Source organism: Tachyglossus aculeatus, chromosome 3 (genome assembly GCF_015852505.1).
Source record: "Tachyglossus aculeatus isolate mTacAcu1 chromosome 3, mTacAcu1.pri, whole genome shotgun sequence".
NCBI classification, from domain to species: Eukaryota; Metazoa; Chordata; class Mammalia; order Monotremata; family Tachyglossidae; genus Tachyglossus; species Tachyglossus aculeatus.
This window is the reverse complement of record NC_052068.1, coordinates 47,583-191,761: the sequence shown is the minus strand read 5'-3', so window position 1 is coordinate 191,761 and position 144,179 is coordinate 47,583. Positions and strand designations below refer to the sequence as shown.

General features: G+C 48.1%; 1 protein-coding gene and 1 non-coding gene across 2 annotated transcripts; one reads left to right on the top strand and one right to left on the bottom strand.

Moving 5' to 3' along the window:
• The first annotated feature begins 34,977 nt into the window (after positions 1-34,977).
• CHST15 (carbohydrate sulfotransferase 15) lies at positions 34,978-121,253 on the top strand. Its single transcript, XM_038743828.1, has 8 exons — positions 34,978-35,023; positions 89,722-90,772; positions 93,178-93,517; positions 99,809-99,955; positions 104,895-105,051; positions 113,233-113,389; positions 117,958-118,105; positions 120,842-121,253. The coding sequence occupies exons 2-8, from the start codon at positions 90,230-90,232 to the stop codon at positions 121,033-121,035; spliced, it is 1,686 nt and encodes a 561-aa protein (XP_038599756.1). The 5' UTR covers positions 34,978-35,023; positions 89,722-90,229; the 3' UTR covers positions 121,036-121,253.
• Positions 106,794-106,921, bottom strand: LOC119925931. Its single transcript, XR_005449858.1, has one exon. It is a non-coding gene; the product is annotated as a U6atac minor spliceosomal RNA (small nuclear RNA).
• Positions 121,254-144,179: the final 22,926 nt, after the last annotated feature.

Here is a 144,179-nt window from a genome sequence, read left to right as displayed (position 1 = left end):
GAGTTGTCTACACGCGCTGCCTAGAATTCCTCAACGACAACTCTCTCCTCGACCCCCTCCAGTCTGGCTTCCGTCCCCTTCATTCCACGGAAACTGCCCTCTCAAAAGTCACCAATGACCTCCTGCTTGCCAAATCCAACGGCTCATATTCTGTCCTAATCCTCCTCGACCTCTCAGCTGCCTTTGACACTGTGGACCACCCCCTTCTCCTCAACACGCTATCTGACCTTGGCTTCACAGACTCCGTCCTCTCCTGGTTCTCCTCTTATCTCTCCGGTCGTTCTTTCTCAGTCTCTTTTGCAGGCTCCTCCTCCCCCTCCCATCCCCTTACTGTGGGGGTTCCCCAAGGTTCAGTGCTTGGTCCCCTTCTGTTCTCAATCTACACTCACTCCCTTGGTGACCTCATTCGCTCCCACGGCTTCAACTATCATCTCTACGCTGATGACACCCAGATCTCCATCTCTGCCCCTGCTCTCTCCCCCTCCCTCCAGGCTCGCATCTCCTCCTGCCTTCAGGACATCTCCATCTGGATGTCTGCCCACCACCTAAAGCTCAACATGTCGAAGACTGAGCTCCTTGTCTTCCCTCCCAAACCTTGTCCTCTCCCTGACTTTCCCATCTCTGTTGATGGCACTACCATCCTTCCCGTCTCACAAGCCCGCAACCTTGGTGTCATCCTCGACTCCGCTCTCTCATTCACCCCTCACATCCAAGCCGTCACCAAAACCTGCCGGTCTCAGCTCCGCAACATTGCCAAGATCCGCCCTTTCCTCTCCATCCAAACTGCTACCCTGCTCATTCAAGCTCTCATCCTATCCCGTCTGGACTACTGCACCAGCCTTCTCTCTGATCTCCCATCCTCGTGTCTCTCTCCACTTCAATCCATACTTCATGCTGCTGCCCGGATTATCTTTGTCCAGAAACGCTCTGGGCATATTACTCCCCTCCTCAAAAATCTCCAGTGGCTACCAATCAATCTGTGCATCAGGCAGAAACTCCTCCCCCTGGGCTTCCAGGCTGTCCATCACCTCGCCCCCTCCTACCTCACCTCCCTTCTCTCCTTCTACTGCCCAGCCCGCAACCTCCGCTCCTCCACCGCTAATCTCCTCACTGTACCTCCTTCTCACCTGTCCCGCCGTCGACCCCCGGCCCACGTCATCCCCCGGGCCTGGAATGCCCTCCCTCTGCCCCTCCGCCAAGCTAGCTCTCTTCCTCCCTTCAAGGCCCTGCTGAGAGCTCACCTCCTCCAGGAGGCCTTCCCAGACTGAGCCCCTTCCCTCCTCTCCCCCTCGTCCCCCTCTCCATCCCCCCATCTTACCTCCTTCCCTTCCCCACAGCACCTGTATATATGTATATATGGTTGTACATATTTATTCTCTATTTATTTATTTATTTATTTGTTTATTTTACTTGTACATTTCTATCCTATTTATTTTATTTTGTTGGTATGTTTGGTTCTGTTCTCTGTCTCCCCCTTTTAGACTGTGAGCCCACTGTTGGGTAGGGACTGTCTCTATGTGTTGCCAATTTGTACTTCCCAAGCACTTAGTACAGTGCTCTGCACATAGTAAGCGCTCAATAAATACGATTGATTGATTGATTGATTGATTGACTGATTGATGTCACTACCCTCCTCGAAAAACCCAGTGGTTGCCTATCAACTTTCGAATCAAGTAAAAACTCCTCACTCTCGGCTTCAAAGCTCTCCATCCTCTTGCCCCCTCCTACCTCACCTCCCTTCTCTCCTTCTCCAGCCCAGCCTGCACCCTCCGCTCCTCTGCCGCTAACCTCCTCTATGGGCCGCGTTCTCACCTGTCCTACCATCATCCACTGACCCACGTCCTCCCTCTGGCCTGGAATGCCCTCCCTTCACACATCCACCAAACTAGCACTCTTCCTCCCTTCAAAGCCCTACTGAGAGCTCACCTTCTCAGGAAGGCCTTCCCAGACTGAGCCCCCACCTTTTCTTCTCCTCCTCCTCCTCCCCTCCCCATCACCCCCGTCCCTCTGCCATACCCCCTTCCCTTCCCCACAGCACTTGTGTATATTTGTACATATTTATTATTCTATTTATTTTATTAATGATGTGTACATAGCTATAATTCTATTTATTCTGATGGTATTGTCACCTTTCTACTTGTTTTTGTTTTGTTGTCAGTCTCAGCCCAGAGAAGTGAAGTGACTTGCCCAAGGTCACACAACAGACAAGTGGAAGAGCCAGGATTAGAATTCACGTTCTTTGACTCCCAGTCCTATGCTCTCTCCACTAGGCCATGCTTCTTCCTGTGAGAGAGGAAAGACCACTACATGCACATGAGAAGCAGCGTGGTTTAGTGGAAAGAACCCGGGCTTGGGAGTCAGAGGTCGTGGGTCCTAATCCTGACTCCGCCACTTGTCTGCTATGTGACCTTGGGCAAGTTACTTTACTTCTTTTGGCCTCAGTTCCCTCATCTGTAAAATGGGGATTAAGACTGTGAGCTCCATGTGGGACAACCTGATGACCTTGTATCTACCTCAGCGCTTAGAACAGTGCTTGATCTGGGAAAATCCTGAGCAATGGAAACATTGTATTGGATGTCCTGCTGAAACCTCCATGAGACGCTGCATTCATTCATTCAATTACATTTATTTTTTGAGTGCTTACTGTCTGCAAAGCACCGTACTCAGCACTTGGGAGAGTACAGTGTAACATCAGACACATTCCCTGCCCACAAAGAGCTCACAGTTGCATGGTATGCTGAGAAGCAGCATGGTGTAAGGGATGGAGTATGGGCCTGGGAATCAGAAGGATCTGCTTTCTAATCCTGGCTCCACCACCACTGCTGTTTGACCTTGGGCAAGTGACTTCACTACTCTGGGCCTCAGTTACCTCATCCGTAAAATGCAGATTGACACTGTGAGTCCCACGTGGAACAGGGACATATTTTGTTTTGTTGTCTGTCTCCTCCTTCTAGACTGTGAACCCGTTGTTGGGTAGGGACCGTCTCTATATGTTACCAACTTGTACTTCCCAAGTGCTTAGAACAGTGCTCTGCACACAGTAAGCGCTCAATAAATATGACTGACTGAATGAATGAATGAACCCAATTTGCTTGTATCCACCCCAGCATTTAGTACAGTGCCTAGCCAGTAGTAAGTGCTTAATAAATACCACAATTATTATTATTGTTATTAACATGCCGAAATTGAAGTCCTCATCTTTCCTCCCACCGTCGCTGGCCTTCTCACTCTTTCTCCTGCCTGGAATTCCTTCCCTCTTCACATCTGGCAGACAGACCCTTGCAGAGCAGAACATTGAAATAAGCACTTGGGAAAGTACTGTAGAGTTGGTCAGCACAATTATCTGTCCACAAAGAGTTTGCAGTCTGCAGGGGGAGACAGACATGAAATTGACTTTCACTTCTGCCTCCCCTGCTAGATTTCAAGTTCCCTGAGGGAAAGGAATTCTACTAAATCTACTAATTCTATTGTATTGTATTCCCGTAAGTGTTTAGTACAGTCCTCTGCACACAGTAGGTGATGAATAAATGCTACTGATGATGATGGATTATGATGACCACAATGAGGATTGTTTGGAATTCATTCCCCCCTCCCCAGACTCCTCCCCGCTACCCCAGAGCAAAAGAAGGCATTTTGAAGAGTACAAAATGCTTTATTTTGGGAAGAGCAGTGTAGCCTAGTGTGGCCTAGTGGAAAGAGCATGGGCCTTGGAGTCAGAGGACCTGGGTTCCAATCCTGGGTCTGCCATTTACCTGCTTTGTGACCTTGGGCAAGACACTTAACTTCTCTATCCCTCAGTTCCTTCATCTGCTAATTGGGGATTCAATCCCTATTCTCCCTCCTACTTAGACTGTGACCCCAATGTGGGACCTGATGATTTCGTATCTGTCCCAGTGTTTAGAACAGTCCTTGGCACATAGGAGGCGCTTAGCAAATACCACACTTATTATTAGTAGTAGTAATAGTACAAACTCTCTGGTTTTTCAGATGAGTTTCAGGGTAGAATTGGGTCTTTATGAGAAGCAGCGTGACTTAGTGGATAGAGCACAGGCCTGGGTGTCAGAAGGACTTGGGTTCAGTGGAAAGAGCCCGGGCTTTGGAGTCAGAGTTCATGGGTTCGAATCCCAACTCCACCACATGACTGCTGTGTGACCTTGGGCAAGTCACTTAACTTCTCTGAGCCTCAGTTACCTCATCTGTAAAATGGGGATTAGGATTGTGAGCCCCACGTGGGGCAACTTGATCACCTTGTATCCCCCCCAGCGCTTAGAACAGTGCTCTGCACATAGTAAGCACTTAAATGCCATTATTATTATTATTATTATTATTATTAATCCTGGCTCTGCCACAAGTCTGCCATGTGACCTTGGGCAAGTCACTTAACTTCTCTGGGCCTCAGTTACCTAATCTGTAAAATGGGGATTAAGACTGTGAGGCCCTTGTGGGACAAGGGCTGTGTCTAACCTGCTCAACTAGTATCTACCTCAGTGCCTAGAACAGAGTTTGGCACATAGTAAGCACTTAACAAGTATTATCATTATTATGTAATTCATTTCTGGAGGTGGCTTCATACTGTACTTCATTTATTTCTCTAGACAATCAATTCAGGGGCTCTGGGGCTTGGCCCCATCCAAGGGAGAAGCTGCTCTGATTCCTGAAATCCAAAGACACACCCACTGCCCAGATTTCTTGGGATGCCTGGCAGGGGCTGCTTCTGGGCTTTTTATGTTACAGAATGAAGCCACATCAGTAGGCGATGCATATTTTTAGAACCAGAAGGCTGCTCTTAAATTATGATATGAGTAAATAAAGACCAGCTGCAAAGATAATTTTGACTTTTTAAATTTTTGACCAGCAAGAATGGATGTCTGCCTACTCTTGTCTAAACTATTTTAATCTGATGATTTACTTTCACACAGAATGTGTTTCCATTTGAACAACACTCACTTAATTTTTAGTTAATGATGTCTGATGAGACTATTTTAGCATGAAATGTAGTGAATTAGTTAAAATATGATTCATACTGTCATAGTCAAGTATAAAACATTGAATTGCCTTTTCTTTCATTTGTGAATTCTATAAGACAATAGGAAAATAATTTGCAGTTGAAAGAACTCAAAAGAATCAAACAGGAACACACTTTCCTCGGTCTCTCAATGCCTCCCCACTGTTTAAAACACTCAGTTTCCTTGCCCCCTTCTACCTTGACTTGCTGCCCTTCTACTAAAACCCAGCCTGCACACTGTGCTCCTCTAATTCTGTAACTGAGAAGCAGCATGGTGTAGTGGATAGAGCATGGGATTGGAAGTCAGAAGGTCATGGGTTCTAAACCCAGCTCTACCACTTGTCTGCTGCGTGACCTTGGGTAAGTCACTTCACTTCTCTGAGACTCAGTTACCTCATCTGTAAAATGGGGATTAAGACTGTGAGCCTCACGTGACCAACTTCACTACCTTGTGTCTACCCCAGTGCTTAGAACAATGCTTAGCATATAGTAAGCACTTAACAAATGCCATTATTATTGGTATTATTAATAATAATAATCCATTCAATTGTATTTATTGAGCACTTACTGTGTGCAGAGCACTGTACTATGTGCTTGGGAGAGTACAATAAACAATAACAATAAACAGACATATTTCCTGCCCACAGCAAGCTTACAGGTCTAGAGGGGGGAGACAGACATTAATATAAATAAATAAATTAGAGATATATACATAAGTGCTATGAGGCTGGGGGGGGAGGTGAGTAAAGGGAGTGAGTCAGGGCAATGCAGAGGGAGTGGGAGAAGAGGAAAGGAGGGCTTAGACAGGGAAGGCCTCTTGGAGGAGTTGTGCCTTCAATAAGGCTTTGAAGGCGGAAGAGTCATTGTCTGTCAGATATACCTCTGTCCTGGCATTCCAGGACAGAGGTAGGATGTGGACGAGAGATCAGCAGCGAAATAGAGGAGATTGAGGTTCAGTGTGAAGGTTAGCATTAAAGGAGCAAAGTGTGTGGCCTGGGTAGGGGAGTAGTGAGGTGAGGTAGGAGGGGGCAAGGTGATTGAGTGCTTTAAAGCCAACGGTGAGGAGTTTTTGTTTGATGAGGAGATGAATGGGAAACCACTGGAGGTTCTTGAGGAGTGGGGAAATATGGACTGAACAATTTAGTATCAAAATGATCTGGGCAGCAGAGTGAAGTACAGACTGGATAGATGAAGCTGGAAGGCCAGGACGGAGCCTGATACAGTAATCTAGGTGAGAAAGGATGAGTGCTTGGATCAGCATGGTAGCAGGTTAGATGGAGAGGAAATGGCGGATTTTAGCAAAGATGTGAAGGTGGAACCAACAGAATTTGGTGATGGATTGAATGTGTGGGTTGAATGAGAGAGAGGAGTCAAGGATAATGCCAAGTTTACAGGCTTGTGAGACAGGAGCGATGGTGGTGACATCTAAAGTGATAAGAAAGTTATGGGAAGGACAGGGTTTGGGTGGAAAGATAAGATGTTCCATTTTAGACATATTAAGTTTGAGGTGATGGGAGGACATTCAAGTAGAGATGTCTTGAAGGCAGGAGGAAATGTGAGACTGCAGAGAGGAGGAGATATCAGGGCTGGAAATGTAAATTTGGATATCATCTGCATAGAGGTGGCCGTTAAAATATCAAGCTGCTTACTGTACCTCGATCTCATCTATCTCACTGCCAAACTCTTGCCCACAGCCTGCCTCTGGCCTGCCTCTGGCCTGGAAATTCCTTTGCCGTGGCCCGGCCACATCTCCCTAGCACTGCCATTGATCTTGTTCCCCTAGTATGGCCAGTGATCAAGTGTTCATGGCACAGCCAGTTGTCAGATCCCCCCAGCTGGGCCAGTGGTCACCCCTGGCCTTGGTCTGACCACCCCCTGGATAAAAGTGCAGGCCTCCTAGCTCTGACCACTGCCCTTTTCCGAGCAGCTGCGGTGGTGATGTGGGTGGTGGCTGTGGGCCACCCTTGCAGAGGTGCTGGGGCAGAGGCCCTGGTCAGTTTTGTTTGCTTCCAAGCCCCACACTGTGCCCCTCATTCTCTCATGCAGAGCACTGGAGTGCTCGGAAAGTACAATACAGTTCTAAACACTTGGAAAGTACAATACTGCAATAAAAAGAGACCAATCCCTGCCCAGAATGGGTTTACAGTCTAGAATGGGGGAGATAAGCATCAAAACAAGTAAGCAGGCATCAATATAAAAAAATAGAATTATAGATATGTACATATATACATAAGTGCTTTAGGGTGGAGGAAAAGAGCAAAAGGAGTGAGTTGAGGTGACATGGAAGGGAGGAGGAGGCGAGGAAAAGGGGACTTAGTCTGGGAAGGCCTCTTGGAGGAGGTGAGCCTTCAGTAGGACTTTGAAGGGGGGAAGAGTGATTCTTGTGGATTTGAGGAGGGAGGGCATTCCAGGACAGAGGTAGGACGTGGGCCAGAGGTCAGCAGTGGGACAGATGAGATGGAGGCCCATTGAGAAGGATGTGGGCCAGAGGTAGGCAGCAAGACAGTTGAGACTGAGGCACAGTGAGAAGGTTAGCACCAGAGTAGAGGAGTGTGTGGGCTGGGCTGTGGAGAAGGAGAGAAGGGAGGTGAGGGAGGAGGGGGCGAGGGGATGGACAGCCTTGAAGCCGAAAGTGAGGAGTTTTTGCTTGATTTGAAGGTTGATAGGCAACCATTGGAGATTTTTGAGGAGTCGGGGTGACATGCCCAGAACATTTCTGTAGAAAGATAATCTGGGCAGCAGAGTGAAGTATGGACTGAAGTGGGGAGAGACAGGAGTCTGGGAGGTCAGAAAGGAGGCTGATGCAGTAATCCAATTAATAATAATAATAATAATAATAATAATAATAATGTTGGTATTTGTTAAGCGCTTACTATGTGCAAAGCACTGTTCTAAGCGCTGCGGTAGATACAAAGTAATCAGGTTGTCCCACGTGGGGCTCACAGTCTTCATCCCCATTTTCCAGATGAGGGAACTGAGGCCCAGAGAAGTGAAGTGACTTGCCCAAAGTCACACAGCTGACAAGTGGCGGAGCCAGAATTTGAACCCATGACCTCTGACTCCCAAGCCCGGGCTCTTTCCACTGAGCCACGCTGCTTTGTGCCAGGCACTGTCCTAAGCACTGGGGTGAATACAGGCTGATTGGGTTGGACACAGTCCCTGTCCCATGTGGGGCTCCAAGTCTCAATCCCCATTTTATAGAAGAGGGAACTGAGGCCTAGAAAAGTGAAGTGACTTTCCCAAGGTCCCACAGAAGACAAGTGGGGGAGTCAGGATTAGAACCCGTGACCTTCTGAATCCCAGGTCCATGCTTTAGCCACTACGCCACACTACATAGTAAGTACATAGTAAGCACTTAACAAATACCATTTTTTAAAAAAGGAGCAACAAATATATTCATATTTTTAATGTTATTTTCTAAGTGCTTATTATTAACCAGATATTGAACTAAGCGCTCAGGTAGATACAAGCTAGTCAAGTTGGACACAGTCCCTGTCCCACATGGGGCTCCCTTTCTTAATCCCCATTTTGCAGATGAGATAACTGAGTCCCAGAGAAGTCAAGTGATTAGGATAGGATGAGTCACTGTACTAATACTACTACTACTACTAATAATAATGGTATTTGGTAAATGCTTACTGTGTGCCAAGCACTGTTCTAAGCACTGGGGTAGATACAAGGTCATCACGTTGTCCCATATGGGTCTCACAGTCTTAATCCCCATTTTAAAAATGAGGTAACTTTGGCAAAGAGAAGTTAAGTGACTTGCCCAAAGTCACAAAGCTGAGAAGTGGTGGAGCTGGGATTAGAACCCTTGACCTCTGACTCCCAAGCCCAGGCTCTTTCCACTAAGCCATGCTGCTTCTCAGTTGTACCCTTGTACGATTGTACTCTTCCAATACTCTCCTGGATGTGATTTGAGGTTGTGGCCTGGGGAGTCTTTTTTTTTTTATAGTATTTGTTAAGCGCTTACTATATGCCAGGCACTGTTCTAATTGCTGGGTTCCTTTGTCTAGTTGAACTGGCCAGTTCACTGGTCTGAAGACCAGGGGCTGGATGTGCTCTTGACTCTGTCTGGATCATTTGGGAATCAACTCCCAGCAATGGGAGGATGTTTCAATGCCACTTTTGTTCCCCAGCGACTCCTTTGTGAGTGCAATGTCGCCTGTGGCTGACCAGCTAATGCTCAATAAACCAGGACCGGGATCCTTCCCATCTCCAACTCTTCTAGGCCAGTTCAATGGAGGGGGAGGGATCAACAAGTGTAAAATATAGAATCCCCCAAATCACCACTAAAGTCAGTGACTTTGGCATCATGCGAGGGCCAATTTAGAAACACTAGAAAGTAGGTCTCTAGTACCATTTCCCAGTTAACCTGATCTAGCAGGCACTGAGTGGAAATGTGGGCAGAGATGTGGGCAGAGATAGCTGGAGAGATTTGCTACAAGCACAAGCTTTTCCTGTTCATTTTTGTGAGGGAATTTTTTTATAGTCTTTGTTAAGTGCTTACTTTGTGCTAGACCCTTACTAAGCTCTGGGGTAGAGACAAGCTAATCAGGTTGCACATAACCTATGTTCCATTTTTTTTTTAATAAAAGCATTTATTAAGCGCTTACTATGTGCAAAGCAGAAAGGACACAATGCAAACCCATTTATCTTGGCAGGTTACAGACTCTCCATTTGGGTCTCACAGTCTTGATTCCTATTTAAAGATGAGGTAACTGAGGTACAAAGAAGTGAAGTGACTTGCCCAGGGTCACACAGCTGACAAGTGGAGAAGTCAGGATTAGAACCCAGGTCCTTCTGATTCCCAGGACCATGCACTATCCACTCAACCATGCTGCCTCCTTGAAATTGAAAACTGTTCATTGAAATTCAATGAACTCTTGTAATTGGGCAAAAACAATGAACTAAACTAAAAGTCATTCCTGTTTTTTTCTTAATTCTGGTTCTTTCTGTTTTTTTCCTCCTTTCCCTTCCATATTCCAGTGTTTGTCCCTTCCCCCCATCTTCGCTCCTTTTCACATTCCCTCCTTCTGTTTTCCTCCTTTCAGGTTTGTTCCTCTTAAAAGTAAGGCTATTCTTGCTCCCACCTCCCCCCATCTATCACCCTGCTTCTCTCTCCCCTCCCTTCTACTCGCCTCCACTCCCTGCTCCCTTGCTTCTCTCTCTCTCTTTCTCTCTTTCCCTTCCCCTTTCTTCCTCCCCTCCCTCTTTCTCTCTTTCTCTCTCCCTCTCTCCTCCTCTGTCCCTCTATGTCCCTCTCTCCTTTCCTCTCTTCCTCTATCTTCCCCTCTCTCCCTTCCTCCCCGCTACTTTTCTCTTTCTATGTCTCTCATAAGCTCCTCAAAGTGCACCCTCATCTGGATATTATGTTCTTCAATCCCCTCGTGAAGCCCTGGAATCCACTTCCTAATAGGTAAATCCCAAAACCTGTTCTCAGCTATTCTCTCAGCTGTATCTGACCCCGGGACATCCTGTATTTTTGTTGCAGGGACCAGCTCTGGGCCATTTCTATTCCAACTCTTGGACCTTTCTTGTCCTTTCCTTTGTGGTTCCTTGACTCGTTGCTCTAGGGGCATTTCTCAGGTTTAGGCCTGGGGACTTAACTCCTCTCAATTAATCAGTCAGTCAATGGTATTTGTTGAGCGCTCACTGCATAGAGTATTATACTAAGCACATGGGAGATTAAGATGCAGTAGAGTTGGTAGGCTATATCGGGGGCACCAGACTTAAATCGCTGGCACTCACTCACACTAGAGTCCACTGGTTCTCTTGGCTTCAACTGCCTCCCCACTGAGATGAGTTCCCCTCCTTGTCTACCACTGTGTCCTCTCCTCTGCACTCTAATCCAGGAGCAAGTTCGGGGGCTGGGGGGCATGCATCTTGAGAAGCAGCGTGGCCTTGCGGATAGATCCCAGGCCCAGGAGTCAGAAGAACCTGGATTCTAATCCTAACTCCACCACTTGTCTGCTGTGTGACCTTGGGCAAGCCACTTCACTTCTCTGTGCCTCAGTTACCTCATCTGTAAAATGGGGATTAAGACTGTGAGCCCCTCGTGGGACAACCTGATTACCTTGTATCTATCCCAGCACTTCAAACGGTGCTTGGCACATAGTAAGTGTTTAACAAATACCATTATTATTATTATTATTATATTGAGGGCAGGCACACTGCAGGTGGTCAGTGGAGGCAGCTCTGGGGAGGAACCCCCTCCATCCGTGGGAAGGATGGAGACGGGACTCCAGCCAAATTTCTCCGGAAAGGACACAATGCAAACCCATTTATCTTGGCAGGTTACAGACTCTGGCTGCAAACTGCCACGGTCACAGAGGTCTCCTTTCAGGGCCCAGCATGCCAGTGTGAGGCATTCTAAGTGTGGCCTTGTGGGTGAGTGTGGCTGGGTGTAACTGTGAAAGCGACTATCTACATGATTGTGGGCAATTGTGCAAGGGACTGTCAGTGTGATAATAATAATAATAATGATGGCATTTATTAACTACTTACTAGGTGCAAAGCACTGTTCTAAGTGCTGGGGAGGTTACAAGGTGATCAGGTTGTCCATGAGGGGCTCACAGTCTTAATCCCCATTTTACAGATGAGGTAAATGAGGCACAGAGAAGTTAAGTGACATGCCCAAAGTCACACAGCTGACAATTGGTGGAGCCGAGATTTGAACCAATGACCTCTGATTCCAAAGCCCGTGCTCTTTCCACTGAGCCATGCTGAGGGTGCAAAGAAGTCTCAGAGTGAGCGTGGGTAAGAGTGTAAGGCATTCTCTGCATGAGTGCACAGGGGATTTTCAGCATGAGTGTGCAAGGGACTGTCCACAAGCCCCCTGGTCCAGTCTCTGGCTGGCCAGAGGGAAGAGGGCCATGTACAACCCTAGCCTGCTTCCTCTGTGTGTTTCATCCCACCCCCTGCCCAGGGCTTCTGAGACTCCAGGGGCTCCCTGGACTCCCGGGGCTCAGGACAGCATTCCCATTCTCCTCATTTCCCTCTATTATGCCAAGCCCATTTCTGCTGGATGTGAGGACAGGGCAGAAGCAGTGATGGGATTGGTGCTGGTGAGTCAGAGTCATCGGCTCATGTTGGGGCTCTTCAGGGACCAGGGGAGGTGGGCAGGGAGGATGCGTTAGACACTGGGGCTGCGGGCAGCGAAAGCAGGCTCCAGGCAGTGCATCCCAGTCAGATTCATTCATTCATTCAATCATATTTATTGAGCACCTACGGTGTGCAGAGCACTGTACTAAGCGTTTGGGAGAGTACAATATAACAGTAAGCATACACAGTCCCTGCCCACAATGAGCTTACAGTCTATAGGGGTAGATGGTCCCAGGCAGGGGAGCTAGGGGACCTGGCTAACTCTAATGCCCCTAATCCACTGCCCACAAAATACCTTCAAAATCCACTTGATTCTCACTTGCTTCTTCCTTCCATGTTTGCTGACAAAATAATAGATGCTTGAAGCGTCCAAACCAGCTCTGGGGTAGCTTTGTGACTGGCAGCCTCCTGGAGGAGTTTAGAGGAGACTGACCAAATGAGAAAGTCTTCTCTTCAGAGAGCACTACGTATTTTAGAATGTGACACGGGGAGAGTTGTCCCCAGGACCACAGGAAAATCAGTGTGATGCTCCCCCTTCAAGATGTCGGCTGGGGCAAATTGAAAGTCTTCAGGTGGAAGGAGTCACATATTGGTCGCTGCCCCGATACTTTTCAATCAATCAGTCGTTTGGTATTTATTCAGCATCTAGTGAGTACTGAGCATGGTACTGAGTGCTGGAGGAGTACAACAGAAGCAAGGCAGCTTTTTCGGTGCCCTCACGGCAATGGGGAAGACAGACCAAGACTAATTGCAGGATGAAGGCTGGAGCAGGTAGCAGTCGGGGAGAGTTCTCTGAATGCATCATTCAACAGGCCAGTGACCAGACAGGCCGGTGTCAGTCAGTCAGTCAATCAGTCAGTCAACCTTGAGTGTGCAGAGCACTGTACTAAGCGTTTGGGAGAGTACAATACAACAATAATCAGACACATTCTCTGCCCACACTGAGCTTACACTCCCCCCCAACACTGGGGCCCTAAGCCCTGGGGGATAACAAGGCAACTCGTGCAGGAAACACCTGATCTGAGGCCCCTTGGATCACCTGCCCATTGGGGAAACAACAACTTATTTTTGAAACAACGATTGTTTTCAGTCTATTTCCTTCCACTCTGGGTGCCTGATATTGTCAAGAGCCAGCCTAATTCACTAAGACCAGCTGAGCAGGGCCTGCTCATGCCCATCATGGCCCTGAGACCCTGGCCCGACACTCTTCTTGTCCCTTCCCCTATCCTGACCTCTACTTATCCCCTTCCCCTTCCCTCGCCCCTCTCCTCCACCCACCTACCCACCCCTACATCTCACCCCTGACCTCCACCCCTCCTCTTCCCTACCCCCATCCCTTGCCCCCTCCCCAATTTACAGACGAGGAAACTGAGTGGGCCCAGAGTGGTTAGGTGACTTGCCCAAGGTCCCTCAGCAGGACTGGTGGCACAGTTGGGACTGGACCCTGAGTCTCCTGACTCTCAAATGAGAGGGTTTTGGGGCTATCCCCACACTCTATCTGTCCTCACATTCCGCCTGGTAATAATAATAATAATGATGGCATTTGCTAAGTGCTTACTATGTGCAAAGCACGGTTCTAAGCACTGGGGAGGTTACAAGATGATCAGGTTGTCCCGGGGGGGCTCACAGTTTTAATCCCCATTTTACAAATGAGGCAACTGAGGCACAGAGAAGTGAAGTGACTTGCCCAAAGTCACACAGCTGACAGTTGGCAGAGCCATGATTTGAACCCATAACCTCTGACTCCAAAGCCCGGACTCTTTCCACTGAGCCACACTGCTTCTCTACACATGGATGGTATCACCCCATCTTTCAGTGTGTGCACCAACACATCCAGCCCTGCCCTGTTGGGGGGCGGGGCTGGGATAAAATGTGCTTCTGTTCTCCTTTGGGCCCCTGGGCTGAGATCCCACTGACTGTGCCAAGGAGAGCCCTCAGGAGCAATTCCTCTCTCCCAGTAGTGGTATGTACTGAGCACCTCCTGGATGCCCCTGAGCTGAGCTCAGAGGAGAAAATGATAACATTAGTACACCTAGTCCCTGCCCTCAAGGATCTCATATATACAGGTGCCGTGGGGAGGGGAAGGAGGTAGGGTGGGGGGGATGGGGAGGGTACTTCTAAGCACTTGGTACAGTTCCCCAAGCAGAGTAAGTGCTCCATAAATGTCATCGGTTACAGCGTGGCATGGTGGAAAGAGCCCGGGCTTTGGAGTCAGAGGTCATGGGTTCAGATCCCGGCTCTGCCAATTGTCAGCTGTGTGAATTTGGGCGGGTTGCTTCACTTTTCTGGGCTTCAGTTGCCTCCTCTGTAAAATGGGGATGAAGACTGTGAGCCCCCCGTGGGACAACCGGATCACCTTGTAAACTCCCCAGCACTTGGACAGTGCTTTGCACATAGTAAGCACTTTATAAATGCTATCATTATTATTATTCTCTGTGCCTCAGTTAGCTCTTCTGTAAAATGGAGATGAAGACTGTGAGCCCCACCCCAGGAAACAACCGGATCACCTTGTAACCTCCCCAATGCTTTGAACAGTGCTTTGCGCATAGTAAGTGCTTAATAAATGCTATCATTATTATTATTCTCTGTGCTTCAGCTCCTCTGTAAAATGAGGATGAAGACTGTGAGCCCCCGCGGGGAACAACCAGATCACCTTGTAACCTCCCCAGCACTTAGAGCAGTGCTTTGCACATAGTAAGCACTTAATAAATGCTATCATTATTATTATTCTCTGTGCCTCAGTTAGCTCCTCTGTAAAATGGGGATGAAGACTGTGAGCCCCTCCGGGGAACAATTGGATCACCTTGTAACCTCCCCAGCGCTTTGAACAGTGCTTTGCACATAGTAAGCACTTAATAAATGCTATCATTATTATTATTCTCTGTGCTTCAGCTCCTCTGTAAAATGGGGATGAAGACTGTGAGCCCCCCGTAGGACAACCTGATCACCTTGTAACTTCCCCAGTGCTTAGAACAGTGCTTTGCACATATTAAGCACTTAATAAATGCTATCATTATTCTCTGTGCCTCAGTTAGCTCCTCTGTAAAATGGAGATGAAGACTGTAAGCCCCCGCGGGGAACAACCGGATCATCTTGTAACCTCCCCAGCGCTTAGAACAGTGCTTTGCACATACTAAGCACTTAATAAATGCTATCAATATTATTATTATCTCACAGTCTGCCGATAACATCCCCTCCCCAGCATGGGTGTCCTTTTGGGGCTACAGCCTCTTCTCCCGATCACGCTTGTCTGAATTAGAAGTTAAGCACAAGCGGTAAACTCTACTGGCTCTGTCAGTTGGGGTGGACCCCTGCAGGTTTCTTCAGTGAGCTCTGTCAGTTGTCCCTGTCCTCAGGTTCTGTACACAAGCACCATCTTTTTTTTAAAAAAATATGGTTTTTGTTAAGCCCTCAATATATGCCAGACATTGTTCTAAGTGTGGTTCTAAGCCATGGGTCCCACCCACAGGTCCTGCCCTCGAGTCTGTCTATGTGTTCTGTCCACTGGTTCTGTCTGCAGGTTTCATCCGTAGTCTCCATCCACAGGTTCTGTCCACAGGCTCCATGTATAGGCTCCATGTATAGGCTCCATCCTTGGATCTCCCCCCCCCCCCACCCCCCGGTTTTACTCTTGAGTCTGTCTGTGGGTTCTGTCCATCGGTTCTGTCTGCAGGTTTCATCTGTGAGCTTTGTCCATGACTCTATCTGAGTTTCCTCAGGTTCCATCCCCACCCTCCGGGTAAGGGCTCCATGTGTTCCATGGGGCACTCTCTCCCCTATGGAAGAGCTCCCGGGCCTCTCTGAGGGCCAGGGGAAGGAGTCCTGGGGAGCAATGGGTTGTCCCCACCTGCAGCCCAGCAATGGGGCTCCTGGACCTTAGGCAAGGATAGTAACCAGGGAGCTGAGTGTTAGTGGAATCTCAACCCAGGGTGAAAGGCTACCCCGTCCCCATCATGGGGTAGTTTGTCCGCGACATCCTCCTTCTCTCCAGGAGGCTTGCCAAGGAATTCATGATGCTCCTTAAGGATTTCAAAAACTTGGTGGACTGCCAACTGCAGGCTAAGTGACAGGTGAGAATCGTGGAGTTTCACCCCGGAAATTTGAAAAATAAGGTTTGAGTCTGAGAAAGAGATGCCTGGAATATTCATATCCCGAGTTTTGACTGTGGTAAATGGGAAGTGCCCCTGTGTCACCGTTGTATTCACTGCTCTGTTCCCTGGTTCTCTCTGGCCAGTCTTCAGAGCCCAGGAGAAGTGACAGTTCAGGTTAGCTCCTGAAGTTCCAAGGTTTACAGAAAGCTGTGCACTCCAGTGGCTCTGGACAGCATTTCTATAAGAGAAGATTCTCTGGGCACCTCCCATGCTGGCTGAGCCCTGAGCCTAGAGAGAAATACACTAGAGTCCAGAAATATCATCTCTCCTCACCTCAGCTCCCAACTTTCAAAGAACAAACTCCTTGTGAGCAGGGAATTTGTCACATCCATCCCACATGATTAGCACAAGGCTCATTGGATGCTATTATCACCATATCCAAAGTACCAAATTCTGGTTTAGCAGTAGCAGTAGAGAAGCAGCGTGGCTCAGTGAAATAGAGCCTGGGCTTTGGAGTCAGAGGTCATGGGTTCAAATCCTGGCTCTGCCAATTGTCAGCTGTGTGACTTTGGGCAAGTCACTTAACTTCTCTGTGTCTCAGTTCCCTCATCTATAAAATGGGAATGAAGACTGTGAGCCCTCCGTGGGACAACCTGATCACCTTGTAACCTTCCCAGAGCTTAGAACAGTGCTTTGCATATAGTAAGTGCTTAATAAATGCCATTATTATTATTATTATTACTAACTAAAGTAGTGATGGATTGTATTGGGTACCCTCTGAGTGTAATACACCCTACTAGGAGCTTAAGAAAATACAATGGAAGCATGAGACATATCTCCTGCCCTCAAGGAGCTTCCACTCTAATGGTGGGGAGTGAGTAGAGTTCCATTCCGTCTGCTCCCCACCCTCCCCATCCAGGCAGAAAGTCCCAGCTTGGGTCCTGGGCTGTGTAAGCACTAAATAAATATGAATGAATGAATGAATGAATGAATGAATGAATGAATGAATGAATGAGTGAATGAGGAAAGGATGGTCTATTTGTCTCTGGTTGCACCTCAATTTGTCCCCACTTGGACCGTCATGCTCTCCATCCCCTCGCCCCCTCCTACCTCACCTCCCTTCTCTCCTTCTCCAGCCCACCCTGCACCCTCCGCTCCTCTGCCACTAATCTCCTCACTGTACCTCGTTATCACCTGTCCCGCCATCGACCCCCGGCCCACGTCATCCCCCGGGCCTGGAATGCCCTCCCTCTGCCCATCCGCCAAGCTAGCTCTCTTCCTCCCTTCAAGGCCCTACTGAGAGCTCAACTCCTCCAGGAAGCCTTCCCAGACTGAGCACTTTCCTTCCTCTTCCCCTTGTCCCCCTCTCCATCCCCTGCATCTTACCTCCTTCCCTTCCCCACAGCACCTGTATATATGTATATATGTTTGTACATATTTATTACTCTATTTATTTATTTTACTTGTACATATCTATTCTATTTATTTTATTTTGTTAGTATGTTTGGTTTTGTTCTCTGTCTCCCCCTTTTAAACTGTGAGCCCACTGTTGGGTAGGGACTGTCTCTATATGTTGCCAACTTGTACTTCCCAAGCGCTTAGTACAGTGCTCTGCACACAGTAAGTGCTCAATAAATACGATTGAATGAATGAATGTAGTGGATAGAGCTTGTGCCTGGGAGTCAGAAGGTCATGGGTTCTAATCCAGGCTCTGCCACTTTGCTGTGTGGCCTTGGGCAAGGCACTTTGATTATCTGTGCCTTAGTTCCCTCTTCTGTAAAATGGGGATTGAGACTGTGAGCCCCACGTGGGTCAGGGACTGTGTCCAACCCAATTTGCATGAATCCATCCTGGCACAAGACAAGTGCTAAACAAATATTATTATTATTATTATTATTATATGTTCAACTTCTTGCTCTCTGATGGCTCCTGCCTCTTGCCTCCTGCAGTCATCGCCTCATCTCCCTCCTAGCATTCCTCTCCAAACTCCTTAAACAGGTTGTCTACACCCACTGCCTCCAATTCTCTTCTTGACTCCCTCCAATCTGGCTTCTGACCCCTTCACTCCACAGAAACTGCCCTCTCAAAAGTCACCAATTTTCTCCTTCTTGCCAAATAAAACCACCTCTACTCCATCCTAATCCTCCTCGACCACTCAGCAGCTTTCGACACTGTCGACCACCCCCATCTCCTGGAAACATTATCCAACCTCAACCTCACTGACCCTGTCCTCTCCTGATTTTCCTCCCATCTCTCTGGCCGCCCATTCTCAGTCTTTCACGAGCTCCTCCTCTGCCTTCTGTCCCCTAAATGTGGGGTTCCCTCAAGTTTCAGCTCCCTATTTATTCTTCATCTAAACCCATTCCCTTGGGGAGTTTATCCACTCCCATCTCTCTGCACGGGACCCCAAAACCTAGTGTGGTGGACACTCAGGCTTGTCTCACTCAGCAGGTTGGAGAGAAGAGACTGGAGAGAGAAGAGACTGTGAAGGAGGAGGAGGAAACCCACTACTTTTTAAAAAAATTGTATTTGTTAAGCACTTACTACATGCCACGTACTGTTCTAAGCACTGGGATAGATACAAACTAATCAGGTTGCACACAGTCTTCAATTCCATTACTGATGAGGGAACTGAGGCTCAGGGATGTGAAGTGACTTGCCCAGGGTCATAGACCAGACAAGTGGTGGAGCTGGGATTAGAACCCAGGTTCTTCTGACTTCCAGGAGAAAGCAGCTGAGAAATTGAGAGGACTAGGATGTGGTAGAGGCCAGAACCTCTGGCAGCCTGTAGAAGGGTGCCCAGCATATGGACCAGGAACCCCTGGGCATTGAAGGAATCCAGAAGCTCAGATTCTAATTGGGTTGGGCAGGTCCCAGCAAGTGGAGGCGGAGAGGAGGAGGGAGAGCCTAAGCTGGTAAGATCTTTCCAGGGACTACCTAAAGCCCACCCTAGGTGGGGAGGCAGAACAAGTCTTTCCTTCTCCTTAGTCCCAAAATGGAGCCTGGATTAGTGTTGGAGACCTGGGATGCCACTCCTAAATTGGGGAGCTTGCCATCATTGGGCTTCTGCACCCTTGGTTGACTGGGATTTCCAGGGAGAGGATAGGGAAAAGCCACAGGAAGGCTGGGGGCATAGAACCACATTCCTTCCACTTGTAAGGAAGCCAAGTTCCTCTTCAAAACAAAGACAAATCAAGCAATCAATAGCATTTTCTGAGCACTTACTAGGTACAGAACATTGGATTAAGTGGTGGGAGAAAAAAGCACCTAGTACAGGATGCCACACCAAAAGGACACTCAGTCAATGTGCTGAACCAAGAGGACACAGAGTAAGTATCTTTAGCTATCTGTCCTACTTTTTTTAAATTATGTGTTAAGTGCTTACTATGTGTTAAGCACTGTTTCAAGTACTGGGGTAGGTACAAGTTTATCAGACTGGATAGAGTCCCTGTTCCTCATGGGGCTCACAGTCTAGATAGAAGAGAAAACAGGAATTGAAACCCTATTTTGCAATTGGCAAAGGCACCACTGACAGTGAGGTTCCCCTATAGAGAATGAATAGTTAACTACCAAAGCAGAAGTCAGGTAACAGTGTAGCATGGAAATCGTGAGGGGCTAGGAGTCATGGGAAACCCGCAGGGCCCGCAGGGACTGGAAGTGCTGTGGTCAAATGCACCAGAACTGAGAGGCTCAGGGCCCCTGAAACAATAGCTACTGCTCAAACAAGGTGGGGAAGTTCCAGAAACTGGCTCTCTGTCAACTGACTGAAGCACCAGGAAATGTGCCAATGTGCAGGAAATATCATGTTCTTCGAAAGGTCACGTGCACTCCTGGGCAGGTCGGGGGCAGGGGGCTTGTGTTCTCAGAAATGCCTCTGTTCAAGAACAAGGAGCCAGGCCAAGGTGCTTTTTGTGGCCAGTTTTCCTCAGTTTCCCTGTCCCTCAGCTGGATCCGGGAAAGGGCTGGGGCATCTGGGGAAAAGAGGATCCCTGTCCTGGAGACTTCTGGAGGACTTGGGGAAGATGTGACATCTTCACATGCTTCACTTGCTTTTCTCTTTCCCTGCATCTCCTTCACCCAACCCCTGTGAATCGCCCATACCCTTGCATTTTGGCAGTGACCCTCTTACCTCTCCAGTCATTCATTCTCAATCTCTTTTGCAGGCTCCTCCTCCCCCTCCCACCCTCTTACTGTGGGGGTTCCCCAAGGTTCAGTGCTTGGTCCCCTTCTGTTCTCGATCTACATGCACTCCCTTGGTGACCTCATTTGCTCCCACGGCTTCAACTATCATCTCTACGCTGATGACACCCAGATCTACATCTCTGCCCCTGCTCTCTCCCCCTCTCTCCAGGCTCGCATCTCCTCCTGCCTTCAGGACATCTCCATCTGGATGTCTGCCCGCCACCTAAAGCTCAACATGTCGAAGACTGAATTCCTTGTCTTCCCTCCCAAACCTGGCCCTCTCCCTGACTTTCCCATCTCTGTTGACGGCACTACCATCCTTCCCGTCTCACAAGCCCGCAACCTTGGTGTCATCCTCGACTCCACTCTCTTGTTCACCCCTCACATCCAAGCCGTCACCAAAACCTGCCGGTCTCAGCTCCGCAACATTGCCAAGATCCGCCCTTTCCTCTCCATCCATACCGCTACCCTGCTCATTCAAGCTCTCATCCTATCCTGTCTGGACTACTGCATTAGCCTTCTCTCTGATCTCCCATCCTCGTGTCTCTCTCCACTTCAATCCATACTTCATGCTGCTGCCCAGATTATCTTTGTCCAGAAACGCTCTGGGCATATTACTCCCCTCCTCAAAAATCTCCAGTGGCTACCAATCAATCTGCGCATCAGGCAGAAACTCCTCACCCTGGGCTTCAAGGCTCTCCATCCCCTCGCCCGCTCCTACCTCACCTCCCTTCTCTCCTTCTCCAGCCCAGCCCGCACACTCCGCTCCTCTGCCGCTAATCTCCTCACCGTACCTCGTTCTCGCCTGTCCCGCCATCGACCCCCAGCCCACGTCATCCCCCAGGCCTGGAATGCCCTCCCTCTGCCCATCCGCCAAGCTAGCTCTCTTCCTCCCTTCAAGGCCCTACTGAGAGCTCACCTCCTCCAGGAGGCCTTCCCAGACTGAGCCCCTTCTTTCCTCTCCCCCTCGTCCCCCTCTCCATTCCCCACATCTTACCTCCTTCCCTTTCCCACAGCACCTGTATATATGTACATATGTTTGTACATATTTATTACTCTATTTATTTATTTATTTATTTTATTTGTACATATCTATTCTATTTATTTTATTTTGTTAGTATGTTTGGTTTTGTTCTCTGTCTCCCCCTTTTAGACTGTGAGCCCACTGTTGGGTAGGGACTGTCTCTATATGTTGCCAATTTGTACTTCCCAAGCGCTTAGTACAGTGCTCTGCACATAGTAAGCGCTCAATAAATATGATTGATGATGATGATGATGATGATGACTCACTCAGCAGCCCTAGGCCATGGGATCGGGGCAGCAGGAGGGCAGGAAGCAAGGTCAGCCATTCTTCTTCTTTTATATGGGCCCCTCCAGAGGTCTAACTGAAGAAAGGGGGCTTCTGGGGGTGCCCGGTACCTTATTTCTGGCTGGTGCCCCGAAGGGCCTGGGCTTTTACCTTTTTTCAGTACATGGTGCTTTCCATCCCACTTCCTCACGTGCTTGGAGGGCAGCTCGTATTTTGAAGTGCAGGAAGCAATGAGTACAGTCATTTCTCAAAGACAGTGTAATGTTCAGCATGTGGGCTGCATGGCTGAGGCTAGAAGGCCCAGGGAGGGGCAGATATCAGAGCATGGGCTGGACAGGCTGTATTTTGGAAATATTTTTCATTCAATCAATGGTATCTATTCTTACCTTATGCAGAGCATTGTACTAAGTGATTTGTACTTCCCAAGAGCTTAGTACAGTGCTCTGCACACAGTATGAGCTCAATAAATACGATTGAATGAATGAATGAATGAAGTGCTTGGTAGAGTACATTACAACAACTGACATATTCCTTGCCCTCAATGAGCTCAAGTCTAGAAGTGGAGACAGACATTAAAATAAGTGCTGTGGAGCCGAGAATGGGGTGAATAAAGGGTACAAATTCATTCATTCACTCAATAGTATGTATTGAGTATCTACCGTTTGCGGAGCATTGTTCTAACTGCTTGGGAAAGTACAATATAACAATAAGCAGACACTTCCCTGCCCACAACAGAGTTTAAAGTCTAGAGCAAATCCGAGTGCAAGCACAACACCAAAGGGAAAGGGAGTAGGGGGAAATGAGGTTATTCATTCATTCAACTGTATTTGCTGAGCACTTACTGTGTGCAGAGCACTGTACTAAGCCCTTGGAAAGAACAATTTGGCAATGAATAGAGACAATCCCTACCCAACAATGGGTTCACAGTCTAGAAGGGGGAAGACAGACAACAAAACAAAATAAGTAGACAGGTATCAATATCAATAGCATCAATATAAATAGAATTATACATATATACACATTATTAATGAAATAAATAGAATAATAAATATGCACATATATACACAAGTGCTGTGGGGCGGGGAGGGGGTAGATCAGAGGGAGGGAGTCGGGGAGAAGGCTTGGGAGGAGCAGAGGAAAAGGGGGGCTCAGTCTGGGAAGACCTCCTGGAGGTGGTGAGCTTTCAGGAGGGCTTTGAAGGGGGGAAGTTTGCTAGTTTGGTGGATGTGAGGAGGGAGGGTGTTCCAGGTCAGAGGTATGACATGGGCCAAGGGTCGACGGCAGGACAGGTGAGAACAAGGCCCAGTGAGGAGGTTAGCAGCAGAGGAGCGTAGTGTGCAGGCTGGGATGGAGAAGGAGGGAAGGGAGGTGAGGTGGCAGGGGGCAAGGTAGGTGGACAGCTTTGAAGCCAATAGTGAGGAGTTTTTGCTTAATATAAAGGTTGATAGGCAACGACTGAAGATTTTTGAGAAGGGGGGTGACAGGCCCAGGGCGTTTCTGTAGAAAGAAAATCTGGGCAGCAGAGTGAAGTATAGACCAAATTGGGGAGAGACAGGAGGTTGGGAGATCAGAAAGGATTCTGATGCAGTAATTCAGTCGGGGTATGATGAGTGATTGTACCAACAAGGTAGCGTTTTGGACGGAGAGGAAAGGGTGGATCTTGACGGTGTTATGAAGGTAAGACTGGCAGGTTTTGGTGATGGATTGGATATATGGGGTGAATGAGAGGGCAGAGTCAAGGATGACACCAAGGTTACGGGCTTGTGAGATGGGAAGAACAGTAATGCCATCCACAGTGATGGGAAAGTCAGGTAGGGGACAGGGTTCGGGAGGAGGGAAGATAAGGAGCTCAGTCTTTGACATGTTAAGTTTTAGGTGGTGGGCAGGCAGCCAGGTGGAGATGTCCTGAAGGCAGGAGGAGACGCGTGCCTGGAGGGAGGGAGAGAGAACAGGGGAGGAGATGTAGATTTGGGTATCATCTACGTAGAGATGATAGTTGAAGCCGTGGGAACGAATGAATTCACCAAGGGAGTAAGTATAGATGGAGAACAGAGGGGGACCAAGAACTGACCCTTGAGGAACCCCTACAATTAGAGGATGGGAGGGGGAGGAGAAGCCCACGAAGGAGAATGATAATGAATGGCCAGAGAGAGAAGAGGAGAACCAGGAGAGGATGGAGTCCACGAAGCCAAGGTTGTATAACGTGTTAAGGAGAAGGGGATGATCAACAGTGTCAAAGGCAGCTGAGAGAACGAGGAGGATTAGGATAGAGTAGGAGCCATTGGATTAGGCAAGAAGGAGGTTATTGGTGACCTTTAAGAGGGCAGTTTCGGTGGAGTGGAGGGGACGGAAGCCAGATTGGAGGGGGTACAGGAGAGAGTTGGAGGAGAGGAATTTGAGTCACTGAGTGTAGATGACTCACTCTAGGAGTTTGGAAAGGAAGGGAAGGAGGGAGATGGGCTGATAACTAGAGGGGGCAGTGGGGTCAAGGGAGGGTTTTTTAGGATGGGGGAGTTGTGGGCATGTTTGAAGGCAGAGGGGAAGAAGCCAATGGAGAGTGAGCAGTTGAACAGTGCCCAGAGCTTAGAGCAAGTGCCCAGAGCTTAGAACAGTGACCAGCGCTTAGAACAGTGTTTTGCACATAGTAAGTGCTTAATAAATGCCATCAGTATTATTATTATTGAAGATGGAAGTTAAGGAGGGGAGGAGGGAAGGGGTGAGAGTTTTTATAAAGTGAGAGGGAATGGGGTCAGGAGTACAAGTGGAGGGGGCAGCACTTGAGATAAGGGAGGAGAGATCTGCTGAAGATACTGCTGGGAAGGATGGGAAAGTAGAGGAGGGGGTTGAGAGGGGGAGGGGGGATTGGGAAGGGGTCGGGGTGTCATTCAACTGTATTTACTGAGCACTTACTGTATGCAGAGCACTGTTCTAAGCCCTTGGAAAGTACAATTTGGCAACGAATAGAGACAATCCCTACCCAACAATGGGTTCACAGTCTAGAAGGGGAAAGGCAGACAACAAAACAAAATAAGTAGACAGGCATCAATAGCATCAATATAAATGGAATTATACATATATACACATTATTAATAAAATAAATAGAATAATAAATATGTACATATATACACAAGTGCTGTGGGGTGGGAAGGGGGTAGAGCAGAGGGAGGGAGTCGGGGAGATGGCTGGGGAGGAGCAGAGGAAAAGGGGGGCTCAGTCTGGGAAGGCCTCCTGGAGGTGGTGAGCTTTCAGGAAGGCTTTGAAGGGGGGACGTATGCTAGATTGGTCGATGTGAGGAGGGAGGGTGTTTCAGGCCAGAGGTATGACATGGGCCAAGGGTCAATGGCAGGACAGGTGAGAACAAGGCCCAGTGAGGAGGTTAGCAGCAGAGGAGCATAGTGACACCCAGATCTACATCTCTGCCCCTGCTCTCTCCCCCTCCCTCCAGGCTCGCATCTCCTCCTGCCTTCAGGACATCTCCATCTGGATGTCCGCCCGCCACCTAAAGCTCAACATGTTGAAGACTGAGCTCCTTGTCTTCCCTCCCAAACCTTGTCCTCTCCCTGACTTTCCCATCACCGTTGACAGCACTACCATCCTTCCCGTCTCACAAGCCCGCAACCTCGGTATCATCCTCGACTCTGCTCTCTCATTCACCCCTCACATCCAAGCCGTCACCAAAACCTGCCGGTCTCAGCTCCGCAACATTGCCAAGATCCGCCCTTTCCTCTCCATCCAAACTGCTACCCTGCTCATTCAAGCTCTCATCCTATCCCGTCTGGACTACTGCACCAGCCTTCTCTCTGATCTCCCATCCTCGTGTCTCTCTCCACTTCAATCCATACTTCATGCTGCTGCCCAGATTATCTTTGTCCAGAAACGCTCTGGGCATATCACTCCCCTCCTCAAAAATCTCCAGTGGCTACCAATCAATCTGCGCATCAGGCAGAAACTCCTCACCCTGGGCTTCAAGGCTCTCCATCCCCTCGCCCCCTCCTACCTCACCTCCCTTCTCTCCGTCTACTGCCCAGCCCGCAACCTCCGCTCCTCCACCGCTAATCTCCTCACTGTACCTCGTTCTCGCCTGTCCCGCCATCGACCCCCGGCCCACGTCATCCCCCGGGCCTGGAATGCCCTCCCTCTGCCCCTCCACCAAGCTAGCTCTCTTCCTCCCTTCAAGGCCCTGCTGAGAGCTCACCTCCTCCAGGAGGCCTTCCCAGACTGAGCCCCTTCCTTCCTCTGCCCCTCGTCCCCCTCTCCATCCCCCCATCTTACCTCCTTCCCTTCCCCACAGCACCTGTATATATGTATATATGGTTGTACATATTTATTACTCTATTTATTTATTTATTTATTTATTTTACTTGTACATTTCTATCCTATTTATTTTATTTTGTTGGTGTGTTTGGTTCTGTTCTCTGTCTCCCCCTTTTAGACTGTGAGCCCACTGTTGGGTAGGGACTGTCTCTATGTGTTGCCAATTTGTACTTCCCAAGCACTTAGTACAGTGCTCTGCACATAGTAAGCGCTCAATAAATACCATTGATTGATTGATTGATTGATTTGGGGAGCTCCCTGTTGGAGGAGATGGGATTCAATCAGTGGTATTTACTGGAGAAGCGGTGTGGCTTAGTGGAAAGTTAGTGGTTTAGTGGCTTGGGAGTCAGAGGTCGTGGGTTCTAATTCTGGCTCCGCCACTTGTCAGCTGTGTGACTTTGGGCAAGTCACTTACCTTCTCTGTGCCTGTTACCTCATCTGTAAAATGGGGATTAAGATCATGAGCCCCATTGCCTTGTATCTACCCCAGCACTTAGAACAGTGCTTCGAAGCACTTAAGAAATAGCAACATTATCAAACATTATTATTTAATATTTAATGTTAATATTAAATTATTATCATTATTAAATAATAATAATGATGGCATTTAGTGCTTACTATGTGCAAAGCACTGTTCTAAGCATAACACTATTATTATTATTATTGGGTGCTTACATGTGCAGAGCACTGTACTAAGTGCTTGGGATTGTACAACACAACAGAGTTGATAGACACACTCCCTGCCCACAAACACTGGACCAGTGACTGTTGGAAGAGTGTTTTTAGTCAGACAAATCTCTGTCCTGGCCTGCATCTCGGGTCTTTCTAGTGGTGCAGAGAACAGCTCTTTGTTGTTTTTTCCCTTGTTGCTTCTGTTCTTTATTTTGTTTTTGATTTCCTGCTTTTGTGAAATACAGGAAATGACTCCCTTGATCCTTACAAAGGCACTCCATGTAGCCCACTCGAGGGCAGCTTACAGAATGGCGAGGCCCCAGAGATGTCAGTATCCTTGCCTCTTCCCAGTGCTCAGCACAGTGCCTGGCACTCAGGACCACTTGTCCAACATCAGAGACAATCTTTATCGGTTGCTTGGAGAGCCAGGAAAGGATGCCACCACAGGCAACTGAAATCTGCTTTTCAATCAATCAATCGTATTTATTGAGCGCTTACCATGTGCAGAGCACTGTACTAAGCGCTTGGGAAGTACAAATTGGCAACATATAGAGACAGTCCCTACCCAACAGTGGGCTCACAGTCTAAAAGGGGGAGACAGAGAACAAAACCAAACATACTAACAAAATAAAATAAATAGAATAGATATGTACAAGTAAAATAAATAGAGTAATAAATATGTACAAACATATATACAATATATATTGTATATATTTTCATTTTCTGGGTAGGATTTTGCAGGACTGTGTTTTCATGAATCTGTCTGATGCCTTGAAGACCACTACATCAGTTTATCTGCCAGTCTTTCTGAAAAAATAATTGGTTTCCATGTTATATAAATCTTTAAATTATATATTATAAATTACATATTTATTAATATTCATATCTGTCTCCCCCTCTTGACTGTAAGCTCATTTTGAGCTGGGAACATGTCTGCTAACTCTATTTTATTGTATCCTTTCAAATGCTTAGTAATAATAGTAATAATAATATTTGTGCCATTTGGGAAGTGCTTACAATGTGCCAGGCTGTGTAGCAACCGTTAGGGAAGAAGGTGAGGTAACTGAGGCACAGAGAAGTGAAGTGACTACCCCAAGTTGATGCAGCAGAAGAATGGCAGGGCTGGGATTAGAACACAGGTCCTTCTGACTCCCAGGACTGTATTCTATCCAGTAGACCATGTTGCTTCTCTAACTTTAACTCTAGCTTCTTTAATTCCTCTGAATACAGTATCAAATGGTGGAACACAATTGAGAGCAACAATCAAATATCAAACCAACCTCCCCTGAAAATATGAATTTAATTCATTTGTATACTGGCTGGTAGCAAGCAGGATGCAGCACTACTAAGACCAAAAGAATTCAGTTCCTCCAAATTTGAAATAAACAGTTCTTCCGACACTGAATTCTATTCTAGACTGTGCCCTCCACAACAGTAAGTTTAGCACTGAACCACTACAGACTATGGATGATTAATTCAACATTTCAAAGCCTTTAGTTCTAGCTCTTCATCTAGTAGCTTCACTGCTTCTATGTATTCAGCCTCATCAAAGAAAATAATTAAAAATACTTTCTCAATACTCTAGTTTATTCAACAGCATCAGTATTTTTTTTAAATGATGTTTGTTAAATGTTACGTGCCAGGCACTGAACTAAGCACTGGAGTAGATACAAGCTAACCAGTTTGGACACAGTCCCTTTCCCATATGGGGATTGCAGTCTTAATCCCCATTTTCTTGGTGAAGTAACTGAGGCCCAGAGAAGTTTAGTGACTTGCCCAAGGTCACACAGTAGATGAGTGGTAGAGCCAGGGTTAGAACACTGGCCTTTCTGACTCCTGGGTTCTAATCCGTGTTCTGTACCGGGCCTACTAGCACCATGCACATTTAGCATCATGGCCCGCTGAGGCCAAAGAAGCCCAAGAATCTGCTCCTCCTCCCAATGCCATTTGGGAGTCCTGACTGTCCAAGGGCTTGGAGCAGACCAAGCTGCTTTACCTAAAAACTGGTCCTTTACTTGAAGCTTCAGGAGCTCTTATTGTTTTTTAATCACTGTCCTTGTTTTATTATATGTTATAAGATGCAGCATGGCTCAGTGGAAAGAGCTTTGGCTTTTTACCTTTGGCTTTGGTGTCAGAGGTCATGGGTTCAAATCCCGGCTCCGCCAAATGTCAGCTGTGTGACTTTCAGCAAGTCACTTAACTGCTCTGCGCCTCAGTTACCTCATCTGTAAAATGGCGATTAAGACTGTGAGCCCCCATGGGACAATCTGATCACCTTGTAACCTGCCCAGTGCTTAGAACAGTGCTTTGCACATAGTAAGCACTTAACAAACACCATCATTATTATTATTATGCAGCATGACTTAGTGGACAGAACACGGGCCTGGGTGTCAGAAGGCCCTAGGTTCTAAACCTGGCTCTGCCACATGTCTGCTGTGTGATCTTGGGCAAGTCACTTCGCTTCTCTGGGCCTCAGTTAGACTGTGAGCCCCATGTGGGACAGGGACTGTGTCCAACTCGATTTGCTTGTGTCCACCTCACAGTTTAATACAGTGTCTGGCACAAAGTAAGTGCTTAACAAATACCACCATTATTATTCTGAGCATGGGGAAAAAATACACATCTGAGAATTAGATATGCTTCCTGGCCTCCAGGGTTTCACAGTCTAAGAATAAGATTTGGATGGGTTTGGGGAAGAACCAAAAAGGAAGAGGAAATAATATAAATACAAAAACAACCTAGACAACCCAGTCAGACTCCCACAATTCTTTTGAGTGGGTGGAGGCCTCAGGGCGCTGCCACCCAGGTCAAAAAGAGTCCAGTCCCAACTATAGCTTCCCATCCTGGCCTGGCACGGAGAGGACACGTCAGGAGTGGAGGCTTGGGGAGGCGTGGTTGGAAAGGCCCAGGGAGGCATCATGGCCTAGTGGGTAGAGCACGGGCCTGGTAATCAGAAGTACCTGGATTCATTCATTCATTCAGTTGCATTTACTCAGTGCTTACTGTGTGCACAGCACTGTACTAAGCACTAGGGAGAGTACAGCAGACACATCCCCTGCCCACAATGAACTCACAGTCTAGAGGGGGAGACAGACATTAATGTATATAAATAAATAAATAAATTATAGCTATATACATATGTGCTGGGGAGTTGGGAGGGAGAATGAAAAAAGGGAGCAAATCAGGATAACACAGAAGGGAGTGGAAGAAGAGTAGATGAGGGCTTTGTCAGGTAGGGCTTTGTGGGGGAGATGTAGCTTTAATAAGGTTCAATTAGTACCTGGGTTCCCCCCCTAGACTGTGAGCCCGTTGTTGGGTAGGGACCGTCTCTATATGTTGCCAACTTGTACTTCCCAAGCGCTTAGTACAGTGCTCTGCAAACAGTAAGCGCTCAATAAATACGACTGAATGAATGAATAATCCCAGCTCTGCCATTTGTCTGCTGTGTGATGTTGGGCAAGTCTTTTCACTTCTCTGTGCCTCAGATACCCCATCTGTAAAATGGGGACTGTGAGTCCCATGTAGATCAGGGACTGTTTCCAACCTGATTAGCTTGTTTCTACCCCAGCGCTTAGAACAGTGCTTGACACATAGTAAGCACTTAACAAATACCATTATCATCATCATCGAAGGGGCCAGCTGGGCATCTGTGGGGAATGTTCTGTTTACGCAGTATTGCCCTGCTATCATGATCCAAGCACTTATTCTATCCCTCCTCATTGACCTCCCTGACTTCTGTCTCTCCCCGCTTTAATCCATACTTCACTCTGCTGCCCAGATCCTTTTCCTAAAAAAATTTTGAGTCCATGTTTCCCCACTCAAGAAACTCCAGTGATTGCCTGTCCACCTCTGCATCTAACAGTAGAGGTGTTGAGGAAGCAGCCTAGCCTAGTGGAACGAGCAAAGGCCTGGGAGTTAGGGGACCTGGGTTCTAATCCCAATTCTGCCACTTGTCTGCCGTATGACTTCGGGTACGTCACTTAGCTCTCTGTGACTCAGTTACCTCACTTATAAAATAGAGATTAAGATTCTGAACCCATATGGGATATGGACTATGTCCAACCTGATTAGCTTGGGTTTATCCCAGTGCATCATACAGTGCCTGGCATGTAATAAGCACATTACAATTAGTATTAAAAAAAAACAGGAAAAAAAAGAATCTTCTTATCATGGCTTTAGAGCGCTCAATTAGCTCTCCCCCTCCTAATTTAGCTTGCTGATCTCTTACTGTAGTCTGGCCCTCACACTTAACTCCCCTAGGGTCATCTTGCTCACTGTGCCTCAATCTTGGCATAAACCCCTTACCCATGTCCTCCTTCTGGCCTGGAACTCCCTCCCCCTCCATATACACCAGACCACCACTGTCCCCACCTTCCAAAGCCTTTATTCATTCATTCAATCGTATTTATTGAGTGCTTACTGTGAGCAGAGCACTGTACTAAGCGCTTGGGAAGTACAAGTTGGCAACATATAGAGATGGTCCCTACCCAACAGTGGGCTCACAGTCTAGAAGGGGGAGACAGAGAACAAAACAAAACATATTAACAAAATAAAATAAATAGAATAAATATGTACAAGTAAAATAGAGTAATAAATACATACAAATATATATACATATATACAGGTGCCGTGGGGAGGGGAAGGGGGTAAGGTGGTGGGGATGGGGAGGGGGAGGAGAGGAAGAGGAAGGAGGGGGCTCAGTGTGGGAAGGCCTCCTGGAGAAGGTGAGCTCTCAGTAGGGCTTTGAAGGGAGGAAAAGAGCCAGCTTGGCGGATGTGCAGAGGGAGGGCATTCCGGGCCAGGGGGAGGACGTGGGCCGGGGGTCGATGGCGGGACAGGCAAGAACAAGGCATGGTGAAGAGATTAGCAGCAGAGGAGCAGAGGGTGTGGGCTGGGCTGGAGAAGGAGAGAAGGGAGGTGAGGTAGGACGGGGCGAGGTGATGGACAGCCTTGAAGCCCAGGGTGAGGAGTTTTTGCCTGATTCGTAGGTTGATTGGTAGCCACTGGAGATTTTTGAGGAGGGGAGTAACATGCCCAGAGCGTTTCTGCACAAAGACGATCCGGGCAGCGGTGTGAAGTATGGATTGAAGTGGGGAGAGACAGAACGATGGGAGAACGGAGAGGAGGCTGATACAGTAATCCAGACGGGATAGGATGAGAGCTTGAATGAGCAGGGTAGTGGTTTGGATGGAGAGGAAAGGGAGGATCTTGGCAATGCTGCTTTATTAAAATCACATTTCCTTTAAGAAGCCTTCCTCTAAGACCTCTTTTCCCCTACTCCCTCTCCCTTCTTTATCACTTATGGACTTCGATCTATACCCTTCAAGCACTTGATATTCACCCCATCCTCAGTCCCACTTCACCTTTGTACCTATCCATAATTTATTCTGGGATTATCCTAATCCCGGCTCCTCCACTTGTCAGCTGTGTGATTTTGGGCAAGTCAATCAACTTCTCTGTGGCTCAGTTCCCTCATCTGTAAAATGGGGATTAAGACTGTGAGCCCCACGTGGAACAACCTTATTACCTTGTATCTCCCCAGCGCTTAGAACAGTGCTTGGCACATAGTGAGTGCTTAACAAATGCCATCGTCATCATTCATGTATGTTAACATGTCTCTTCCTCTCTAACTTGTAAGCTCCTTGTTGGCAGGGAATGTGACTCCCAATTCTGTTGTACTATACTCTTCCAAGTACTGAGTACAGTGCTCTGCATATAGTAAGTGCTCAGTAAATACTATTGATTAAAGAGGGAAAGGAGGATATTGACGCTATTGATGCCTGTCTACTTGTCTTGTTTTATTAATAATAATAATAATAATGGCATTTATTAAGCACTTGCTATGTGCAAAGCCCAGTTCTAAGCACTGGGGAGGTTACAAAGTGATCAGGTTGTCCCACGTGGGGCTCACAGTCTTCATCCCCATTTTACAGATGAGGTAACTGAGGCCCAGGGAAGTGAAGTTACTTGCCCCAAGTCACACAAATGACAATTGGCGGAGCCGGGATTTGAACCCATGACCCCTAATTCCAAAGCCCATACTCTTTCCACTGAGCCACGCTGCTTTTGTTGTTTGTCCCCCCCCCCCACCCCCGGACTGTGAGCACGTTGTTGGGCAGGAATTGTCTCTATTCGCCGTGGGATTGTACTTCCCAAGCGCTTAGTACAGTGTTCCGCACACAGTAAGCGCTCAATAAATACGATTGAATGAATGAATGAATGAATGAATGAATGAATGAAAAAGGAAGAGGAGGAGAGGAGAAGGAAGAAAAGAGGGGGGAGAGAAGGAGGAGGAGGGGGAGGAGGCCTCCGCACGGCCCCGGACCCCACCCTCAGAGCGCGGGCGAGTTTTCCCAGCCAAGGCGGCTCCCAAGTGCCCCTCGCCCCCTTCCCTTTCATTCATTCATTCAATGGTATTTATTGAGCGCTGACTGTGTGCAGTGCACTGTACTAAGCGCTTGGGAAGTACAAGCTGGCAACATATAGAGACGGTCCCTACCCAACAGCGGGCTCACAGTCTAGAAGCGTGGCTCAGTGGAAAGAGCCCGGGCTTTGGAGTCAGAGGTCATGGGTTCAAATCCCGACTTCACCAATTGTCAGCTGTGGGACTTTGGGCAAGTCACTTAGCTTCTCTGTGCCTCAGTTACCTCGTCTGTAAAATGGGGGTGAAGACTGTGAGCCCCCCGTGGGACAACCTGGTTCATTCATTCGATCGTATTTATTGAGCGCTTACCGTGTACTAGCGCTTGGGAAGTCCAAGTCGGCTTGTCACCTCCCCAGCGCTCAGAACGGTGCTTTGCACATAGTAAGCGCTTAATAAATGCTATCATTATTTTTATTAATAATAATAATAATTAATATAATAATAATAATAATAATAGCATTTATTAAGCGCTTACTATGTGCAAAGCACCGTTCTAAGCGCTGGGGAGGTGACAAGCCGGCTTGTAATGATAAATGCTATCATTATTATTATTATTATTAATTATTATTATTAATAAAAATAATGACATTTATTAAGCGCTTACTATGTGCAAAGCACCGTTCTAAGCGCTGGGGAGGTCACAAGGTGATCAGGTTGTCCCACGGGGGGCTCACAGTCCTCATCCCCATTTTCCAGATGAGGTCACTGAGGCGCAGAGAAGTGAAGTGACTTTCCCAAAGTCACCCAGCTGACAGTTGGAGGAGCCGGGATTTGAACCCATGACCTCCGACTCCAAAGCCCGGGCTCTTTCCAGCGAGCCACGCTGCCTCTCTAACAATAATATTATTAATAATTATGGCATTTATTAAGCGCTTACTATGTGCAAAGCACTGTTCTAAGCGCTGGGGACGTTACACGGTGATGAGGTTGTCCCACGGGGGCTCACAGTCTTAATCCCCATTTTACAGATGAGGTAACAGAGGCCCAGAGAAGTGAAGTGACTTGCCCAAAGTCACACAGCTGACAATTGGCGGAGCCAATAATAAATGCCATTATTATCATATTATTATTCTGAGAAGCGGGCTCCCAGTCTAGAAGGGCTTCCCCGGGCTTCCTCCTCCTGCGGGGCCCCGCCCCCGGACCGGCCGCGCTCGCCCCGGGACTCGGTCCTGGCCAGTGGCGGCGGAGGCACGGCGGAGGCACGGCACGGCACGGCACGGCACGGCACGGCACTGCACTGCACTGCACTGCGCTCCTCCTGTGCGGTGCGCTCCGCCCGGCTGGGCTGGGCTGGGCTGGGGGCGGGGCGAGAGAAGAAAGAAGGCGGTGGCGCCGGCGGAGCGGGAGGATCGGGAAGAGCAGGAGGACCGGGAAGAGCAGGAGAAGGAGAAGGAGCAGGAGCAGGAGAAGGAGAAGGAGCAGGAGAAGGAGAAGGAGAGCAGAAGGAGCAGGAGAAGGAGAAGGAGCAGGAGCAGGAGAAGGAGAAGGAGCAGGAGAAGGAGGAGAGCAGGAGAAGGAGCAGGAGAAGGAGAAGGAGAAGGAGCAGGAGCAGGAGAAGGAGCAGGAGAAGGAGAAGGAGCAGGAGCAGGAGCAGGAGAAGGAGAAGGAGCAGGAGCAGGAGAAGGAGAGCAGGAGAAGGAGAAGGAGCAGGAGAAGGAGAAGGAGCAGGAGCAGGAGAAGGAGAAGGAGCAGGAGAAGGAGGAGAGCAGGAGAAGGAGAAGGAGCAGGAGAAGGAGAAGGAGAAGGAGCAGGAGCAGGAGAAGGAGCAGGAGAAGGAGAAGGAGCAGGAGCAGGAGCAGGAGAAGGAGAAGGAGCAGGAGCAGGAGAGCAGGAGCAGGAGCAGGAGCAGGAGCAGGAGAAGGAGAAGGAGCAGGAGCAGGAGCAGGAGAGCAGGAGAGAAGGAGGCGGCGGGAGAGACTTGTGTGAGTGGGGGCTCCGGAGGGGAAGGGGTTGGGGGTCTGGGGGCGCCGGGGGCCGAGGGTTGGGGGGCGCGGAGGCTCGGGAGGGAGAGATGCGAGCCGGACCCGGGGCCGGGAGAGGCCATCTCCGGCCGTCTGGGGGACGTTGTGTGTCCATTGTCTGTGTGTGATTGTGTGCGTGTGCGTGCGCGCCTGCTCGGGATGGCCGGGGACCCTCCGGGGATGGAAGGTGTGTCTGTGTGTGTGTGTGTGTGTGTGTGTATGCGTGTGCCTGGGTGCATTTGTGGGGCGGCGGGCAGGAGTGTGGGGGCTGGAGTCCGGGGCTGGAAGGTGTGTACGTGTGTGTTTGTGTGTGTGTGTCTGTGTGTGCTTGCGCACATGCTCGGGGCGGAGGGGCAGGAGTGTGGGGGCTGGAGTCCGGGGATGGACTCTGTGTGTGTGTGTGTGTGTGTGTGTGTGTGTGTGTGTGTGTGTGTATGTGCGTACGCACGCTGGGGTCGGAACCCGGGATTGGAAGAGGTGTGTGTGTGTGTGTGTGAGTGAGTGTGTGTTTGTGTGTACAGATGGACTCTGTGTGTGTCTGTGTGTACGTGTGTACACACGCTGGGGTCGGAACCCGGGATTGGAAGGTGTGTGTGTGTGTGTGTGTGTGTGAGAGTGAGTGTGAGTGAGTGTGTGTGTGTGTGTGTGTGTGTGTGTGTGTACACGCTGGTGACAGAGCCCGGGAATGGGAGTTGTGTGTGTGTGTGTATATACGTGTGTGTATGGGTGCGTGTGTGTGTGTGTATGGGTGCGTGTGTGTGTATATACGTGTGTGTATGGGTGCGTGTGTGTGCCTGTGTGTATGGGTGCGTGTGTGTATGTGTGTGTGTATGGGTACGTGTGTGTGTAGGGGTGCGTGTGTGTATAGGGGTGCGTGTGTATGGGTTCGTGTGTGTGTATGGGTGCGTGTGTGTGTATGGGTGCGTGTGTGTGTGTGTTTATGTGCATACTGAGGGCAGAGGGGCAGGAGTGTGGGGGATGGAGCCCAGGGATGGAAGGGGGGGGGGAGTGTTGATCAGCTGGTGGAGGAGGGGCAGGAATGCGGGGTGCTCCGCTCCGCTCTGCTCAGTAAATACGATGGATGGATGGATGGATGGATGGATGGATGGATGGATGGATGGATGGACGGACGGACGGATGGCTAGGTTGTAGGCCGGGGTGGGTCAGCCCGCCGGAGGGAGGGGGGCGGGGGGCAGGGGGGCCCGTGGGGCCCGTGGGGGCTGACCGCACCCCAACGGCCGGCGGGGGCGAAACCTGACCCCTCGGACAAGTTGCCGGGGCCCAAAGAGTTTTCCTCCCGGAAAACCCGCGGAACGGGCCATCAGGACGGGAAATCCGCTGAGCGGGGGCTCTGTGTGTGTGTGTGTGTGTGTGTGTGTGTGTGTGTGTGTCCGTCCGCGTGTGTGTGTGTGTCCGCGTGTGTGTCCGAAGAGCGGGGCGCCTGTGTGTGTCCCCGTGTCCCCGTGTCCCCTCCCGCCCTCCGACCGGGAAATCCGCAGTCAGGGCGGCGGGCCCGGTTCGCCCCGGGAAGCGGCGGGGCCGAGTGGCGAGAGCCCGGCCTTGGGAGTCAGAGGTCATGGGTTCTAATCCCGGCTTCGCCACCGGTCTGCTGTGTGACTTTGGCGAGTCACTTCACTTCTAGACTGTGAGCCCACTATTAGGTAGGGACCGTCTCTAGATGTTGCCAACTTGGACTTCCCAAGCGCTTAGTACAACGCTCTGCACACAGTAAGCGCTCAATAAATACGATTGAATAAATGAATGAATGAATGAACTTCTCTGGGTCTCAGTTCCCTCATCTGTAAAGTGGGGATGAAGACTGTGAGCCCCACGTGGACAACCTGATTACCTTATATCCACCCCAGGACTTAGAACAGTGCTTGGCACATTATTAGCACTTAACAAATCATCATCATCACCATCATCGTCGTCCCACTGTCAACCCCCGGCCCACGTCCTCCCCCTGGTCCAGAATGCCCTCCCTCTGCACATTCACCAAGCTAGCTCTCTTCCTCCCTTCAAAGCCCTACTGAGAGCTCACCTCCTCCAGGAGGCCTTCCCAGACTGAGCCCCCTCCTTCCTCTCCCCCGCCTTACCTCCTTCCCCTCCCCACAGCACCTGTATATATGTATATATGTTTGTACGTATTTATTACTCTATTGATTTTACTTGTACATATTCATTCTATTTATTTTATTTGGTTTATATGTTTTGTTGTCTGTCTTCCCCTTCTAGATTGTGAGCCCGCTGTTGGGTAGGGACCGTCTCTATATGTTGCCCACTTGTACTTCCCAAGTGCTTAGTACAATGCTCTGCACACAGTAAGTGCTCAATAAATACGATTGAATGAATGAGGAGGGGAGAAAAAAGGGGGGGCTCAGTCTGGGAAGGCCTTCTGGAGAGGGAGGTGTAGAGGCCTAGCAGCCGGCCAACCGGCTGCCCGGCTGGCTCATCACGGTCTGTGGGAGTCATGGGTAGGGACTGTCTCTATATGTTGCCAACTTGTACTCCCAAGCGCTTAGTACAGTGCTCTGCACACAGTAAGTGCTCAATAAATACGATCGATGATAATGATGATGGGGGGCTAGCAGGACACGTTCTGTGGGGGGAGGGGATGGGAATGTGTCGGGATGAGGCTCTTCCCTGGGCCCCCACGCCCACAGTAGGCGCGGTCTTCCCTGAGCCTGGGGAGAGAGGCAGGAGATGGATGGATGGATGGGAGGGGGCTTGTGGCTCTACCCCGGCTTCGGGTGCTAATACTTTCCAAGCGCATAGTACAGTGCACAGCACACAGTAAGCGCCCAATAAATTCGATTGAATGAATGGCGGGCGGATCCTGGGGAGGGAGGGAGGAAGGGCGCTTATAGCTCCTGGCCCCCCAGTGCGGAGGGAGGAGTCACGCAGCCCTCTCCCGGACCCCGGTAATAATAATTATGACATTTGTTAAGCACTTACTTTGTGCCAGGCACTGTACTAAGCGCTGAGGTGGATACAAGCAAATCAGGTTGGACACAGTCCCTGTCCCACCTGGGGTACACAGTCCCAATCCCCATTTTACAGATGAGGTAATTGAGGCAAAGAAAAGTTAAGCGACTTGCCGAAGGTCACACAGCAGACAGGTGGCAGAGCCGGGATTAGAACACCTGATCTTCTGACTCCCAAGCCCGTGCTGTATCCACTATTCCATCAACACATCAAGCAAAAACTCCTCACTCTCGGCTTCCAGGCTGTCCATCCCCGCGCCCCCTCCTTCCTCACCTCCCTTCTCTCCTTCTCCAGCCCAGCCCGCACCCTCCGCTCCTCTGCTGCTAATCTCCTCACCGTACCTCGTACCTCGTTCTTGCCTGTCCCGCCGTCTATCCCGGCCCACGTCATCCCCCGGGCCTGGAATGCCCTCCCTCTGCCCATCCTCCAAGCTAGCTCTCTTCCTCCCTTCAAGGCCCTACTGAGAGCTCACCTCCTCCAGGAGGCCTTCCCACACTCAGCCCCTGCCTTCTTCTCCCCCTCGTCCCCCTCTCGTTCCTCCCCATCTTACCTCCTTCCCTTCCCCACAGCACCTGTTTGTACATATTTATTACTCTCTATTTATTTTACTTGTACATATCTATTCTATTTATTTTATTTTGTTAGTATGTTTGGTTTTGTTCTCTGTCTCCCCCTTCTAGACTGTGAGCCCACTGTTGGGTAGGGACTGTCTCTATATGTTGCCAACTTGTACTTCCCAAGCGCTTAGTACAGTGCTGTGCACACAGTAAGCGCTCAATAAATACGATTGATTGATTGATTGATTGATTGATTGATTGACCCCCGGCCCACGTCCTCCCCCTGGCCTGGAATGCCCTCTTTCCCTACATCCGCCAAGCTAGCGCTCTTCCTCCCTTCAAAGCCCTACTGAGAGCTCACCTCCTCCAGGAGGCCTTCCCAGACTGAGCCCTCTTTTTCCTCTCCTCCTCCCCAACCCCCCCGCCCTACCTCCTTCCCCTCCCCACTGCACCTGTATATATGTTTGTACAGGTTTATTACTCTATTTATTTTACTTGTACAAATTTACTGTTCTATTTATTTTGTTAACGATGTGCATCTAGCTTTACTTCTGTTTATTCTGATGACTTGACACCTGTCCACATGTTTTATTTTGTTGTTTGCCTCCCCCTTCTAGACTGTGAGACCGTTGTTGGGCAGGGACCATCTCTATATGTTGCCAACTTGTACTTCCCAAGCGCTTAGTACAGTGCTCTGCACACAGTAAGCACTCAGTAAATACGATTGAATGAACGAATGAATGCTGCTTCTATGTTAGGGAGGAGGGGAACTGGGACGGGATGTGGCAGTCGGGTTGCCTTCAGCCCTGAGAGGTTGGGGTGGAGGGATGATGGAAAAGCGACCTGTAGTTCAGGAATTGGCCTTAACCTTGGGAAGCGGAAGAGAGGAGGGTTAGGGAGGGAGGGACAAAGAGAAGGAGGGAGGAGAGGCACTGATGCCTTCTTATTGTCGCCCTCATCGCCACCGTCTGCCTGCCAACCCAAGCCAGGGCAAGCCTACCCACTGAAGAGTGGGGATGATGGGAGGGTGGGGGGTCGGGGAGCGCCAGTCATAAAAATACTAATTATGATGGCATTTATTAACCGCTTACTTTGTGCAAAGCACTGTTCTAAGCGCTGGGGAGGTTACAAGGTGATCAGGCTGTCCCACGGGGGACTCACAATCTTCATCCCCATTTTACAGATGAGGTAACTGAGGCCCAGAAAAGTGAAGTGACTTGCCCAAAGTCACACAACTGACTCATGCAGTACGCAGGTCCGATCCCTTGTTTGGGTGCATAGTGCAAAATCAGGTCAGTCAATCTTTAAATGGTTTTGGGAGACTGCAGTAAAGTTAATGCAACAATGGTATTTTTTGAGCGTTTGCTGTGTGCAGAGCACTGTACTAAGCGCTTGGGAGAACACAAGAGTTGGTAGGCATGTTCCCTAGAGGGGAGGGGAGACTAGAGGGGGAGACAGGAATTAAAATACATGGCCGATAGGGGAAACGGGAGAGTACAGGGCTATGTATATAAGTGTAGAAGCATCATGGTGAGAAGAAGCAGTGGAGCATAGTGGATAGTACATGGACCTGAGAATCAGATGGACCTGAGTTCTAATCCCGGCTCTGCCACATGTCTGCTGCATTTACCTCCGGCAAGTCATTTAACTTTTTTGAGCCTCAATTACCTCATCTGTGAAATGAGGATTAAGAGTGTGAGCCTCAAGTGGAACAGGGTCTGTGTCCAACCTCATTAACTTGTATCTACCCCAGTGCTGAGAACAGTGCTTGACACACAGGAAGTGCTTAACAAGTATTATTATTATTATTATTATTATATTATTATGTGCTTGGAAGCCGGAAATAGGCTGAACATCAAGTGCTTAAATGGTGCAGATCCAAGTGCATAGGAGATGTGGAAGGGAGGGAAAATAGGGGAAATGAGAGCTTAGGGACTTCTAGACTTTGAGCCCCTTCTAGAGTGTGAGCCCATTGTTGGGTAGGGCTTGTCTCTATATGTTGCCAAATTGTACTTCCCAAGCTCTTAGGACAGTGCTCTGCACACAGGGCCTTCCCAAGCTCTTAGGATAGTGCTCTGCACACAGTAAGTGCTCAATAAATACGATTGAATGAATGAATGGAAGGGCTTTTGGAGGAGGTGTAGAAGGGCTTTTAGTAGAGGTTCGATGGTGGGGAGAGTGGTGTTCTGTTGGATACGAAGAGGGAGGGAGTTCTAGGGTGAGGGGTCAGTAGTGAGACACAGGAGAAGGAGGTACAGTGACTAGGTTGGTGATATAACAGTGAAGTGTGAGGGTATGGTCTTCCAATAGAGTTGGTAGACACAATCCCAGCCCATAAGATGCTTACAATCTTCAGCATTTTACAGTTGGGAAACCAGTGTTAACACGCGTTACAGATAGGGGAAATGACAGGGTGTCAGAATCTGTATGCTGGGGCTGGGTTGAGTTTCAAAGTGCTCATGGGGTAGCAGAGGCCATGAAGAAGGAAAGGTGAGTATGGTGGGAAGCTAGGAGTTAGGGAAGGCCTCTTAGAGGAGATGTGATTTCAGGAAGACTTTGAAGAAGGGGAGAATGATGGTCTGTCAGATATGAATGAGGAGGACAGGAGGACAGGAGGACGTGGGCGAGTGGGCGGTGAGACAGATGAGGTCCAAGTACAGTGAGTAGGTTGGTGTTAGAGAAGAGTGTGGGCTGGGTGTAGTTGGGAAGAGGAGCGAGGTTAGGCAGAGGGGGCAGAGGTTGGGCTGGCTTCTTCCCTCTGGGGTCTCATGGTAAGCCTACCTGCAGACCCCCTATGGCCTGCTGGAGAATGACCCATGATTTTAACCCCCACAGCCACTGGTGACAGAGCCCATGCTTTGCTGAAGGAGAACCAGGTCAAAGTCAGGTCAGAGGTCAAGGTATGCCAGTTCAGCGGCTCAGCCCATCCATCTGCTCAGCCCCTCCAGCCACTCAGTGGCTCACGCCGTCCAGCCCTGCAGACTGTCCAGCAGACTCAGACAGTCCAACCCCATAGACCATCCAGTGGCTCAGACCATCCAGTGGTGCAGACTATCCAGCTATTCAAACCGCCCAGTGGCTCAGACTTCTAGCTGCTCAGACCGTCCAGTGACTCAGACCATCCGGCCACTCAGACCGTTCAATAGCTCAGATGGTACACCCCCATAGACCACTCAGTGGTACAGACCGTCCAGCCACATGGATTGTCCAGCCACTCGGACTGTCCAGCGGCTCAGACTGTACATCTGCTTAGACTGTCCATCCACTCAGACCATGCAACAGCTCAGACCATCCTGCCACACAGGTTGTCCAGTCTGCTCAGACCGTTCGATGGCTCAGACTGCTCAGTGGCTCAGACCCATCCACCTGCTTAGACCATCCAGCCACACAGACACTCAGACCATCCATTGGCACAGGCCATCCAATGGCTCAGATCATTCAGCTGCTCAGACTGCCCAGTGGCTCAGGCCATCCGGATGCACAGACTGACCAGTGGCTGAGACCGCCCAGCTGCTCAGACCGCCCAGCTACTCAGACCATCCAACGAAGCAGACTCTCCAGCCATGCAGACTGTTCAGTCATTCAAACTGCCCACCCTGGCCTGGGCTTGGCAGCTGAGTTCTTTCAGTCGTGCTGCTGTCTCTCTGGTCTCTGGAAACACCAGCCCCCTGTCTAAGCAGGTGACCCGATTGTCCAAATGTAATCATTCTGATCCCTGCTTTGTGGATGCAATAGGCTGGAGCTTAGAGGTGCTAAATAGCTCGTGGGAAAGTTTTACTACCTTAAAATATGTTTATCACATTTCCAAGGTGATGCCACTTTGCATTCCCGGCCTAGTTTCATCTATGCCTAGAAACAGAAGAACAGCCTTCACGCTTAGCTCATTGCAGCTGCAGTGACGGTACTTGCAGTGCTCCCATTTGGGGCAGTGCATTGTACTAAGCAGTTCGGAAAGTCAAACCCTTAGGAGAGATACATTCCCTGCTCACAGGGAGCTCACACTCTAACTGGGGAGACTGAAGTTAAAATGATTACAAGTAATCACAATAAATAATGGAATAAACATATAATGATAAGTACAGATGATAGGGATAAGTAAATTCACAAGTGCTAGAGATGGCTGATGGGTTCATGTGACTTGGGTGGAATCCTGGGAATTGAAGGGGGAAGGCTTGTTGGAGGAGGTGGGGATTTAGGAGGGATATAAATGTGGGGAGAGCTGTGGCCTGTCGGAGGTGGGGTGGGAGTGAGGGAGTTCCAGCCTGGGGAAGTGGGTGAACGAGGGGGCGGAGGTGGGAGAGTCGAGAATGAAGTACAGCTAGAAGGTTGGCTTGGGAGAAACGAATACAGCTGACTGGGGAAGAACAGAAGAGAACAGATGGGTCAGCAGGGCTGAGTTGGTGGAGAACCAGGGAGCCGATTGTGAGGAATTTGGGGTTGATATAGAGGGACAGGAAATCAGTGGAGGGTTCTGAGGAAAGGAGGGATGTGTAGTAATAATAATGATAATAATAATGATTGGTAAAGTGCTTACTTTGTATCAAGCACTATACTAAGTGCTGGGGTAGATTTGGTGCAGCCAGATGGGAAACAATCCCTGTCCCATATGGCGCTCTCCATCTAAGGGGGAGGAAGAAAAGGTATTGAATCTCCATTTTACAGAAGGGGAAACTGAGGCACAGAGAAGTCAAATGTCTTTTCCAAAGGCCACACAGCAGACAAGTGGTGGAGAGAGGATTAAAACCCAGAACCTCTGACTCTCAGGCTTACATTCTTCCCACTAAGCCACACTGCTTCACGGTGCCAAGTGATGCTTTAAGGAGATGATCTATACTTCAGCATGTAGTACAAACTAGAGAGGGGAGAGGGTGGAGGCAGGAAGACCAGCAAAGAGGCTGATACAGTAACCTACCTCAGGTAGGGCCAGAGTTTGTAACAGGGTGGAGAGGAGGGAAGGGCCTGATCTGGGAGATGTCATGTGCTGTCAGAACTGTTGGCATTTGAACATGGGAGTTGAAGGAGATTGAAAAGACTGGGGTGCCTGGAGCTAGTGGTTTTGTGTGAGGATACTAGATGACAGCAGGACACTTCAAGCAGCCTTCAAGGGGTGATTAGGAATGGGGCTCATGGCAGTCTGCCAGTCGGGCGGGCGGGATTGCCCCAGGTCTTGTGTCTCTAACCATGTGGCAGTGGGGGAGGTAGGTGACAAGTATGCAGAAAGACCCACCGGGAAGGCAGCTGTCAGCAGGAAGATCTGGATGGCCAGACCAAGTTCCAAAGCAGCCACAATCAATCAATCAATCAGTGGTATATATCGAGCGTTTTTTGGTGGTACTTTTAAAAATGGTATTTGTTCAGTGCTTATAATGTGTCAGGCACTGTACTAAGTGCTGGGGTAGATACAAGCTAATCAGGTTGGACATACAGTCCATGTCACACCTAGGGCTCACAATCTTAATCCCCAGTTTACGATTGAGGAAACTGAGGCACAGAGAATTAAAGTGACTTGCCCAAAGTCACCCAGCAGACAAGTGACAGAGCTGGGACTAGAACCCAGATCGTTCTGACTCGCAGACCCATGCTCTGTCCATTAGGCCATGCTGCTTCTCCTCAGCACTTACTTATGTGCCAGGCACTGTTGTAAGCGCTGGGGTAGATATGAACTAATCAGGTTGGACACTGTCCCGTCCCACATGGGACTCACGGTCTTAATCCCCATTTTACAGATGAAGGAACTGAGGCACAGAGAAGTTGACTGACTTTCCCAAGATCACACAGCAGATAAGCAGCGGATTCAGGATTAGAACCCAGGACCTTCTGATTCCCAAGCCCGAGCTCTATCCACTAGGTCATGCTGCATCTCATTATAGCGGCGTGGCCTAGTGGAGCCCGCTGTTGGGTAGACCTTGGCTGTGTGACCTTGACCTGGCTGTGTGACCTTGGGCAAGTCACTTAACTCATTCATTCATTCATTCAATCGTATTTTTTATTGAGCGCTTACAGTGTGTAGAGCACTGTGCTAAGCGCTTGGGAATGGGATAGTATGTCGTATATTACAGTAGAGTATAGTACAGTATAGAGAAGCAGTGTGGTTCAGTGGCAAGAGCCTGGGCTTTGGAGTCAGAGGTCAGGCGTTCAAATCCCGACTCCACCACTTGTCAGCTGTGTGACTTTGGGCAAGTCACTTCACTTCTCTGGGCCTCAGTTCCATCTGTAAAATGGGGATGAAGACTGTGAGCCCCGCGGAGGGCAACCTGATCACCTTGTAACCCCCCAGCGCTTAGAACAGTGCTTTGCACATAGTAAGCGCTTAATAAATGCCATTATTATTATTAACTTTTCTGAGCCTCAGTGACCTCATCTGGAAAATGGGGATGATGACTGTGAGCCCCACGTGGGACAACCTGATCACCTTGTATCCCCCCCAGCGCTTTGCACACAGTAAGCGCTTAACAAATGCCATTATTATTATTATTATTATTATTATTATTATTATTGGAGACCGTCTGTATATGTTGCCAACTTGTACTTCCCAAGCACTGAATACAGTGCTGTGCACACAGTAAGCGCTCAATAAATACGATTGAATGAATGAATGATAGAGCATGGGCCTGGGATTCAGAAGGTCATGGGTTCTAATCCCAGCTCTGCCACTTGTCTGCTGCATGACCTTGGGCAAGTCACTTAACTTCTCTGTGCCTCATTTCCCTCATCTGTAAAAAGGGATTGAGACTGTGTCCAACCCGGTTTGCTTGTATCCACCCCAGTGCTTAGTACAGTGCCTGGCACATAATAAGCACTTAACAAATACCATAATAATAGCGGTACTTAGTGCTTGGGAGAGAACAATCTAACAGCGTTGGAAGATGCGATCCCTGCCCACAACAAGCTTACAGTCTAGAGGGGCCCTGGCCACAGGTACTGTGAACGAGCTGCATGTGTGCTCAGGACAGAGGAGTTCCGCCTTGGGCATGCATTTGGTCTGTTGAGCCCGCTGGCGCTGCCAGGAAAATGATCTTGGGGAGGTTCTGAAGTTCTGAAGGGAAGGCATCTTTATACCCGGACAGATAGTTGGGGCTGTTTCCATCGGTGATGCCAGCAACACCGTTTGAAACAATCTTCCTTGCTGATGTCCTGAATGCTGTCACCTTCCACCGAAGCGCCCGTCTTTCCCGTCCTCTGCAGCCGGGACCATCCCTACCCTCGAGGGCAGTGGAAGGAGGTGTTTGGCTGCTGGCAGGCCAGCCTCCGAGACCCGTCCGAGTGCCCAAAAAGGAGCTCTTTGTGTAATGGCTGAGAGGCCGAGTGCTCAGGGGTCATAGAGGAACGCAGGAAAACACTCGCAGGGTGAAATTTCTGAGTTTGGCATCTGAATCCACTTAAATGGGCAACAGTCGTGGCGCGGTGGCGAGGGAGATGTTTGTGGCCCAGACCTGAAGGGTGAAAGACACTACTGTGAAACAAAATTTGCATTTTGAATGGTGGTACCCTATCACATTCATTCATTCATTCGATCATATTTATTGAGCGCTTACTATGTGCAGAGCACTAACTAATGTCTGATCAGCGGTGAACCATGCAGCCAGTCCATGGGGAGGAGACTCCCCCTACCAGTCCACAAGTTGCCTCCTGCAATTCCATGTGGAGGTGGGGCTGGGGCCTTGTCTCCTTTGCAGGGATCTTGTGGGAGTCCTGGTCTCCTTTGCAGGGATCTTATAGGGGCTGTGGACAGAGTCCCCTCTGTCATTAAGGGTCCTGGCCAAAAGGCCTTCCTTGTCTAAGCTCTCTTTTCTTCTTCTTCTTCTTCCACTCCCTTCTGTGCTGCCTTGACTTGCTTTCTTTATTCATCCCCCACACACTTATGTACATATCTGTAATTTTATATATTTATTTAATGTCTCTCTCCCTGGCTAGACTGTAAGTTCACTGTGGGCAGAGACTATGTCTGTTACAGACAGACGTGAACATATTTACAAATACCTTCATCAGAACAAGCGATTGAATGTACATTGAATGTACATTCAATTAAACCGCATTCCCACATGCTTAAGGAGTGAATAAATACCAAAGAGCTAGAGGTGGCTCATGGGTGAACACCAGATAAGAGAAATGACTCTGTCCTCTGGATCTGTTACCTCATCTGTAAAATGGGAATTGAAACTGTGAGTCCCACTTGGGATAGGGACTGTGTCCAACCTGAATTGCTTGTATCCACCCCAGTGCTCGGTACAGTGCCTGGCACGTAGTAAGAGCTTGTCATTATTAATTGTTCAAGTTGTCAGCTGGAATGCAACATTGTTTTGTTTTACCATGTCCTTAAAATGTTTCCTCTGCCTTCCTTGATTTTGGTTTCCCCATATCAGCTCACCACACAGCAGCTGCTTCTTTATCCTGCTGTCATCCATTTTCATCCTTTGCCCTCCCCCCCCGCCCCCCAAAATAGGATCATATTATTGTTCTTTCCCAGATTTACTTCACTCTCTCAGATTGGAAGGAGAAGTTAGCTGGCACCTTGTTGGCCTGGGGGCAGCGGACCCAGCAGGCCACCTTGGGCTTGGGTCTCTTCTATGAGTTATGAGTACAATGAGGGGCCAAGTCCAGAGGCGGGAGTTTAGTCTTGTTGTTGTACCCTGATGGCTATCAGTCTTGGGGTCAGTTTCTCCTAGGTTTGTTGCGATGTAATCTGGAAATTTTGTTTGCGGTACTTGATGCGTTGACAAGGAATGAAGCTTTGTGCTAAATTCCGGAAGCAGAACACATCCGTTAGCCATGAGTTCGAACGGCTACCTCCTGGGGTGTGCCATCCAGCCCTTGTGGAACCTCACTCTAGCTATGTGGAGGGAGGGGTGCTGCTGCTAGGGGTCCATGGGAGATTAGGATCCAGGGGACAGAGTCTTCACAGTCGTTTCTCTTATCTGGTGTTGACCCATGAGCCACCTCTAGCTCTTTGGTATTTATTCACTCCTTAAGCATGTGGGAATGCAGTTTAATTGAATGTACATAATAATAATAATAATAATAATAATAATAATAATAATGGCATTTATTAAGCTTACTATGTGCAAAGCACTGTTCTAAGTGCTGGGGAGGTTACAAGGTGATCAGACAATCGCTTGTTCTGTTGAAGGTATTTGTAAATATGTTTACGTCTGTCTCCTCCTTTAGAGCAAAAGGGTCCTGTGGCCGGAAAGCCTGCACTTTCTTTTGAACTCTCCCCAATGTGTAGTATGCTATTGACAACCGCCACCATCCTCCCTATCTCACAAGTCCTCTCACAAGTCTCTCTCTCTCTCTCTCTCTCTCTCTCTCACTCATTCAATCCGTCACCAAATCCTGTTGGTTCTACCTTCACATCAATAAAATCCACCCTTTTCTCTCCATCCAAACTGCTACTATGCTGATCCCCACAATTATCCTATCCCTCTTCGACTGTTGCAGCAACCTCTTTGCTGGCCTCCTTACCTCCTTTCTCTCTCCATTCCATTCCTTACGTCACTCTGCTACCAGATCATTTTCCTAAAGAATCATTCTGTGCATGTCTCCCTGCTTTTTTATCCAACGGTTGCCCATCCACCTCAGCTTCAGACAGAAACTCCTCACCAATGGCTTGAAGGCTTTCAATTAGCTTTCTCCTACCTTTCCTTGCTCCTTTCCCACTACCATCCAGACTGCACACTTGGCTCTCCTAAAACCAACCAACTTACTGTACCTCGATCTCATCTCTTGCCACTGACCCCTTGTTTACGCCCTCCCCTCTTTATATCCAACAGACCGTCATTCACCCCCCCTTCAAAGCCCTACTAAAATCACATCTCCTCCAGGAAGCCTTCCCTGAATAACATCTTGCCTCCCTGGATGGCATTTATTAAGCGCTTACTGTGTGCAAAGCACTGTTCTAAGCGCTGGGGAGGTTACAGGGTGATCAGGTTGTCCCACGGGGGGCTCACAGTCTTCATCCCCATTTTACAGATGAGGAAACGGAGGCCCAGAGAAGTGAAGTGACTTGCCCAAAGTCACACAGCTGACAATCGGTGGAGCCGGGATTTGAACCCCTCACCTCTGACTCCAAAGCCCAGGCTCTTTCCACTGAGCCACGCTGCTTCTTTGCTGCCTCCTCATTCTATTCTTTCTCCCCGGGCATCACCTTTGCACTTGAGACCTTAGCCCTGGTAGGCAGAACCAGGACTGGAATTTCCAGGGCTGTGCTCTTTCCCCTGGATCGACAGCAGGTCTGCAATATGCAAGTGTCTCAGGATCTCCGGAGAAACGAGGGACATACATGCACAGCAAAGGTTATCAGGCCCCAAATGGGTGTGTTTTGAAGGGGATTGTTGAACAGTATTTCATTCAATCAATCAAACACATTTATTGAGTGCTTACTGTCTGCAGAGAGCATTGTACTAAGAGTTTGGGAGAATACAATAAAACAGAGTTGGCAGATACATTCCCTGACTATAAGGGGGCTTAGTATGGTGCTTAATACAGTGCTGTGCACACAGTAAACACTCAATAAATACTGTTGACTGATAAGGAGCTCACGGTCAAGAGACTGTTTCCTACATTCCGGGGTAGAAAACCCTTGTCTCCTGCTGATTGCAGCAGGATGGGCCGGACACTGTAATGCTTAATGCAGTTAGGCATTGTCACCAGACCAAACCATTTTGGATGAGCGTGTGCTCACGGAATTTGTGTTGGCAGTCACAGTTGTGGCCCCATGTCTACACTGGCAGCTAGGGTTTCTTGGTGTGAATCTCGGTGCCGATCCTATTTATTTTATTTTGTTGGTATGTTTGGTTTTGTTCTCTGTCTCCCCCTTTTAGACTGTGAGCCCACTGTTGGGTAGGGACTGTCTCTATATGTTGCCAATTTGTACTTCCCAAGTGCTTAGTACAGTGCTCTGCACACAGTAAGCGCTCAATAAATACGATTGATGATGATGATGACGATGATGATGATCCTGTCCGTGTGAGGCTGTAGCGGTCCTTAAATGGCGCGAGAGGGGGATGCTGGTCTGAGGGCTCAGCCGTGGGTGGCCGGAGACAGGGCTGCTCTCCGTGAGGTCAGCCCTGGGCCAGATGCGGATAGTGTGATCCCTACATTTCCAAAACGGGATGCTGTTAAGGGACTTCCCCACCCTCTGGGCATCTGGAAAATTCCCTGTTGCTCCACAGAGGGACTGGGGGCCTGGTTGGAGCAGGAGAGAGTGATGTCTGCAGTTTCCTTGTGTCTGCTCTGGTCCTCCCTCCAGCCACCACCATGACTGCCGGCGTTGGGGCGGCCCGGGAGCCTGCTGAGAGCAGCTCTGTTTAATCCAGAGTTTGGGCTGTGTGTACCTCTTACCTCCTTCCCTTCCCCACAGCACCTGTATATATGTATATATGTTTGTACATATTTCTTTCTCTATTTATTTATTTATTTATCTTACTTGTACATATCTATTCTATTTATTTTATTTTGTTAGTATGTTTGGTTTTGTTCTCTGTCTCCCTCTTCTAGACTGTGAGCCCACTGTTGGGTAGGGACTGTCTCTATGTTGCCAACTTGTACTTCCCAAACACTTAGTACAGTGCTCTGCACACAGTAAGTGCTCAATAAATATGATTGGTTGATTGATGGATTAATCTCCATCTTACAGATGAGGTAACTGAGGCACAGAGAAGTTAAGTGACTTGTCCAAAGTCACACAGTTGAAAAGAGGTGGAGCCGGGATTAGAACCCATGACCGCTGACTCCCAAGCCTGTACTCTTTCCAATGAGCCACGCTGCTTCTCTTCAAAGCCCTACTGAGAGCTCACCTCCTCCAGGAGGCCTTCCCAGACTGAGCCCCCTTTTTCCTCTCCTCCTCACCCTCATCACCCCCTCTGCCCTACCAGTATATATTTGTACAGATTTATTACTCTTTATTTTACTTGTACATATTTACTATTCTATTTATTTTTTTAATGATGTGCATATACCTTTAATTCTATTTGTTCTGACATCTCTGTCACTTGTCTACATGCTTTGTTTTGTTGTCCGTCTCCTCCTTCTAGACTGTGAGCCCATTGTTGGGTAGGGACCGTCTCTATATGTTGCCGACTTGTACTTCCCAAGCGCTTAGTACAGTGCTCTGCACACAGTAAGCGCTCAATAAATATGATTGAATGAATGAATGAATAAACTCAGAAACAACCGTTCCTGGGCCCTGGGGCTCCTTGCTCGGACAGGAAGGGGCTGGGGCAGGGAGGCTGGCACACGCTGCCACAAAAACACTGCACAGTGCCTCCACCTCTGCCCCAATTTGACCCAGATTAACTAACCATTCTGTGTATTTATCGAGCGCCCGTTGTGTGTGCTGCCTGCTCTGAAATCTTTGCCCTTGGCTTCTGATGCCCCACTCTGAGGCTCCTCCTGCTGCTGTTGCTGAGGTCTCACAGAGATTCTGTTCAGTTCTGTGAGCCTAGCTGGTACTTGTTCTCCCTGCCAGCCATCTGGCAGTGCGAACACAGGATGGCCGGGTGAGGTTGTGTGGATGGCTCAATGCAGACCACCTCCACCGCTACAATCACAACTCTGGCACTCAGCCCTGCTGGCCGTCATTATCCGAATGGCCAGGACCCAGGCGAGGGGCCGGACTCAGTCTCCACGGGTGAGTCGTGCTGGCGGGCAAGAGAGATTCCACCTCGTTTACCCTTATGCTCACAGAGGTGGTCCCACCGTCAGCAACATTGTCTTCGAACTGAAGGATCTCTGTTCTCCTGCCGTCCAGGCACTGAATTCATGGCATGGCAAAACCCAGCAGAGCTTAAGCACAATGGAGCAAGCATAATGGAGCAAGCACAATGGAGCCTCCTTCTAATGGTGTGGCCGGGTGGCAGAAGGACAGATGATTTACAAATACCCAGAACAGAATGAAAGGCAACTCCACACCTCTTGCTAAACGGAGTGTGGGAGGATAAATAAATAAATCAGTGTAATTACATGAGTGCTTACGGGAAAGCAGTAATAATAATGACACATGCCTCAGTGTGTTAGGTTTACATGAGTGCTTAAGGGTAACCGATAATAATAATAATAATAACCAAAAATAGCAATAATTTTGGTGTTTAAGTGCTTACTATGTGCTAGGCACTGTATTAAGCGCTGGGATAGATACAGGATAATTGGGTTGGACACAGTACCTGTCCGACATGAGGCTTACAGTCTTAATCTCCATTTTACAGCTGAGGTAACTGAGGCACAGAGAAGCGAAGGTACTTGCCCAAGGTCACACAGCAAACAAGTTGCAGAGCTGGGACTAGAACCCAGGTACTTCTTACTCCCAGGCCTGTGATCTGTCCACTAGGCCATGCAGCTTCTGTACTAAGGATAATCCTAGTTGCAGAAGGACTGTGAGGATGGAGAGAGCTATGACCTGGCAGATTGGGTGAAGGAGGGAGAGAGTCCCGGGCCAAATGGGGCAGTGTTGAGTAGGAGGCATGGTGAGCTTGAGAGGAGCAAGGAGTTACTGGGTTGGGGAGCAGAGTTGAGCCCTGTCCACCATGGCCCCGGGTCCTGGGGTTCAGCCTGGCCTGGCCCAGCCCATATTTCAGGTGGCCCAGGGTGAGCTTTCTCTACTAAATACAATAATCTTGTGATAGTTGTTAAGTGCTTATTGTGTGCCAAGCGCTGGGGTAGGTACAAGATTCATTCATTCATTCATTCAGTTATATTTATTGAGCGCTTATTGTGTGCAGAGCACTGTACTAAGCACTTGGAAAGTACAATGCAGCAATAGAGAGAGACAATCCCTGCCCACAGTGGGCTTACAGCCTAGAAGTGGGGAGACAGACATCAAAACAAGATAATTAGATCTCACATGGGTGTCCCAAATCTAAGTAGGAAGAACAGATATTGAATCCCCATTTTGCAGATGAGGTAACTGAGGCGCATAAAAAGGAAGTGACCTGCCTGAGGTCACGAGCCCACTGTTGGGTAGGGACCATCGCTATATGTTGCCAACTTGTACTTCCCAAGCGCTTAGTACAGTGCTCTGCACACAGTAAGCGCTCAATAAATATGATTGAATGAACACAGCAGACAAGCGGCTACTCTGAATCTGTCCGTTGACCAATCAGTCAATGACCTAGACTGTAAGTTCCTTGTGGGCAGGGAACGTTGTCTACCAACCCTGTTATTTTGTATTCTTCCAAGTGCTTAGTTTAGTGCTTTGCACCTAGTAAGTGCGCAATAAATGCAGTTGATTGATTGGTCAAAGCTCTTTGCTAACAATAGAGTCCATCACTGCACCATTGACAAACATGCGGTTCCAACCTAATTTTTATTGTCCCATTCCCGCAGCCTTCTGGGAGAGCTGACTTGGGGAGCAGATGGTGGGGAAGGAGTAGAAAGATGAGCTGCTGACAAGCCTTGTTGAATTTGCCAGTAGCGGACTTGATCTTGGGTATGTGCTGATATTGTATTTTTTATGGTACTTGTTAAGCGTTTACTATGTGCCAGGCACTGTTCTAAGTGCTGGGGTAGATTGTAACTAAAAAAAGGTTGGACACAGTTCATGTCCTACATGGGGCTCACAGTCTTGATCCCCATTTCACAGCTGAGGTAGGTAAGACCCAGAAAAATAAAATGACTTGCCCAAGAACACACGACAGAAGAGTGGCAGGGTAGAGACTAGAACCCAGGACCTTCCAACTCCCAGGCCTGCTCTATTCACTAGGCCATGCTGCTTCATTGTGCTCCTTATTTCCGGGGATCTGCTGGCTGGCTTGTGGGGAGGCAGATTGTACCTGTTATATTAATAATAATAGTAATAATAATAACAATGTCATTTGTTAAATGCTTACTAAGTGCCAGGCACTATACTAAGCACTGCGATGGATACTAGTAAATTGGGTTGGACATAGTCCCTGTCCCATGTGGGGCTCATTGTCTCAGTCTCCATTTTACAGATGAGGTAACTGAGGCACAGAGAAGCGAAGTGATTTGTCCAGAGTCACACAGCAGTCAAGGGGCAGAGGAGGAATTAAAACCGATGACCTTCTGACTCCTAGGCCTGTGCTTTATCCACTATGCCATTATGTCGTACTCTCTCAAGTGCTCAGTACAGTGGTCTGCACACAGTAATTGCTCAATAAATATAATTGATTGATTGATTGGTTAATGGGTGACTAGATTTTTCTGAATTCTTTCCCAGGCTATAATAATTATAGTACTTGTTAAGCACTTGCTATATTCCAAGCACTGTTCTAAGTGCTGGGGTAGATACAAGTTAATCAGGTTGGACACAGTCCCTGTTCCACATGGGGCTCACACTCTTAATCCCCATTTTATAGATGAGGTAACAGACCCAGAGAAGTTGAGTGACTTGCTCAAAATCACACAGCAGGCGTGTGGTAGAGCCTGGTTTAGAACGCAGGTCCTTCTGACTCCCGGGCCCGTGCTTTATCCACTAAGCCACGCTGCTTCTCTTGTGCTTATATGTTGCATTCTGTTAATGAAAAGGCAGACCAGCTTACTTTCTGTTGGAGCCCCAAGGCTTTGTTCTCCCTCCTTTGGCTGCGGTCCATGGCCGGCCTATTGCGGAGCCCCGTTGTTGGCGTTAGATTGCTCTCCTTTGGTTTTTTCAGTTGTTGGAGGAAAGTTGACTGCCTCTTCCCGACTGCCATAGTGCCATATGAAACAGCCAGGTGTCGTTGAGAAATGGCTTCGGTACTCCTGTTTATACGGTTGTTGTATTTACTCGTATAATTGCTCCAACCTCTTGTATAATTTTTGTAATTCCCTAACAGGTGGGTGGGCTATTATGCAGGGAATTCCATCTAGCAATAAGGAGAGGAGAAGAACAAAGAGAATGGGGGAAAAGGAGGTGGAAATGAGGGTCAAAGGAAGTCTGTAAGTTCCTCTCTAGAATGTGAGCTTGTTGTGGGCAGGGAAGGTGTCTGCTAACTCGGTTATACTGTAATTCCCCAAGTGCTTAGGATCGCACGCTGCATGTAGTAAGCGCTCAGTCAATACAGTTGGTTGATTGATGTGAAGAGGGCACTTGAGTTTGCCTCTCCCACTTCCATTGCACACTTAATGATGGCATTTATTAAGCACTTACTATGTGCAAAGCTCTGTTCTAAGCGCTGGGGAGGTTACAAGGTGATCAGGTTGTCCCACGTGGGGCCCACAGTCTTCATCCCCATTTTACAGATGAGGCAACTGAGGCACAGAGAAGTTAAGTGACTTGCCCAAAGTCACAAAGCTAAGTGGCAGAGCCGGGATTTGAACCCATGACCTCTGACTCCAAAGCCCGGGCTCTTTCCCACTGAGCCATGCTGCTTCTCTACTGGCACACTTGCCAGTGCTGCATTAGAAAAATTACAATAAACCCCCAACCCCTCTCTTCCTCTCCCGGATCTCTTATATCTCCTTGAGCCCAGAGCTGTGGGCATTCTGACCCCACACCTCTTCCTACCCTGCCCACGCTGTAATCACTGAGTTCAAAAATAATTTTGCTCTTCCCCCTCAAAAATCATGCATTCAGTGATCTCTTTTGATTGCTTCTGTAAATATTTCTAGTCTGTCTCTCCTGCTAGAGTGTAAACTGCTTGCGGGCAGGGAATTTATTACTCCCTGTGCCGTACTTTGCCAAGCGCTTGGTTCAGTGCACTCGGGCAGTGGGTGGTCAAGAAATGCTCTTTCTGCGCCTGCTACTACAGGGCATGGTTTCCTTTATGGGCAGCCACCTTCTATCGACCAGGTACCCAGGTCACAGCAGAAGAGCCAGGGGCTGCAGCCCCCTGCCTCAGCTGCGTTATCAATCAATTAATCATATTTATTGAGCACTTACTATTTGCAGAGTACTCTCCTAAGCATTTGGGAGAGTACAATAAAACAGATTTGGTAGACACTTTCCCTACCTACAAGAAGCTTACTGTCTAGTTTATCCAGAGAATAAACCAACAGGCCAGGGGGTCCAGAGCATTGCAGATGATGGGGTACAGATGGACATGGCCACCCACACTGGCACGCTGTTCAGTGTTCCCTGGCCTGGGGAGCTAAGCAGAGCAAAGGCACCCCCCAAGCTGCCTCTTTCCTCCTACAACATCCCGCACTCCTCCCTGGTTCCACCCATGTGGGACAGGGACTGTGGGCAACCTGATAACCACCTATCTACTTTAATGCTTAGAACAGTGCTTGGCACATAATAAGCGCTTAACAAATGCCATTAGTATTATTTTTATTACCCTAAAGGCAGGTGTCCTCTTGAGCAGCTTCATCTCCTGGGTGTTTCTGGCTGAGGTTCACTTGAAGGAGGGGGTGGGTATGTTGTCACCTTTCCTTGCTCCCTGACCCCAGCCCCTGCTGTGGATTCTGCACAGTCCTTTCTCTATGGCCTCGCTAGGTCAGCTGGTCTGACCAGATGCCCGGAGAAGCCCCTGACCCTGCGGCTGGCCCTTCCTATCCTTCAGCCGCTTTTGACCTCCGTCCTCCTATACTCTGGGAAAAAAGTCCGGCCTTTCCACTGTTCCTCCCTGTTGTCCCTCCCTGTCCCACCTATTGCCACAGCGCTCGTATCCCTGACTACAGATCCCAAAACTCAGGGGGCAAAACCACCAGCAATGATTGCTAATGAAAACGGGCCTTCTGAGGTCTTTTTTTTTAATGGTATTTACTGAGCACTTACTGTGTGCAGAACACTGTACTAAGTGCTTGGGAGAGTACAGTATAACAGAGTGGTAGACACATTCCCTGACCACAACAAACTTACAGTCCAGGGGGGAGTCAGATTTTAATATAAATGAATAATTATGAGATATAGTTTATAGATAGCCATCATGGGCAAGAAAAATGCCCCTTGGCTTGCAATGTAGTGAGAGGGTAGAAAGGAGCTTTATCTGATTGTTAGACTTTTTCTGAAATCTAAAAGGGGTCTGTTCCCTGCTCAGCTATAACTGGGGAAAAATCACTGTGTTTACAATGTCCTGCCTGGAGAGTAGGCAAACAGGGCTCATTTGTGGTCTGCCAGAAACACAAAATAAAAGCAAACTATTACGAGAGTCAGTGTGTCGTTAAAATGCTTTCGGGCTTTGTTGATGTAAGTGTTGAGCTTACAATACTTATATTTTCCTGCTGCCCATTTTTATTGTAACTGTCCATACTTGGCCAAGTTCGTATTTGTAAATACAACCCAAGTTTTGGTACGTATTCTGGAGTTTCAGTTCCGCAACAGATCAGGGGAATTCAGTTATTCATTCATTCACTCACTCGTATTTATTGAGCACTTAATGTGTGCAGAGCACTGTACTAAGCATTGGAAAGTACAATTCGGCAACAGATAGAGACAGTCCCTACCCAACTACAGGCATCTAGTTATGTTTGATCAAGCGGAAGGCTGCCCCACCTTGGTTCTGTAACTCTTCAATAATTGTGGTATTTCATTCAATCATATTTATTGAGTGCTTACTGTGCGCAGAACACTGTACTAAGCGCTTATTTGTTAAGCGCATACTGTGTGCCAGGCACTTTTCTAAGCTTTGGGGTGGACACAAGCAAATTGGGTTGGACACAGTCCCTGTCCGACATGGGACTCACAGTCTTCATCCCCATTTTACAGATGAGGTAACTAAGGCCCAGAGAAGTGAAGCGACTTGCCCAAGGTCACACAGCAGACAAGTCAGGGAGCTGGGATTTAGAACCCAGGTCCTTCTGACTCCCAGGGCTGGTCTCTATCCACTAGGCCACGCTGCGTCATTGAGGAATAGGTGGCTTTCTTAGCTGATGTCTCACGGAAACATTGGCGCTCAAGGGGGGCACGGGCCTGTCCGAGAACCTTGATGTTTGGATTCTAGCTCCAGTTTGGCTGCCCAGGGCCATGACTGAAGCTTTGCTTACTTGTCCCGGGCGCAGGTGAGGGGTCCCCTGAAAGCTTGGCACCTGGACACGATTCCGCATCGTTGCTGTTTGTATTTGAAGGCACTGGTGATGGGAAATTTCCCCTATCTCTAATCTATTTCAATGTCTGTTTCCTCCTTTAATCAATCAATCAATCAATCAATCAATCAATCATATTTATTGAGTGCTTACTGTGTGCAGAGCAGTGTATTAAGCGCTTGGGAAGTACAAGTTGGCAACCTATAGAGACAGTCCCTACCCAACAGTGGGCTCACAGCCTAGAAGGGGGAGACAGAGAACAAAACCAAACATACTAACAAAATAAAATAAATAGAATAGATATGTACAAGTAAAATAAATAAATAAATAGAGTAATAAATATGTACAAACATATATACATATATACAGGTGCTGTGGGGAAGGGAAGGAGGTAAGATGAGGGGGATGGAGAGGGGAACGACGGGGAGAGGAAGGAAGGGGCTTTAGACTGTAAATTCCTTGTGGGCAGGGATTGTGTCTATCAAATCTATTGTGTTGTACTCCAAGTGCTTAGTACAGTGCTTTGCACACAGTAAGTGCTCAATGAATACTATTGACTGATTGATTGGAATTCACCCTCGCGTGCATGTGGTGCAACAGGAAAGGCTGAGGCAGGGCCCATCATCCTGATCACAGTGGCACAAACGCAAACTTCCCCTTTTTGTGTGATCCTGGTTGATGTTTGTACGCCTGGTGCTACTTTCACTTTTGACTCCTTGCGTCTTCATTGTTCATACTAATAGTAATAATAATAATGATAGCATTTATTAAGTGCTTACTATGTGCAACACACTGTTCTAAGTGCTAGGGAGGTTACAAGGTGATCAGGTTGTCCCATGGGGGGGCTCACAGTCTTAATCCCCATTTTACAGGTGAGGTAACTGAGGCCCAGTGAAGTGAAGTGACTTGCCCAAAGTCACACAGCTGACAATTGGTGGAGCTGGGATTTGAACCCATGACCTCTGACTCCAAAGCCCGGGCTCTTTCCACTAAGCCATGCTGCTATATTACAGATGAGGAAACTGAGGCTCAGAGGGGTTAAGTGAATTTGACCAAAATCACCCAGCAGGCAAGTGGCAGAGTCAGAATTAGAATCCAAGCCTGTGCTCTTTCCACTAGGCCCGGCTGCTCCTCACTGCTGGAATGGCTCAGCGGCTCGGAAGTGGACATCCTGTATATATGTATATATGTTTGTACATATTTATTACTCTATTTATTTTACTTGTACATATCTATTCTATTTATTTTATTTTGTTAGTATGTTTGGTTTTGTTCTCTGTCTCCCCCTTTTAGACTGTGAGCCCACTGTTGGGTAGGGACTGTCTCTTTTTGTTGCCAACTTGTACTTCCCAAGCGCTTAGTACAGTGCTCTGCACACAGTAAGCGCTCAATAAATACGATTGATGATGATGATGATGTGGACCCTTCTTGTGGGGTCCAGGTCTCAGTGCCATAGAGGATGTTGGACAACACTTCAGCGCTGTAGACCTGCGGTTCTCGGGTGGATTTCTATGTCTCTCCCCAGCTGATGGCAGTTGGTGGCAGGCTTTCCAGGGGACTCCAAGCTGTTTCTGCACACAGTAAGCGCTCAATAAATGCAATTGATGATGATGATGATGTTTCCCAGGCCCTTGCCCTGCCAGGGGGGCAGGGTGGACGGTGCTGGCATGATCAGGGAAGTACGGTTTTATTTGGAAGAACACTTGTGAAAAAAGGAAAGTGTTTTCTTAATCATTTATGCCATTTTCCACCTTTTATGGTGAAACCTTCAAATTTTTCATTCTATTTAATGTAGATATTTTTATGACTACACCACTTTCCCTGTAAAATCATTTTCCTAAGTCAGTGAAAGGCCAGCAGTAGTGATCCAGAGAGAGCATCCTGGACTCTCCTATGCCTGGGCAACCTTTGGTTCCACAAATGTAAATTTAAGTGCCAATACCAAAATGATAAAATAAAATGTAGAAAAGAATTAACACTGGATTCAGCGTGGCTCAGTGGAAAGAGCACAGGCTTTGGAGTCAGAGTTCATGGGTTCGAATCCCGGCTCTGCCAATTGTCTGCTGTGTGACTTTGGGCAAGTCACTTAACTTCTCTGTGCCTCAGTTACCGCATCTGTAAAATGGGGATTAAGATTGTGAGCTGCCCGTGGGACAACCTGATCACCTTGTAACCTCCCCAGCACTTAGAATGGTGCTTTGCACATAGTAAGTGCTTAATAAATGCCATCATTATTATTATTGTGTATTTAAAATTGTTCTTTGATTGAGTTGACAATCTACTGGTGCTGTATTGTGTCATCAATTATAATAATAATAATAATGGCATTTATTAAGCACTTAAAGCATTTTAAAATCGAGAACAAAAGTGAATCAGTTTGTTAAGTGAGTTTTGGAAATCTGAAACCCGCTGACATCCCTTTACCAAACGAAACAAACAACAGATCAATTCAATGAAACAACAAAAACCTAGAGCCCGGGAGCATGATGGAAGGTAAAGAGAAGCAGCTTTTTCCTCCCATCCAAACTTGGGCACGGAATGAACACAGAAGAGGGTCAGCTTCCTTTCAACACTCAGACCCCACCCTTTAGCCCTATAGCACATATGTACATACCCGTGCATGTACTTTATTTTAATCTTTGTCTTCCCCCGAAGATGGCAGTTTCCTTGTGGGCAGGGATTGTGTTTTCCAACTCTTTTACTGGATTTTCCCAAGTGCTTAGTACAGTACTCTGCATACAGTAAGAGCTCAGTAAATACTATATTGATTGATTGCTTGTAGACTGTAAGACTAAGCTGTCCCTGTGGGCCAGGAATGTGTCTTCTTATTGTTATATTATACCCTCCCAAGCACTTAGAATAGTGCTCTGCTCCCAGTAAGCGCTCAATAAATACGATTGAATGAATGAATGACTGAAAGAATGAATTGTACTCTCCTTAGCCCTGAGTACAGTGCTCTGCACACAGTAAGGGCTCAGTAAATACCATTGATTGATTGATTAATTGTATTCTCCCAAGTGCTTAGTACAGTGCTCAGCACACAGTTCACTATCAGTATCAATCATCTTTATTGAGCACATGGCTGCCCAGGAGGCAGCCAGTGTGTATGTGTGTGTTGTTGGATTGGAGGGAGGGTGTGGCACTGTAGGTGGATGCCCGCCTGCCTGCCCTCTCCCAGCGCCCTGCAGGGGAGGCATGGGAGGGTGTTTGTTGTCGTCACTTCTGGGTGGGTGGGAGGTCAGTCATCCCCAAAGCAGGATCAGGCCCCAGCAGAGAGGGCTAACGGGGAGAGGAGGGCTATAGTTCTGCTACCTCATCATCATCATCAATCGTATTTATTGAGCGCTTACTGTGTGCAGAGCACTGTACTAAGCGCTTGGGAAGTACAAGTTGGCAACAAAAAGAGACAGTCTCTACCTCATCCATCCCCTCTTTGGGTCGACTGCTCTGGTTCCACAGCAGCCAAGAGGGAAAGTGGGCAAGAGAGTCGTGGGAGGTGTAGTAGCTCCCTTGCAACCTGGACCTTTGACTTTTTGCCCAAACCCAAACACAATCATGCCATCCTACCATCTGGTAGTCAAATCAGGGAAGTTCTATTGAGGAGCTGCATGGCCCAGTGGTGAGAGCCCAGGCCTGGATATCAGAGGACCTGGTTTCTTATCCCAGTTCTGCCACTTGGCCTTCTGAGTAACTCTGGGCACGTCTCTCCACTTTTCTGTGCCTCAGTTACCTCACCTGTAAAATGGTGATTAAGATTGTGAGCCCCATGTGGGACAGGGACTGTGTCCAACCTCATTATCCTGTACCTACCCCAGTGCTTAGTATGGTGCCTGGCACAAAGGAAGTGCTTAACAAATGCCATTAAAATAAACCCCCCAACTCCCACCCCTGAAAAAGAAAAAAACTCAATATACAGGGCATCTTGCAGCTCCCAGTTTAGAGGAATGGTGCTTTGGATGTGCCGGACACTGACATGGTGGTGAAAGCATGGCAGGAAGAATTGTCCAGTGATTTTGAATTTCGATTTGCAGTCTTGAGGCTGGAAGGTCCCAGAGACTGGACCTCTGTTTTACAAGCTCCTGAACTCGCACATGCAGAATTGCTGAATCAGACTGGCTGGCAACAGGAAGTTCACCTCAGACTTGTAGATTTAGGGACTGACCCACTTGGAACTCTGCTGATTAAATCAATCCATCAATGGTATTTATGGACTGCTTACTGTGCCAAAGCACTGCACTGTATTGTGCCCCAGGGAGAGTTCAGTAAAGTTAGAGAAGTGGCGTGGCTTAGTGGATAGAGCATGAGACTGGGAGTCAGAACCACCAGGGTTTTAATCCTGGCTCTGCCACTTGTCTGCTTCTGTGTGACCTTGGGCAAGTCACTTCACTTTCCTTTGCCTCAAGTTACCTCATCTGTAAAATAGGGATTAAGAGTGTGAGCCCCATGTGGGACAGGGACTGTGTCCAACCTGATTACCTTGTATCTACCCCAGTGCTTGGCACATAGTAAGCGCTAAACAAATACCATTATTGTTATTCGTATTAACAAGTATAAGTAGTAATAGACATGATCCAACCCAGAAATCAGAAGTGTGGGATTTCAGAGGCCTATAGCTTGGATGCCTCAGGTATTGAGAAGTAACATAGTTCTTTTTAAGATTGACCAAGCCTGGCATTTGGGTCAACAGTGGCCTAAGAGTCAGTGCACGACGATCACATAAAGCAGCTGAAACAGACAATCAGTCAATCAGTCATCAAAATCGATGTTAAGAAATCAAAATTTAAGGAGTGCTGGCAGCAGCAGGGTCAATTTTGAAGTGCTGGAGAGAATAGAAATGTTCCACTAAAGGCAGGGACGAGTTGCTTGTGGAGCTGTAGCCAAGAATTACTCACCGAGTCCCGGGCTCAGGGTCCCAGTGGGACATCTAGGTCTGAGTGGCGTGGATTCTGGGGGTGTTGACCACACCTCTGCCCCGCTGTCTGCCCGGCAGTTTGATGGAGCTGGAGGAATTCAGGCATTTGCCATGGAGCATTTGAGACTGAGAGGGTTTCCTGGAGCCATTAAGTACTGGGAGTGATCCGCCACCATTTAGCCACTTCCTGGATGGAAGAAACCCCAAGTGCGGAGCCAGAGGTGTTGAGGCAGAATCCACTGTTGGGAGGAAAAAAAAATCAGGCAGCATGGCATAGTGTATAGAGCATGGGCCTGCGAATCAGGAGGTCATGTGTTCTAATCCCAGCTCCGCCACTTGTCTGTTATGTGACCGTGGGCAAGTCACTTCAATTCTCTGGGCCTCAGCTATCTCATCTGTAAAATGGCAATTGAGACTGTGAGCCCTGTGTGGAACTGGGACTGTGTCCAACCCGATTTGCTTGTATCCACCCCAGTGCTTAGTAGAGTGTCTGACACACAGTAAGCACTTAACAGATATTACAATCATTATTATCATTATTCTCCCCAAGAAAAATAATCCAAAGATCATGATGTGTTGAGCAGTGCTCTCTCTCTCTCTCTTTGTCTCTCTCTCTCTCTCTCTCTCTCTCTCTCTTTTCAAAATGGTGTTTATTTCTGACCCCTAATTTGAAGCACTCTCAAATCCAGTTAAGATGTTAATTAAGGAAAGTCTTTCTGGAAGAATTAAAGGCCATTCTCAAGTAGCTCTGCTTCAAACCTGCGGCATTCAGCGATGAAACCCTAGGGAAGCCAGGGCAAGGGAAATATTTCTCTTTATTTCACAGTGTATTTTCTCAAGGAACAGACTAAGGGAGGTCTGTGGCTTCCTCATTCCACACTCCGTATTATGCAGCAGTGGATAGAAATGGGTTCAAACACTTTCAGAATGCAGTGTACTCTACTGAATGCTTAGGGAAGACAGTACCGAAGCCCAAGACACATTCCCTGCCCTCAGGGAGCCAGCACTCTAATGGGGGAGATAGACAAATGAATATGCACAAAAATAGAATCATAATAAATAAAATGGAAATTTTTATGGTATTAAGTGCTTACTATGTGCCATACACTGTACTGAGCGCTGGGGTGGATACAAGCAATTCGGGCGTTTGGCTTACAGTCTCAATCCCCATTTTACAGATGAGGTAACTGAGGCACAGAGAAGTGAAATGACTTGCCCAAGGTCACATAGCAGACAAGTGGAAGAACCTGGATTAGAACCCATGCCCTTCTGACTCCCAGGCTTGTGCTCTATCCGCTGCTCCATTCTGTTTCTCTTAATATACTTAATGTTCTACTTAATATACGTATATATCTATATATACACACACATATATATATCTATATATATCTATATATATATATATATATATATATATATATGGATTGTGGCAGGACATTCATCAGTACATATATGTAAGAGGGGTCTGAAATGTTGATAAGATTTGAGGAATCTCTGCTGGAGGAATGGGCAGTTTAGGAGGCCATTCAAGGGGGGATGGGCTGAGGTCTGGCAGACTTGGGGCGAGGATGGGAGTCCCAAACTCTGGGGACTTCCAAGCCATCACCAAAACCTGCCGGTCTCACCTCCGCAACATTGCCAAGATCCACCCCTTCCTCTTCATCCAAACCACTACCCTGCTCGTTGAAGCTCTCATCCTATCCTGTCTGGATTACTATATCAGCCTCCTCTCCGATCTCCCATCCTCCTGTCTCTCCCCACTTCAATCCATACTTCACGCAGCTGCCCGGATTGTCTTTGTCCAGAAACGCTCTGGGCATGTTACTCCCCTCCTCAAAAATCTCCAGTGGCTACCAATCAACCTACACATCAGGCAGAAACTCCTCACCCTTGGCTTCCTGGCTGTCCATCCCCTTGCCCCCTCCTACCTCACCTCCCTTCTCTCCTTCTCCAGCCCAGCCCGCACCCTCCGCTCCTCTGCCGCTAATCTCCTCACCGTGCCTCGTTCTCGCCTGTCCCGCCGTCGACCCCTGGCACACGTCATCCCCCTGGCCTGGAATAATAATAATAATAATAATAATAATAATAATAATAATAATAATAATGGCATTTGTTAAGTGCTTATTATGTGCAAAGCACTGTTCTCAGCGCTGGGGGGGGGGGGTTACAAGGAGATCAGGTTGTCCCACGTGGGGCTCACAGTCATAATCCCCATTTTACAGATGAGGTAACTGGGGCTTAGAGAAGTGAAGTGACTTGCCCAAAGACGGACATGTGGTGGAGCTGGGATTCGAACCCATGACCTCTGACTCCAAAGCCCGGGCTCTTTCCATTGAGCCACGCTGCTTCTCTTCTCCTCAGCGTGGAATGCCCTCCCACACCACAGCCTCCAAGCTAGCTCTCTTCCTCCCTTCAAGGCCCTACTGAGAGCTCACCTCCTCCAGGAGGCCTTCCCAGACTGAGCCCCCTCCTTCCTCTCCCCCTCCTCCCCCTTTCCATCCCCCCCGCCTTACCTCCTTCCCTTCCCCACAGCACCTGCATATATGTATATATGTTTGTACGTATTTATTTATTTTACTTGTACATATTTATTCCACTTATCTTATTTTGTTAATATGTTTTGTTCTCTGTCTCCCCCTTCTAGACTGTGAGCCCACTGTTGGGTAGGGACCGTCTCTATATGTTGCCAACTTGTACTTCCCAAGAGCTTAGTACAGTGCTCTGCACACAGTAAGCGCTCAATAAATACGATTGAATTGAATTAAATTGAATTGACTACTGGAGCAAGGGGTCGGAGGCGGGCAAGTTGACCATGGGTACCGCTGAGGGTGGGCTGGGGAGGAGGGCCAGTGCGAGAAAGGGAGCAGTGCGTGAAGAGAGCCAAGAAGGCCAGCAAAGAGGGTGAGTAGCTGGAGAGCCAGGAGTCTTTGTTGGATGCGGATGGACACGGGCAGCCATGGAGGGTATTGAAAGAGGGGAGACCTGTACTGAGCGATTTCAGGAAGTGACTGGGCAGAAGCAGGAGGGGTGAACTGATGGGAGAAGGTGCTAGAGGCAGGGAGGCCGGTGAGGAGGCTGATAAACAGTCCATTCGGGGTAAGACGTGTGCAGCACACATATCTACCCCTCTGTTCTATTGTATTCTCTCAAGCACTTAGTACAGTGCTCTGCACACAGAAAATGCTGAATCAGTACTATTGATAAATTGTTGGATTGAACCCTGGTAGTGGTTGTGTGGGTGGAGAGGAAGGGGCAGATCTTGTTGTCTGTCTCCCCCTTCTAGACTGTGAGCCTGTTGTTGGGTAGGGATTGTCTCAATCTGTTGCCGAATTGTACTTTCCAAGCACTTAGTACAGTGCTCTGCACACAGTAAGTGCTCAATAAATACAATTGAATGAATGAAAGACGTTCTTGAGGAAAACATTGGCAGTTTGGGCCAGTGGGTTGAATGTGAAAGCAGAGTGACAGTGAGGAGTCAGGTTGATTCAAGATTGCTGTGGACTGGGGTCGTGGAGGATGATGGTGTAGCCATTGGAGAGTGGGAAGTTGGGGAGGATTAGGGCTTAGGAGGGAAGGTGAGAAGATTGAGGTTGGGCATGTTTGGACATGGGCAGAGAAGCAGCATGGCTCAGTGGAAAGAGCCTGGGCTTTGGAGTCAGAGGTCATGGGTCCGAATCCCGGCTCCGCCACTTGTCAGCTGTGTGACTTTGGGCAAGTCACTTCACTTCTCTGGACCTCAGTTCCCTCATCTGGAAAATGGAGATTAAGTCTGTGAGCCCCACGGGGGACAACTTGATTACCTTGTATCTACCCCAGCGCTTAGAACAGTGCTTTGCACATAGTAAGCGCTTAATAAATGCCATTATTATAGTCATTATTATTATTATTATTATGTTGAATTTGAAGAGTTGGATGCAGACCATCCACACGGAGGTGTCTTGGAGGCCAGAAAAGATGGGGGATTGGACAGCAATCAATCAATCAATCAATCGTATTTATTGAGCACTTACTGTGTGCAGAGCACTGTACTAAGCGTTTGGGAAGTACAAGTTGGCAACATATAGAGACAGTCCCTACCCAACAGTGGGCTAACAGTCTAAAAGGGGGAGACAGAGAACAAAATCAAACATACTAACAGTGGAGAAGACAGGGCTAGACAGAGATCTATTAATCAGTTCTACTTGTTGAACATTTGCTGTGTGCAGACCATGTACTAAGCACCTATGTTCCTAGAGAAGGAAGCTGAAACCATCTGAGTGGCTGAGCTCCCAGAAAAAATTGGTGGGCAGAGAGGGAGAAGAGCAAGGGACCCTGGGAGCCCCATGGGTCCTATATCCCACCTAATTATCTCATATGGATCCCAGCCCTTAGCACAGTGCCAAATACATAGTAAGCACATAACAAATGCTGCAGTTGTTTTTATTATGATTAGTATTATTATTATTAGAACAGAACTTTGTTGCCTGTTGTTTTTATCTGCCTCCTTTCCCCTAGGCTGCCTATGTTAGGGGGTGAGACAGGGACTGTTTGTAGCTATCCCCGGGCTTATCACAGTGGATGGCACAGAGACAACAAACCAAGACTGCAACCTCAAGACAGAGAAATGAGCTGTTTTTAGAGGTGGGAGACCTGCCATGCCCCACTGCTTCAGGCACAGATCCAGATCACCGAACCACCGCAAAGAATCTGTGGGTGTCCAAAGTGCCCATTCAGACACCTGGTGTCCCTCATCCACCCAATCATACTGCAGGTGTCAATCAGTCACTCCTTCCTGTGCCACTGTTTGTTATTTTCAGATCTCACCTCCCCCTCAGCAGCCGAGCTTCTTCTCAGCTGTGAGCCATTCAGTTATGTGAGGTCGTGCAAGAAGTTCTGTGTTTGTTTTTGTTTAAACGTTTCTCTGGACTTCTTGGTTCAGTGCAAAAAAAGCAGCCTGAACAAGCAGCTGAAAGATGGCTGGGGGAGGGGGCTAAGTGTCTCCCTGCTTGGACAAACAGCTGCAGAGGTAAGCTCCATGTGGGTAGGGAGCTTATCTATCAACTCTATTTTATTGTCCTCTCCCAAGCACTTCATACATTGCTCTTCACACAAAGTGCTCAGTGAATTGATTGATTGAGGTGAGGGGAAAGGGGAGCTGAGCATTTCGCTGCCTGGGTAAGCAGCTGGAAGGGTGCTGGGGGGAGGCGAGACCCAGAGACAACTGACTTTAGTGGATGTTAGTGGCCCAAGAGCAGCTTCTGTGCTGTTCTGGAATAAAATGATCCTGAACTTTCCATTCACACAGTTGACCTTGTACATCTGCATGCAATCGTGAGTGTGTTCCCGGAGCTCTCATGCCCACTTCGTTTATACATGTAGAACACACCCACCCCGGCGCACAAACTTGCATGCTATACCAGGACCTTGATGTGTCTGCTGAACTGCTTTTGGCCTGGTTTCCTAAAGAGGAAGACCTGGCATATATTACTTCTTTTATTCATGCATTCATTCAGTACTGTTTATTGATTATTCATTTATTCATTCTTTCATTCAGTTATATTTATTGAACTCTTACTATGTGCAGAGTACTGTATTAAGCACTTGGGAGAGTACAATCAGAGAAGCAGCGTAGCTCAGTGGAAAGAGCCCGGGCTTTGGAGTCAGAGGTCATGGGTTCAAATCCCGGCTCCACCACTTGTCAACTGTGTGACTTTGGGCAAGTCACTTAACTTCTCTGGGCCTCAGTTCCCTCATCTGTAAAATGGGGATGAAGACTGTGAGCCTCCATGGGACAACCTGATCACCTTGTAACCTCCTCAGCACTTAGAACAGTGCTTTGCACATAGTAAGCGCTTAATAAATGCTATAATAATAATTATTATTATTACAATACAATGATAAGTACACACATTCACAGCCCACAATGAGCTTACATTCTAGGTTGTGGGGAGACAGACATCAATACAAATAAATAAATTAAAGATATGTATATAAGTACAGTGGTGCTGGGAGGGGGGGATGAACCAGGGGAGCAATTCAGAGTGATGATGATGATGACATTTGTTAAGCGCTTACTATGTGCAGAGCACTGTTCTAAGCACTGGGGAGGATACATGGTGATCAGGTTTTCCCACATGGGGCTCACGGTCTTCATCCTCATTTTACAGATGAGGTAACTGAGGCACAGAGAAGTTAAGTGACTTGCCCAAAGTCACACAGCTGACAACTGGCGGAGCGGGATTTGAACCCGTGACCTCTGACTCCTAAGCCCGTGCTCTTTCCATTGAGCCATGCCGCTTCTCTGATGCAGAAGGGAGTGGGAGAAGCTTAGTCTGGGAAGGCCTCTTGGAAGAGATGTGCCTTAAATTAGGCTTTGAAGCTGGGAAGAGTAATTGTCAGTCGGATTTGAGGAGGGAGGGCGTTCCAGGCCAGAGGTAGTATGTGGGCTAGGGGCCGGTGGCAAGATAGGCGAGTTGGAGGCACAGTAAGAAGGTTAGCATTAGAGGAATGGAGTATGAGAGCATGGTTATAGTAGGAAAGTAGCAAGGTGAGATAGGAGGGGGCATGGTGACAGAGTGCTTTAAAGCCAATAACGAGGAGTTTTTATTTGGTGCAGAGGTAGATGGGCAACCTCTGGAGTTTTTTGAGGAGTGGGGTGACATGTCCTTAATGTTTTTGTAGAAAAATGATCCAGGCAGCAGAGTGAACTAGAGTGGGGAGTGACAGGAGGCTGGGAGATCAGCAAGGAGACTGATGCAGTAATCCAGGCGGGGTAGGGTGAGTGGTAGGATTAACAGAGTAGCAGTTTTTCTTGCTCTGTCCTTATTCTGGATGATATCGGCTCAGGGTTGGTGGGCTGGTTTGGTGTCGGGGTGGCCCAGTGGGGCTAGCAGACTGGTAGTTGAGGGAACCAAGTTCTAAACCCAGATCTTCCACTGGTCTGCTGTGTGATGTCGGGCAGATCACTTATCTTCTCTGGGCCTCAGTTTCCCTTCTTTGTAAAAGCCTCCCTTCCCTTCTCTCCTAGACAGTGGGGGAAAGGGGACGGCATCTGATCTACTGAATTTATTTCTGTCTCAGCATATAGTACAGCATTTAGTATATAGTATAAATGTAAGATCACTTTCTTAGGTGATTTTAGTATTGACTATGATTTATAATAATAATAATGATGGTATTTGTTAAGCGCTTACTACGTGCAAAGCACTGTTCTAAGTGCCGGGGAGGTTACAAGGTGATCAGGTTGTCCCACGGGGGGCTCGCAGTTTTAATCCCCATTTTACAGATGAGGTAACTGAGGCAGAGAGAAGTTAAGTGACTTGCCCAAAGTTACACAGCTGACAGGTGGCGGAGCCGGGATTTGAACCCATGACCTCTGTTTCCAAAGCCCATGCTCTTTCCACTGAGCCACGCTGCTTCTCCAATCACAGCTTAGTTCTAGCCAGTGCTTCACCCATGCTCTAATTGTCTAACGAAAGAAGAATTCTCAGAGCTTAGCCATGTGGCCTTGTTTTATTTTATTTTGTTAGTATGTTTGGTTTTGTTCTCTGTCTCCCCCTTTTAGACTGTGAGCCCACTGTTGGGTAGGGACTGTCTCTATATGTTGCCAACTTGTACTTCCCAAGCGCTTAGTACAGTGCTCTGCACACAGTAGGCACTCAATAAATACGATTGATGATGATGATGATGGCCTTGCTTTAAGAAGACTGTCAGCCAACTCTCTTGGGTTTCATGAGCAACTGTGGCTAATTGGGGGCCAAGGGTGACCACAGGTGGACCTCCCGAGTGAGAGAGGATGAGGCTGACCCTGCAGAAAGTAGAGGTCATGCCAGAATGGGCAGCTGCAGGAGCAGTAAAGGAGGGTCGGCTTCATGTCCCTGCACACAGCATCTGTTTTTGCCAGCCGCAAGTCTGTGTTTTTCTCGATTTGCTTGTTGCCATTGTGGAGTGGGGGCTGGATGAAGCCTCGAGTCTGGAGCCAGTGGGCAGAGATGACCTTATTAATCTGTGTCCACCCTAGTGCTCAGTACAGTCTTCAATCAATCAATCAATCGTATTTATTGAGCGCTTACTATGTGCAGAGCACTGTACTGTCTTCAGCACTTAAACATTATTTTTATCATCATCATCATCATCATTATGTGATTTTGCGCTTTGTGTCTGAGGGTGCTGAGTCAGCTCTCAATACAGTCTATCAGTCAGCCAGTCAACCAGTGGAGTGTTCTGGGCACCTACTGAATGCAGAGTGCTGTAGTAAGCACTTGGAAGAGTACAGCAGGAGCACAGGACCCATTCCCCGCCCTCCAGCAGCTAGCAATCTAGTGGGGAAGACAGAAAAACACAAATCACTTACAAATAGTGAGCACAGATATCACAGAAAGTATTGAAAATAATAGCAGAATGTTATTATCCAGTGCTTGACACATAGTAAGTGCTTAACAAAGACCATTAAAAATTCAATATATATATATATTTGTATTAAGTGCTTATTATGTGTCAAGCATTGTTCTAAGTGCTGGGCTAGATACAAGTTTATAATATTAGACATAGTCCCTGTCCCATTTGGGGCTCAGTCTAAGTTGGAAGGAGAATTTAATCCCCAATTTACAGATGAAGTAACTGAGGCACAGAGAACTCTTGCCCAAGGTCACAAAGCAAGCAATTGGCAGAACCAGATTAGAGTCCCGGTCCTCTGACCTCTGACAGAGCCTGTGCTCTTTCTGCAAGACCATGCTGCTTCTCATATGTAGAGAAACAGTGTGGCATAGTGGATAGAGCACAGGTTTGGGAGTCAGAAGGACGTGGGTTCTAATCCTGGCTCCACTACATGTCTGCTGTGTGACCTTGGTCAAGTCGCTTAACTTTTCTGTGCCTGTTACCTCATCTGTAAAATGGGGAGTAAGAGTGAGCCCCATATGGGACAGGGACTTTGTCCAACCTGATTAACTTGTGTCTACCCCAGTGTTTAGAACTGTGCTTATCACATACTAAATGCTTAACAAGTACTATTATTATTATTATATTTGTATGTGTACATGTACATTTATGTAGCTGTATATGTACAAATTTAAAAAGAGATCAATTGTTTTTATTAAGCAGTTACTCTGTGCAGATATTGTACTGAGAGCTTGGGAAAGTACAGTATAACAATTAGCAGACACGTTCCCTGCCCATTATTAGCCTACAGTCTAGAAGGGGAAACAGACATTAATGTGATTGAGTAATTAATTTATAATATATAATTTAAAGATATGTACATAAGTGCTGTGGGGCTAGGGGTGGGATGAATATCAAATGTCCAAAGGCTACTGATAGAAGTACATAGATGCAGGAGGGAGAGCAAGCAGGGGAAAAGGGGACTATAGTGATTTGAAGGTGGAGAGGTTGGTAGTCTGGCGTATATGGAGGGGGAGGGAATTCCAGGCTAGGGGGAGGATGTGGGAAAGGGGTCGGTGGTGAGATTGACAAGGTAGGGGTACAGTGAGTAAACTGGCATCGAAGGAAAGGAGTGTACAGGCTGGACTGTATAGTAGATTAATCAGGTGAGGTAGGATGAGGCAGACAGTGCTTTAAAGCCAATGGTAAGGAGTTTCTGTTTGATGAGGAGGTGGATGGGCAGCCATTGGAGGTTCTTGAGTGGGAAGACATGAACTGAACGTTTTCATTGGTAATAATAATGGTATTTGTTAAGCGCATACTATGTGCCAAGCACTGTTCTAAGCTCTCTGTACATAAGTGGTGAGAAGAGGAGTTAAATTCAAAAGTGCTACCGATGGGTGTTGGGTTGATGTCACTGGAGTTTTGTGAAGCAATCAAAGAGGGCTTCCTGGGGGATGTGGGAATTTTAGGGAGACTTTGAAGATGGAGAGAGCAGGGATCTGGGAAGCAGCATCCCCAAGGATTCAGAGGTGAGTGGGAGAGTTGAGGACGAGGGACGGTATTTAGAGGGTGGGTTTGAGAAGGAGGTTGTGAGAAGCAGCGTGGCTCAGGGGAAAAAGCACGGGCTTTGGAGTCAGAGGTTATGGGTTCAAATCCTGGCTCCACCAATTGTCAGCTGTGTGACTTTGGGCAAGTCACTTCACTTCTCTGGGACCCAGTGGCCTCATCTGTAAAATGGGGATGAAGACTGTGAGCCCCCCGTGGGACAACCTGATCACCTTGTAACCTCCCCAGCGCTTAGAACAGTGCTTTAAGCGCTTAGTACAGTGCTCTGCACACAGTAAGCGCTCAATAAATACGATTGATTGATTGATTGAGAGAAGCCGAGAGAGCAAGCTGCGGGGTGGAGGGTGGGGTGGTATGGGTGATGAAGCCCAGTGTGGGAAGGGATTGTCTCTCTTTATTGCTGAATTGTACTTTCCAAGCTCTTAGTACAGTGCTCTGCACACCGTAAATGCTCAATAAATACAAATGAATGAATGAATGAGATCCCTGATGTGCAAGGTGGATCAGCTCAGGGGAGCCCTGAGTGCTTGCTTCCCCGGGGAGGCAGGAGGCTATCTGGGAGGATCTCTTCTCCTGTGGGAGTGACGGACTCTCCAGTCTAGTGTTTTTGTAGCATTGAAATTCCCACTGGAGACCCTGAATCCATCCTTAAGGAGTGCGAAAAAGGAATCAGGAAATAGAAGCTGCAGACTGACCGGATATGGATTTTTGAAAGCGTTTAATATCAATCAGTCGTATTTACTGAGCACTTTAGCTCATTATGGGCAGGGAGCATGTCTGTTCATTCTGTTGTATTGTACTCTCCCAAGTGCTTAGTAGAGTGCTCTAGGTATAATAAGCACTCAATAGAGAAGGAGCGTGGCGCAATGGAAAGAGCATGGGCTTTGGAGTCAGAGGTCATGGGTTCAAATCCTGGCTTTGCCAACTGTCAGCTGTGTGACTTTGGGCAAGTCACTTCACTTCTCTGTGCCTCAGTTCCCTCATCTGTAAAATGGGGATTAAGACTGTGAGCCCCCTGTGGGACAACCTTATCACCTTGTATCCTCCACAGCGCTTAAAACAGTGCTTTGCACATAGTAAGCGCTTAATAAATGCCATTATTATTATTATTATTAAATACGATTGATCGCAGAGGACTGTGCTAAGCGCTTGGGATAGCATAGTACAACAGAATAAGCAGACATGTTTTAAGGCCGACATCAACCTGAGAGTGGTGTTTTCTCAAGTTTCTAGGCTTCATCCGATATAGAAGTTTCAGTCTGTAAGGAACCCCTGACCATTCTGTCTGCAGACAGGAAGATGGGTAATTGGGGATCAACTCCTACAGCCAAACTCCTCAGCCTGGCTCAGCCCCTCCAGCTTCTTGGGCCTCAGCCAGGATGGAAAGAGGGGATGTGGTAGAGCGGGGAAGTCCAGGTCCCTTTCCAGGCCCCCTAGAGGGTCAGAGAACTCGGTCCCAGCCCACCCTTGGGTCTGCTGCTATGGTGGAGGCCATAGGGGAATGGCTGCCTCAGTCAGTCAGCCAGTAGTATTTATTGAGAGCCCACTGGGTGCCCAAATCAGTCAGTCAACTAGTAGTGTTTATAGAGCGCTCACTGGGTACCTCAATCAGTCAGAAAGTAGTGTTTATTGAGCTCCCACTGGGGGCCTGAATCAGTCAGTCAGTAGTGTTTATTGAGCACTCACTGGATGCATTGCACTCTGTTAAGCACATGAGGCATACAAAACAGAGAAATGACTCATTCCCTGCTCACAAGGAGCCGACAAGACTCATAAAAGGGTAACAGGCATAAACGTATTTACAAATAATCCAAGGAAATCGATTAAGTACAGTCGAGTAGACATAAATACAAAGTTCTGAGGATCAGTATAAAGGAGTGCTGGGAAATGGGTGGTGGGGCTGTGTAGCGTGGGGTGCTGGGAGCTAGTTGGGAAAGTCCTGGCGGAGGAGGAGGAGGGCTTTGAGGTCAGAGAGAGCTGTGGTCTGTTGGATTAGGAGTAAGAAGAAAGGAGGGGAAATTCCAGATTTAGGTAGGGGAAGGAGGTGAGAGCATCCAGAATGAGGAACAACTGGGAGGTTGGCTTGGGAGGGATGAAGAAGTGACTAGCTGGGGAGGACCGGGTAAAGAGAGCAAACTGGTAAAAGGGGGAGAGTTGGCAGGAAGCTTGGGAGTCAGCTGGAGGAGCTGGGCTTGGGGATTAGCCAGCAGGGTTGCCATTGGTGGCTTTTGAAGGGCTCTCTTCCTCCCTTCAAGGCCCTGCTGAGAGCTCACCTCCTCCAGGAGGCCTTCCCAGACTGAGCCCCTTCCTTCCTCTCCCCCTCGCCCCCCTCTCCATCCCCCCATCTTACCTCCTTCCCTTCCCCACAGCACCTGTATATATGTATATATGGTTGTACATATTTACTACTCTATTTATTTATTTACTTATCTTACTTGTACATTTCTATCCTATTTATTTTATTTTGTTGGTATGTTTGGTTCTGTTCTCTGTCTCCCCCTTTTAGACTGTGAGCCCACTGTTGGGTAGGGACTGTCTCTATGTGTTGCCAATTTGTACTTCCCAAGCGCTTAGTACAGTGCTCTGCACATAGTAAGCGCTCAATAAATACGATTGATTGATTGATTGATTGATTTTGAAGGGAGGGAAGACGTGAGATGAGCGAAGCTTCACCAAGAAGGATATGGCAGTGAGAGGGTCTCTTTTATGATAAAAAATGCATAAAGCATAAAATTGAGAATAATAATAATAATAATAATGATAATAATCAAATTTGTTAAGCGCTTACTATGTGCCAAGCACTGTTCTAAGCATTGGGGGAGATCCAAAGTAATCAGGTTGTCCCACATGGGGCTCACAGTCTTAATCCCCATTTTACAGATGAGGTGACTGAGGCACAAAGAAGTTAAGTGACTTGCCCAAAGTCACACAGCTGACAAGTGATGGGGCTGGGTTTAGAACCCACAACCTCTGACTCCCAAAGTTGTGCCCTTTCCACTGAGCCACGCAGTATGGTATAGCAGATAGAGCATGGGCCTGGGAGCCAGGAAGTCATGGGTTCTAATCCTGGCTCCACCACTTGTCTGCTGTGTGACCTGGGCAAGTCACTTTACTTCTCTGTGCCTTAGTGACCTCAACTGTAAAATGGGGAATAAGAGTGTGATCCACCTGGATTTACTGTATCCACTCAGCACTTAGTACAGTGCTTGGCACAAAGTAAGTGCTTAACAAATACCACAATTAATATTATTATTATTATCGCCAGGATTTTTGAGCTCAGGACTCCTGTTTCCCCAGAAATCAGATTCTAGATACATAATCGCCAGGACTTGGCCATTGTCTAGGGGGTTATCTAAGGGATCAGAAGGGCTTTACCATCTATGAGCCTGAGGATCAGACTTGGGTCTGTCCTGTCGGACAATATCATTATGGGCTGTTATCACATGTTTCCCCGCTCAGTTGCCCACAGACACATGGTCTTCTGGGGCCCAGCGATGAGCCTGTTGTGCCCAGCAGTGAGCACGTCAGCTGGGCAACCATGTGGAAGGACCACCTCCTCCATGAGCAGGAGGGGGCATGGAGCAGTTTTCAGGAAACCTGTAAAAAAGTTAGTGTCGTGGGCCCATCTTACTCATCAGACACTACTTTATAAGTCTGTCCCTGGTCCTGTCAGGCACTTATCCTGCAGGTCTGTCCCTGGGGATCCACCTCGCCTTACTGTCCCATCAGGCACTCAATGACAAATTAAACTACGGTGAAACCAAACCACCACTGTTTAAAGCGGAAAGCTTTATTCAATTCTTAATAGTCTAATTGAAGGGAGAAATTCATACAACACACACACACACATGCACAGCTACCCATTTGACTGTTTTAACCAAGTTATGCAGATGCTCCCACATCAGAGGAGTTGGAGGAGCCTGGCTGCCCAGAGCATGTCATCCTGGCTTGAGTTTTAGGTGGTTACCGGTGGCTGTGCTATAGGGGTCTCAGCTGGTTGTTTCTGCGGGGTCACAATGGGTCCTGATTCGCTGCTTCAACTTGCCTGCAGTCTCAGGTCTGTTACAGGCTGATTTTGCAAGGTAGCTTACCTCATCTACCTCCGGCAGTCTTCTGCCCAATGGCAAGATAGTTCAGTGCCTCCGCAGGGTTCCTCCTATGTTGTCAGTTCCTCCTCAAATTCCTCCTCCTGTGTTGTTGTTCATGGGGTCAAATGATAGTCACTCATAAAATGGTTACTGTGTCACCTAATGGAGACACTCTTGCTCACAGTAAGAAAGCAACTTTGGATGACTTTGTCAGAAAGCGTGAGTGGCTACTCCACACTTGTGGGGAGGCTGGATCTTAAATTTCCCCATCTTTTGTTGGGGGCCTGGCCGGTTAGCATCAGAGGCTGATTCTTGTTTATCGACAAGAAACGTGAATGAGATTCTGGGGTCTCAGGAGGTCAACGCTCCAGGATGCAGCTGGGTGAGTTTCCTCTCAGCCATTACTCAGCAAGAGGTGACAGGAAGTTCCTATTCATGACAACAAGTTCTTGCTCAGTGTTTATGGGCAACTTAGGAACACACATTCTGACACTTTGAAATCCCGGATTTCGGGGGAGGATGCAGTTTGTGGCTAGAGCAGGTTGAGGGATTGGTTAAAAGCTTGGAGCCCCACCTTAAGATTGTCTTCTGCTTAGGGAACCAGGGATTGTGGGTAGCTGTTTTCTAACGTATCTGGCCTGTGCCTGTGGTAGATTATCAGAGCTGCTGACTGCAAACTAGTAACAAAAGTTGATGTTATTTTCCCTCATGGTATTTGCCGAGGACTGTGCTAAGTGTTGGGGTGGGCTGTTGGGGCAGGCCCCAGGTTTGACACAGTCCCTGTCCCACATAGGGTTCACATTCAGAGGGTTAGGGAGAAGAGGGATTGAATTCCCACTTAGGAGGAAGTTGAGGCACAGGGAAGATAAGTTATTTATCCAAGGTCAAATAGCAGGCAAGTGGCAGAGCGAGGATTTGGACTCAGGACCTCTGATGCCCAGGCTTATGCTCTCGCCACTAGACCACACCACTTCTCTGATCTATCTCCCTCATTAGATTCTCAACTTCTTGAGGCCAGGGCAGAGCACTCATATCTTGCAGCTATTGTATTCTCCAGGTCCTTGGTATAGTGCTTCCTCCTCAATAGGTGCTCAATTAGTACAATTGTTTGATTTGGTGCTTTTACGCAATTCCCATTTGAAGTCAGTGAGAAAGCGCTGTACTGTCTCTGGAAAAAAGGTCACTTAAGTGGATGCTCTGGGCTCTGAGTTACCACTCATCCACTTTGGGCCTCTTCCTCCTTCTTCCCTGGTCATAATCCTGGCACCAGTGCAGACCTGTCTTGGGCAGTCAACAAGCAGCAAGAAATCCCCTTTGCCTCACCAAGGGCCTATGCTGTCAAAGGCTAACTGGGCCTTATTTACTGAGCTTGAAAAGTGGAACAAAACTGAAAACTCTTCCACTGGCCAGGCCACCTGCTTTGGAGTCTGCAGCTGCCGTCCCTGCCCCCAGCACTGGGGAGTCATACTCAGCTTGCCTACTGCAGGGGGTGATTGTAATCTGCCCTTTTCTCCCTGGAGCTTATTTTGAGTGAACAAGTCCCTCTGAGGGTGAGTCTCTTTGCAAAAGCCTTCCTGGGGGAAGGTGGATTTTCAGGAGGCTTTGAAGAGGGCAGGTGGATTTTGGGGCCATAGTTGGATGGTATCTAGGTGGTGGGGTGTCCTACATTTTGGAAGACAATGCTGCCGACAACAGTCAGATCTCCATGTTTGAGCAAGTGGGACCAATGTAGGAGCGAGAGGCTGCCGACCACCTGTCTGTGTTTGGGGGTTTGGCCCTTCTGGACTCTCTGGCTGTTTTCAAGACAGCCTCTTGCTGGTCTGTAAGCTCCTGGAGGACAGGGACTGTGTCTGCTAACTCTATTGTACTCTTCCAAGCACTTGGTACAGTGCTCAGCACCCAGTAGATTGAGCAGCTGGAGAACAGGGATCATGTCTGCTAACTCTACTGTCGTCTCCCAAATTCTTAGTACAGTGCCCGGCACACAGTAGATTGTAAGCTCTTTGAGGGTGGGGAGTGCATCTCCTAATTCTACTGTAGTTTTGCAAGCATTTTGTTCAGTGTTTTGCACAGAGTAGACTGTAAACTCCTTGAGGGAAGAGACAATGTCTACTCATTCTGTTCTCTCCCAGGTGTTCAGCATAGTGCTCAACACACAGTAGACTTCTTGAGCTATCGGACCTCCCAAACGCTTAATCCAGAGCTCTGTATATGGATGGCACTTTGGGCATACATACTGTTGACTGACTGATTGCCCGTGAGGATTTGGGAGAGTTTAGTAATAATAATAATGATAGCATTTGTTAAGTGCTTACTATGTGCAAAGCACTGTTCTAAGTGCTGGAGGGGATACAAGTTGATCAGGTTGTCCCACGTGGGTCTCACAGTCTTAATCCCCATTTTACAGATGAGGTAACTGAGGCACAGAGAAGTTAAGTGACTTGCCCAAGGTCATACAGCAGAAATGTGGCGGAGCCAGGGTTAGAACCCATGACTTCTGACTTCCAAGTCCATGCTCTTTCCACTGAGCCACGCTGCTTCTCTAACAGTGATGGCATTTGTTAAGTGAAGCACTGTTCTAAGTGCTGGGATGGGTACAAGAGAAGCAGCGTGGCTCAATGGAAATAGCCCGGGCTTGGGAGTCAGAGGTCATGAGTTCAAATCCCGGCTCTGCCAATTATCAGCTGTGTGACTTTGGGCAAGTCATTTCACTTCTCTATGCCTCAGTTACCTCACCTGTAAAATGGGGATGAAGACTGTGAGCCCCACGTGGGACAATCTGATCACCTTGTATCCTCCCCAGCACTTAGAACAGTGCATTGCGCATAGTAAATGCTTAACAAATGCCATCATTATTATTATTATTATTACAAGGTGATCAGGTTGTCCCATGTGGGACTCACAGTCTTAATCCCCATTTTACGGATGAGGGACCTGAGGCACAGAGAAGTTAAGTGTCTTGCCCAAAGTCATACAGCTGACAAGTGTCGTTGCCGGGATTAGAACCCATGACCTCTGACTCCCAAGACCGTGCTCTTTCTACTGAGCCACGCTGCTTCTCAAAATACTATGTACCACACCCTGTTCTAAATGCTGAGGTAAATACAGGGTAATCAGGTTTTCCCAAGGGGGGGCCTCACAATCTTAATCCCCATTTTACAGATGAGGTAACTGAGGCACAGAGAAGTTAAGTGAGTTGCCCAAAGTCACACAGCTGACAAGTGGCTGGAGTGGTGATAAGAACCCACGACTTCTGGACTCCTGAGCCCGGGCTCTTTCAAGAATGTGTGTTCAGTGCTTTTCAGATGGACCTGATGACAGGTGGATCAAGTTCTTAAAGGCTTTTGTACTGGGGTGAGAGAGACAGCTTGTTAATCAGCCATATTTATTGAGCACTTACTTTATGCAGAGCACAGTACTAAGAGCTTCGGAGAGTAAACACAACAATATAACAGACACATTCCCTGGGGAGTTCAATTGCCCTTCCTTTTATACTCCCAGGATTGGATGTGCACAGCTGAGGCGATTACCCTTGGTATAAATGGTTTCTTAGTTCCATTAGGCGATGCCCAGATTGAAGTTTGAATGCGTACATTTGATTAGTGTTTGCAGGGAGCACATTGTGTTTGCCATGGATGCATCTTATCTGTATATAGAGAGCAGGCTCTGTAGTCAGGGAGCATGCCATGTATGTTGGGAGGATGCCATGTACGCAGGTGACACACCATTTATTCAATTGTATTTATTGAGTACTTTGTGCAGAGCCCTGTACTAAGTACTTGGAAGAGTACAATATAACAATTAACACATTCCCTGCCCACATCGAGCTTACAGTCTAGAAGGGGAGACAAACGTTAATATAAATAAAGCTCCATGTATAAAGGGAGCTCCCTGTGTACACAGGGGATATGTCACGTGTGCAGGGAGCCTGTCCTGTATACAGGTAGCACACACTTTTTTTCCTACAGGTTCAAAGTTCTGGGTGACTATCCATTTTTGTCAATCCTTGTCTGGCAAGTGGAAGGACACCCTGCAGGCCTCTGTTGGAGTGGCTTGCCTGTGGTCTAGTCACCCTTCTAGACTGTGAGCCCGAGCCCGTTGTTGCATAGGGATTGTCTCTATCTGCTGCTGAATTGTACTTTCCTAGAGCTTAGTACAGTGCTCTGCACACAGTGAGCACTCAATAAATACGATTGAATGAATGGTCCCTAGCTTGTGTTTAAACTCTTTTTGACCTTCCCAATTTTGCACATTTCTGGGAGATGAGAGTGTTTCGAAAGGGTTCCTGCCCTTTTGTTTCTCCTCTTTGTTTAGTAAAGCTGTGTGTCCCAGAGAGGCTGCTGTGGCAGCAGAAAGCAGTGAGCTGAGGCTTGACCCCAGGCCCCTCCCCACAGACCCTGCAGGCAGTGGCCAGTTCGGCCAGTTCCTGTCCAAAGAGTCACACATAGGGTTATGGTGACCTCTGAGCCTCGCGGAGCCCCAGCCCAGCCTCCTGCCCAGACTGGGGAGCGGCACTCCCCGGACCTTGGGGAGTCCCGGCCCACACTTCTGCCCAGAAAGGGGACAGTGAGCCAGCAAAAAGGGTGGAGGGTCTCACTTTGGCAACTCTCCAGAGTGAAGGCTCACAGCCCTACCAAGCAGTCTGTTATGAGGCACCCCCAGATGCCAGCTGACTCCTGCTTCCTGTGTGCTTCAGTCCTGGAGCTTGTTCTGGTGGCTACTAGCTGCCAGTAGTGACGGTGTTAACACAGCCCCTGGGCCAGAGGGCAGAGTTAGCACCACCCTGGTGGTGGTGGTGGTCAGGGGAGATTGCGGAGTCCACAGGGTGGTGGGGAGTGCGGGGTCCGTGCTGTGGAAAGAGAGGGGGAATAGAGCACATGGTCTGTGCCATCGTGTGGAGTGGGAGTGCGTTGTAAGACTGTGAGCCCTATGTGGGACAGAAATAACCCAATTAGCTTGTGACTACCCCAGCACTTAAAACAGTGCCTGGCACATAGTAAGCGCTTAACAAATAACACAATTATTGTTATTATTATTTCTGTGGTCTGGGGTCCTCCTGGCAGCCTGAGGCAGGGTGAAAGTTGGGTGATTGGGGAGCCCCGGCCCTGAGCTCGCCCCAGATGAAGTCAGCCACTGTGTGTGCTGGATCCTGCCTCTCTTTAAATGGCTCAGGCCCCAGCGGTGTCCACAGCCCGGTCACCACAGGATGTTGCTGCCTTCCTTTGGGGGACAGGCTGCCCCGTCTTGCCTGCAGAAGTCAGTGCAGAAGTCACAAAATGCCCTCTGGAGGGCACATTGTTCTCTTGGATTCCAGGAGAGTAATCCCGGAGGAGGCCCTGGGGGAGAAGGAGGAAATGGAATTAGAAAACAAAGAGTGTTTCATGTTTTGAACAGACCTGATTCCTGGCCAAAGCTAATTGGTCCCAGAGGCCCCTGGGGCCCCTGGAGTTTGGGGTTTTGATTGGTAGATTGCACTTTGGCTGGGAGATCAAGCATTCCTAATTCTGTTATTGGCTTGTGAATAGCTGTGGGATTGGTTTTAGGCCAATCAAAACCACTCTGTGCTGTAGTTCTTGATCTGAAAGATGGGAATAAACTGCCCCAACCTTCTTCCCAGGGAAATTGTGAAAAAATGTCATTATTTTAAAAATTCTTGAGTTTTATTGAGTGCCTACTGAGTGGTAAACACTTGGGAGACTATAACTGCAGCAAATAGCTGGGTATCCTCTTGGCATAGTGCCAGTTCACAACCTCAAGAAAAGCTTTTCCAACCTAAAGCAGCATTTTTGATTCTCCCAAGAGCTAGGGACCCCTGGGAAGAGACACACCTCCACCCAGCCAAGTGGATTACTGGAGGCAGGCTGATGCCATCGAGTCAATCAATCCATCGATTGCATTTATTTAATGCTTACTGTGTGCATGACACTGTACTAAGTGCTTGCAAGAGTGCACTATAACAGAGTTGGTAGACACGCACTCCCACAAGGAAATTACAGTCTAGAGGGGGAGGCAGACATTAAAATAAAATGTGAGTATGGACATGAGTGATGTGAGGCTGATGGCAAGGTGAATAAAAGGTTGAGATCCTAGTGCAAGGGTGACGCAAAAGGGAGTAGGAGAAGTGGCTTATCCAGGGAACATATCTTAGAGGAGATGTGATTTTAATAAGGCTTCGAAGGTGGAAAAAGTGGTAAACTGTAAGATTTGAAGAGGAAGGGAGTTCCAGGCCACAGGCAGGATATGGGAGCAGGGTTAGCGGTGAGATAGATGGGATCCAAGTAGAGTGAGTAAGTTGGCATTAGAAGAGCGAAGGGTGCAGGCTGGGTTGTAGCAGGAAATTAGCGGGGTAAGATAGGAGGGGGCAAAGTAATTGAGTGCTTTGAAGTTGATGGTAAGGAGTTTCTGATAGATAGGAGGTGGGTGGGCAACCACTAGAGGTTTATGAGGAGTGGAGAAACTGATTGAATGTTGTTTTAGAAAAATGGTCTGGACAACAGAGTGAAGTAGTACAGTGCTCTGCACACAGTAAGCCCTCAATATATATGATTGAATGAATGAATGAATGAATGAATGAATGAAGTATGGACTGAAGTGGAGAGGGACAGGAGGCAGGAGGTCACAGAGAGGCTGATGCAGTAATCAAGGTGGGTTAGGAATAAGTGCTTGGGTTAACTTGGTACTGGTTTCGATGTAGAGGAAAGGGCAGATTTTAGCGGTGTTGTGAAGGTTGAACTGACAGGCTTTGGTGACAGATTGAATATGTGGGTTGAAAGAGAGAGATGGCTTGAGTATAGTAACAGGGTTATGACAAGTCAAGGGGAGGAGGGTTATGGGATGTCAGTGAAAGTCACTGGGAGGACAAGTTTTGGGTGGGAAGATGAGGAGTTCTGTTGGGACAAGTTAAGTCACATGGGTTCTTCCAGTCTGTGGTTGGTGGGGCTTTCCCAGAACTCGTGACAGGATGATGAACTCCGGGCAGGGGAAACAGCTTCTCTCTTTGGCCCCAGGAGTGGGTGGGGAGAGACTCAGGTCTGTCCACCAGAACCTGGAGGCTAGCTAGGGAACTCTCCTGCACCTCCACCAACCAGTCAGTCGTATTTATTGAGCAGTTGTGCAGAGCACTGTACTAAGTTCCTGGGAGAGTATATTACAGCAGACAGGTTCTCTGCCCAAAATGAGCTTACAGTCTAGAGGGGGAGACAGGCATGAGTATAAGTAAATAAATTATGGATATGGCCATGGGTGCTGTGGAGCTGAGGGAGGGGTGAATTGAGTAAAAATGCAAGTGCAAGAGAAGAGGAAATGAGGACTTTTCATTCATTCAATCACATTTATTGAGCACTTACTGTGTGCAGAGCACTGTACTTGGGAAGTACAAGTTGGCAACATATAGAGATGGTCCCTACCCAACAGTGGGCTCACAGTCTAGAATGGAGACAGACAACAAAACATATTAACAAAATAAAATAAATAGAATAAATATGTACAAATAAAATGAATAACTAAATAGAGTAATAAATATGTTCAAACATATATACATATATACAGGTGCTGTGGGGAGGGGAAGGAGGTAAGGCGGGGGGATGGGGAGGGGGAGGAGGGGGAGAGAAAGGAGGGGGCTCAGTCTGGGAAGGCCTCCTGGAGGAGGTGAGCTCTCAGTAGGGCTTTGAACGGAGGAAGAGAGCTAGCTTGGCGGATGGGCAGAGGGAGGGCATTCCAGGCCAGGGGGAGGATGTGGGCTGGGGGTCGACGATGGGACAGGCGAGAACGAGGCACAGTGAGGAGGTTAGTGGCAGAGGAGCGGAGGGCGCGGGCTGGGCTGTAGAAGGAAAGAAGGGAGGTGAGGTAGGAGGGGGCGAGGGGATGGACAGCCTTGAAGCCAAGAGTGAGGAGTTTTTGCCTGATGTGTAGGTTGACTGGTAGCCACCGGAGATTTTTGAGGAGGGGAGTAACATGCCCAGAGCATCTCTGCACAAAGATGATCCGGGCAGCAGCATGAAGTATAGACTGAAGTGGGGAGAGACAGGAGGATGGGAGATCAGAGAGGAGGCTGATGCAGTAATCCAGTCGGGATAGAATGAGAGATTGAACCAGCAGGGTAGCAGTTTGGATGGAGAGGAAAGGGTGGATCTTGGCGATGATGCAGAGGTGAGACTGGCAGGTTTTGGTGACGGATTGGATGTGAGGGGTGAACGAGAGAGTAGAGTCGAGGATGACACCAAGGTTGTGGGCTTGTGCGACGGGAAGGATGGTCGTGCCTTCTGCAGTGATGGGAAAGTCAGGGAGAGGTCAGGGTTTGGGAGGGAAGATAAGGAGTTCAGTCTTGGACATATTGAGGTTTAGATGGCGGGCAGACATCCAGATGGAGATGTCCTGAAAGCAGGAGGAGACACGAGCCTGAAGGGAGGGAGAGAGAGCAGGGGCAGAGATGTAGATTTGGGTGTCATCAGCATAGAGATGATAGTTGAAGCCATGGGAGCGAATGAGTTCACCAAGGGAGTGAGTGTAGATGGAGAACAGAAGGGGACCAAGAACTGACCCTTGAGGAACCCTCACAGTAAGGGGATGGGAGGGGGAGGAGGAGCCTGCAAAGGAGACTGAGAATGAACGGCTGGAGAGATGAGGAGAACCAGGAGACGATGGAGTCTAAGCCAAGGTCGGATAGTGTGTTGAGGAGAAGGGGGTGGTCCACAGTGTCGAAGGCAGCTGAGAGGTTGAGGAGGATTAGGGTAGAGTAGGAGTCGTTGGATTTGGCAAACAGAAGGTCATTGGTGTCCTTTGAGAGGGCAGTTTCTGTGGAATGTAGGGGACGGAAGCCAGATTGGAGGGGGTTGAGGAGAGAGTTGGCGTTGAGGAATTCGAGGCAGCAGGTGTAGACGACTCGTTCAAGGAGTTTGGAAAGAAATGCTAGGAGGGAGATAGGGCGATAACTAGAAGGGGAGGTGGGGTCGAGAGGGTATTTTTAGGATGGGGGAGACGTGGGCATGTTTGAAGGCAGAGGGGAAGGAACCAGTGGAGAGTGAGTGGTTGAAGATGGAAGTTAAGGAGGGGAGGAGGGATGGGGCACGAGATTTCATAAGATGAGAGGGAATGGGGTCAGAAGCACAGGTGGCCAGAGTAGCACTTGAGAGGAGATCTCATCTGAGGATAATGCTGGGAAGGATGGGAGAGTAGCAGAGAGGGTTGAGAGCAGGGGGGTTGGAGCAGGGAGAGGAGTGACTTTGGGGAGCTCAGACCTGATGGAGTTAATTTTACTAATGAAGTAGGAGGCCAGATCGTTGGGGGTGAGGGAAGGAGGATGGGGAGGAACAGGGGGCCTGAGAAGGGAGTTAAATGTATGGAAGAGCTGACGGGGATGATGGGCATGGGTGTCAATAAGGGAGGAGAAATAGTTTTGTCTGGCAGAGGAGAGGGCAGAGTTAAGACAGGAAAGGATAAGCTTGAAGTGAACGAGGTTGGCTTGGTCTTCAGACTTTCACCAGCAGCATTCAGCAGCTCGAGCATAAGAGTGAAGGAGGCGGACAGTGGCAATGATCCAGGGCTGCGGGTTAGTGGTACGAGAGTGGCGAAGGGAAAGGGGAAATTCCAGACCAGAGGCAGGACATGGGTGAGAGGTTAGTGGTGAGATAGATGAGATTGAGTTACAGTGAGTAAGTTGACATTAGAGGAGTGAAGAGTGCCAGCTGGGTTAGAGTACAAAAGCAGCGAGGTAAGGTAGAAGGGACCAAGGTGATTGAGTGCTTTAATGCTGATGGTACGGAGTTTCTGTTTGATGTGGAGGTGGATGGGCAACCATTGGAGATTCTTGAGGTGCAGGGAGGCATGGACTGAGTGTTTTTGCAGTAAAGTGATCCGGGCAGCAGAGTGGAAAGAGACAGGATGCAAGGAAGTCAGCAAGCATGCTGATGCAGTAATCAAGGGAGGATAGGATAAATGCTTGGATTAGCACAGTAGCAATTTAGATGGAGAGGAAAGGGTGGATTTTAGCATTGTTGGATAAATGAAACAAACAGGATTTGGTGACAGATCGAATATGTAGGTTCAGTGAGAGAGATGAGTCTAGGATAATGCCAAGGTTATGTACTTGTGAAACAGGGAAGAGTAATAATAAATAACAGTAATAATAATGTTGGTATTTGTTAAGCGCTTACTATGTGCCAAGCACTGTTCTAAGTGCTGGGATCGATACAAGGTAATCAGTTTGTCCCACGTGGGGCTCACAGTCTTCACCCCCATTTTACAGATGAGGTAACTGAGGCACAGAGCAATTAAGTGGCATGCCCAAGGTCACGCAGCTGACAATTGGTGGAGCGTGGATGTGAACCCATGACCACGGACTCCAAAGCCTGGGCTCTTTCCACTGAGCCACGCTGCTTCTCTATTTTATGCAATTATTGCAGACACTAGGTAGCTAATAAACTAGTCAAATTACTTCAAGTAGAAGTTCTCAGGGCGCTTTTGTTTGAAAGGACTGTTGTATACAGACAGTTGCTCTGGGAAGACTTTCACAAAAATGTCGACCAGCTCAGAAGCTACTTTGCAAAGTTAACCAAGTACTTTGAGCTGATTAGAAGCCTGAAAAAGACCGAGGTTATTCACCAGCGTGCATCACAGCCACCTAACGCTTAGCCAAATATTTTCTTTATCAGTGCAGGTCACGAAATCCTGCACTCTGGGCAGACTGACAGGCAAAATGCAGAAATTCAAATCAGAAGCTTTGCATGTCTGTCCCTTAGACGGTTGGAAGGCTTTAGTGTAAATACCACATGAAGCTTCAGGCCAAATTAAGGTTAGAGAGCAGTTGTGTTGAATCTTACCTCCTTCCCTTCCCCACAGCACCTGTATATATGTTTGTACATATTTATTGCTCTATTTATTTATTTATTTTACTTGTACATATCTATTCTATTTTATTTTGTTAGTATGTTTGATTTTGTTCCCTTCCTTCCTCTCCCCCTCGTCCCCCTCTCCATCCCCCCCATCTTACCTCCTTCTCTTCCCCACAGCACTTGTATATAGGTTTATACATATTTATTGCTCTATTTATTTATTTATTTTACTTGTACATATCTATTCTATTTATTTTATTTTGTTAGTATGCTTGGTTTTGTTCCCTTCCTTCCTCTCCCCCTTGTCCCCCTCTCCATCCCCCCCGTCTTACCTCCTTCCCTTCCCCACGGCACCAGTATATACACCATATATACCAGCACCATATACACATATGTATGTATATATGTTTGTACATATTTATTACTCTATTTATCTTGTACATATCTATTCTATTAATTTTATTTTATTAGTATGTTTGGTTTTGTTCTCTGTCTCCCCCTTCTAGACTGTGAGCCCGCTGTTGGGTAGGGACTGTCTCTATGTGTTGCTGACTTGTGCTTCCCAAGCGCTTAGTACAGTGCTCTGCACACAGTAGGCACTCAATAAATACGATTGATTGATTGATTGACTGCCAGACTGAGCCCCTTCCTTCCTCTCCCCCTCGTCCCCCTCTCCATCACCCCCATCTTACCTCCTTCCCTTCCCCACAGCACCTGTATATATGTATGCATGTTTGTACATATTTATTACTCCATTTATTTTACTTGTACATATCTATTCTATGTATTTTATTCTGTTAGTATGTTTGGTTTTGTTCTCTGTCTCCCCCTTTTAGACTGTGAGCCCGCTGTTGGGTAGGGACTGTCTCTATATGTTGCCAACTTGTACTTCCCAAGCACTTAGTACAGTGCTGTGCACACAGTAAGCGCTCAATAAATACGATTGATTGATTGATTGATTCTCAAGAGTACAGAGTTTGGTTGGGAAGATAAGGAGTTCTATTTTGAACATGTTAGGATCTGAAGTTTCAGTGGGACATCCAAGTAAAGATGCCCTCAAGGCAGGAGAAAACTTGAGACTGCAGAGGAGGGAGAGTAGGGCTGGAGATATAGATTTGGGAATCAATCAATCAGTCATATTTATTGAGAGCTTGTTGTTTGCAGAGCACTGAACTAAGCACTTGGGAGAGTTCATTCTTTTATTCAATCATATTTATTGAGCGTTTACTGTGTGCAAAGGACTGTACTAAGCCCTTCGGAGAGTACAATTCAACAACAAACAGACACATTCCCCGCGGGGGGTGGGGTGGGCGGGGAGGGGAAGACAGACATTAATACATATTAATGAATAAATAAATAAATTAGAGATACATACATATATGCTGGAGGGATGGAAGGGAGGCTGAATGAAGGGAGCAAGTCAGGGTGATGCAGAAGGGAGTGGGCGAAGAGGAGAGGAGGGCTTAATCAGGGAAGGCTTCTTGGAGGAGATGTGACTTCAGTAAAGTTTTGAAGTGGGGGAGAGCAAGTATCTGATACATGGAGGAAGGGCATTCCGGGCCAGGGGTAGGTTGTGGGTGAGAGTTCGGCTGCGAGATGGACGAGATCAAGGTACAGTGAGCAAATGGGTTCTCCAAGGGAGTGGTTGTAGATGGTGAATAGAAGGGGACCCAGGACCGAAACTTGAGGGACCCCCACAGTTAGGGGATGGGAAGCCTAGGAGGAGCCCAAAAAAGAGACTGAGAATGAGTGGCCAGAGAGATAGGAGGAGAACCAGGAGAGGATAGTGTCAGTGAAGCCAAGTTTGGATAATGTTTTGAGGAGAAAGGAGTGGTCAGCAGTGTCAAAGGCAGCTGGGAGGTCGAGGAGGATTTGGATGGAGTAGAGACCATTGGATTTGTCAAGGAGGAGATCATTTTTGAGTTTTGAGAGGGTGGTCTCTGTTGAGTGAAGGGGACAGGAGCCAGATTGGAGAGGATCAAGGAGAGAATTGGAAGAGTGGAACGTGTGACAGCGGGTATAGACAGCCTGCCCAAGGAGTTTGGAGGGGAATAAGAGTACAATATAACAGAATTGGTAGACACGTTCCCTGCCCACAAAGAGGTTATAGTCTAGAAGGGGAGACAGACATTAATATAAACAAATAAATTACAACTGCTCCTAGAGAAGCAGCATGGCTTAGTGGCAAGAGCACGGGTTTGGGAGTCAGAGGACGTGGGTTCTAGTCCAGCCTCCACCACTTGTCTGCTGTGTGACCATGGGCAAGCCACTTGACTTTTCTGTACCTCAGTTACCTCATCTGTAAAATGGGGATTAAGACTGTGAGCCCCATGTGGGACAATTTAATTACCTTGTATCTACCTCAGCACTTGGAACAGTGGCACATAGAAGGCGCTTAGCAAATACCATAATAGTTATTATTATTATTAAGATCATCAATCACTGAGAAGAGTTTTTTGTATTTTAGGTGATCCAGAAGGTCTTGGAGAGTCCCCTCTTGAAGGCGAAATTTTCACGGAAGCTCTATTTGTGCAGACTTCAAGCTGTGAGCCCCTGGGGAGCCTGAAGTCAAGCTCTCTGGCCTGCCTTCTCTGCAGTGAAGTCCCCTCAAGTTGCGGCCCCCTCCCCCCACTTGGCAGGAAGCTTCTTGCACTCTGAGTGGCCCCATGGGAGAAACTTGAGTGAGGGCCTCTGGAGCGGAATTTCTTTGTTAAACTTGAGGACTTTCGTGAAGCCCATCAGCTGGAGATGTTTTTGTTTTAGGTACATGGAGGGCTGAACCTAAGTGGGATTTTCTGCTATCCCTCGCTCCCTTGTCTGGCCTGACCCAACCTGGCCTGGGCCTTGGTAGAAGCTATCCATGAAATTGCATCATGACTCCGAGGTTCAAGGTGCCAAGCACGACGTTCCCGCCTGAGAAACCATTTTGATGGCGGCCGGGTGGCTCGCGGGCAGGGTGGCGAAGAAGCACTAATATGAGGTGCTGCACCCACTGCTGCATCCAGCTGTTCCCCACAGACTTGAACGGGCAGTGTTTCGGCTGCCGGGACCCTTCTCCCCAGCACCGAAAGTGTCCCGGTTGCAGGCCCGATAACCAAATTCTGTTGCATGTGGATGGCAAGCCGACAAACCTGCTCGCGGTTTTAGACGTGAGACCTGAGGCCAGGGAAGGCTGGGGTGGGTCTTTGCGCACCAGAAGAGGGAAGAGGTGCAGCATCGTCTTGGGATTGGTCATAATGACTCTGGTGATGGCGTCGTACATCCTGCCGGGTGCGCAGCATGCGCTGCTGCTGCTCCCGTCCCCGTTCCAAACAGGGGCTTTTACGAACGATCCCAGCTTAATGGGTGGTGGCAACCTGAGTGATGGGAAAGACCAGTCTCAACCCTCTGTGGCCAATAGTTCTCATGCAAGGGCTTCTCCGAGCATTAGGCTGATTCTCAGCACGATCGCTTCGAAGGTCGAGTTTAAAGCCCGGCAGCTGCCAGACCCGGGAGACCTGGAGAAACAGGAGACGCACGTGAGTATGCCCATGGGGTGGGCCGCTCTCCTGGATCTGGCCTTTTTTCATAAGGACCGGACCTGGGGTTCTTCCCTCTTTCTCTTCTCTTTGGTTTATAAACTGCACAGCAAGGGAGAAATTGCGAATGACAATCTCACATGCTATGGGAGAATCAATCAATCATATTTATTGAGAGCTTATTTTGTGAGCATACAGTATAACAAAGTTGGTAGACATGTTTCCTGCCCACAAGGAGCTTATAGTCAAGAGGAAGAATTAGGGGCACCTTCCAGAAACCAGAGGGGAGAGGGAAACCCTTGTTTGAATTAGCCAAGGTTGTTTATAATAATAATAATAATAATAATGGCATTTATTAAGCGCTTATTATGTGCCAAAGCACTGTTCTAAGCGCTGGGGAGGTTAAAAGGTGATCAGGTTGTCCCAAGTGGGGCTCACAGACTTAATCCCCATTTTCCAGATGAAGTAACTGAGGCACAGAGAAGTGAAGTGACTTGCCCAAAGTCACATAGCTGACAAGTGGCAGAGCTGGAATTTGAACACATGACCTCTGACTCCAAAGCCCCCCGGGAGAGCTTTCCACTGAGCCACACTGCTTCTCTTATAAGAAATTCCTGTTGGTAATAAATGATAATGGAGGAGGCTTTGGAGGTTCCGCATGACTGGATGAATACATTTCCTGGATGAGACTTGCATTCTGAGATATTTTCTCTGAAATTCATTCATTCAGTCAGTCAATTATATTCATTGAGTGCTTACTGTGTGCAGAGCACTGTACTAAGCGTTTGGGAAGTACAAATCAGCAAAATAACAGGCTCACAGTCTAGAAGGGGGACACAGACAACAAAAGAAAACAAGTAGACAGGTGTCAATACCATCAGAATAAATGGAATTATAGCTGTATACACATCATTAATAAATAGAGTAATAAATATGTACAACTATACACAAGTGCTGTGGGGAGGGGAAGGGGATAGGGCAGAGGGACGGAGGGGGCGATGGGGAGGAGAAGAGGAGGAAAGGAAAAGGGGAAGCTCAGTCTGGGAAGGCTTCCTGGAGGAGGTGAGCTCTCAGTAGGTCTTTGAAGGGAGGAAGAGAGCTAGTTTGGCAGATGTGTAGAGGGAGGGCATTCCGGGCCAGAGGTAGGGCATGGGCCAGGGGTCGACAGTGGGGTAGGCGAGAACGAGGTACAGTGAGGAGGTTAGCAGCAGAGGAGTGGAGTGCGCGGGCTGAGCTGTAGAAGGAGAGAAGGGTGGTGAGGTGCCAGGGGGGCTGGGGGGGAGGTGATGGAGAGCCTTGAAGCTCAAATCTGGTCTTTGGGGCTCTAGCGCCTCCAGAAAATCTCCAGCTTCAGATTAAATGGCAGAGGTGAATTGAGGTTAACGACTCCCTCCGCAGCCAAATAGGTGTCCAAAAATCATCATTAGGCCAAGCGCTTAGTACTGCTAGCGTCAGAGAAGTCCTCCATAATACCTTAAAATGGTCGACTCTCCCAGCTTCCAGCCATTGCTGCTTATTGCCATAGATTGCTGACCTAGTGTATAGAGCATGGCCTTAGGAGTCAGAAGGGGCTGTGTTCTAATCCCAGCTCCGCCACCTGTCTGCTGTGTGACCTTGGGCAAATCATTTCACTTCTCTGGACCTCAGTTCCCTCATCTGTAAAATGGGGATTAAGATTGAGCCCCATGTGGGACGGGGACTGTCCAACCCAATTTACTTGTATCCTTCCCAGTGCTTAAAACAGTGCCTGGCACATAGTAAGCACTTAACAAATACCATTATTATTTTTTCATTGAATCGTATTTATTGAGCACTTACTGTGTGCGGAGCACTGTACTAAGTGCTTGGAAAGTATTATTATTATCATTATTATTAGTATTATTATTATAATCCTGACTCTGCCGGTTGTCTGCTATGTGATCATAGTCACTTAGGCATAGGCAGTATCATAGGCAAGTCACTTCACTTCTCTCTGCCTCAGTTTCCTCATCTGTAAAATGGGGATTACGACTGTGAACCCCATGTGAGACATGCACTGTGTCCAACCTGATTACTTTAAACCTACCTCATCTTAAGAAGAGTGACTGGCACATAGTAAGTACTTAATAAATACCATTTTAAAAAATTTCCTTTTATGGTGGGAATCAAGGTAGAGGTGAAGAGGGAAGGTCACCTTTGGGATTCTGCCTCAGTTCTCCCAAACTTTTGGCCTTTTCCAATTGATCCACTTTTTCCAGAGAGACTGTGATAAAAGATCATCTCTTGAGCAGTTCCACATTTTAGTTATCGATTGCATTTAGAAGAGAGAGGAACGCTGAGGTCCCGACATAGGGGCCACAGAGCAGCGCCAGCTGTCACCTTCTCCGGCTGTTTGCCTAAACATTTCCTTCTTCTCTTTGTTACAGATGTTTTCAGTTATTCCTAGGAAATTTCTTCCAAACAGTAAGAATCCTTGTTGGTATGACGAGTACAGAGGCCGAAATGCCTCCGACCCTTACACCAAGAACTCCTACGCGTTATATTCGAAGCGTTTTCGATCCACCTTCGATTCCCTCAGGAAGGACTTCTGGGCCCACTTGTATCACCACCAGGAGAAACATTACCGGCTGCGCTGCCTCCCCAGCTTCTACATCATCGGGCAGCCCAAGTGTGGGACCACGGACCTTTATGATCGCCTCAAGCTGCACCCCGACGTCAAGTTCTCGACTATCAAGGAGCCTCACTGGTGGACGAGAAAGCGATTCGGTGAGTGGAGGGCCAAGCGTCAGCTGCCGCTCGCATCCAGAACCACCCAGTGGGAACCTTCATGTTCACTGGGCCTACTTCTCACTGGGGAGGCTTTGGGGACGTGACATTTCTTCCACCTCTCAGGCATGTTTACTAGACCTTCTTCTGGCCCAGAGGAAGCTTTGTGGATATGCCACTTTTTCACCTCACAGGGGTGGGAAGCTTTGTGTTTGATGGGTCTCCTTCTTGCCCAGAGGAAGCTTTGTGGATATGGAATTTTTTCACCTCACAGGGGTGGGAAGCTTTGTTTTTGCGGTCTCCTTCTCACCCAATGGAGGCATTTCTTTCACCTCACAGGCATCGCTGGGCTTCCTTCTTACATAGGAGAGGTTTTGTGGATGTGGCATTTCTTTCACTCGATGGGCGTGGGAAGCTTCGTGTTCACTGGGCCTCCTTCTCACCCAGGAGAGGCTTTCTTTCACCTTGCATGCATGGGAAGCTTCTTGTTCTTTACCCAAAGGAGGCTTTGTGGATGAGGCATTTCTTTCTCTTTGCGGGCCTGGGAAGAGGAGCATAAGCTCTTTGGAGTTGGGTTTGCACTTCAGGCCTCTCGGCTGACCCAGCCACGGTCCAACTGATATTCTGACCTGACCGTTGAGCCTCTTGGGAACAGTCCCTCAGCTAGAGTGAAATTGGACCATCCCTCCAAAAAGCAGGGAACAAGCCCCCTAGACAATTGCGTGGGACAGCTAAAGTGAAATGGGACTGTCCTCAAAAGCTGCTCCCTTGCTCATTGGGGCATCCTGGGGCATCCCCCTCCATCACTGCCACCACAGGTTCCTGCCACACTTTCCCACACACTCCTCTGTTCCCGTAGTGTCCCCCCATCACATCCTGCCGCTGCAGGCCCCTCCCACTACCCCCAGTGCCCCCTCCTCCCCGGCATCTGCCCCGGGGAGGTGTGGCTGTGCTCTTGGTTTTGGAGAAATTGAGGCACCTCATCCCCATCCAGTTCCCCACCTTTGTCACTGCTCCTGCAGACTATGGGTGTCCCCTTCCCCTTCTGTTTGCTGTAGTGATCGCCTGTGAGCCCCATGTGGGTCAGGGACTGTGTTTAACTCCCACCTGTTTATTTTCTCCCAGGGCTCTGCACATAATAAGCTCTTAATAAATACTATATTGTTACAACTGTGGCCAGGAGCTCAGAGCCTGGACCTGGAGCCCAGAACCCAGAACTGGAGCCCAGAGGCTGAAGTTGGAGACAGGAACCCAGAGCCCAGAGCCCAGCCCAGGTGGCCACAGCCCACTGCTGGCTTTTCTGAACCTTTTCCACATGTTCCAAGAAGTGTTTTGTTTCTCAGACTAAGGGAGGGTAAATGCTCACCCGCTGTCAGGGCCGTGCTTGCCAAGGGGGAGGTTTTTTCCATTTAAGTGTCCCCTGTGTCCAACATTGTATCTGAAAGAACACGCTTGGAGAATGAGGCCTCGGGCTACCTGGCTGACTCCTCGGCAGATCCCCCGGAGGCGTTTGGCTTTTGTGTTTGAATTCTCCGTGGATTGCTAGTGGGGAATGCCAGCTGTGAACATTCCACTGGCATTTGTTACCGACAAAGCCCTGGGGGCCGAAAGCCCATTCCTAGGCTGGATGGACCAGGGAGCGGTAGTACCCTTAGGCGGATGAAGATTGGCCAGGGTGGAACCAGGTTCCTGGTCCAGTTCCCAGCCAGGAAAATGGAAGCAAAGCGAGCAGACTCATTCCCATTTCAGTCCAGCAACCAGTCAGGGGGACGACCTGAGCACCTACTGTCTGAAGCAGTGTGGCCTGGTAGAGAAGCAGCATGACCTAGTAGATAGAGCCTGGGCATCAGAAGGACCTGGGTTCTAATCCCAGCTAGGCGGCTTGCCTGTTGTGTGATCTTGGGCAAGTCACTTTACTTCTCTGTGCCTCACTTCCCTCATCTGTAAAATGGCGATGAATACTGTGAGCCCTGTGCAGGACAGGGACTGTGTCCAACCCGATTGGCTTGTAAGTGCTCCCCTGCGGTTAGTACAGTGCCAGGCACAGAGTAAGCTCTTAACAAATATTATTATTATTATCTATCCCAGTATTTAGTACAGAGCCTGGCATCTATTAAGTGCTTAACAAATACATTAAAAAAAAAACTTGTGAAAGCATCACAGTAGTAAGAACCACATTTCTGCCCTCAAGGAGTTCGTAATCTAATTTATTTAATGGCATTTATTAAGCACCTACTATGGGTCAAGCGCTGTTTTAAACACTGGGTTAAAGTCAAGTGACTTGACCAAAGTCACAAAGCAAGAAATTGGCAGATACAGGCTTAGAATCCAGGTCCTCTGACTCCCAAGCCCTTACTCTTTCCACTAGCTCATGCTGATTTCCAATCTAGTGGTGAAGTCAGATACAAATGGAACACAAACTGTGCACAGGAGACTGTAACTTGAAATGGCCAAACCACAGTGAGAAAAATTAGCAGTGACCTAGTGGAAAGAGCACAGGCCTGAAAGGCAGAGGACCTGGGTTCTAATCCTGACCACACCACTTGTCTGCTGTGTGACCTTGGCAAGACACTTCACTTCTTTGTGCCTCATTTCCCTCATCTGCAAAATGGAGGTTCAATACCTATTCTCCCTTCTACTTAGAATGTGTGAGAGACCTGATTATCTTGAATCTACCTGGGTGCTTAGTATGGTGCCTGGCACAGAGTAAATGCTTAACAATTACCACGATTCTTATTAGCTGAAAAAGCCATTGATTGTAAGAATGAGAGTCCAGACAAAAAAATACACCAGTGCTGAGGCCAGCACTCATTTCCATTTCTCTTGCCTCATCCTCCTGAGCTTCCCACCTTCCTGAGAGGTGGAGATAATAATAATAACAATAATGGTGGCATGATGGTGGGGCACTGCCCAGGTGATTGTGGCCTTCAGCAGCCCTGCCAGATCTCACTGCCCCCCAGCTCTGTCATCCCAGCTCTGCCACTTATTTGCTGTGTGACCTTGGGCAGGTCACTTTACTTCTCTGGGCCTCAATTACCTCAGGTGTAAAATGGTGATTGAGACTGTGAGCCCCACGTGGGACATTTATTCATTCATTCAGTCATCATTCAGTCATACTTATTGAGTGCTTACTGTGCACTGTGCTTACTAGAGAAGCAATGTGGCTCAGTGGAAAGAGCCCGGGCTTTGGAGTCAGAGGTCATGGGTTCAAATCCTGGCTCTGCCAATTGTCAGCTGTGTGACTGGGCAAGTTACTTAACTTCTCTGTGCCTCAGTTACCCCATCTGCAAAATGGGGATTAAGACTGTGAGCCCTACGTGGGATAACCTGATCACCTTGTATCCCCCCAGTGCTTAGAACAGTGCTTCGCACATAATAAGCGCTTAACAAATACCATCATTATTATTATTATTATTATTATTATTATTACTACTGTGTGTACTGTGCTTACTGTGCACAGCTACAGACACATTCCCTGCCTACAATGAGTTCACAGTCTAGAGGGGGAGAAAGACAGTAATATACATGAATATATAAATAAATGAATAACAGATATATACAGAAGTGCTTTGGGGATGGGAGGGCGGATAAATGAAGGGAGCAAGTCAGGGTGACACAGAAGGGAGTGGGAGAAGAGGAGAGGAGGGCTTTCTTAGGGAAGGCTTCTTGGAGGAGATGTGACTTCAATAAGGCTTTGAAGTGGGGGACAGCAATTATCTGTGTGCTATAAGTAGGGAGGGCATTCCAAGCCAGAGGCAATTCGTGAGTTCTGATCCCAGCTCTGCCACTTGTCAGCTATGTGACCTTGGACAAGTTACTTCCCTTCTCTGTGACTCAGTTACTTCACTGAGTAAAAAGGGGATTGAAACTGTGAGCCGCGCATGGGACAGGGACTAGGTCCAACCCAATTTTCTTGTATCCACCCCCTTGCTTAGTAATACTACTACTACTACTACTACTACTACTACTACTACTACTACTACTACTACTACTAATTATGGTATTTGTAAAGCACTTACTACATGCCAAGCACTGTTCTAAGTGCTGGGGTAAATACAAGGTAATCAGGTTGTCCCATATGGGGCTCACAGTTTTAATCCCCATTTTACAGATGAGGTAGCTGAGGCACAGAGAAGTGAAGTGACTTACCCAAGGTCACACAGCAGCCAAGTGATGAAATCTGGATTAGAACCCATGACCTCTGACTCCCATGCCCATGCTCTTTCCACTGCGCCACGCTGCTTCTCTAGTACAGTGCCCGGCACATAGTTAGTGCTTAACAAATACCATAATAATCATTATTATTTTTATTGTTATTTGGGTGAGAGATCATCAACAAGATAGATGAGATCAAGGAACAGTGAGAAAGTTAGCATTAGAGGAATGAAGTGTGCGGGTTGGGTTGAAATAGGAGAGTAGCAAGATGAGGTAAAAAGGGACTAGGTAATTGAGTGCTTTAAAGACAATGGTGAGGAGTTCCTGTTTGATGCGGAGGTGGATGGACAACCACTGCAGGTTCTTGAGAAGTGGGGAAACATGGCCTGAACATTTTTGTAGAAAAATGATCCGGGGAGGAGAGTGGAGTATGGACTGGAGTGCGGAGAGACAGGAGGCCTGGAGGTCAACAAGGAGGCTGATAGAATAATCAAGGCAGGACAGGATAAGTGCTTTGCACATAGTAAGCGCTTAACAAATGCCATCATTATTATAAGTGTTTGGATTAATGTGGTGGCAGTTTGGATGGAGAGAAAGGGACAGGGACTGTGTCCAACCTGATTTGCTTGTATCCACCCCAACGCTTAGTACAGTGCCTGGCACAATTTAAGCGCTTAACAAATACCACGATTACCATTATTATTATTGCCATTATTATCCCTGGTCTCTCTGGGCCTCTTGGTTTCCTGGTCCCCCACTCTCCCCAACTCCCTGGGTCTCCCCAGTTCCCTGGTTTCCGCAGTTTCCTGGTCCCCCCAGTTCCCCTAGCCCCCATAATTTTCCTGGTTCCCTCAGTTACCCTGATCCCCTGATACACTCATTCTCCCCAGCTCCTTGGTCCTGTGGTTTCCTTGGTCCCCCCTTTCTTCCTGGCTTCCCCAGTCTCCCTGTTGCAATCGGTCTCCCCAGTTCTTTGGTCCCCTCGTCACCCTACTTGTTTGTTTATTTTATGGTACTTGCTAAGCGCTTACCTCGCACCAAACGCTGTTCTAAGTACTGCGGTAGGTACAAGTTATTTAGGTTGGAAACTGTTCCTATCTCACACGGGGCTCACAGAGTGAAGGAGAAGGGAGAACAGGTATTGAACCCCCAATTTACAGTCGAGGAAAGTGAAAGACAGAGAGGTTATTTAACTTGCCCAAGATCACACAGCATGCAGTTGGCAGTGCAATTGTTAGAGATGAGATTAGTCTCCCTGCTCCCCCCGGCCCCCGCCCCCAGTCTCCCAGCCAGCCTGGTCTCTGGAGATGGTGCTGGGGCAGGACTTCATGGAGGACTTGGATGGGGAGGAAATAGTCACTTTGCTTCTATGTGCCTCTGTTTCCTCATCTGTAAAGTGGGGATTCAATACCTGTGTTCCCTCCTACTTAGACTTCGAGCCCTGTGTGGGACAGGGACTGTGGCCAACCTGATTATCCTGTATCTGACCCAGAGCTTGGCACCGGAGACTTCAAAACCAGTACTCTCATTGCTGTGTTCAAGAGCTTTGTGTGTACCCTGGTTAGAAGCCGGGGTTAGCCAGGGTGGACAGGGAACTACCTTGTTGTGGGCAGGGAATGTGTCCATTTATTGTGATGTTGTACTCTCCCTAGCGCTCAATACAGTGTTTTGCACACAGTAAGTGCTCAATAAGTACGATTGAATGACTAGAGAAGGAGGGAACTGAGTCAAAACCATAGGAGGGAAAGGAATTAACAGCAGGTTGTGGGCCATATTGTAGCATATCCAGTCCAGTCCAGCCTCCCCCGGCCCCATCGGTACACTTTTCATTGTTGTTCCCAGGCAATAACCACCCCTACAAGAGCCTGGGCTCTTTTCGAAGATAAGTTTTCTGGCCCAAATTCATTTTTGGTCTAAATCTCACTGAGGAATTGGGAATCCCAAGGTGGCAGCACCCCCTCCCTGTGATTGTGGTCAGGGGCTTTTCGGTGGTTGGAGGATTAGGTTAACCTTTCAGAGCCCCCACCCAAGCGTCACACTTACATCAAGGAGGGAACAGGGTCGGTATGGACTTTGCTTCTCTCAGCTGGCCGCCCATTGCTTTTCCAGTTTCACACCCCTTCTCATCCCCTCTAGGGATCGTTCGCCTGCGAGATGGGCTTCGTGACCGCTATCCAGTGGAAGATTACTTGGACCTGTTCGATTTTGCTACCCATCAAATTCAGCACAGTCTTGAGGGGGACTCAACAAAAGGCCACAGCAAGATGAATAAAATCGTCATCGGTATGGCACTCCCTTTCCTTTCCCAGCCCCGCCCCCGTGGAAAGCCTGCCAGGCTCTTGCACCCCTCCTCTGCTGTTCCCCGGGTTTCCCATGGAACTCCACGCCTCCAGGCTTCAGAGGTTTGATTGACGTTTGCAGTGGGAAAGGTCATTTTCTGGATGTAGGGCGACGTTTGTGAAACTCAGATCAACACAGATCCAGTGCTTACAGTTGATTTTATGCCCTTAGGGTCTTTTTTCCCCATTCATTTAGTTCACTTATGTCCACAGCCCAAGTTTTTTTATTTTTATTAATATCTGTCTCCCCCTTTATGCCTTAAGCTCCCTCTGGTCAGGGAACATATCTACCAACTCTGTTACATGGCACTCTCCCAAAGCGCGTATTACAGTGCTCTGCAAACAGTAAGCACTTTAATAAATACTACTGATGGATTGATTTCGTTGGCCTAGGGAAGAGTTCTCAAATTAGCACCTCAGATCTGCCCCCTGGGCCTGTGGAGGATTCCTTGAAACTGAGGCAGCTCCTTCTACAGCCCACCCCGCACCCTCTGCTCCTCTGCCGCTAATCTCCTCACCGTTAGGCCTCGTTCTCGCCTGTCCCGCCATCGACCCCTGGCCCACGTCATCCCCCGGGCCTGGAATGCCCTCCCTCTGCCCATCCGCCAAGCTAGCTCTCTTCCTCCCTTCAAAGCCCTACCTCCTTTCACCTCCTCCAGGAGGCCTTCCCAGACTGAGCCCCTTCCTTCCTCTCCCCCTCGTCCCCATCTCCATCCCCCCATCTTACCTCCTTCCCTTCCCCACAGCACCTGTATATATGTATATATGTTTGTACATATTTATTACTCTATTTTACTTGTACATATCTATTCTATTTATTTTATTTTGTTAGTATGTTTGGTTTTGTTCTCTGTCTCCCCCTTTTAGACTGCTAACCCAATGTTGGGTAGGGACTGTCTCTATATGTTGACAACTTGTACTTCCCAAGCGCTTAGTACAGTGCTCTGCACACAGTAAGCGCTCAATAAATACGATTGATTGATTGATTGAGGCAGCCCAGCGTGCCCTGGGAGCTCCACGGATCAGTCAGTCAATCGTATTTCTGGAGTGCTTACTGTGTGCAGAGTACTGTACTCAGTGCTTGAGAGCGTACAATATAACAATAAACAGACATGTTCCCCACCCATAAAAGTCTAGAGAGGGATGCCAATGGCTCAATCAATCAATCATTTTGTTTGAGCATCTACGGAATGTGGAGCACTGTACTGAATGCTTGGGAGAGTTTAGTAACTGTAGGAGGCCTGAGCCCTGCCCTCAACATTTAACAAATACTATTATTGTTACTTTCAATGATAATAATAATAACTGCCATCTTCCCTCCCTCAGAATCTCACGACTTTGGTGGCATTCCCAACTCCTCTGTCCTTTACCACTAAATCCTGCCATTTTTTTCTTCACAACCTTCCCCAAGTTCACCCCTTTCCTCCATCAAAATGGCCACCAACCTGGCCCCAACTAAATTAGTGAATCAATCTTCTCATCATTCTTCCTGTCTCAAACTTCACCCCTCTCCAGTCAATACTTCATGATGCTGCCTGGATCATCTTTCTAAAACCTCGTTCTGCACCCATTTCTATACTCCCCCCAAACCTATGGTTTCTCATTCTTCTCCATCTCAAGCAGATGGAGAAGCTTCAAGCTTTCCATCATCTTTCTCCCTCTTATCTATCCACTCTCATCTCCCATTGCACTCCAGCTTGCACTGTCCATTCCTTCCAAACTCACCTTCTCACCGAGCCTCATTCTCAACCCTCATTGTCTGTTCCCTGGCTCTTGCCCTTCTTCCTGCCTTTCCAGACCTCCAAATGACAACTCTCCCCAACTTCAGCTCTCTGGAAATTCCTCCTCCTCCAAGGGGCTTTCCCCAGCTAATTTCCTTCTTACCAGACCATGACCTCACCTGCCACCTCTGCAGTAATGCAGCACTAATGCAGCGTTAATGTAGTCACAGCAATCCCAAGGAACTTAGTCTTACATCTCTTTCTCCATCTCCAGTAGCCGTCTTTCCTTTCTCCTCTTACTCCTGTCTATCAGTAAATTGTGTTGTGCCTGTTCCCCCATTGGATTGTAAATTTCTTGAGGGTGGGGAAGGTTTCCTTGATTCTACTGTACCTCCCAGGTGCTTAAGTACCGCTGACAACCACCTCCCATCAGCAGTGTACAGGGGTTCCTCAAGAGAACCTGCCCGTCTCCCTAATTGCCAATCCAAGAACGGGATAACTCAACAAGAGGTCCACAATAACAAAACCTTTTACTGGCTCGCCTTTACACTGATGCTGGGACCAGTGGCCTGCAGCCTTCAGAGCCAAGACCATTGCCACTGGGCCCCTTATTATACTCTCCAACGGTCCTTGCCCCTCCCTGGTTTCACCCCGGAGTTGGGGATCCTCATCTCTGATGTCAGTCTGGGTGGTCTTGGATGTTCTTGAGGTGTGTCCGCATATTTTGGAGTGTCCTCTGGTTGGGAGCCTGCACGGTTCTGGCAAAAGGGTCATGGTCAGGTCAACTAGTATGACCTTCTTGGGCCTATCAAGTAGGGGAAGTTTCCCTGCTCCTTCAATAGTTTTCCTGGTGAAGATGAGATGATTGATTCCTTGTTGTAGCCATATCATCCCTTCTCTGCTGTGTTTGTATAACTGTCCTCATCCCCTCCTCCATTTGTGTTCTCTTCGCTATCATGTGGCTCCTGGTACCTGACTTTTCCCGTTAATGCCAGGAACTGCCTGCCCCACCCAACTCACCTGCTCTTTCTGGTATTTCCCATAAATACAGTTTGAGTTCCTCAATGTTGGCCATAGGGCCCCTCAACCTTAATGCGTAATCTCTCTAATACTAAATATATGCTTAGCGTATGCTTAGCAGAGAAGCAGCGTGGCTCAGTGGAAAGAGCATGGATTTTGGAGTCAGAGGTCATGAGTTCAAATCCCAGCTCTGCCACTTGTCAGCTGTGTGACTTTGGGCAAGTCACTTAACTTCCCTGTGCCTCAGTTACCTCATCTGGAAAATGGGGATTAAGACTGTGAGCCCCCTGTGGGACAACCTGATCATCTTGTAACCTCCCCAGTGCTTAGAACAGTGCTTTGCGCATAGGAAGCACTTGATAAATGCAATCGTTAGCGTTCACTAGGTGCTCAATAAGTAAATCATAAAGATTTACTGAATAACGTAGCTTCTCAGAGCAAATTTCTCCCAACCCAAAAAGATGGAGATGGTACTTTCCCTCCAGATTCAGGAATTGAATTCTGCCCAATTGGAACTTCGGGACAAGAGTAGAGCCGTTAGAACTCGAGCCCCCAGGTATTTGAATGAGGAAGTCTCCCCTGCCGGGTGGCCCGCCTCTTGGCTCCATCCTGTGGAGACAGCCTGGTGTCTAGCACAGCAGTGCTCAGAGCCTTGGGAGCAGCACCTGTGTCTACTCAGACCAGAGAGAGATGGAGTGGTGGCACCATGGTGGAGCTCGGATCCTCGGGAGGAATGGGGCGGTGGCCTGCTTGGCGGAGCTTGGACCCTCAGGCACTGCACCCAGGTCCGCTCAGACCAGCAGTATGGCGTAGTGGATGGAGCATGGGCCTGGGTGTCAGAAGGTCATGGGTTCTAATCCTGGCTCCACCTTTTGTCTGCTGTATGACCTTGGGCAAGTAACTTGACTTCTCTGGGCCTCAGTTACCTCAACTGTAAAATGGGGATTAAGACTGTCAGCCCCACGTAGGACAACCTGACTACCTTGTATCTACCCCAGCACTTAGAACAGTGCCTGGCACATAGTAAGTGCTTAAAAATGCCATCATAATGATTATTATTACCAGGGAGGGATAGGATGGCAGCCCTTGTGGTGAAGCTTAAAGCCTCAGGTGCAGTGCCTGTGTCTGTTCGGACCGGGGAGGGAAGGGACGGTGGCCCCCCTGGTGGAGTTCGGAGGCTTAGTTGCGGTGCCCCTGACCTCTCGGACCAGGGAGGGGTAGGACGATGGCCCTTGTGGTAGAGCTCAGAGCCTCAGGTGCAGCATCCGTGTCCACTTGGATTGAGGAGGGAAGGGATGTGGCTCCCGTGGCAGAGGTCAGATCCTCAGGGGCAGTGCCCATGTCCACTCAGACCAGGGAGGGATGGGATAGCGGCCCCCATGGTGGAGCTTGGGGCCTCAGGCACGGCGCCTGTGCCCTCTCAGACTGGGGAGGGACAGGATGGCAGCCCCTGCGGTGGAGCTTGGAGCTAAGAGCTAAGACACTGAGCATAACCACCCATATCTCCATGGTCCCAGCACTTAGTACAGTGCTGTGCACTCTGAGGTCGCTCAGCCCATACCTCTGATTGATAATAATAATAATAATAATAATAATAATAATAATAATAATGGTACTTGTTGAGCGCTCAGCCCATACCTCTGACTGATAATAATAATAATAATAATAATAATAATGGTATTTGTTGAGCGTTTATGATATGCAAAGCACTGTTCTAAGCACTGGGGAGGTTACAAGGTGATTAGGTTGTCCCACGGGGGGTTCACAGTTTTAATCCCCATTTTACAGATGAGGTAACTGAGGCACAGAGAGGTTAAGTGTCTTGCCCAAAGTCACACAGCTGACGGAGGAGCTGGGATTTGAACCCATGACCTCTGACTCCAAAGCCTGTGCTCTTTCCACTGAGCCACACTGCTTCTCTAATAGATAGTCTCTTGATAGACTTTGATTGACAATTATTATGCTCCTCACTGGCCTGTAAACCCCCAAAGCAAAGACTTCCACACTGAGCTTGAATCCCCCTGTCCTTGGGCAGAAAATGTTGGCATCCAGAGATGCGGGGAGGGGAGATGGGAGGACTTCTGCTGCCTCCCTTGCAGGGGTGAAATCACTTCAGTCCTTTTCAATATTTGGCCTTTCTAGGAGAGGCCAGCGCTTCAACCATGTGGGACAACAATGCCTGGAATTTCTTCTACGACAACAGTTCAGCTGGGGAGCCTCCATTTCTGGTCCAGGACTTCATCCACGCCTTCCAGCCAGATGCCAAACTCATCGTGATGCTGAGGGACCCAGTCGAGAGGTGAGCGCCATCCCGGGCTGAGAGGGGAAGGGGAAGAGAGAGTCTCCCACTCTCGCGGGGTGGGGGGCTTGTCCGACCCTACATCTCTACATGCCTGACACCCAAATCTACTTCTCCAGCCCCACCTCTCTCTTCTGCAATCTCACATTTTCTCCTGCCTTCAGGACATAGAAGCAGAATTCCTCATCTTCCTTTCCAAACCCTCCCTTCTAACTTTCCCATCACTGTAAACAGTCAATCAATCTTCAGCGGTATTTATGGAGCACTTACTATGTGCGGAGTACTGCTCTAAGTGCTTGGGAGAGTACAATGCAACAGAATTAGTGGACACATTCCCTGCCCATCATGAGCTTACAGAGGCTAGAGGGGGAGGCAGACATTAATATATTTATAATTTATAATATACAATACTATACTATACAATTTAAAGACATGTACATGAGTGTTGTGAGGTTGGAGTTGAGGTGAATAGCAAATGTCCAAAGGTCACAGATCCAATTGTGAGGACTGCGCAGAAGGGAGAGCAGACCGGGGAAAAGAAGGCTTGATTGGGGAAGGCCTCTTGGAGAAAATGTGACCTTAACAATGCTTTGAAGGTGGAGAGATTGGAGGTCTGGTTGTATTCTGGTTGTATTGAGAAGCAGCATGGCTCAATGGAAAGAGCATGGGCTTGGGAGTCAGAGGTCATGGGTTCAAATCCCGACTGCCAATTGTCAGCTGTGTGACTTTGGGCAAGTCACTTAACTTCTGTGCCTCAGTTCCCTCATCTGTAAAATGGGGATGAAGACTGTGAGCCCCACGTGGGACAACCTGATCACCTTCTATCCTCCCCAGCACTTAGAACAGTGCTTTGCACATAGTAAGCACTTAATAAATGCCATTATTATTATTATTATTCGGAGGGAGATGGAGTTCCAGGCTAAGGGGAGGACTTGGGAAGATGGTCGGGGCAGGGAATGTGTCTGTTTATTATCGTACTGTACCTTCCCAAGCGCTTAGTACAGTGCTTTGCACATGCTAATCGCTCAATAAATACAGTTGAATAAATGAATGAGAGAGAAGACTGGGGCACAGTGAGTAAGCTAGTGCTAGAGGAGTGGAGTGTGCGGGCTGGGCTGTAATAGGAGATTAGTGAGGTGAGGTAGGAGCAGGCAAGCTCATTGAGTGCTTTAAAGCCGATTGTAAGGAGTCTCTGATGCGGAGGTGGGTGGGCAGCAATTGGATGTTCTTGAGGAGTGGGGAGATGTGGACTGAATGTTTTTGTTGAGCAGCAGAGAAAAGTATGGACTGGAGTCGGGAGAGACAGGAGGCCCAGAGGTCAGCGAGGTGGCAGGTGCAGTAGTCATACATTCATTCATTCATTCATTCAATCATCATCATCATCATCATCAATCGTATTTATTGAGCGCTTACTGTGTGCAGAGCACTGTACTAAGCGCTTGGGAAGTCCAAGTTGGCAACATATAGAAACGGTCCCTACCCAGCAGCGGGCTCACAGTCTAGAAGGGGGAGACAGACAACAAAACAAAACATATTAACAAAATAAAATAAATAGAATAGTAAATATGTACAAGTAAAATAAATAGAGTAATAAATCTGTACAAACATATATACACGTGCTGTGGGGAGGGGAAGGAGGTAGGGCGGGGGGGATGGGGAGGAGGAGAGGAAGGAGGGGGCTCAGTCTGGGAAGGCCTCCTGGAGGAGGTGAGCTCTCAGTAGGACTTTGAAGGGAAATAAAAAAAAAAACTTGGTTAGATGCCACGAAGTAGGTGGCAATGCCTTAACCATATATGTGTTGTATAGGCCTCCAGGACCTCTTCCATCCTTCTCAAGGGGAGTGCTAACCTTCTCTCCTTTCATACAGCAGAGAAGCAGCAGGGCCTAGTGGATACATTACAGGCCTGGAAGTCAGAAAGACATGGATTTTAGCCCTGGCTCTGCCACTTGTCTGCTGTGTGACCATGGGCCAGTCACTTAACTTCTTTGTGCCTCAGTTACCTTATCTGTAAAATAGCGATTAAGGCTTTGAGCTCCAGGTGGGACATGGACTGTGTCCAACCTGATTACTTTGTATCTATCCTAGTGCTTAGAACAGTGTCTGGCATGTAGTAAGTGCTTGACAAATACCCTTAAAAAAAAAAAGACGTGATAGGATAAGTGCTATCCCTGGTACTGCTTTCCTTTTCAGCTCTTTGTCTCATGATCCTTACAAACCTTTGGCTTGAAAAAGGTGCCCCTTTCCTGACTACAGTGCCCCGGGCTGTTCTCCTCAGCATTCAATTTCCAGTTTTCAGCAGGAGTGTGGCACTGTCCAAGGGTGTGCTTTACTGAGTCCCTGAAACTTTCTGTCAGGTCAGGGAAATTTAAGAGCAGTTTTACCTGGAACAAGATTTTCAATAATGGACTGAACAGCCATCTGAGGGCATTGCCTGACTTTGAGTCCTAGTTTCAGTACTTCTATGAGATCAAGGATCAAGATCCTCCGCACACCCGCCAAGCTAGCTCTCTTCCTCCCTTCAAAGCCCTACTGAGAGCTCACCTCCTCCAGGAGGCCTTCCCAGACTGAGCCCCCTCCTTCCTCTCCTCCTCCTCCCCTTCCCCCTCCCCATCCCCCCGCCTTACCTCCTTCCCCTCCCCACAGCACCTGTATATATGTATATATGTTTGCATGTATTTATTACTCTATTTTACTTGTACATATTTATTCTATTTATTTTATTTTGTTAATATGTTTTGTTTTGTTGTCTGTCTCCCCCTTCTAGACTGTGAGCCCGCTGTTGGGTAGGGACCGTCTCTATATGTTGCCAACTTGTACTTCCCAAGCGCTTAGTACAGTGCTCTGCACACAGTAAGCGCTCAATAAATATGATTGAATGAATGAATCAAGGAGGATTAGGTTGGAGTAGAGGCTGTTGGATATGGCAAGATGGTCATTGGTGACCTTAGGGAATGTAGTTTCTGTGGAATGAAAGAGGCAGAAATGAGATTGGAGGGCATCAAGGAGAGACTTGGAAGAGAGGCAATGGAGGCATCAGGTGCAGATAGCACTCAAGGAATTTGGAGAGGAATGGTAGGAGGGAGATGGGTGATAGCTGGAGAGAGCTGTTGGCTCAAGGGAGGGTTTTTTTAGGATAGGGGAGACATGAGCATATTTGAAGGTAGTAGGGAAGAAGGTATTGGAGAGTGAACAGTTGAAGATGGTAGTCAGGGAGAGAACAAAGGAGGGAGCAAGCACTTTGATAAGGTATGAAAGGATGGGGTCAGATGTACAGGTGGAGGGGGTAGCTTTTGAGAGGAGGAGGGAGAGCTCCTCTTGAGATACTGCTGGGAAAGATAGGAGAGTCAAAATGGGGACAGGAGGAGAGAGAGGCTACAGAGGAGCATGGGAGGTTATAGGGTGATCACATCTGGTGGTTTCGATTTACCCATAAAGTATGTGGCCTGGTCTTTAGAGGCACCTGACAACCTCTCTTAAGCTTCTCTGACCTTACCAGGTACCCTTAATTCTCTTCATCTAATCAGCCCATTCCTGTCCTTTCCCAGCACTGTCCCTCAACCCCCTCCATCCAACCCCTGCTCCCCATCCCATTCCTGACTTTTTTCCCTAGTGCCACACTTCCTCCTCCTCCCCCCATGCCTGCCCCCAAGTCATCTGACCGCCCATCTAACAACGACTCTCACCCCTTGCTTTGTCCCCCGACAGCCTCAGCCAAGTGCAGTCTGTGGTACCTCTGCTCCATCATGGGGAAGCTTCCCTTCATTCTTGACCTGTTCCTGACCCAGTCACTGCTGCTCCTCATCATCACTGAAACCTTGCTCTCCCCAGATAATAACAGTAATAATAATGAGCTCTTAGGCTCTTACTATTTGACAAGCACTCTTCTAAGTGCTGGGTTGGATACAAGCAAATTGGGTTGGACACAGTCCCCTACCCAACATGGGGCTCATAGTCTCAATCCCCAATTTTCCCCAATTTGCAGATGAGGTCACTGAGACATAGAGAAGTGAAGTGACTTACCCAAGGTTACATAGCCGACATGGCGGGGCTGGGGTTCGAACCCATGACAGATGACACTGTTATCTGTCCCCTGCTGCTTTCTCTAGAGGGGGCCACGTCTTTTCCCACTCCCCAAGACTTCTCACTCACCAATGCTGCTTTTGCACTATTCCACCTCTCCATCCCTCTCTTTCCCTTCCTTTGAAGCCCATATCATCTGTCTCCTCCACCGACTCCAGTTACTAGTCACGGTAATCTACCGCCTCCCAGGCCCCACCTCCAACTTTTTAACTATTTTGATCCCTTTCTCACACTCCTTTTCTCTTTCTACATACATTCTTACATTGATCCTTGGGGTCTTTAGTGTACACGTGGGTGTCCCCGATAACCCTTCAGCTGTCTGCTTCCTCTCATGTCTCTACTCCGCTGACCTCTTGCTCCACCTCACTGTTGCAAGGCCCTGGTTTGTACCAACCAGGACCTTCCTGGACCTGGGGAGCCTCGGTGACACGTAGTACAGTCAAACCACACCTCTGATCACCAGTGTTACTGTGGAAAGTTTTTTACGTAGCTTTACCAACGTGCGAGGGAGTGACACATACACACACTCACTCACTCCACTCCACCAAGGGTCCAACACGAGTCTGTGGTCAAAGGATCCCGTTCTGCCAATACTTCATTCTGCTTCCAATTGCTTCTTCCTTCTGCTGCTTTCGAGTGCTGCTCTCCAGCTGCTTCTGCTGCTTCTCTGTGATGCTTCTGCCGCGTGTGCCTCCTTGTGTGCTTTAGGGTGCCTCTAGTGAGATTCAAAGCGAACACCTCTTATCTGCCTTGGGCATCGCAGCAGGGGCTCTACTTGACAGTCTTTGATTGGTCCAGGCCTGTTACCAGGTAGATCAGGGAGAGAAGGCCACACCTCTATCCATGCTCATTCCCCAAAGGCCAGCAATCACCCATCCCAGGAAGAGCCCATCAGTGCCTTTGTGAGTCTCTTCCTCGTTCCTGTTCACGGGATCACAGACAGTCACTAATAAGGCAGCTTGTTGTGGGCTCACCACACTCACTTCTTCCACTCACCAACTTGGACACATGAGTGATCTCACCATCTCTAGGCACTTTAGAGTCTCCACCCTCCCCAACTCTGAAATTCCTTTATCTAGCCTCAACCTCCTCACCTGCCTTCTCTCTCACACATTTCCTCCCCACAGATATCTCCAATCTTTTGACCCACTCCAATTTTCTGAAATCATCATATCCTCTAGACTGTAAGCTCCCTGTGAGCAGAGAACATGTCTACCAACTTTATTATATTGGACTCTTCCAAGCACTTCATTTAGTGCTCTGCCCACAGTAAGGGCTCAGTAAGTACGATTGATCGATTTGATTGATTTATTCTCCATTTGGTCTCCATACCCAGCCTATCTTCTCTTGAAGCACAAATCGATGCTCAAAACTTCCCTCCCCACTGAACTCAAATCTGGAAAGCAGTGTTGCATAGTGGAAAGAGTCCGTGTCTGGGAGTCAGAGGACCTCGGTTCTAATCCAGGATTACTCCTAATCCTCTAGATGTAAACTTGTTATGGATGGGGACTGTGTCTGTTATATTGTTATATTGAACTCTCCTAAGTGTGTAGTACAGTGCTCTGCACATGATAAGTGCTCAATAAATACAATTGACTGACTGACTAATCAATCCCGGCTGTGCCACTTACCTGCTGTGAGACCTTGGGCAAGTCAGTTTTTATGGTATTTGTTAAGTGCTTGCTATATGCCAGGCACTAAGTGCTGGGGTAGATACAAGCTAATCTGGTTGGACACAGTCCATGTCCCACATAGGGCTCACGGTATTAATTCCCATTTTACAGATGAGGTAACGGAGAAGTTAAGTGACTTGTTCAGGGTCACACGGCAGACAAGTGGAGGAACCAGGATTAGAACCCAGGTCCTTCTGACTTTTTTTATGGATTTGTTAAGCACATACTATGTGTCAGTGTGTTAAGCATTGGGGTAGGTACAAGTTAATTAGGTCAGACACAGACCCTGTTCCACCTGAGGCTCACAGTCTAGGAGGGAGAAGAGGTATTCCCATTTTATAGTTGAGGAAACTGAGGCACAGAGAAGTTGACTTGCCCAAGGTCACACCACAAGCAGCTAGAAGAGCTGGGATTAGAACCCAGGTCCTTCTGACTCTCAGGCCTGTGCTTGCTCCATTAGGTCATGCTGCTCCTGAACATGTTTAGTTTGGTGTGACTTCCAGGTTGAGATGTCCTGAAGCTAGGAGAAAGTGCGAGAGGGCAGAGAAGGAGAGAGGAGAGGACTGGGCATGTAAATTTGGTTGAAGCCACGGGAGTGAATGAGTTTTCCAAATGACTGAGAGTGGATGGAGAATAGAAGGGGCTCCAGAACTGAGCCTTGCAGGACTAGATGCTGTCCTCGTGGAAGCCCCAAATAAGCCCTCTCCCTTCTGCATCACCTACGCACTTGGATCTTTAACCCCTTCATATTCTGCCCACATGTCTGCTGTGTGACCTTGGGCAAGTCACTTCATTTCTGTGGGCCTCAGTTACCTCATCTGTAAAAAATGGGGATAACGGTGTGAGCCCCATATGGGACAGGGACTGTGTCCAACCTGATTAACTTGCATCTACCCCAGTGCATAGAACAGTGCTTGGCACATAGTAAGGGCTTAACAAGTACCATTATTATTATTATATTCACCCCCTCCCTGCACACAGCACTTACATCCATCATCATCATAGTCAAATGCCATCGAGTCATTTCCGATTCACGGCAACTTTATGGATTTATCCATAGAGTTTTCACTTACATTCATATTGTAATTTATTTATTTATATTAATGTCTGTCTCCTCCTCTCCAATTCAGCCCTCTTACCCGACTAAGCCCTCTTTTATAATAATAATAATAATAATGATGGTATTTGTTAAGCGCTTACGATGTGCTGAGCACTGTTCTAAGCGCTGGGGTAGATACAAGGTAATCAGGTTGTCCCACATGGGACTCACAGTGTTTGGCACATAGCACTTAACAAATACCAACATTATTATAATCCCCATTTTACAGTTGAGGTAACTGAGACACAGAGAAGCTAAGTTACATGCCCAAAGGCACTCAGCTGACAAATGGCGAAGCTAGGATTAGAACCCACGACCTCTGACTCCCAAGCTCATGCTCTTTCCACTAAGCCACACTGCTTCCCTGCTAGCTCTCCCTTCTGCATTGTCTATGCACTGGCATCTGTGACCTTTGGGCAGTTGATATTTACCCCACCCCCAACCCCACAGCACTTACGTACATATCTTATATGTAGTTAAAATTATTTATTTCTACTAATGTCTGTCTTTCCTTCTAGACTGGAGGCTCATTGTGGGCAGGGAATGAGTCTGTTGATTGTTATATTGTACTCTCCCAAGTGCTTAGTACAGTGTTCCGCACACAATAAGTTCTCAATAAATATGATTGACTGACTGCTCTGCATATAGCAAGCCCTCAATAAATATCACTGATTGATTGATTGATAGTCTATAAGTTCCTCGTGGGCAGGGAGCATGATTATCAACTCTCTTGCATTGCCCACTCCCATATGGTTAGTATAGTACTCATAACACAGTAAGCCTGCAATCGATAAATATCATTCATGGACTGAGTTCTTGGTACCTTGGGATTTGTCTCTATCATAGGACAACAAAGACTCCAGGAGAGTGTGGTTTCATAAATGACCACATTCTGGGAGCTCAAAACCAGTCCGTCAGGGAAAGTGTATGCCTAGAAGCCATGTTAGACTAGGGACTCAGTGATGGTGAATGAGCAGGGAGTGAGGGGGGGAGTGAGGGAGACGAGCAGGGCTGTCCCTCAGCTATTTGCTGTGGGACCTTGGGCAAGTCACTTAACTTCTCTGGGCCTCAGTTCCCTCATCTGTGAAATGAGGATCAAGACTGTGAGCCCCATGTGGGAACAGGGACTGTTTCCGACTTGATTAGCTTGTATCCATCCCAGAACTTAGAACAGTGCTTAACACACATAGTAAGTGCTTAGCAAATGCCATCATTATTAAAGAGGTAATCCCCCACCTTCAAACAGTTGATGGTAAGGCGCTGACTGTTATTGGAAAGTGGACACTTTGCACTCCATTTAGTAAGACATCTTTGCTTTTCATTTGCAGATTGTATTCAGACTATCTCTACTTTGCAAGCTCCAATAAATCTGCAGAGGACTTTCATGAAAAAGTGGCTGAATCCCTGCAGCTGTTTGGAAATTGCTTGTTGGAATATGCGCTGAGAGCCTGCGTCTACAACAACACACTTAACAACGCGATGCCGGTATGTATTCCCAGCTTCCTTTGCCACTTTTAAGCAACAGCACATTTAGTCAGCAAGATCAGGGAGAATCATGGTGTCGAGTTCTGCATACAAACCAGGGACGCGTTGAGTGTGCAGTGCTGCCTATGGGTTCCCTTTGAGACATTAGAAAGAGAGAACACAATTTTGGTGTATGGGTTAGCCAAGTGCCTTGTGCCTTTGTCCCCCGTGGATTGTCGGTGATGACAAGGCAAGAGTGCCATGCAGGAGAGTGCGAGTTTGGTTTTTCTGTGGCTGAGCGCAGATGACTGAGCGTGGATGTTCTGAGCACAGGTGGGTTGGCAGTAAGACCTGGGAACACCACTGATTTGCCTAAGAGTCGATCAATCTGTCCTATTCCTTGAGCACTTACTGGATGCAGAGCAGTCGTAGGCACTTGGAAGAGTACAATACAAAAGAGTCAGAGAATGTTTCCTACCCAGAAGGAAGCAGTGTGGTCTAGTGGATAAACCTGGCTCCATCACTTGTCTGCTGTGTGACCTTTGGCAAGTCACTTCACCTCTCTGCGCCTCAATTACCTTACCTGTAAAGTGGAGACAAAAACTGTGGGCCCCATGTGGGACAGGAACTGTTTCCAACCTGATTAGTTTGTATCTACCCCAGTGTTTAGTACAGTGTCTGGCACATGGAAAGTGCTTAAAAAATACCAGTAAAAAAAAACATTTAAAATTTTTTTTAAAAATTTTTTAAAAAATGTACCTTATAGTCTAAAATCCTTAGTCTGGCCTGGAATTCCCTCCCCATTCATATCCAGCAGATGGCCACTTCCCTTATCTTCAAAGCCCTACTTGAATCACATCTCCTGAATCACATCATGCTGAGAAGCAGCGTGGCTCAGTGGAAAGAGCACGGGCTTTGGAGTCAGTGGTCATGGGTTCAGATGCCGGCTCCACCAGTTATCAGCTGTGTGACTTTGGGCAAGTCACTTAACTTCTCTGTGTCTCAGTTACCTCATCTGTAAAATGGGGATTGACTGTGGGACAACCTGATCACCTTGTAGCCTCCCCAGCGCTTAGAACAGTGCTTTGCACGTAGTAAGTGCTTTATAAATGCCATTATTATTATTATTATTATTATTATCTCCTCCGAGGGGACTTCCCTAAGTCCTCATGTCCCCTTTTGCCCTCCCTTCTGTGTCGCCTATGCACTTCTGTCTGTAACCCTTCAGGATTTTGATTTCCTCCATACCCCACGTGGCACTTATGTACATCAATCAATCAATCAATCGTATTTATTGAGCGCTTACTATGTGCAGAGCACTGTACTAAGCGCTTGGGAAGTACAAATTGGCATCACATAGAGACAATCCGTACCCAACAGTGGGCTCACAGTCTAAAAGGGGGAGACAGAGAACAGAACCAAACATACCAACAAAATAAAATAAGTAGGATAGAAATGCACAAGCAAAATAAATAAATAAATAAATAAATAGAGTAATAAATATGTACAACCATATATACATATATACATATGTACATATCCATCTCTAATTTATTTTAATATCTGTCTCCCCAACTAGTCCTTGTAGGTCATATCTGCCCACTCTCCCAAGTGTTTAGCTCAGTACTGTATACCTAGTTGGCATTCAATAAATAGCATTGCTTAATGGATTGATTGAATTCACTGGAAATGCTCCGCTGGGGCCAGAAATAGAATGCAAGTCTTCCGACTCCCAGTCCCAGGCTCCATCCTCTTCCTGGCCAGAAGGTGGGATTCAAATGTTCCTTGGAATTAGCATATCATAAAACCAAGTTTCATGGCAACTCTGCCAGCTGGGCCTCTGGATTGTTGAGTCAGGGGGAAAGCCTTATGCCTGGAGACCCCCCTGGGACTGGCCCCCCACCCCATCTCCCAGAAGCGTCTGCCTTACTGACACAAGTCATGCACTTGGATCTGCGACCTGTGGACATTTGATATTTGTCCACCCCCAGCCTCACAGCACTGATGTACATATCTTTAAATTGTATTTATAAATTACTTATTCATATTAATGTCTGTCTCCCCCATTAGACTGTAAGGTCATTATGGGCAGGGAACGTGCCTGCTAATTCTGTTTTACTCTACTCTTCCAAGTGTTCAGCACAGTGTTCTGCGTGTAGTAAACGCTCAATAGATACCATTGATTGATTGATTGATGGGTCTAGAGGCCCTGCTAAATGGCCCTTCTTTTCCTGTTCTCAGATTTGGTCCCCTGTTGCAGACTTTGAGTGTCATATTTAAAACTGAGATTCAAACCGAGGGGACAAGTCCTTGGCTCCCGCCAGATCCTCCCTAATGGCCCCAGCTCACATTCCCAGATCGATCCTTACTGGGGTCAACAGAGTTCAGATGATGGCCAGCTATTTGTCAGGGGTGTGTGTGTGTGTGTGTGTGTGTGTGTGTGTGTGTGTGTGTGTGTGCGCGCGTGTGTGCGTGTGTGTGCCTGCGCATGTGCATGCCTGGGGCTTGTATTCATATAAAAAGATGTAAATTCTAAGAACTGTGGTTCCTTTTTTCTCTTTAGATCACAAATAGCGTGATGAATCAGTGATACGTAGTGAGCACTGACTGTATAGAGTACAGAGCTCTGTTCTAAGTGCCTGGGAAAGGACAAGAAAGTAGAGTTGGCAAACACGATCTTTGTCCACAAGGAGTTTACAAACTAGTGGGGGAGACAGACTTTAAAATAAATTGCAGCTAGGGGAAGGTTATGAGCCTTTGTACTGTGGAGTGGGGTTGGAGTGGGACCGGGGGTAGGGTGAATATCCAAGTGCTTAAGGGGTACATGCCCAAATGCAGAGTTGACATAACCATGCTAAACATCAAGTCCTTATGGGCAGGGAACATGTCTACCAATTCTGTTATATTGTACTCTTCCAAGTGTTAGTACAGTGCTCTGTGCACGGTATTTCATTCAATTCATTCAATCGTATTTATTGAGCGCTTACCGGGTGTAGAGCACTGTACTAAGCGCTTGGGAAGTACAAGTTGGCAACATATAGAGATGGTCCCTACCCAACAGTGGGCTTACAGTCTAGAAAGGGGAGACAGAGAACAAAACAAAACATATTAACGAAATAAAATAAATAGAATAAATATGTACAAATAAAATAAATAAATGAATAGAGTAATAAATATGTACATACATATATACAGTAAGCACTAAAGAAATGGTTGATTGATTGATTGAAACAGAAGGAAGGAGGCCTTCCCAGACTGAGCTCCCTCTTTCCTCTCCCCTTCATCCCCCTCTCCATCCCCACTGTCTTACCTCCTTCCCTTCCCCACAGCACCTGTATATATGTATATATGTTTGTACATATTTATTACTCTATTTATTTATTTTACTTGTACATATCTATTCTATTTACTTTATTTTGTTACTATGTTTGGTTTTGTTCTCTGTCTCCCCCTTCTAGACTGTGAGCCCACTGTTGGGTAGGGACTGTCTCTATATGTTGCCAATTTTTACTTCCCAAGAGCTTAGTACAGTGCTCTGCACACAGTAAGCGCTCAATAAATACAATTGATTGATTGATTGATTGATTGAAGAAAGGGTAAATGCGAGAAGTGAGGGCTTAGGAAGTCTTCTTGGAGGAGGTGTGATTATAGGAGGGCTTTGAAGATGGGGAGAGGATCAGTTCTCAGTGTCCATGTGGGGTAGATTCTCAGGGATCAGGAGCAACATTCAGCTTCTCCTCTAATTGCCACCTCCCCACCCTACCCCACCCCACCCCCTGCCATCATCATCATCAATCGTATTTATTGAGCGCTTACTGTGTGCAGAGCACTGTACTAAGTGCTTGGGAAGTACAAGTTTACTAAGCGCTAGGGAAGTACAAATCAATCTGTCAACAGCTATGCAGAGAGTGTGAGCTGGAAAGTGAAATGAAAGAACTACAGAAACTGAATGCACTCTGTGTGCTTGGAAGTATTTTCCCCAATAGCTCAAGTGTGAAAGCATTTAGGGCCAGGTCTTGGCTAATCTGGGCCAAACTTTACCCATAGTTAGCACTCAGTCAATCAACATTATTTATTAAGCACTGATGATGTGCAGAGCATTCTACTAAGAGTTTGGGAGAGCGTACAATATAATGTAGTTCAAAGACTTTTCCCTGGCCTCAGGGAGCTTACAAATTAGAAACATGATGCATAACAGTGTGCATAGAGCACTGGTCTAGGAGTCAGCAAGTCACGGGTTCTAATCCCTGCTCCACCATTTGTCTGCTGTATGACTTTGGGTAAGTCACTTCAGTTACCTCATCTGTAAAATGGGGATTAAGACTGGTAGCCCCTTGTGGGACAGGGACTGTGTCTAACCTGTTTGTATACCCCCCAATGCTTAGTACAGTGCCTTGCGCATCGTAACAAATACCAGTATTATTATTATTATTATTTTATTATTATTTTTACTACAAATGGATTTCCAAAGCCACGTCATTGATTATGGGCCAGTGTCTCTGGACCTGGATTTTGTACTGTCTATGAAAAGTTTTTTCCACAATGGAAGGAGCAGAGAGAGTCACATTATCGTTTTTCCTGGCTGTCAGGTGAGGTTGCAGGTGGGGCTGTATGCTGTTTATCTCCTGGACTGGCTGGCCATCTACGAGAAAGAGCAGATCCTGGTTTTGCGCCTGGAGGACCACGCGGCTAACGTCAGGCACACCATGCATAAGGTCTTCCAGTTTCTGAATTTAGGTATGAGTTCTGTGCTTTGGTGAGGTGGAGGGGAGGGGGCTGCTCTTCCACCAGCCCCTGGTTGATTTTAACCAATCATAAAAATTGTGGTATTTATAAGTGCCTACTATGTCACTGTACTAAACACTGGGATGGATACAATGAAATCAGGGGCCTCCTGGTGTGGGGCCCAGATGCATACTACTGGGAATGATAATAATAATATTTGTTAAGTGCTTACTATGTGCCAGGCACTGTACTAAGCGCTGGGGTAGATACCAGCAAATCACATTGGACACAGTCTCTGGTCTACATGGGACTCACAGTCTCAATCCCCATTTTACAGATGAGGTACTTGAGGCACAGAGAAGTGAAGTGGCTTGCCCAAAGTCACGCAGCAGACAAGTGGTGGAGCCAGGAATATAACCCATGAGTTTCTGATTCCCAGGCCTGTGCTGTATTCAATACGCCATGCTGCTTCTCCGGGAAGCCCAAAGGCAGAGATGCCTGAGTGCTGGGGGGCACTGTGGGTGAGACATGGACCACCAAGAATGCTTGAAATGAGAAAATGCGTGAAGCAGTGTGGCCTATTGGAAAGAGCACAGAGTCAGAGCAACTGGGTTCTAATCCCGATTCTGCCACATATTTGCTGTGAGAATTTGAGCGAGTCACTTAACTTTTCTGTGCCTCAGTTACCTCATCTCTAAAATGGGGATTCAATACCTGTTCTCCTTCCTATATAGATTGTAAGCCCCATGTGGGACCTGATTAACTTGTATCTTTCCCAGTGTTTAGTACAGTGCTTGGCACACAGAAAGTGCTGGTGCTCATGAGGAAATGGTCTGGCATAAATTATTTATATATTGTAGGAGCAGGTGGGAGGACAAAGGTAAAGCAGCAAGTAGTGTGAAAGTTGCTACCACTCCCAGAAAGATGCAGCCTAGGGAGGCCTGGGACAGTAGCTCATTTTTGGTCTCGTGTCTTCATTTCCACTCCCTCCCGGAAGGACTCAACACACTTGCGCAGAGCCACAGCCCACAGGACCACAGGTCCGCATGCTGAGCACATCAAAGAACTCAACACATGTGCAGGTCCACACCCACAGGACCACAGGTCCGTATACTGAGCACATGTCGTCTGCAGAACTGGGCTTTTGTCTCTGCCCAGGAACATAGCCCCTCCCGTGGCCCACTCCATACCTCCCCGCAAGGCTCCCGCTGGTGCAAAGGTTTCATGGCCTGTCATCGGTTGCCCGGTGAGTGATCCATTCCTGGAGCCAGTCAGTGGTCGCTGCCATCGGAGCCTGGGGCTTGTGACAGGGCACGCCAGGACCCGCCAGCTCGGGTTCACCTCCACAGCGTGGCTGGGGTCCGGGGCTCGGGTGCTGGGCGGAGGCGAGGGGTCGGAGTCGGACCTCCACCCAACTCCAGAGCGTGGGTCCCCTCCCTGCGGCGGCAGGCCTAAGCATGGAGAGGTGTTCTGCACAGAGGAAGCACTCAATAAATAGCATTGATTGGTTCAGATTGATGCAGGAAGTCAGAGGACGTGGGTTCTAATCCCGGCTCCTCCACTTGTTGGCTGTGTAACTTTGGGCAAGACACTTAACTTCTCTGTGCCTCAGTTACCTCATCTGTAAAATGAAGATTAAGATTGTCAGCCCCACTTGGGACAACCTGATAACCTTGTATCTACCCCAGTGCTTAGAACAGTGTTTGGCACATAGTAAGTGCTTAACAAATACCATCATCATTGTTATTATTATTATTGATTGATGGATGGATGGATTGTGGACGGGACCATCGGTCTCATGGCAAGGGCAGTCAAGCTCCCACATAGGTCCAGGACGTCCGTCACTCCAAGCTGAGAGCTGGGGAGTCCGAGGGAAGGAAGGTGCTCACGGAGGGTCGGAGTCCAAGCTCCTCTCGCCATCAGGGCCCAGACTGTGTGGGGAGTGGGTGGGGAGCCAGAGCCAAGGCTGCTGTCTCTCTGCAATTTCATGCAGTGTCTTAAAGGATAACAGTGTGACCTCCCTCCTGCCTGGTATTTCCTCCCTCAGGCCTGGAACCTCCTTCCCTCCACTCTCCCCATCTTCAAAATCCTCCTAAAATCCCATTTCCTCTAAGAGGCCTTCTCTGTTGAAGTCCTTTTATTTCCCCTATCTGCCCTATCCTCCACATCAACTCTGTACTTGGCTCCTTCGGCACTTTGATACTCAGCCCAGCCCCATGGCACTTACGTCCATATCTTTACACCCTACTATTTCCCCCATCTATCATTTATTTTAATATGTCTCTCCCTGTAGGTTGTAAGTGTGTTGTGGATAGAGCCCAAGCACTTGGTATAGGGCTGTGCACACAATAAACACTTAATAAATGTGATTGACTGAGCGACTGACTGCGAATCCCACTTTGGCCTTTTTGGCCACACACACAAGTGAGTGAAGAAGACACCACTGTTGGGGAAGGCCAATATGGGACTTCAAGCTGGGAGCTTCAAGCCCAACCATACTATGCCTGTACACACACACACACACACACACACACACACACACACACACACACACACACACACACACTCTCTCTCTCTTTCTCTCTGTCATCTTTGACTACAAAGGACTACTAGACAGAAAGAGTACTCATTTGTCATAGATGATCATTCACTAGCCTCTAGTCATGCTAGATGACCAAATTGAGTGAAATCTTGAAGCCGGGAAGTGGAGTGGAAAATGAACTGAAGCTGTTGATCTCTGCCTCCCAGGGCCCCTGAACGAGAAGCAGGAAGCCCTGGTCACCCGGAGTCCTGCGTCCAACACGCGGCGGCCAGAGGACCGCAACCTGGGGCCCATGTGGCCAGTGACAAGAGAGATCCTCCTCGCCTTCTACCAGCCCTTCAACGCCAAGCTGGCCCAGGTCCTGGGCAGTGCTGCTTTCTTATGGAAAATGTCACCGTGAGGCAGTCGGGAGGACAGGGGGCAGCCGTCGTGGCCCCACGTGAAGATGCTTCCATTCCTGGGTTCCATTTTCCCATTGCGAGGAATGTGCTTCCTAACTCCCTAGCTGTCTGCATTCTGCGGGACAAAACCCTCAGCGTGTCTCTGAGTTGATTGCCTGGTGGCGGTCATCTGACCCCTTCCCACAGCTCTCCCCTGCCCCCCACCCACCCCATCACTCTCCCGCTCCCCCACCCATGTAGGCAAGAGGGAAGGAGGGAGGGAAAGCCTGGCAACAGTGAGAAGCTGCGTGGCTTAGTGGAAAAGAGCCCGGGCTTTGGAGTCAGAGGTCATGGGTTCAAATCCTGGCTCCACCAATTGTCAGCTGTGTGACTTTGGGCAAGTCACTTAACTTCTCTGTGCCTCAGTTACCTCATCTGGAAAATGGGGATTAAGACTGTGAGCCCCCCGTGGGACAACCTGATCACCTTGTAACCTCCCCAGCGCTTAGAACAGTGCTTTGCACACAGTAAGCGCTTAATAAATGCCATCATTATTATTATTATTCTCTGTGCCACACAGTTCTACTCACTGTACCTCCCAACTTGCTGCGAGATAAGTCTGAGCAGAACCACCAGCCACCGGGCTCACAACTTCCTTTCTCATGAAACCTCTTTCTGTCCAAGCCCAGTTTTCGTTCACCCATTTCAAATTGGCAGTACCCCCCATTTCTCCCTTCTTTAGGCAAAATGTGTGTCCTTCCAGACCTTTAGTTCAACTGAAGTACTGCCCCTGGGAAAGCTGCCTCCAGCACCTTCCTCCACCTATCTGCTGGACAGACTCTGTTCTGGTCTCCCAGGTAGCTGCTGGGATTTTTGCCTGGAGGAGCTAGCCAAATGCCACGAAGGGGCAGGATGTGGAGAGCTGAGGGTCACAGGCAGGTAGGTGGGCAGGTGGGCCTCTCCCAGGTGCCCCCCTCTGTTGGAAGCCCTCTCATCCACCGCAGCATGGGATGAGAAGAAGTGTTTCCGCAGGGTGGGTTGAGCAGCAGTGGGGGCGGTGGCAGTGGTGTTAGGGGTTTGGGGAGGAGCTGTGCCTCAGAGCTGAGCTGATCTGTGCACGAGTCAAGGAACCGTCTCTGCCTGGGATGGCCGTCTCCAACTGCCGGGGGGTTTCCAGCCCCAGACTCTACCCCAGCATCATCCAGCTCCGGTGCCACTCACAGACTGTGTCCATCTGCTCCCGAGTCAGAGGCGACGAGCCCGGCTCTGCCAGCTGGGTTCGGATGGACAGTAGCAGGCCTGGGCCTGGTTCAGAGCCTGGGAGGTTGGAGGCAGCAGAGGAGGCAAGAAGCAAGGGTGGAAACCAGAAACCCTGTTTCAACATGCCCGCATTCAGACCCTAGAGAGCCACTTGCAGGGGGTGGTCACAGGGAGGTTTTGGAAAACAACGTCTTTCCACTGAAGTAACGGCCCTGCCAAACCAGGACCTGGAAACCCGGAGTGTGGGGGTGAGGGAAAGGAGGGCAGGGGAGAGAGTGGGGTCTCTCCCCAGGAGTGATCCCCACCCCTGGAATAGGTAAACAGGATCCAGTCCTGCTCACGACCGTCAGCAAACGGGCCTAGAATCTCATGAGCTGGACAGTCTGACCCAGACTGGCTCGAGGCCAACAGGATATGGTCAATCGATAGCATTTTTTGATCACCTCCTGTGGGCACTGTTCTGTACTGTGTGCTTGGGAGACTTGGTATCCCTGCCTTCAGGGAGCTGACAATCTAGCAGGGGGCGATGGACACTAAAACGGGTTACAGATTAGAGGAAATAGAGGGTCCAGAGATAAAGATCTGTATGTAGGTGTTACAGTAGGGGTGTGAGGACCTAAGGGCTTAGGTAGAGTGGAAGTGCCGATGTGGGAGTTGGAGGATAGATAGTGTATGTTAGCAATCAGGGAAAACCACCTGGAGGAGATGAATCAGGGACACTAACTCTGAAGACCCTGGCAATATATGTATATCCCCCAGCAGCTCCACTCACCGAAATCGGCTTTGGAGAGACGGCTGAGGAAAGATTTGATAGGGGAATGGTGGGAACACAGCCAGTCACTGTGTATATTTATTTGTATTGTCATGTTCATGTGTGTTTTTTTAAGTGGATCCATTTCTGTACTGATGTTGACAGAGAGTCAACACTCTGAATGTCTCTTTGACATTCACTTAGTGCCACGAAACTTACATACCGGTAAGTAAATATTTTGCTACAACACGTACTGCAGTTCTAACGAGAGTTTTTCTTACGCACACCTATGCATGTGGAGAACATGTATTGAATTTCTGCTTCTTAAAGAAGCATTATTAAATTGTACTGTACTGGCTCTAGTATTGGTTAATTATAACTCCTTTTCTATGCCAAGAATGCCCACATATCCGTACTGATGCTCTTGAGAAGTTCCAATCACGCTTTTCAAACGTGTTAAAACAGATTCTTTTTTTCTCATATAAGGCATAGTTATTCTTTGTAGCATTGTGAATTACTGGTTGAGCAGAACTGAATAAAACAATGAATCTCCAGCTTCTACTGTTAAGCTGAAGGGAAAATCGACTGTTCCTATGTAACGTGATGTTGGGGGTATTGTGTGTTGCCAAATGCCATGTGCCTGTTTGGAAGTTATATTCCTCTGTTTGCAGTAAGGTATGTTTGAGTCACAATCATTATTCTGTAGGTTTATTAATGCTTAACATCATTAAATATGAATTCATGATTGCTGTCCAAATACAGCACATCAATTTCTTTCATGACTGTGTATTATCAAGACAATGAAAAGGCTCTGATTGACAGACACTAAACTCACATTCCTTGACAGTCTCCTCCGCGTGGAGCCGTGTTGGGACCTGGAGTCCAGGAACAGGTGGTGTCTGTGCCTAGAGTTGGGGTGTGGAGCCTCATTGGTACTCTGAGTTGGGGTGCGGGTGGCGACTGTGCCTGGAGTTGGGATGGGGGCCCATGTGATCCTCAGCCTGGGAAAAAGTATCTGCTCGTGTCCCTCCTGCCATTTGAGAACTACGTCCCTCCTCCCCTGCACCTTTCTCTGGTGCTTCGATTGGCACCACATCCTGGTGTTCAGGAGCCCCTGCCTCTGTTTCAGGACCAAACTGTTGCCCGTTTATCTTCCTTCTTTTCAGCTTTTCTTTCTTTCTTTCATTCATTCATTCATTCATTCATTCATTCATTCATTCATTCATTCATCCGTATTTATTGAGCACTTACTGTGTGCAGAGCACTGTAGTAAGCGCTTGGGAAGTACAATACAGCAATAAAGAGAGACAGTCCCTGCCTGCAATGAGCTTACAGTCTAGGGGAAGGAGACAGACATCAAAACACGTAAACAGGCATCAATATAAATAAATAGAATTATAGAAATATATATGTATGCATAAGTGTTGTGGGGCTGGGAGGAGAGCGAAGGGAGCGAGTCAAGGTGATGTGGAAGGGAGGGAGCTGAGGAAAAGGGCTTAATCTGGGAAGGCCTCTTGGAGGAGGTGTGCCTTCAGTAGGGCTTTTAAGGGGGGAAGAGTGATTGTTTGGTGGGTTTGAGGAGGGACAGTGCTCCAGGCCAGAGGCAGGACATGGGCCTTTTAGACTGTGAGCCCACTGTTGGGTAGGGACTGTTTCTATATGTTGCCAATTTGTACTTCCCAAGCGCTTAGTACAGTGCTCTGCACATAGTAAGCGCTCAGTAAATACGATTGATGATGATGACATGGGCCAGGGGTCAACGGCGGGACAGGTGAGATCGAGTCACAGTGAGAAGGTTAGCAACAGAGGAACAGAGTGTGCAGGTGTGATGTAGGAGGAGAGAAGGGAGGTGAGGTAAGAAGGGGCAAGGTGATGGAGGGCTTTGAAGCCAATAGTGAAGTTTTGTTTGATACAGAGGTTGATAGGCAACCACTGGAGATTTTTGAGGAGGTGGGGGAGTGACATGCCCTGAACGTTTCTGTAGAAAGATAATCCAGGCAGCGGAGTGAAGTATGGGTTTGCCCCACCATGGACACTCCTGTGGTCAGCTTCTGCTGATCCCCGCTGGCCTCCACGTACACCTGATGGCAGCCCCATGCCCAACACCCTGCCATCAACTGAACCTTCACTCTCCCCTCTTTTTTTCTTTATGGTACTTGTAAAGTGCTTGCTATGTGCCAGGCACTGTATTAAACACTGAGGTAGATACAAGCTTATCAGCTTGGACCCAGTCCATACCGTACATGGGGCTCACTGAGGCAGAGAGAAGTGAAGTAACTTGCCCAAGGTCACATAGCAGAGAAGTGGCAGAGGCAGAATTCGAACCCAGGTCCTTCTGACTCCCAGGCATGTGCTGTAGCCATTAGCCTGTGCAGCTTCTCCCCTCCCTGGGCTCCCAACGTGACTTTCTGCCTAACCGCAACACCCAACACCCAGCCCTGAAGATGTGGAGTGCAGGCCGCAGCCCCCACTTTCCGCTTCTCGACACCTGCTCAGGCTCAGAAATCCAGATGCCAGGCTGATGCTGCTGATGCTTCAGAGGGGCCCTGGCCTGCTAGAATGCTGCTGATACCACTGCCTTTCCCTCATTCACCCTCCCTTGACCCCACTGCTCCTTCCAGTTACTACCCATCTCCCTCCTACCATTCCTCTCCAAACCCCTTGAGCGAGTGGTCTACTCTCAATCCATCAATCAATCATATTTACTGAGTGGTTACTTTGTGCAGAGCACTGGACTAAGCTCTTGGGAGAGTACAGCATAGCAGCACTGTAGACATGTTCCCTGCCCACAATGAGCTTTCAGGCTAGACGGGGAGACAGACATAAATGTAAATAAATAAATTACAGATATGTACATGCTTTTGGGCTGAGAGTGGATTGAATAAAGGGGGCAAATCCAAGTGCAAGGGTAATGCAAAAGGGAGTGGGAGAAGAGGAAATGAGCCTAGTCGAGGAAGGCCTCTTGGAGAAGATGTGCTTTTAGTAAGGCTTTGAAGGTGGAGAGAGTGATCATCATGAATCATCAAGCGATCATCAAGCGCTTAGAACAGTGCTTTGCACATAGTAAGTGCTTAACAAATACCATCACTATTATTATTATTATCGTGGCTCGGTGGAAAGAGCATGGGCTTTGGATTCAGAGATCATGAGTTCAAATCCCTGCTCCTCCAATTGTCAGCTGTGTGACTTTGGGCAAGTCACTTAACTTCTCTGGGCCTCAGTGACCTCGTCTGCAAAAATAGGGATTAAGACTGTGTGCCCCCTGTGGGACAACCTGATCACCTTGTAACCTCCCCAGTGCTTAGAACAGTGCTTTGCACATAGTAAGCATTTAATAAATGTCATCATTATTATTATTATCATTATCTTGGCCTCTTGGAGAATATATGCTTTTAGTAAGGCTCTGAAGGTGAAGAGAGTGATCATCTGCTGGATATGAAGAGGGAGGGTGTTCCAGGTCCAAGGCAGGAAGTGGGCGAGAGGCCATGTAGACTTAGTACAGTGCCTGGTACATAAATACGTGCTTACCAAATACCATTATTATTATTATGTAGAAAGAAATGTAGTCTCCATCTACACCCACTCCTTTGGAGAACTCATTCAGTTCCATGGTTTCAACTCCCATCACTATGTGGATGATTTGCAAATCTACATCTCTAGCCCTCACCTCTTTCTCTGCAGTGTCATATTTCCTCCTGACTTCAAGATATATCTATTTGGATGTCCCAACATCTCAAACTTAATATGTTCAAGACAGAACTCTTCATCTTCCCACCCAAAGCCTGTCCTTCCACTGACTTTCCCATCACTGTAGACAGCATCACCATCCTCCATGTCCCACAAGCCTGTAACCTTGGAATTATTCTTGGCTCATTTCTCTCATGCAACCCACTTATTTAATGTCACCAGATCCTATCGGTTCAACCATCACAATATCACTAAAATACACCCCTTCCTCTTCAATCCAAACTGCTTCAGAGTTAATCCAAGCAGTTATCCTATACTGCATCAGCCCCCTCACTGATCTCTCTGCCTCCCGTCTCACCCCACTCCACTCCAAACTAAACTCTGTTCCCTTGATCATTTTTCTAAAAAAATATTCAGGCCATGATTCCCCACTCCTCAGGAACCTCCAGTGGTTATCCATCCACTGGACACCACTGGTTAAGAAGCAGCATGGCTTAGCGGAAAGAGCCCAGGCTTGGGAGTCAGAAGTCTTGGGTTCTCATCCCGGCTCTGCCACTTAGCTGTGTGACTTTGGGCAGGTCATTTCACTTCTCTGTGCCTCAGTTACCTCATCTGTAAAATGGGGGTTAAGACTGTGAGCCCCATGTGGGACAATCTAATTACCTTGTATCTACTCCAGTGCTTAGAACAGTGCTTGGCACATAGTAAGCGCTTAACAAATACCAGGATTATTATTATTATTATCCACCTCAGCATCAAACACAAACTCCTTACCACTAGCTTTAAAGTACTCAATCACCTTGCCCCCTCCTATCTTACCTTCCTGATTCCCTACTATTACCCAGCATACTCACTTTGCTCTTCTAAAACCATCCTATTCACTGTACCTCGATCTTATCTAGCTCGACGCTGACCTACCCACGTACTGCATCTGGCCTGAAATTCGCCCCCCGTTCATATCTGACAGACAATCACTCTCCCCACATTCAAAGCCTTATTAAAATCACCTCTCTTCCAAGAGACCTTCCCCAACTAAGCCCTCATTTCCCCTACTCCCTCTCCCTTCTGTGTTGACTACGCACTTGGATTTGTACCTTTTAAGCACACTGATATTCACCCCACCCTCTGTCCCCTGCACTTAAGTCCTTATCTATAATTTATTTCCATGTTTGTCTCCCCCTTTAGACTGTAAGCTCCCTGAGGTTAGGGAACATTTCTACCAATTCAGTTGTACTCTCCCATGTTTTTAGTCCAGTGCTCTGCACACAGTAATAATAATAATAATGGTACTTGTTCAGTACTTACTAAGTGCCAAACACCGTACTAAGCGCTGGGGTGGATACAAGCAAATTGGGTTGGTCACAGTCCTTGTCCCACATGGGGCTTACAGTCTTAATCCCCATTTTACAGATGAGGTAACTGAGTCACAGAGGAGTGAAGTGTCTTTCCCAAGATCACACAACAAACAAGTGGCAGAGCCGGGATTAGAACCGACGTTTTTCTGACTCCCACGCCTGCCAGCGTCTGGGGGAGTCTATCCACCAGGCCATACTGTAAGTGCTTGATAGATACAATTGATTGATAGATTGATTGACTCCCTCATCTGCCACTCCTCCTGCTATAGGCCTTGTACTTCCTGTCAAGCTCCTGTGCTCCCCCACCTCCTCCTCCAGCCCTGCATGCCCTGGCCTGCTACTTTATGGGTAAACTACAGGAGAGCTCCACCCCCAACCTCCTGACCAGGGGGGCCAGCACTCCCAGGGCTCACAGGCCAAGCCTGACTCTTCAATGAGCCCCATGCAGCTGGGGATGGGGACCCCAGGAAGTGTGAACCCCCGGGAGCGGAGGTGGCCCAGCAGGCTGACCAGTTGGAGAGATTCTTGATGTGGGCCAGGCAGCCCAGAGAGGGTGAAGATTTTATCTCTGCGAAAGTGTAGAAATCAGCTGATTCTCATTTGGTTGCAGGCTGACTGGGAGGCAGAAGGATGGGCTGCAGAAAACCTTCCTAGTCCTTTAGCGTGCACCTGGGTCTGGGGGCAACAGTGGCAGGGAGTGTCAGGGAGGTGGGGATGGGGGGAGTCACAGGAGGGGGGAGTTAGGGGAGGGGGGGCAGTGTGGGGGTTTGAGGTGCACATTCAGGATCCTGCGACGGTGCTTGGACATAATCTCAGGGGGAGCTTTTAGGTTTGGAAAAATTAGATTTGGGAAATTTGAGAATTCAACTCTTGGGGAATTTTTTCTAGGAGGTGAGGAGGGAGAAACTTCACAAATCCGCATCCTGGAGTGAAAAAACTACACAAAACCCTGACTGAAAACAAATCCATATTATGTGTTTATAAAAAGCAGAAGTGAAGCAAACTCCAAGAAGAAATGTTCCCCTGACCATATGCAAAAGCAATTTTCAGCTACTTTTACATTCTTTATCTTAAGAAACAATTTTCAAAGTTACCTAGGTGACAGATCTGAGTCACATGGAAATGTTCAACTTTAAGAGCTGTTCAGCTCTTTTGGAGTTGGTCACTAAGTGGATTGGGAAACCCCTGGAAAGCCTTGGCTCCGGTCAGGCGTTCTCTTCTCTGCCCCCAAGCCAATGCAGCAGCCCGACACCTGCACAGAGCCTGGCAGCTGGTGACCGCTGACTGCTGAGCTTCCTGTTCCAGGCTGTTTCCTCTGACTCTCGTTCACGTTTGGCTCTGAAGGAATTCAGCTGATGATTTCAGGGTGCACAGGGAGCATTTTAGCCCCCTTTTCATCTTGAATTTCAAAGTTCCAGTCAGATTCCTCCAGCTCCACTTCCTGCTTCATCATCTCACCTTTTTTTTTAGTGGTATTTGTTAAGCACTTACTATGCGCCAGGCACTGTACTAAGTGCTGGGATAGATAACAAGGCAATCAGGTGGAACACAGTCCACATCCCAGCATGGCTCAGTGGAAAGAGCCCAGGCTTGGGAGTCAGAGGTCGTGGGTTCTAATCCCCACTCCACCACTTGTCAGCTGTGTGACTCTGGGCAAGACTGCAGAGGGTTGCATAGTGGAAAGAGCAAGGGCTTGGGAGTCAGAGGTCATGGGTTTGAATCCTGGCTCCGCCACTTGTCTGCTGTGTGACTTTGGGCAAGTCACTTCACTTCTCTGTGCCTCAATTACCTCATCTGTAAAAAGGGGACTAAGACTGTGAGCCCCATGTGGGACAACCTGATCACCTTGTATCTACCCCAGTGCCTAGAACAGTGCTTGGCACATAGTAAGCGCTTAACAAATGCCATCATTATTATCATTATTATTACTATTATCCCACATAGGGCTCACAGTCTTAATCCCCATTTTACAGTTGAGGTAACTGAGGCACAGAGAAGTGAAGTGACTTACCCAAGGTGACACAGCAGACCAGTGGCAGAGTTGGGATTAGAACTCAGGTCCTTCTGACTTCTGCATCCATGTTTATCCACTAGGCCATACTGCTTCTCCAGATAAAATCTCTTTCCAAGGCCCTGCACAACCCCACTCCCTTCCCCTCTCTCCATTCCAGGCCTTCTATTCCTGCTCCCTCTCTTCCAGCCTGTCAGTTAATAATACTGAGCACTTACTGTGGGTAGAGCATTCTCTAGATGTAAACTCATCGTGGGCAGGAAGTGTGTTTGTTTATTTCTGTACTCTCCTAAGCATTTAGTATGGTGCTCTGACTGTAAATGCTCAATAAATGAGTGAATGAATAAATACAAAGAGCTTGAGAGAGCTCAATATAGTTGGTAGATATGATCCCCACCCTCAATACTGACTAATAATGATTAATTATCAGGGAGCGTACAACCTAGGGGGAAGGCAGACAAAATGAATTACCAGTAGAGGAAGCAGAGTATAGGGACATGTACTCAAATGGGGGGTTGGGTGAGTATCAAAGTGCCTAGGAGGCAAGGACCCAAGAGTGTAGATGGGTGTAAGAGGGAGGAAAAATATGTTGGAGAGAAGAGAGGAGGAGATGTGATTTTAGTAGGACTTGAAGACGAGAAAGTGGAACAGAGGGCGTTCCAGGGTGGAGGAAGGATGTGAGGCAAGAGGGATGAGATCAAGACACAGTTAAATAGGTTGGTTAGAGGAGTAAAGAGTGCAAGCAGGGGTTTAATGGGAGAGAAGGAAGAGAGAAAAAAAAGGAGAAAGAAATATACATTCCCCTCTAAACTATAAGCTCCTTATAGGCAGGGATCATGTCTACTATCTCTATTGTACTTTCCCAAGTGCTTAGTAGAGTACTCTGCATATAGAAAGTACTCAGTAAATAGCACAGACTGGTTGACATCCCCCTCAGTTTGGGCCATTCTAACAAACGCAGGATCTTCAGGGTTACACTGACGTCTCCTTTGCCCAATTCGCTCAGGGCGGGGGCCCTCTTGGTGGGGTGAGTGAGGGTCTAGATGTCGCAGGCATGAAGACTGTGGGGAGGCAACTGGCATCTGGCACCAGAGTCAGAGAGTCAGAAAAATGGGTGGCTGAGGAAACAGGAAGGGGAGAGCTGGTAGGCTGGGAATGCACCAGTGGCAATGTTCATGGCCCGGGACCTGAACGGTGTGGTCTGAGTTCCCTGCTGACCTCCCGCAGCATCTCCTTCCCAAACTATGGGCCCCGGCCAGGACCAGTTGACCCCCCAAGCCATTGCCAACAACACTTACCCTCGTGGCTCAGTGGAACGAGCACAGGCTTGGGAGCCAGAGGTCATGGGTTCTAATCCCGGTTTCTCCACTTGTCAGCTGTGTGATTTTGGGCAAGTCACTTAACTTCTCTGGGCCTCAGTTACCTCATCTGTAAAATGGGGATTAAGGCTGTGAGCCCCACATGGGACAACTGGATCACCTTGCATTCCCCCAGTGCTTAGAACAGTGCTTGGCACATAGTAAGCACTTAACAAATGCTATCATTATTATAGAACAGTGCTTTGCACAAAGTAAGTGCTTAACAAATGCCATTATTATTATTGCCCTCATTCTTGAACAGAAACGTGAACTCCCCACCCCTTGCCCTCTCCCCGCAGCTCCTTCCGTGAGCCCGCAGGGGATGATGAGTGCTGAGGTGGGGGCATGGGGGAGGATGGAGGGGGGGGGGCTCGAGGCATTCTGTCTGCTCAGCACATTCAGCTGCTCTAGAGGTTTGGCCGTGGGGTTGGGAAAGGGATAGGGCTTGAGGTGAGGCATGCAGTCAGGCACGGGGTCAGGAGTGGGGCCAAAGAACGGACCTGGAAGTTAGAAGGACCTAGGTTCTAGTCCTGACTGCCACTTGTCTGTTATGTGACTTTAGCAAGGTCACTGCTTTAGAGAAGCAGCGTGTCTCAGTGGAAAGAGCACGGGCTTTGGAGTCAGAGGTCATGGGTTCAAATCCCAGCTCCGCCACTTGTCAGCTGTGTGACTTTGGGCAAGTCACTTCACTTCTCTGGGCCTCAGTTATGTCACCTGTAAAATGGGGATTAAGACTGTGAGCCCCCCGTGGAACAACCTGATCATTCCGTAACCTCCCCAGCGCTTAGAACAGTGTTTTGCACATAGTAAGCACTTCATAAATGCCATCATTATTATTATTATTACTTAGCTTCTTTGTGCCTCAGTTACCTCATCTGTAAAAGAGGGATTAAGACTGTGAGCCCCTGTGCCTCAGTTACCTCATCTGTAAAAGAGGGATTAAGACTGTGAGCCCCATATGGGACGTGGACTTTGTCCAACTTAATTAATTTGCATCTACCCCAGTGCTTAGTACAGTGCCTGGCACCAAGTAAGCGTTTAACTCGTGCAATTAAAAAAAACAATAGAAGGGGCACACCGAATAAACTGGCGCTGGAGGAGAAGTGTCACCAGATGGCGATAGAGAGTCGGAGCCTCTCAGAGTAATGATTAATGCCACCAGGGGGCAATAGAGAAGCGCAGCCTCCCTGCTCTAGCCGCCTGTCACCACGCAGCGATAATAATAATAATAATAATAATAATGGCATTTATTAAGCGCTTACTATGTGCAAAGCACTGTTTTAAGCGCTGACTGCGATAGAAACGCAGTCCCGCAGAATAATTAATCAATCAATCGTATTTATTGAGTGCTTACTGTGTGCAGAGCACTGTACTAAGCGCTTGGGATGCACAAACCGGCAACACATAGAGACGGTCCCCACCCAACAGTGGGCTCACAGTCTAGAAGGGGGAGACAGAGAACAAAACCAAACATATTAACAAAATAAAATAAATAGAATAGATATGTACAAGTAAAATAAATAAATAGAGTAATAAATATGTACAAACATATATACACATATATACAGGTCTGCTGTGTGACCTTGGACAAGTCACTTGACTTCTCTGTGCCTGTATATATGTATATATGTTTGTACATATTTATTACTCTATTTATTTATTTATTTATTTTACTTGTACGTATCTATTCTATTTTGTAGTATGTTTGGTTTTGGCTCCCCCTTTTAGACTGTGAGCCCACTGTTGGGTAGGGACTGTCTCTATATGTTGCCAATTTGTACTTCCCAAGCGCTTAGTACAGTGCTCTGCACACAGTAAGCGCTCAATAAATACGATTGATGATGATGATGATGTGCCTCAGTTACCTCACCTGCAAAATGGGAATTAAGACTGTGAGCCACAGGGGGCACGTGGACTGTGTCCAAATTGATTAGCTTTGATCTACCGCAAGGGCTTACTGCAGTGCTGCTTACTTACCACCAGGGGGCGATAGAGAAGCGCAGCCTCCCCGAGCAAGCTCCCTGCGGCCAGCGGGTGATAGAGGGGCGCCGCAGCCCACAGTAAGGCGGCTCCCATTGGAAAGCCCAGTTGTTCCCAAGAGGAGCCCAGTCCTCTCCATGGCAACAGGCAGAAAGACAGGAAGCCCAGAAGCCGATCGTCTGGGTGCCCTCCGGGTGCTGTCTCTCTGCTAAGCACCCACTGAAGTATAAGGGAGAAGCAAATAATAATAATAATAATAATAATGATGATGATGATGGCATTTATTAAGCGCTTAATATGTGCAAAGCACTGTTCTAAGCGCCGGGGAGGCTACAAGGTAATCAGGTTGTCCCATGGGGGGCTCACAGTCTTCATCCCCATTTTACAGATGAGGGAACGGAGGCCAAGAGAAGTGAAGTGACTTGCCCAAAGTCACACAGCTGACAATTGGCAGAGTCGGGATTTGAACCCATGACCTCTGACTCCAAAGCCCGTGCTCTTTTCCACTGAGAAGCAGCGTGGCTTCACTTCTCTGTGCCTCAGTTACCTCATCTGTAAAATGGGGATTAGGACTGTGAGCCCCCCGTGGTACAACTGGATCACTTTGTAACCTCCCCAGTGCTTAGAACAGTGCTTTGCACATAGTAAGCGCTTAATAAATGCCATTATTATTATTATTATTATTATTATTATTGAGCCACGCTGCTTCTCAATGTATACATGTGTGGTGGATGCACTTGGATTTATATTGATGCCTGTTTACTTGTTTTGATGTCTGTCTCACCGCCTCTAGAGTGTAAGCCATTTGTGGGCAGGGATTGTCTCTCTTTATTGCTGTATTGCACTTTCCAAGCACTTAGTACACTGGTCTGCACACAGTAAGTGCTCTGTGAGCCCCACATGGGACAGCCTGATAAAGCTAATATCTCTCCTAGTGCTTAGAATGGTGCTTGGCACATAGTAAGCAGAAAGAGAAGCAGCATGGTTCAGTGGAAAGAGCACTGACTATGGAGTCAGAGGTCATGGGTTCAAATTCCTGGCTCTGCCAATTGTCAGCTGTGTGACTTTGGGCAACTCGCTTAACTTCTCTGTGCCTCAGTTACCTCATCTGGAAAACGGGGACTAAGACTGCTTCCCTGTATTGGCCCAGCCCGCACCCTCCGCTCTTCTGCAGCTAATTTCCTCACCGTGCCTCGTTCTTGCCTGTCCCGCCGTCGACCCCCCGCCCATGTCATCCCCCTGGCCTGGAATGCCCCCAATCCCTCTGCCCATCCACCAAGCTAGCTCTCTTCCTCCCTTCAAGGCCCTATTGAGAGCTCACCTCCCCCAGGAGGCCTTCCCAGACTGAGCCCCCTCCTTCCTCTCCCCCTCGTCCCCCTCTCCATCCCCCCGTCTTACCTCCTTCCCTTCCCCATAGCACCTGTATATATGTATATATGTTTGTACAGATTTATAACTATTTATTTATTTATTTTATTTGTACATATCTATTCTATTTATTTTATTTTGTTAGTATGTTTGGTTTTGTTCTCTGTCTCCCCCTTTTAGACTGTGAACCCACTGTTGGGTAGGGACTGTCTCTATATGTTGCCAATTTGTACTTCCCAAGCACTTAGTACAGTGCTCTGCACATAGTAAGCGCTCAATAAATACGATTGATGATGATGATGATGATGATGATTTATTACTCTATTTATTTATTTTACTTGTACGTATCTATTCTATTTATTTTATTTTGTTAATAATCAATCAATCAATCAATCAATCGTATTTATTGAGCGCTTACTATGTGCAGAGCACTGTACTAAGCGCTTGGGAAGTACAAATTGGCATCACATAGAGACAGTCCCTACCCAACAGTGGGCTCACAGTCTAAAAGGGGGAGAAATTATAAGCTTGGTTTTGTTCTCTGTCTCCCCCTTCTAGACTGTGAGCCCACTGTTGGGTAGGGACCGTCTCTATATGTTGCGAACTTGTACTTCCCAAGCATTTAGTACAGTGCTCTGCACACAGTAAGCGCTCAATAAATATGATTGAATGAATGAATGAATAAAAGGAGCAAGTCAGAGTGATGCAGAAAGGAGTGGGAAAAGAGGAAAGAAGAGCTTAGTCAGGGAAGGCCTCTTGAAGATATGCCTTCAATAAGGTTTTGAAGGAGGGGAAAATAATTGTCTGTCAGATTTGAGGGGGGAGGGCATTCCAGGACAGAGACAGGAGGTGGGCAAGGGGAGGCGGCAGGATAGATGAGATCAAGATACAGTTGAGAAGGTTAGCATTAGAGGAGCGAAGTATGAGGGCTTGACTGTAGTAGGAGAGTAGCAAGATGAGTTAGGAGGGAGCAAGGTGATTGAGTGCTTTACAGCCATCTCCAAGAGGCCTTCCCTGACCTAAACCTCATTTCCTCTTCTCCCACCCCGTTCTGCCTCACCCTTGTACTTGAATTAGCATGGTTTTTATTCCCCTCACCCTCAGCCCCTCAGTGCTTACATATCTATAGGGATATATCTGTATCTACATATATATAGATCCATAATTTATTTATAGTAAAATCTGACTCCCCTCCAGGCTGTAAACTCATCGTGGACAGGGAAGGTGCCTACCTTCCTACCTACCTCGGGAAGCATGGGCTTTGGAGTCATAGGTCATGGGTTCAAATCCCGGCTCTGCCAGTTGTTAGCTGTGTGACTTTGGTCAAGTCACTTCACTTCTCTGGGCCTCAGTTCCCTCATCTGTAAAATGGGGATGAAGACTGTGAGCCCCTCGTGGGACAACCTGATTACCTTGTATCTACCCCAGCGCTTAGAACAGTGCTTTGCACATAGTAAGCGCTTAATAAATGCCATTATTATTATTATCATTACCAACTTCGTTAATAATAATGATGATAATAATAATAATTATGGTATTTGTTAAGTGCTTACTATGTGCTAGGCACTGTACTAAGTGCAGGGGTATATACAAGCAAATTGGGTTGGACACAGTCCCTCTCCCATGAGGGGCTCACAGTCTCAATCCCCATTTTACGGATGAGGTAACTGAGGCACAGAGAAATCAAGTGATTTGCCCAAGGATTAGAATCCATGACCTTCTGACTCCCAGGCCCACGCTCTAACCGCTTCACCATGCTGCTTCTCACATTGCTTCTCAAGCTATTGTACTGGACTCTTCCAAGCAGTTAGTACAGTACAGTGTTCTGCACCCAGTAAGCACAAAAATAAATACCACTGATTGATTAATTAGACTGTAAACTCGTTGTGGGCAGGGATTGTCTTTCTTTACTGCTGTACTGTACTTTCCCAAGAGCTTAGCACAGTGCTTTACACACAATAAGCGCTCAACAAATCTGATAGAAAGAATGAATGATTGAATGAATAATGTTTCTCTTCCCCCTTTAGACTCCAAGCTTGTGCACAGGGAAGGTGCCTACCAACTCTCTTGCATCATACTTTCCCAAGTGCTTAGTACAGTGCTCTGTACACAGTAAGAGCTCAATAAATATGTTTGAATGATTGATTGATTAATTGACTGACTGATTGATCCACCCCACCCCCGCCAAGAGCTCCCTCGGGGCACAGCCCTCTGCTGGCTTGGCGTTAAAGAACAGAGCGGAGCTCAGGGGTTTGCAATGTTTTTGGGCAGCCCCGCCCTCGCCCCGCCCCCAAACCCAATCAACCCAGGTGCTTCTAATTGAGGTGAGGCGGCACTGCCCCTTTGGGGCCAATGGGGCCCTTCCCTGCCCTAATTAAGGCTCCAGAGCCAGCCCCATCCCAGTTAGCAAGAGGATAGGAGACAGAGCGTGGCCCGCCGTGGGTCCAGGTAAGGAGGGGGGCTCTGGCTGGTCCAGCTACACCCCCTGTCCTTTTTTTTAGGGTGGGTGTGGGACTCAGATTGCTGGGATTGCTGATGACTACTGGACTGATGAAGATGATGATGATGATGAAGGTGGGGGAGGGTGGGCTTTTAGAGTTGGGCTGGTGAGGTGGAGAGGGGGGCTGGGGAGAAGTTGGTTTCAGAAATGACAAATATACATGTTGGGGGGAAAGAGAGGGATTTTGGGGTGTCTAATGGGTTGTGACATTGCTAATGATGTGCATATGATGTGTATTGCCTGGGGTGAGGGAGGATTTGGGAAATTTGGGAGGGAATGTGGGGGGATGATTGTATTGGTTCAGGCCTGGGGGGAAGGGCTGAGGAGGGAGGGTCTGGAGGCTGAGAGTTGCCCCTGCTGGCTTCGGGGTGGTGGTTGGGGGAAGGTTTTGGGATCAGATAGCCTTGGTCTTGGGGAAGGTCTGGCCTGGTTTTGGGGTGACTGCTGAGTCTCGGGTCGAGGGTCCCAAAGGGCTGGAACAGAGGACGCCTTACTGACGGATGCATGGGGCGTATGGGCTGAGTGTCAGGTGATGCATGCTCACTGTCTGTCTCTGTCTGTCAATTTGTCTACAACACTGTGTGTCTGAATGTTGGCCTGTCTGCTCCACGCCTTCTGATAATAATAATAAAAATGATGATGATGATGATGATGGTATTTGTTAAGCCCTTACTATGTACCAAGTACTCTTCTAAGCACTAAGGTAGATACAAGGTCAAGTTGTCCGATGGGGGCTCACAGTCTTCATCCCCATTTTACAGATGAGGTAGCTGAGGCACAAAGGAGTTAAGTAACTTGCTAAAAGTCCCATAGCTGATAAGTGGCAGAGCAGGGATTAGAACCCACAACCTCTGACTCCCAAGCCCGGGCTCTTTCCACTAAGCCATACTGCTTCTCTAGTAAGAGGGCTGGGCCACTGTCCTCTCCATCCCTGAGAAGCAGTATGGCCTGATGGGTAGCGCACAGGCCTGGGAGTCAGAAAGTCCTGCATTCTAATCCCAAATCTGCCACTTGTCTGCTGTGTGACCTTGGGCGAGTCACTTCACTTCTCTGTGCCTGTTACCTCATTTGTAAAATGGGGGTTAAGATTGGGAGTCCCCTGTGGGACATGATCTAATAATAACAATAATAATATAATAACATAATAATTATAATTATGACAACTATATAATATACTATATAATATAGTATACATGTCATATATTATATAATTTTACAAACTATAATCTATAATTATACTATCATATAATCATAATCCTAGATTATGTTGTATAATATCATATATGTAATATATGATATATTATATGATTACTATGTAATCATGCAATATATAACCTAGAATTATATTATAGTAGACTATCATGAGCTAATCATTATCATAGATTATATGGCATAATTGTTATGTATGTAAATTTATAACAATATATAATGTATTTTATATTATAAATTGGACATTGGACCTGTCGGATACCGTGATTGTTATGTATGTAAATTTATAACAATATATAATGTATTTTATATTATAAATAAATTGGACATTGGACCTGTCGGATGCCGTGAGCCCCCCGCCCCGAAGGCAGGGCCACAAAAATGTTCTGCCCGTGTGACACTGTGAGACCATCCAGAGCAGAGCCGCTGTGATGTTGTACCTGTGTGACACTGTGAGCCCTCAAGGGCGCAGGGCCATAGCAATGTTGTGCCTGGGTAACACTGTGAAGCCTTTAGGGCCTGGGTGCCAGGAAGAATGATTAAAAATATGGGTGGTGGCAAAAGGGGGCTGGCCTTAGTCTTCCCATTTGGATCCTCTTGTCCCGAGCACTAGGGAGAAAAAACAGAAATCTGGATGCCAGAAAAGAGGGTTGGCTTGATGTCATGAACCCCTGAGCTACTAATCGTAGTATGTGTCAAGCACTGATCTAAGTGCTGGGGTAGATAGAAGGCATTGGGGTTGGACACGGTCCGATGAGCTTGTATCTACCCCAACACTGAGTAGAGGGCCTGCCACGCAGAAAGCATTCAACGGATACCGGCAACACAAAACCCAGAGCTCATTGGGGTGCCCGGTGTAGAGTGCCTACCGGCCGAGTCCGGAGATGGGAGCGGCCGGCTGGCCCTGCCTTGGTTGTGGTGCTGGGCTCGGTGCTCCTACCCCTGCAACATTGTGGGTGAGGATCCTTTGCGTGTGGGCAGAGACCCGATCTCTTCCTTGGTAGGGGGCGGGGAGGTAGGCGGGCGCTGGGGGTAAAGGGCTGCGTCCTGCTCTCTCTGTTCTTATTCTTTTTAATTTTTTCCTCCTCTTCCAGCCAATTGCAAAGAATTACAGAGACCAGAAAAACAATGTGGCTTAGGGGATAGAACCTGGGCCTGGGAATCAGAAGGACCTGGGTTCTAAAACAACTCTTCCATGTGTTTATACTGCATCAGCCTTGGGCAAGGCGCTCCATTGCTCTCCGCCTCAGTCACATCACCTGTAAAACTGGGATTAACACTGTGAGCCCCATGTGGGACATTAGTTGTATCCAAACTGATAAATTGTGCCTACCCCAGAGTTTAGTACAGTACCTGGCAAATAATAAGCACTAACAAATGCTGTTAAAAAAAATTAAATTGCTCGTGTCCCTTCAAATCAGTCAATAGTATTTATTGAGCACTTTACCTATGCAGGGCCCTGAACTAAGCATGTGGGAGAGTACAATACAATGAATCCAAGGTATTTATTGCACACTTTGGGCCGAGTACTTGTAACCTACTGAAGCACAGTGGTGGTGCATGTTTGTGCTGAATCCTCCCAAATGTTTAGCATGCAAATGCACTTATTAAATGTCTTTAATATAAAATTGTGCTTACTCTAGTGTTCTGGGCTCTCTGTTGCACACAGTGAGCCCCCTTAAGGGTGGACCACCACAACCTGAGACCCGTCGGACAGGGTGAACCCACTGAGACAGGGTGGCCGGCCATAATCTGTGGCTGTCGGCCCACTCCCCACCCGCCGCCGCTGAGGGCAAGGCTGCCACAATTGTGCAGTGGTTTGAAGCTGTGAGCCCATCCAGGGCAGAGCCACCGTGATGTTGTGCCTGGGTGACCCTGGGTGCCCGCCAAAGTCAGGGCAGCCACAACGTTGGACCCATCGGATACCTTGAGTCCCCCCACAAAGGCAGGGCCACAAAAATGTTCTGCCCGTGTGACACTGTGAGCCCATCCAGACCAGAGCCAACATGATGATGTTGTACCTGTGTGACACTGTGAGCCCTTGAGGGGAGCGCTGCCACGACATTGGAACTGTCGGATACCATAAGGTTCCCCCCACCCAACCTCGAGGGCAGGGCCACAAAAGTGTTCTGCCCATGTGATACTCTGAGCCTATCCATAGCAGAGCTGCCGTGATGTTGTACCCGTGTGACACTGTGAGCCCTCAAGGGCAGGGCCGCTGCAACATTGGACCTGTCAGATACTGTGAGTTTCCCCCCCCCGCCGAAGGCAGGGCCACAAAAATGTTCTGCCATGTGACACTGTGAGCCCATCCAGAACAGAGCTGCTGTGATGTTGTACCCGTGTGACACTGTGAGCCCTCGAGGGTAGGGCCGCTGCAACATTGGACCCTTCGGATACTGTGAGGCTCCCCCCCACCCGAGGGCAGGGCCACAAATGTAAAATTGTGCTTACTCTAGTGTTCTGGGCTCTCCGTCACACACAGTGAGCCCCCTTAAAGGTGGGCCACCACAACCTGGGACCCGTCGGACATGGTGAACCCACTGAGGGCCAGCTGTGATCTGTGGCTGTCGGCCCCCTCCCCACCCACTGTGACTGAGGGCAAGACTGCCACAGCTGTGGAGCGGTCTGAAGCTGTGAGCCCGTCCAGGGCAGAGCCGCTGTGATGTTGTGCATGGGTGACATTGGGAGCCTGCCGAAGGCAGGGCCGCGACAACATTGGACCTGTCGGATACCGTGAGGTCCCCCCCCCCCCCCATCCCCCTGAAGGCAGGGCCACAAAAATATTCTACTGTGTGACACTGGGAGCCCTCTGAGGGCAGAGCGGCCGCAACATTGGACCGGTCAGATACTGTGAGTTCCCGTGAACTAACAGAACAGAAAAATGTTCTGCCCCTGTGACACTGTGAGCCTATCCAGAGCAGAGCTGCTGTGACACTGTGAGCCCTCGATGGCAGGGCCATAGCAATGTTGTGCCTGTGTGACACTGTGCGCCCTTGAGGGCAGGGCCATAGCAGTGTTGTGCCTGTGTAACAGTGTATTTCTCTAGGGCCTGGGTGCTGGGAAGAATGATTAAAAATATGGGTGGTGGCAAAAGGGGGCTGGCCTCAGTCTTCGCATTTGGAACTTCTTGTCCCGAGCACTGGGGAGAAAAAACAGAAATCTGGATGCCAGAAAAAGGGGGTTGGCTTGATGTCATGAACCCCTGAGCTACTAATCGTAGTATGTGTCAAGCACTGATCTAAGTGCTGGGGTAGATACAAGGCAATCGGGTTGGACACGGTCTGAGGAGCTTGTGTCTACCCCAACACTGAGTAGAGGGCCCGACACTCAGAAAGCATTCAGCAGATACCGTCAACACAAAACCCAGAGCTCACTGGGGCACCCGGCACCCAGTGCCTACCGGCCACGTCCGGAGAGGGGAGCGGCTGGCTGGCCCTGCCGTGGTTGTGGTGCTGGGCTCAGTGCTCCCACCCCTGCAGCGTTGTGGATGAGGATCCCTTGCATGTGGGCAGAGACCCGATCTTTTCCTTGGGAGGGGACGTGGAGGCAGGTGGGTGCTGGGGGGAAAGGGCTGCTTCCTGCTCTCTCTGTTCTCATCCTTTTTTTTTCCCCTCTTCCAGCCAGTTGTAAAGAATTACAGAGACCAGAGAAACAATGTGGCCTAGTGGATAGAACCTGGGCCTGGGAATCAGAAAGACCTGGGTTTTAAAACAACTCTGCCATGTGTTTACTGTGTCAACCTTGGGCAAGGTGCTCCACTGCTCTCCGCCTCAGTCACATCACCTGTAAAACTGAGGCTAACACTGTGAGCCCCATATGGGACATTGATTGTGTCCAAACTGATAAATTGTGCCTACCCCAGAGCTTTGTACAGTGCCTGGCAAATAGTAAGCACTAACAAATGCTGTAAAAAAATTTTAATGCTTGTGTCCCTTCAAATCAGTCAATAGTATTTATTGAGCACTTCATATGTGCAGGACAGTGAACTAAGCATGTGGGAGAGTACAATACAATGAATCCATGGTATTTATTGCACATTTGTGTGACAAGTACTTGTAAGCTCCTGAAGCACAGTGGTGGTGTGTGTTTGTGCTGAATCCTCCTAAAAGCTTAGCATGCAACTGCACTTATTAAATGCCTATATTGTAAAATTGTGGTTAATCTAGTGTTCTGGGCTCTCTGTCGCACACAGTGAGCCCCCTTAAGGGTGGACCACCACAACCCGGGAACCGTCGGATATGGTGAACTCACTGAGGGCAGGGTGGCTGGCCATGAACTGTGGCTGTCGGCCCCCTCCCCACCTGCCGCCACTGAGGGCAAGGCTGCCCCGACTGCGGAGTGGTCTGAAGCTGTGAGCCTGTCCAAGGGCAGAGCTGCCATGCCGTTGTGCCTGGGTGACACTGGGAGCCCGCTGAGGGCAGGGCTGCCACAACGGACCCGTCGGATACCGTGAGTCCCACTGAAGGCAGGGCCACCAAAATATTCTGCCCGTGTGACACTGAGCCTATCCAGAGCAGAGCCGCCATGATGCTGTGTCCGTGTGACACTGTGAGCCCTCGAGGGCAGGGCCACAACAACATTGGACCCGTCAGATACCATGAGGGCCCCGCCCCGCCGTGAAGGCAGGGCCACAAAAATGTTCTGCCTGCGTGACATTGTGAGCCCATCCAGACCAGAGCTGCCGTGACATTGTACCTGTGTGACACCTTGAGCCCTCGAGGGCAGGGCCGCTGCATCATTGGACCCGTCAGATACTATGAGTTCTCCCCTCCCCTCCCCGAGGACAGGGCCACAAAAATATTCTGCCCATGAGACACTGTGAGCCTATCCAGAGCAGAACTGCTTTGATGTTGTACCTATGTGACACTGTGAGCCCTCGAGGACAGGGCCATAGCAATGCTGTGCCTGTGTAACACTGTAAGCCTTTAGGGCCTGGGTGCTGGGAAGAATGATTAAAATATGGGTGGTAGCAAAAGGGGGCTGGCCTTTGTCTTCCCATTTGGATCTTCTTGTCCCGATCACTGGGAAGAACAAACAGAAATCCGGATGCTAGAAAAAGGGGGTTGGCTTGATGTCATGAACCCCACATTTAGGTCATCCCGGGAAGAACAACAACATGGGTACTCTCAAAAATGGGGACTGGCTTCAGATCCCAAACCCCACATTTAAATTTTCCCATTTTGTGTCTTCATGGCCCAGGCACTGGGAAGAACAATGAAAATATGGATATCTCAAATGTGGGGAGTGGCTTCATGCCACGAACCCCAGATTTCAATGTTCCCATTTGGGTCTTTATGGCCCAGTTGTCGGGAAGAATAATAAAAATATGGGTGCCGGCTCAAGGGGGGAATGGCTTCATGCCAAGAACCCCAGATTTCAATGTTCCCGTTTGGGTCTTCAAGGCCCAAGTGCTGGGAAGAACAATGAGAATATAAGTGCCAGCAAAAGGGAGACCTGGCTTCATGCCAAAAGCCCCAGACTTCAATGTGCCCATTTGGATCTTCATGGCCCCGCTGCCGGGAAGAACACTGAAAATATGGGTGCCGGCAAATGAGGGGGACTGGCTTCATGCCAAGAACCCCAGATTTCAGTGTTCCCATTTGGGTCTTCATGGCCCGGGTGCCGGGGAGAGTAATGAAAAAATACGGGTGCCGGCAAAGCGGGGGAACTGGCTTCATGCCA

Bases quoted from the DNA above. Each gene is read 5' to 3' on its own strand.
- CHST15 (XM_038743828.1), top strand. From the start codon at position 90,230: ATGAGGTGCTGCACCCACTGCTGCATCCAGCTGTTCCCCACAGACTTG. The intron at 105,052-113,232 runs GTGAGCGCCATC...TTTCATTTGCAG, and splicing joins CTGAGGGACCCAGTCGAGAG to ATTGTATTCAGACTATCTCT. The intron at 113,390-117,957 runs GTATGTATTCCC...CCTGGCTGTCAG, and splicing joins CACTTAACAACGCGATGCCG to GTGAGGTTGCAGGTGGGGCT.